The sequence below is a fragment of the Xyrauchen texanus genome, chromosome 49 (genome assembly GCF_025860055.1).
Source record: "Xyrauchen texanus isolate HMW12.3.18 chromosome 49, RBS_HiC_50CHRs, whole genome shotgun sequence".
In the NCBI taxonomy this organism is placed as follows: Eukaryota; Metazoa; Chordata; class Actinopteri; order Cypriniformes; family Catostomidae; genus Xyrauchen; species Xyrauchen texanus.
In genome coordinates, this window is record NC_068324.1 from 10,592,189 (window position 1) to 10,714,084 (window position 121,896).

The window sequence follows — 121,896 nt, forward strand, 5'->3', positions numbered from 1 at the left end:
TCAAACTTCTTCATAGAACATTTTGAGATTACATCATTTGTTTCAGCGGGAATGTCTGAAACAATATGAATGGTATCAATACGTACTAAAAAGTGTTCAATTGCATTGAAATGAAAAGGAATTAAAATTCTTTGTTGAATTTCTTTGCAGTTTATATCTAAATTCATCATTTATATTTATCTCATGGGGAATACAGCCAAATAGACTTTCAACTAACATAGTCTCTAAGAAATAACATGAATACATATTTGACAGTCAGAACTAAGGCTATGGATGTCAAGTCATGGGAACTGCCCACAGCACATGCCTCAATAAAAAGTGTTCACCACTTCCGTTTTAAATTACATCCAAAGACAGGACTGATAACAGTATCTCCAGCAAAAAAAAAAAAAAGGGACTCTTCCTTGTTTAAAGTGCTTTACTTTCAAGGGTAAATATTCTGAATGGGGAGGCTCGACTATAGTGTCACAATAAACATCACCCATAGAAAAACAACATAAACACTCCACTCCTGCACATGTACAAACCTTAGGATGCATACAGCGCAGTTTTCGACCCATTCTGCCCGATATTATGAATGCACCAGTTCCATCTAAAGGATGAAGCTGGTACTGCATCCCACATTTATTCATTGAGAATTTCTGCTCTAACAGTACATTTCCTAACCATAATAATTAATTCACTTTATTAAATCTGCTGTGACACGGAGTGGACCGCAATGAGAGTATAAGGCATGTCTAACATGCAGGAAAACCCCTAGTTAATGACTGCATGCATTCAGAGCACTGTCCTCAAAGGAATTCGGTATGACTGCATATAATTGACCAGAGGTCCTGTGAATCCCGTGTGTTTGTTGTCAATGGAATATTTCCGGCTAAAAAAATATGCATTGTCCTGGATTGGCAGAAAACCTATATTTCACTTCAGCATGCAAACACAAACATAAGCTCATACACATACAGTGGCACAAAATGCATTTAAACACTTGCATCACACTTAAAAACGTATGGATGTATTTGCATTATAATTGGTAACAAAATATCAAACCAAGCAAAAATGGCTCTAAAATATGAACAGTTTTGAGAAAAGGCACCATTTGTTTGCAGTTGTCACTTGGTTTGGTATTTTATTTTTAATGCATAATTTATACGTGTCCAAATAACACCGGGCCCACTGTATGTAGGCTTATTTTACACACACTCATATTTACATCATTTGGCGAGATGGTCAAAGAGCTTGGCACCTGATCGCTGTCTTTTCCCCATAAAAACTCACAGGCAGAAAAATAAAAACGGGCTGATTATTGTCGATAAAGTACCTCGGTGTGGGCTGAGCTCTACGCAAAGAATGCAAAATATTACGACTGTGGATTTCAAGGCTTTAACCCCTTATAAACTCAACTGATTATACAAAAAAAAAAGAGAAAAAAAAAAAAACAGGCCAGAGGAACATTAAACAGGGTGGTTTAAAATACCAGGTTGACAAAAGTCCTGGAGTTCAGCAAGTCAGGACAGCACTGTATGGCAAAATGCAGCCCATCTATGCATGGCCTTCAACTGTAGATTTCCGTAAAATGGAGAGTGGGCGTCACAAACGTGCACAGGCTCATTTATGTCCACGGGATGCTGTTAAAGCGCAAGGTTTGATGAGGCAGCAAGTTAAGCTGTCCAATGAGGACTTTTCTTAAAGACCCTTTGAAATAAAAATATGAGTTTTGTTGTTTTAGTCCACATGTGATTTCTTTAAAAGGAATATTATATACAAATTAAGCTCAATCAACAGCATTTGTGGCATAATCTTGATTATCACAAAAATGTATTTTGACTTGCCCCTCCTTTTCTTTAAAAAAAGCAAAAATCTGGGTGACAGTGAGGTACTTATAATGAAAGGGAATGGGGGCCAATGTTTTAACATTAAAATACTCACTGTTTCAAAAGTATAGCCACAAGACATAAAAATTATGTGTGTTAACGTGGTTTTAGTGTGATAAGACTTACTTACTAACTTACTAACCTTTTCTGTGTAAAGTTATAACCAATTTTACAACTTCATTGCCATGATGATGTAATGCCAACAAACCCTAAAACCTTAAAATTGACTGTAAAAATTAAAATTTAAATACCTTTACAGTTCAAATAATACATGAGTTTTAACAGAATAATTAAATGTAAGTGCTTTTATGAAATAATAAGCTTCATATTTCTGCCTTCAATCCTTCCATAAATTGGTCCCATTCACTCCCATTGTAAGTGCCTCACTCTGACATGGACTTTTACTTTTTAAAGAAAAGGAGGGATGAGTCTAAATACATTTTTGTGGTAATCAACATTTTGCAACAAATGGTGTCGATTGAGCTTAACTTGTATTGAACCCAGAATATTCCTTTAAGGAATCTAAAACATATACAAACTACTTAAACCATTTTTAATACTTTTAAACAACTTTTTTACAATTTACACTCTTTCTCATCCGGGAAAACTGGTAAAATATATTGATGACTCTTGTTGCACTAAACATATTTTTGTCCAATCAAATGCTCTCTAAAATGAGAATATCCCTTCCCCTAATACCACCTGTAACTGACTAGAAAGTAGCAAATCGTGGTTCTTGGCTGTGACATAACTAATGCTGATTGATTGTTTACAAAATGAACAAGCCCTTTGATATTTCCTGCACAGATTTCCTGTTTCCAAAGGAAATATGTGGAAGCTCGTCAAGTGATTCATGGGGTCACACTAAATTAGTGTATTATCTTGTGCTGAACTAACTGAGTAACAAGTATATAATACAGCATGTGGTACAACAGACCATTTTGAGCAGCAGGAGGTCTGATTAACACTCTCAAATCCCACTAGATTTAGTCACCTAAGGGATTTTTGCAACATGTGAGAGGAAAAGCCACCATAGTGCCCTCTTGTGCATTGTGCAGTAATTGCATAATATAAAAGATTTTGGTTCCAAGAAACATCCTGAGCCCTGCCAGTACTTCTGCATCCCTTCAGTATTGCATGGATTGAGTTCTAACTGTTTCATTTACTGGAATAGCAGCGACTGAAATTATAACAATTTGGGACGTTTGGCTCAGTGTATTCCAGTGTTCCAAGAGCTGACAGCTTTATGGTTCACAACGCAATGCAAGTAGAACATAGCTCTCCAAAACAGCTTAAAGTATGTTTTACATGCCACAGCTACTATACAAAATGTCCCGCACCACTATAACTTGGAGACTAACATGTGAGTATATTAACATACTTCCAAGAAAGAAAAATAAGGTGGGGTCTGCTGATGGGGCCTTCTGTTCCCTGTTTCAGAGAAAACTAGTAAGGACAAGATAGCTATGTCTGGCCAGAGGGAAATGACTGGAAGGAGAGATGAGAGGAGGAGAGACAGGAGAGGGAAGGAAGCAGCTGGGAAGCTGATCTCGTATGCTTTCACAACATGGTCTCTGGGCCTCTAGATGGAGGCTAGAGGTCTGTCCTATTTTGCATAATTCTACACTATTTAATACCATTTTGCAATGAGATGATGAACTTGTTCAAATGAGAAAAAAAGGACTTGTGTGGAATGTTGGAGATTTTATGCACTCAACAGTCGCAGCTTTCCCTACGTAGCGGAAGGGGTGGGTTTATCTGGGGATGTTGCTGGCCTAACAACAAAAACTGACAAGATAGTGGACGTGGCAACTACAGACTAATTTTTGGAGATAATAGCACTTGTGAGTTTAATGTTTAACTATTATGGTTATTACCCAATATTGTTTGATTCCAAATATGTAAAAAGCAATTTTGGGCACTCGTTTCGAATTTGGACTCAGGTTGGCTAATATGCTAAAGCTAGTAACAACAACAAACAAGATGACGTGAATTTGGACCGTCTGAAAAACACTTCTGTATAATTAACAAAAACTTTGTTTAAATTCAGAAAAAAAGTAGTATACAATGTATGCTATGTACATTATTAGAGACACCGGCCTTATACAAGAACAGAATGTGGAAGTGTTCAGCAGCCTGTGTGTGCACTGGAAACCCCAAATGAAGTCAAAATTTATAATAGTGAGGGTTATGTAACAGGAAGCTATATCTCCATCTGCTCCAGAGCCAAGCCCTGGGAGAAAAGGGGAAAATGACAGAATAATACACTTCAGAAATCTAAGCATTTAAGAACAAAGCTCTATGGTTCAGTGATGCCCAATTAAACAGCCTTGAATGGACCACAGATATCAGGCTAATTCAGACTGTACCTCATAAAATCTGTGATTTGGACCATAGACCACTGAACCACGCTTTCATCTGTCCATATTGTAGACCACTGAACCTTAGGTGTAGATTTTATTAAATTTTTTAAACTGTCTAATGTTAGAACAGTAGTAGTTAGAACTAGATTTTTTTCTGTTTATGAAGCAAATGTGAGTGGTGCTTGACCATGCATAATTCGGCACAATTTTGGAGTTAGCCTGACAACTTTCTTGTTATTCGCCAATTCATTGCTAATGTGTTTCGAGTGGTTTCATGGGTGTCCTGGGTGGTTGCTAGGGTCTTGCTAAGTAGTTTATAGGGTGTTCTGGGTGGCTGTATACTAACCCAAGTCAGTAGATCCCTATATATGGCTTGTGTCCCCCTTTCAATTTAAGTCTATGAGATTTTTTTTCACCGTTTTATCGTTCGCCAGCCAAAAATTATGAGACAACTAAAAATCACTATATCAAGGCAATGAAACAACCAGTCATTTTGGTTCAATTTACACTACCACTATCCAGTTTTCAACTTTAAGTCACTGTAACAACTGATTCATATGTAAGAATGCTATAGGTAAGAGAGGATGCAAACCTTTGGCTGACATTCTCATGAGATGACAAACAAAGGAATGGTTCATTTTCATCTGGAACTGTAGCCAAACACATGATTGAAGCAAGCTCTATTTTTCATACTTTGTATGAGCACTGGCACAATATAGGCAATACAGGGCGAAATTAAGCAGCTACATATGCACTCTTGGATGTAGAGAAACCCAAAATTGCTGGTTGTAATGGAAATATAAATTAATTCAAAGAGCAAAATCAAGGCAAACATTCAATCAAAACCACCATTGAGTTAATGTAACCAAATGACGTAGGCCACCGTGAAAATCTTTGTTGTTCATTCAGAGCCAAACAGTGTTAAGAGAGAAAGAAGAAAAAAGAAATCATTACAGTTTTATTGTTGTTTGTTTTTTCTTTGCTTTAGGGGTGTTGTCAACTGCATTAATTGGACACATATGAAGCAGAGAGTTATGACGGATTAATGCATTCCAACCAGGGGTGTGAGCAATCAACAGAGAAGCCTGGAGACTTAAACCAACATCACTAAAATTTAAAGTTAAACAGTTTAGAAAGATGCTTGACTTCCCAATATTGTGCCAAGCAGCTCCAGTGCCTGTAGCCTCATCTTAATTCCTTTCTGGTTGGATTAACCCATCTAAATCCTAAAAGTTTGATTCCTATTTTTTTGGTAGTAGCATGAGATGGAGATGACTGAATCTGAAATGTCTGCTTGATTAAAATATATCTGCTAAGTTACCGTAAAATGGCATTCACATTTAATTTCCATAATGTGACATTTGTTACTGAGAGTTCTGGTACACTAGGATCGGCCACATAATGCCGACTTATGAACAACAAGCATCTCCTATCAGACATTTTTGCATCGGCTCCAACATATTTACCTTCCCCTGCGGCACAACCGCAAGTGCATTGTGTCAGCAGCTTTGGAGATCTGGGATCTGATCCCACGTTGGAACCAGGAAGTAATCACGTTAACATAATCGGTGAAGAGTGTGATTAGGAGATCTCATTTTTTCCCTCAAACATTACATTTTTACTCCTCTGATGGTTAGGTTTAGGGTTGGGGGTTCATTAAATAAAAATATGCATTCCTCTTCACTGAATTACAGCCTGTACAGCTAAAAACAACTCAGTTCACAACTTGCTTTTGGCACACCTCCATGGACATTACACCCAGAAAATGGAGCTCACACGTGCCCATAAGCCCAACAGCACTTACCACTTTGATTTTAGCTAAAGAAAATGTAACCTACTGTTTCTAATTTTACTGTGAGATCAGTCTGGACATTTGGGGGTGACAAAATATTCAAATGAGAAAATAAAGACTAGATTGCATTGTGAAAATTGGAGTTTCCATACCAGAATGGAGTCAGATCTGAATGCAAGTTTGTTGTCAACTGAATGAAAATGTAGTTACAGGAATAAGGCCATATTTATCCAAGCCTCAATCTACTGGGAACCAAGACAGTGAAAGGGACATGAAAGGCTGAAGGGCAAGATTTTGGAAAGGCTGCATTACCTACCACACCCGCATAAAACAATGCCTAAATGTATTTTTGGCTATTGGATAACATTATTTTCCATGCAGCTTGGTTGACTGTTGTGTACTGTTGTGAATGTGTACTGTTAATTGTCAGTCTTAATATCACACTGACTTCGCTCTTGACTTCAAAGTGAACCCGTTTTCTTGGGCAGTAACCGTAACATATTCTGAGTTTGTGAAAGGTCAGACTCTATTAGCATTTTTGAATGTGTAAACTCAGCAAAGTAGCAAGATCAACAAAAATGTGACCTGCAGCAAGTGGGAAAGCATGCTAGCTATGTGCTGGATGGGACGCAGGTGATAAATTCATGGAGTCCCATTAATTACCCAAAGGCTGGAGATACGCCACTGTGCAGGTTCCTGACGTGTTTCTGCAGCTGGCTTACTGCAAATTTCATACACACATTTTTCTATTTACCATCCAGAAATATAATGTTTACAGAAGTGCTGTTTCACCCTAGCTGATGTGCTAATGTTCTGTGTGTAAGTGTATGTTGCTGTGTGAACGTGTTAACTTCCAAGATGTCCAGTGTTGAATAATGATGCTCGACCAAATCAGACCCACATCAAATGAGGGTCACATTTAAGGTGGTCGTGTTTTAACAGAAGTTAGCGATCTAGCATTTGACCCTGGCAATCTGTGAATTCTATAAAGTATACTGGTAGACTAAAGGCTATATATGGTCTGTTGATACAGGGGTTTTTTAAAAAAAATTAAAATAATAAAATAGACTAGACTTTGACATTCTGTGCTGCCACCACCAGTGCATTTAAGAAAGCTGCCAGTGACCTAAATTTCTTAGTTGCTAACTAGGAGCAGCATGCCAGTTTTAGAACAAAGTAAATTTCTCTCCTCATTGAGAGTGAAATGCTGCACAATGTAACAATATCACAGCCAATATACACATATTTGATTAGGGTGTGCAGAAACAATAAAATCTCAATATATCGTTGATAATTTACATATCGGTATCAATATTTTTAGTGGTTTATTTAAGAATTTTCATGTCATGCCCAACACTTCATTAATGAAGCAGGTCATTTAAATGAAAACAGCCATTTCTCAGTGAAGTCAGGGCAGCTTCTAGGAGGTACAAACTAGAAAAGGTGTTCTTTTGTTAGAAACATGCTGGTATCTCTCAGGTATTTGGTGTAGTTTCAACCTGTTATGATATTATAATGCATCAAAATATATGGAATCATGAAGTATCATGATCCTTGACTTACCATCCATTCCATATTTTGGCTGAAATGAATAACTCTTTGAGGGACGAAACCCTCAAGTCAGACAGTTACACCATGTTGATGTGGTAAAATGCTCAAGCGCTCCAAAGGACTACAAATTACTCTTGGGGAAACCCCCAACCCTGTCTTGTATTGAAGTCATTATGCTCAAATGTCTTGTATTCACGTGGCGAAAAGTTGGCAATCCTAAGTGATACATAACGCATTGCGTTTAAAAAAACCATCAAGTGATCAACAATATCTTAAACATATGACAGTGTTGAAGGTTGTTGGGACAAAAACTCATTAAGTTTATGTTAGCCTGCTATACATTTATCGATTATTTACACAAGTCTTTCAGTCATTACAGCATTTCCAGTAAAGATCCAGTTCCAGTCAAAATAAACAATGTTCTCAATTCCGTAACAATAGGATTAAGTTAGTCAAAATTCTTCATTTCTTTGGTTTATTATTATACTAAATATTTGCTTCCATAATTTTGCGCTGTGGGAGACACAGAAGCCTCTTCAAATGGAAAGGACTCTTAAAAGTCACTAATTGAAACTGTTGGTAATGGTCACATTTCATTAGCCTAGCATTATTAGAGGCAGATGAAACACAAAACCGCTACACATTTGAGGTTTTCACACCAGGGGTCTGAAGGACAGAGGAGCAAGGGGGGAAAAGATGAGAAAACGAAGGAAGTGTCTCTCTGCCAATGTGCAATAAGAGGGCTTTAGGCCAGACAAACCATGTCTGAGCCTAATTCATGGGAGTGTAAAGTGTTTCCCCATAGGGAGAAGACGAGGTGAAAAGACTTGTCTCTCCTCTCACTGCTAGGTTAGTATTTGGGTGGGACACAGCTCTCTTTGGCAATGTCTGGGCAAGATTTCACTGAAAACAGTCAACACTGTCATATGTGATCGCTGGAGGAAAACGTGTCTTAAGAAATGAAGACAGCTAAGCCAGTAGTTATGCAATCAAAGTTCTCACCACTCCAGGAAGGTTTCTCTTTAATATTACAGGTAGCATAACCTTACTTTGGCTCCTGATTTTTGTCTGGCAGATGATAAAACAAGTTAAAATCCAATATCTGAAGAGGACACTTGGAGGGGTCTTTGACTTGGACCAGTAGGCAACCACCCAGAACACCCTATCAACCACATTGCATAAAAAAAAATATATATATATAAATCACACAGAATACTCTAGCAACCACATAGCATTGTGCTAAAAATCCCTTAGCTCATTCTAGCATTGTGATGAGAGTTCAATTTAAAAGAGTGTGTAGCACTTTTTTAAAATAACATTTCTTAATGCTATTCCTGCTCATCGTTTCCTTTTAAACACAATAGGACGTGAAAGAATGGGGTTCTAGTCAGTAAGCTCACCAAAACGTGGCTAGACACAAACCATTTTTTAATTTAACGTCTCATATCCGATCCAAGAATCATATAGCTTTGCCTAGTGACTGGTACAACACACAAACACTTTCCGGGAAATGTCAAATTTTACAAAAAAACCTCCCTCCGAAGAGACCAGAATTTGATCCTTGCATACTAACACATCTGTTAAAAATTAGTCTTTTCTGGATCCTTGACTTTATCTATAACTAAAATTTATGACAGCCTTTCCATGAGTAAAAGTTTTCAGCACGACTAGCCTCTGCTTCAAATGAATAGCCACCATAATATTCTATGGCACAAGCAAATTTGTTTAAAATACTTCAGTGTCAGTCTGGTTTTCTAGGCTTTGATAATTTGGACCCTACTTTGAGTGTATACATTTTTTTTTCTTTTGTATTCAAGGTACAAGAAGTGTTCTTACATTAAGGAAATATCACAGATGAGAGTTTGCAAATATTTGCTGCCTATTAAGAATAAAACAAGTTTAAAATAATCATGGAAAAATGTGCAGGCACAGTGGGTTTGATGTCATACTATATGACATCTGCTCCTTTGCTCACTACATTGTTACTGGGCAGTGGTGGCCCAAAATTAACTATGATGGAAGGAAACTAGACAAATTAAGAAAGCTCTGTTTCCTTTGCTGTGCCCATTTTGCACAAAGTAGAAGAATAGAAGAGTTTAACATCTGGGTAGAGATATGGGCAGAACCCCATTTAACAGGCTTTAAGCAAGATCATTAGCTAATAAAAGAAATAATAAATGTACCCTGGAAAAGCAAATGAAGGTATGGGAGACAGGAAACAACATGGGACAAGATAAGGTAAATGGCAAGTTTGAAGAAGGGATTTCAAGTTGTTCAGCATTGTTTCAAGATGGACACGGAAACCATATGACACATGAGAAATTTCCAGGAAGCCTTTTGTGTACTTCGTCAACATGGGAAATGTAGCCTGAAATGAACCCCATTCTGCAAAGTTACTGACAAAGGCCATCCCCTAGACATTTCCATCATTTAAAATGTGGTCACCTTTCCCTGTAAAGCTACTGAGCAACATCTGAGAACTCCCATAGGAACAATAAAGCAATCACTTAAACATTGGAGAGCACAATTCAGAGGTTGCATTTTCTATGTAATATTTCATTTTTACTCAACTGACAGTTGGGTTTAGGGTTGGGGTTTGGGAGTATAGATAATAAAATATGCATTCCTGTTGACTGAATTACATAATTTACAACTAAAACACAACTCACTGTCCTGTGAACATTTCACCCAGAAACTGGAGCTCACACATGCCCATACATTCAACAAAACTACCAGCTTTGGCCACTGGGGTCCAGTGATTCTAATCTCAATAATCACATACTGATATCAGCAGAAAAACTTTCAACATACTATTGCCAATTTCACAGTGTGATCAGTCTGACCTATACCATCCAACTCCACTTGACAAAGCTGTGTGCTTTTTGTGTCCAACCAACATAATATAATTTCCATTCTCTTGAACTCTGCTCAAGAGGTGGTAGGCCTACATAGAGCCCCTCAGGGTGGAAGAGGTGCTTTTGTAAGCAATGGCATGGAGGAATACTCCTCAATTTGTTCTGCCAAATGTCTGCTCATTTCACTCTGTTATTCCTTTAAGAGAAGCCACCAAGCAAGAGTGTTTGTTTGTGTGTGTGTGTGTGTGTGTGTGTGTGTGTGTGTGCGCGAAGGCATTCTTTCGATAAAAAGCTTATATGGCTTTTAAGTATAAGCAGACTCCTTTGTCTGTCTGCCAGCAGTCATTTATATCTCCCGGATTAGAGGGAGCAAGAGCAAAGCCATGAGGCCCAATGTTTTCCAAACACATAGCAGTTAAAACAGGAGAGTCGTTCTGAAACAACATTGTTGGGGCCACAGTTAAAAGAGCATACCCTCCAGAAAAGTGTTTAAATAAGAGTACGTTGAGCAGAGACAAGAGCAATTTCATCGCTGGCAACTAAATCAGGCTGTAGCATTGTGAGAGATCCTTGCGCAGACACACACAAAGCGAGAGAGCTCTAAATAAGGCTAGGCTTCAGCGGTGGCTGCAGACGTCCCTGGCCCACACGTGAGAGGCGCTTTTGATGTTTCTCAGACATCTCTCGCTGGTGCCGGGTGCACTCGTTTGGCCCGTGTGACTTCATGAACCATAGCAAGTTGGTAGGGAGTGTGGCCAATAGAGTGCAAGGAGTTTTAACTGTGCAGTGGGTCACACACGCTCACATGACTAATGCGCCACTCACCGGAGGCATCATCACATGGCTTGACCTCAATGTGGTGTAAAGTCTCTTGAGCAAGCAGGAAAAGCATCAGATGTCCAGTGTAGGCATGAATTATTAATCAGAGATGTAAGGAGCCACAATGTCTACACCGATGTTATGACGCTTCAGAGTAAAGTGAGCACTTTCTGCATTCAACCCTGCTGAACCAGGTCAGAAGCCATCAGTGCAACAAGCCTCTACACTCCGCATGGACATGTGGGATCTCTCTCTAAACCAATCACAAATTCCTTAGTCTTGGCAAACAGTCAGCTCTTTGCCTTGTATCCTCCCCTCCATCTCTCTCTCTCTATATATCTCTCCTTTTCATCAGAGCTGGCAGTGGAACTGTAGACTGCATTCTGCACTAATTAACAGCCTTCAGAGGAAGACCACCAAACTGGTGAACTGGCACACTCCAAGCACACATTGTATTTCTTTTTCAACAGTTATACACACACTCCATGTCAGTGTGTATCAGGTAGCGACAGGCCCTATGGGGGAGCTCCACATGGTTCTGAACTGAACGCAGTCACCTTCTCTGGAGATCTATCGGTTGAGTCTATTCCTAGTGTAGAAGTCAAAGATGTGGGCTACCATTCAGGGCCTGACTTTAACAATGAAACCTGATACACTTCCTTTTATTCAAATGCTTTTGTCAGCTGAAGTCATCACCATTGAGAACTCCTACCTGGTTTGTATAAAATACACATTTTAAAAAAGGAAACACAAAGAAGAGCTTGTAAATTGTGCTGCTATTCAACATGCATAAACTACGGTCATACAAACCAATTTGAGGCATATGGTAGAGTACTTCTACTTGTCATGCAACAACTGGTAAAATCCCAACCATCTCACAATACATTGCAAAACAACCTGCAATTTCTCAGATAAATGGTGACTTGTTCTGTAAATCCAGAGGCCTTCAACCACAGTTTGTGGAAAAACTCATACGCTCTTCTTTCACAGCCACTTTGGTATGTGAGCCCTTCCTATATATATTTCCAACATTCGCCAAGCATGGACATACATGCTAAATGGGCTCATCCATCTCTAGAGACATAATGCAAATGTAACAGACCAAGTTCTTAATGCGGAGAGGAAGCAGGAACTGGATGAACAATCCACGTCTGATATTTAATGGGCACTTTACAGGTGTATAACAAAAACTATGCTTTTCAGCAACACATTAAAACACGCACTGCTTTTCAGCCAGCTTTATCTAAACAAAGAAACGGACAGGCTACAGGCTTCATATCTCTCTCTCTCTCTCTCTCTCTCTCTCACACACACACTATCTCTCTCTCTCCACCTTATCCCTCTCCTGGCTGATTGCAATCATTCTCCTCCAGCCATCCCTCATCACTCGCCCCATTTTTTTTTTGAACAAGTGCCAAGAATTTTCATTGATTTTTTTTTTTTTAATACAAGCTTAAAATTGGTACTCGATTTGGCATTGCCTAATCTGTGCTATGCATGATTAGAATGTTAAATGTTTCTTTTATTTGTTTGTTTTTGAACAACAACTGACTGTAAAGAATTGAAAGAGTATTAAAAGAGACATTATTCAATGACAAATGATTGCGTGGATCTCTTCATTGGACATACTACAAGGAAAGAGACAAAATAAACTTTTACTCTCAACATGCAGTGAATGGATCTCACGGCTGAATACTTCACAACTAAACTACGCAATCACTGGTGAGTGAAATCTGAACTTTTACAAGCATTGCATTATCACAGACACATTTTTTGCTGCTTTGTGTGGAATATGGTTGCAAATGCAAGCAATTTTCTCTCATTGTAGTAGAGGGTTGCGTATAGAGCAAAAGATTTGGATTTTAAGAATCAAGATTATTCAAATGAAGATTGTGATGCATCTGAAAATCTATATATTTACCCAGTCCGAATCACAAGATTGGTTTATGGTCTTAAGTCCAACCCATAAACATATATCTAGCGGAATATTAGTTGGAGCTAACCATAGAGCTTAGGCAACCAAACAAACTTGTATAAATTTGAGTCAGTGGATTGTCAATATGCTTTACTTTGAGGATTCATGATTGTTCAGCCATGTTTCACTGGCTGAATAATCAACACCAAAGTGCAAAACGGTACAACATACTGAATAGATTGCATTTCATTTCCTCACAGCCTCTTAAATATGGTGTGTACTTTGACTAAAGGCAAGGGTATACAGTACTTTGTTTTTCCACGTGTCGTTCTGTATCGCACACTGTCCAGCATTCAGCCTTTCAAAGTATAATCTTTTGACTGCAAATACAGATGGCTGTGTTCGATGCATGGACATTATGATTGCTTTGGGATACTCTTATAGCACATTCAATAGCAGTTGCATGCACCAACATGCAAATACGGGACTGTCTGCGTGTCAAGAAAAACTAGGCTACATGTGGACAGTCAGTGAGTACTGCGCTGATGACGAAATTTGTGTCACGCACATTTTCCTGGCATACAGCATTGAAATACCATCAAAGATATGAAGCCGAATCACTGAATGAGTTTGGGTTTTCCATGACATCCTTTCAATGTAATCAGCACATCTGGTCTGGAGGGAATTAGTATATTATTTGACTTTAACATATTTCAGCAGAAAGCCAATGCCAATCACCCTTGCATGTCATCCAACTAGTCACTACAACATTTCATGATACTATATTAATACTACCCTGCTGAAAGGACCAGCGTGAATTTTGGTCTATAGTGGTTAGTGCTGGTTTGGTGCATCCATGGCTGTCAGTGCTGGCAGCGACTGGGGCTTGGGCACCTTACTCTGCTTCCTTCTCCTCCTGCAGATGGTCGGAAGCACTGCATCAGAAAAAGCCGCCGTCTACTGCCGGTCGGTGGTGGGAATGGCCGCCGCCTACTGGCGGGCAGCCACAGACTCCATCTCAGAAGCTCCGTCTCTTCCTCCTCCTCCGAGTGATGGGAAGAGATGGAGCTCCACATCTGAGTCTGTAGCAGCACCCACCGTCAGTTTTGGCAGCTCTTTGGCAAACCAGAGAATCAGAAAAAACTAATTACTGCAGGGTCCATTAGTAGTCGAATTGTTCTGTCACAGTACATAAGCAGGAAGAAGGACCCATGAGGGACAGGTGCAGACAATCAACATGACAAGGACTAAACAAGGAGGTGTGGCAAGAGGTAACAAGCAGGCTGGGTCAGAAATTCAGTTAAGTAACCAAGAGGATCAAGATTAAGGACAACAAATTCATTCGACCCTCAACAAGGACCCTCACAGTGGCATGCCGTTGACTGGAAAAAATCCATCCTGCACTCTGCATACAGTAGAAGCATGCAGCTGAATGAGGGCAGGGTGAATGACTCCATTTCTGTGTGTGTTGAGCAGCAGGCCTCATTACAGGCACATAGACACATGGAGCCAGAGAGAGAGGGGCAAAGAGGAGAGGGCAACAAAAGCCCTGCAGATACAGCCAAGGCATCCGGGCCCTGCTCGCAAAATCCGAAATCCAGACAAAACCACATTGTGTGAGGATTTATGAGAAGGCTTACGGCCTCCATGAAAACAAGGCACCCTCTGAAAGACACACACTGAGTCGGTGTGATGACAGTCCCTCAATGGTTTGGGGAAGAACAGTGAGCAGTGTGGGGCTATGAGAGAGCGAGGCGGATGAGGACTGTGAATCAAATGGGGAAGATGACACTCGAGGGGTTTTGGCGGTGCTAGGAGGAGGTTTGTAACCAAACAGCTGCGTGACGGGAAAGCGCAAGAGGAAGCAATCTGTGAACATACTGTTTGATATATGAATGGGAGCCAAGCAACTAAGGAGATATAAAGGAGATGGCAACAAGATAAAGTCTCCGTCAAGAGTTATAGGAAATTATTAAAAATCAGCAATGAGTTGAGGTGAAAGATGTTCCTTCATTTCAGTCAACCCATCCAAACAACGGCTGAATTTACAATGTCTGGTGCAGACGGCATATGAAACAATTAACAGATCTGATCTCAACTCGATCAAATGCATCGACAGTTTTCAAAGAATTTTGATGAAGTACAAAGAGCCAAGTAAGTCCTTTACCAGTAAATTCATTTCAGGCGGCCCTCCCATGTGATGGGAGCGACCTCCCTTCTTCACAGCCTTCCATGGACAAATGTGCAACCATGCATGCATGCATATCACACTTAAGGCTGGATCATTGCATGGTGTAAATGGTGTGCTTGTGTTCAGCACTGCAGAGGTGACTTGCTATCGGGGCCCCGTGTTGCACACACAGCGCCCGCTTTTTCCATTTTGTCAGCACCGAGAAGCACACTGGTTTCTTCCAAACTCAGTGCCACTTCAATAAAATGACTTCAGACTTTTGGCAGAGGCAGAGGGAAAAGTCTATATTAACTGTGTGTTAGATCCATATGGCGGCCAACAAAGGCTGTGGTTGTTCCCCCTGTAAGGCTTCATGTGCTGGGGAGGGGGTTTGGGACCTCTAGAAGTACCTGCATGCCCCACTGCACCCTGTAACTCCCTTTAACAAGCAAAATAGTTCAGTATCCAACTATGACTACAAAGGGGCGAAAGTGTGGGTGAGTGCAGTGAAAATTGCATGATGACATCAAAAAAAGTTGCAGCTGATTGGCTCATTTGTTGGTTAGGGACAAAAACAGGTGACATGGCAAGGCAGAAATCCCATTGGCCCTTGCTGAGTTGATGAACTGCAGCATTTATGCTTATTCATATCGTGAAGTCATTACTTTACATGGCTGCTGTAACAGGCCTGGCCTTCAGAAACTAGGCTATGGCAATGGTAATGAACAGGCTGGCAGCTTCCTCAACACAAAAAACCACAGATGGATATTTTCAAAACGAGTGGTTCAATTTCAACTGAATAGTCGCTTGCGGTCCCTTCACAGAAGGATCCATTGAGCGCTTGTGACAGGGGTATTTGCACAGCTTATTGAGTGTTAAAGGCCTCTCTCCCATTCTAAGCTTTATTAAACCAAAGCACCTAGACATCCATGCAAAACAGACACTTGCTTCACTCTGCAAAGGTTTAAAAACTCTCCAGCTCCGCTGAAAAGCTCACAGCGGCATAATTATTCAGTTGGATGGACATTGAGATCCCCATGGTATTTCTGCGATCATTTCTTATGTAGTGCGGCAGTGAAACTAGGCAAAAACTCCAAACTTTTCTCTAGCACAATGGCCACCTTTCACAGCACTGTGGACGTCAGACACGGTTTGAGTCCTGCGGTGGAGACTTACAGAAGCAGTGATGTCAGGATTTACCGTTTGTTTGTGGGAGAACTGGAATTAAAGAGAAATAAGGAATGGTGAGAGAGAAGAGAAAGTGAGAGAAATAGAAGAAGTGTAAGAGAGAGAGGAGAGAGGGTAGGACATCCATCATTGCCATTCTCAGTCACTGTGCCCTGAGGTTCCCACACACTGGCGCAAGCTGTGCTCACTGCCTGCTCTATGTAAGAACACAAAAACACACTCGCACACATACATTTGCCTAGATGTAAAAAATGAGGACTTTGATTGTTTACATGTGATGACAGTGCATATAAATAATTAATATAAACATTCGATTTAGTTTGAGAATTAAATGAAACATTTATTTTATTTATTTATTACTTATTTCTAGCTTGGAGGGCATCACTTAGTCACATTGTAAACTTCAAAAAAAATGTATCCATAATATAGCTACAGTAATGAGTACATCTAAATAGACTTATTGTTGAATTGTTTTTATATACAGCTACATAATTATACTTACTTAAGGGTAAAACTAACCCAAACTCAACCTATAAAAGAAAACTTTTACATTATTAAATTCTAATTTCTTTACCTTTGAAGAGGTTTTGTCAGATTTACCAGGTAATTTTGTCCCTGAAGTACAGTAGACAAATACAAATACTTACATTGATTAAAACACAAATATGTACAAGCACTCATTTTCCAGGCTCATGTATGTACGTACACATAGCGAATAACAAAATGCTTAGGTGAACTTTCTAGTCTCCACACTGAAACTAAACACAGATGCCCTGAAGACAGGCTCTGAAAGGTAATGAAGAAGACCGTAATGACCCACAGATCTGTTCTGTATGTGTTAAAAAAACAGAGATAGCCAGGAGAGACTGAGTGATCTCCCAAAGAAATCAATCACAATGTTTGTGTACTAATGACAGGCACCCCTGTATTGACCCACTGCGAATCCAATTCATTTATTTGTATTAATTAGGAGTAGGTACAGCCAGACAGCCCTGATTAAGCTGTTGATCTTACAGAGTTGCTACAGAGGGCATGCTAATTAAGAGCAGTCCGTTTAAATAGGAAGGTGAAGAGGTCTGTAGTTTTCATGCTGACAGCCCAGTTTTAAATGCAGTCAGTCTCTCTCTCTCTCTCTCTCTCTCTCTCTCTCTCTCTCTCTCTCTCTCTCTCTCTCTCTCTCTCTCTCTCTCTCTCTCTCTCTCTCTCTCTCTCTCTCTCTCTCTCTCTCTCACACACACATACAGTAGGGTTCAAAAGTCTGAGTGCAAACACCGTGAAAACACTTCTATCTTGTATTTTTCTAATTTACTACAGTTCCGTTTTATTGTGAATATTATATTATTAGTGTACCAGTTTGAGTTACAAAATGTTACAGAAAAACTATCATGATTTACATAATTTCTAAATATTTGGTATGTGCTTTTACTTTAATGACAGCATGCATTCGAGCTGCATGGGCTCTACAAGTATGTGCAAAACCATGCTATCCCATCATGATTTCAGAATGCTGCCCTATTGTGCATGGTCAGTCACAAATTTGCTTAGACAATTTTTTTTTTTACATAATAGCATTTCTGTTTAACATTTTCAAAATAACAAAACTTTCCATTTATTTCCAGCTTTAAATTAGTTTTCCAATCCCAGATTTTCAATGTGGACTCAGGATCAGTATATTAAGATACACACACTCCCTTATTCACAGCTTCTCATTTTCAGATACAAAACTCTCTCTATCTCTCAAACGCATCTAACAGGCACTGTCTAAGAGTTTAAAGCGCTGTTTATGCAGGCTGTTAAAGGATCTCTCTCAATGAGCTGCATTAATCCTACAGAGCTCACACAGGCTCCAGCCTCAGTCTGTGTGGAGAAGCTACGGTCTGCATGCCATGCTTGGTCTTTCCCCAATTTATGTGTGTACAGTAGATCACTGAACTTTGGATCCTGTGTGTCATTTATTATTCCTTATTTGCAGTGAAGACCTCAAACGGCTTGTATTATCAGTTTCACATTAGTTAATATACTGGCTGCTTCTAGTTTACGTGGCATAGCAGAATAGCTAAACTCCACTAACAGTGAGTGCTTCAGTACCTCATACATTCTGCCAAAGGAAATAGGAGATATCAAGTACTTAAGTGCTGATAATTAGGGAAAATCCCTTTTGAAAAAATGTCAACCAACTCAGTCACATTAGTGTGGATTTGCAGCCACCCTGTGGTCATTAACAGTAATACTCAAGTACAGTACAGTGCCAACATGCAGTATGGTTTCCAATGTTGTAACAATAATAAATAAGACGTTTATTGATTAACGTATGATATCTAGGTAGTTAGCAAATAATGTGTCCATGAAATTTGTATTTTTTTATCATCAAGATTTTAGGGTACAATTTTATGCTAAATGAATATGAAGGGACATCTATTTTGAATCTTTTAGTTCTTTGCAGTTCACGTTAACAGTCCTGTGGTGTGACAAGCCCATTTTTATAAGAACAAATATTCCATGTACCTGTAGTCTCTCAAACTATATAGCGTCATAAAACTGCATGTGTCATAATAAAACAAGACTTATTTAAAATATTATTTACACACTACCATTCAAAGGTTTATAATCTCTATGAAATAAGTACGTTTCTGAAATATTAATTGTAAATTTATTCTCCAAGAACGCTTTAAATTTATCAAGATTTACAGTACATACATTTATAATGTTACAAATTAATATTTCTATATAATTAAATGCAGGAATCTTGAAACTTTGTTCATCCAGAAATCCTCCACTTGCAGTAATGACACCTCAGGCATTCATTGGGTAATGAATTTGACAAAAATTTGACCTGGCTTGTTTAAAGTGACTTGCAAGATATGCAAGTGCACTCAATACTTCAGAAAATATGTTGACCGATTTATCAGTGCCGATAGTTGCTTTTTGGAACAGTTATCTGCAAATATCAATGCCAATGGTTTCAGACTATTTAAAATCAGAAGTGTAAAATCTTCATTGGTTTTGGTTATTATTGTGATTTTGGTTGCAAAATAAACTGCATCTGGAATTTTATTCATTTTGGACTCCTATAGCCTCTATGTCTGTCATCGTAAGGAAAAACTAGGAATTTTGTCAGCCGATTAATAGGTTATCAGTCGACCTCTACTTACGTCATTACACAGCACAACCGTTTTTCAACCATTCTAATAATAAGAAAAGTTTCTTAAGTACCACATAAGCACATTAGAATAATTTCATAAGCATGAGATGACACAGTGTTTTCTTAGTAGACTGGGATAATGACTGCTGAAATGTAAAGCAGTTATTTCAAACTGTAATAATAATAATTTGCAACATTACTTATGTTTTTGGCAGTATATTTACTGCATCCTAGTGAACAGAAGCATCAGTCTTTTGAAAATAAAAATGTCTAACTGAACTTTTGAATGATAGTGTGTGTAAACATACAGTACATGAATTCATTACATTGTTCTTGTGATTCAGACTCAAAGAGATAATCTTTTAAAAGGCTGTCGATTATGACCAAAATTATTGTTGATTATTTCCCTTGATATTGTAATTCATTTAGCTTAATAAAATATTCATTAAAATGCTTATTTATTGAGGGTATCTGCATGCCATCTTCATTATGTACTGTAGACTACACATCCAAAACAAGCAGAAGTAGATCCTGAATTATGTTATTGATGTTTTATACATAAGTAAATTATGACTAGTGTCAATCAAGTTTTTAAACGGTCCACTTCACATCAGTCATTTCTGCAGCATGACAAAAACTGGTTTGAATCCATTTTGCATCAATTCAACATAAGAAAAGAAATGGAGATCTTTGGTTAAAATGCTCCACCACAGAAGAAAAAATTATTTATTTATTTATTTTTATACAATTTTAAATGAAAAATCTTGGTGTAATTGGTAGCCCAATCTCTTAAATGCCAGAGTATTACTTTTAGACAAAAGGTAATGTTTAAGGTACAAGTGCTATCATTTTTCTGTACCTCTAGTTAAAATTTAGGCCTATAAATCATTTTATTGTGTACCTTTAAAGGTATATTTATGTCTTGTTCCTCTAGGAAAGACAAAAGAAAAAGAAAACATCCTTTTTGTACCAAAGAGTACAAATACCCCCCAAAAAAGAGGGTACCACGCCAGTGATGGCCTTGTACATCAAACAGGACCCCTCTTCTCAGAGTGTATAACGTATTGTCTTAAACGTCATGTACGAAATGGCTAAATTTTTTTAAAGCAAATTTCATCTTCTGAATGAATCAAACTGCAAAGGATTTTCACTTAAAGTACAGAAAACTGATACTCAAAAGTTTATGCCCCCAATCACAATCTTTCATCCACTAGATGGCGACATTTTCAAAGGAATTTACCTTGTCTTCTTGTCCTTTTGTGTTTATAAAATAAGTGGGGGTGGGGGAGAGTCAAAACAGACTACTTTACTAGGTACTTTACTAAAAGGAAGAAAAATGAAAAATTCCCACACATGATTTGAACTCATCCTGTTTATGATGCAATGAATTTACCATAAGAAATAACTCATGCATATATCAGAACTTATACTGAGCCACTTCCCCAATTATTCTTTTTAACTAATAAAATACAATTATTTTATTACAATTACACTATGGTAAAGAAATATTGTTTGTAAAGTTGCTTTGGACTTATTTGTATTGTGAAAAATACAGAACAAATCAAATTTAATTAACTTGAATTCAATAATATTTCTACTTAAAACAAACACATTTAGATAAAAGTAGTTCGTGTATATTGCAGTGATTTTTTTTTTGGGGGGGCATTCTTCAAGAATTGTACTCCAATGAATATACCTGGGTAGGTCTACGCAAGTCAATTTCTAAATAGGCCTTGGCTAGAAACAAACAAATAAATAAATAAAGCCATTGAACATTTCCACCATTATTGCTCAGGGTATTGTTTATCCAAAGTTAATACAAAATATGAACATATTGGAATTATAGTTTCAAAGATAGAATTACAAAATATTAAAATTTAAACTAAAACTACATATTTGAAACCAACATGCAATACCAACTGAATTTTGACTTAAAACCCTTAGTAAGATCTAGCCCTTGTGACAACTCAGTGTGGCAACTAACCCCAATAACCTTTATATGTGCAGAGATCAGGTTAATAATATTCACATTCTGAGTTATAAACCTGCGTTTCACTTGTTTGTGCTTTAATGCTTATTTGTTTCCATTATCATATGCCAGGAAACCATGACGTCAAGCTACCCCAGATGGGGCTTTCACTGTCATGCTATCAGCACCCACAAACAGCTGCTTATATGATGACTACCATCATCTCCGGTCCAAAAAGTACAATAAACAAAAACAAAGAAACACATAATATGAGTGTACAACACACACACGTGCGTTGAATGAGCATATTCACTACCACAATGAGTTAAATAGATTCGCTGTTGTTGGTTCAACAAATGAAGTGTGACTGAAATCACAATGTTTCAAAGTATCACCTAAGCGTGTTATTTTCCTCTCTAATGTAGAGTAGACTGGGCTATCTTTTCACTTCAGGTAGGCAAAGTATTTGTCCTTGTTCTGATTAATCTGGGGTTTCATTTACAAAACTTGTTTTCTTTCAGTCTCAGCTCAGCTCTTCCTAACTGAAACACTCATCATACATGTAACAGAGGCAACAATGTCATTTCTCAGAAGCAGTGTCTCCTAAAAACCGCAGCAGATGACAGTATGCGTAGGAGATAAATCAATCATAACAGCCATTTTGGAGGCTGTTTTAACACATTTGATGAAATAATATTTTTATTGGGCTGTGATAATTTTTTCATAGTGACAAATGATGTGTCCTAAATCTGTCCTGAATGTATAATTCCAGCAGTGAATTTTTTTAAATGACAATGACCTGCACGCATCTCATCTCAGGAGTCAAAAGACACGGTGTTCCAGATCGTGCCCACTGGCAGGAAGCAACAATCCTCCGCATGCACCCATTCACCCCCTCCTCCTCCTCCTCCTCTTCCTCCTCCTCTTCCTCAGGAGAGAGAACTCTGGATGAATGTGGCACGTGCAGCATAGAGGCTGTTAAATGAAGGCTGTACCCACATCCTGTGTTGAAGTAAATGTCTTAAACTAACACCTGCCTGCCCTGCCCCTCGCCTTCTGCAATTACTGTAAAGCTCAAAACTGCTGAAGAGTGTTCTGTTTTGTTTTTAAGTTGTAATAGTATTTTTAAATGCATTTGCCAGATGTCTTGGAAGCACAGAAAGCTACACACATCACTGCCGGCAAACAAATATTAAAAGATATGAATGTGGTAGAATTGAATGAGTTATGAAATGCAGTACGTTTCAGAAACAGGGAATTGGAAACATGACAGTGCACTGATTTTTATTTTATAAAAAACAATTATTTGTATTTTTAATTTTAAGTAATATATTTTATATATATATATATATATATATATCACACAGATCTGGAAAAAATTAAGAGTCCACTGCAAAATTATCAGTTTCTCTGGATTTACTATTTATAGGCATGTGTTTGAGTAAAATTAACATATTGGTTTTATTCTATAAAGTACTGACAACAATTCTCCAAATAAAAATATTGTCATTTAGAGCACTTACTGCAGAAAATGACAACTGGTCAAAATAACAAAAAAATTTTCAGATCTCGAATAATGCAAATAAAACAAGTTAATATTCATTTTTAAACAACACAACACTAATGTTTTAACACAGGAAGAGCTCAGAAATCAATATTTGGTGGAATAACCCTGATTTTCAATCACAGCTTTCATGCGTCTTGACATGCTCTCTGCTGGTCTTTCTCATTGCGCAAAAATTCAAGCAACTCAGTTTTTTTTTATGGCTTGTGGCCATCCATCTTCCTCTTGTTCACATTCCAGAGGTTTCAATGAAGGTCTAGAGATTGGACTGACCATGACAGGGTCCTCTATCCACACCTTGATTGATCATCACCGCACCTCCACCATATTTCACAGTGGGTGCGAGAAACTGTGGCTTGAAGGCCTCCCAGGTCTCTGTTTAATCATTAAACGACCAGATGGAGGATAAGTGATGATCTGGAGGTGCTTCAGCAAGGCTGGAATCAGACAGATTCGTCTTTGTGAAGGACGTATGAATCAAGCCACATACAAGTTTATCCTGGAAGAAAACTTGCTTCCTTCTACTCTGACAATGTTCCCCAACTCTGAGGATTGGTTTTTCCAGCAGGACAATGCTCCATGCCACACAGACAGGTCAATAAATGTGTGTTTGGAGGACCAGTGGATCAAGACCCTGTCATGGCCAGCCCAATCTCCAGACCTGAACCCCAATGAAAACCTCTGGAATGTGATCAAGAGGAAGATGGATGGCCACAAGCCATTAAACAAAGACGAGCTGCTTAAATATTTGCACCAGGAGTGGCATAAAATCACCCAACAACAATGTGAAAGACTGGTAGAAAGCATGCCAAGACCCATGAAAGCTGTAATTGGAAATCAGGTTTATTCCACCAAATATTGATTTCTGAACTCTTCCTAAATTAAACTTTAGTATTGTGTTTAAAATTTTGCAATATTCTTGGTCTGAAAACACTGCATCTTTTTTTGTTATTTTGACCAGTTGTAATTTTCGGCAGTAAATACTCTAAATGACAATATTTTTATTTGGAATTTGGGAGAAATGTTGTCAGTACTTTACAGAATAAAACAAATGTTAATTTTACTCAAACACATACCTAGAAATAGTAAATCCAGAGAAACTGATAATTTTGCAGTGGACTCTTAATTTTTTCCAAAGGTCGACCGAAAGTGGTTGACTGAACATGGTGGAAAAGGCTGATAACGGATTAATCAGCCGACAGTTTAAAAAAATATATAGAGAGCGATTTATAGAATGATTTAAAAAATCCTTACAAAGTCTTTCCTTACAATGACGGACAAAGACACTGAGGCTAAAACAGTCCAAAATGAATAAAATCCCAGAAGCAGTTTATTGTGCAACCAAAATACCAATAATAACCAGACAAAATAAGATTTGGTGCATAACATTGGACTTTTAACTATAAACAAGCCCAAAATTCACCAGGAACTTTTATTTTGAAACGATAGAGTCTTGGCTCTGTTACAATGCTCATTATGGAAGTATTTAACAAACCAAGCTTTTTACTGCCTATATGTATAATATATATATATATATATATATATATATATATATATATATATATATATATATATATATATATATATATATATATATATATATATATATATTAAAATAAAAAACTTTCAGCAACTATTGGCATAGATTTTTGAAGATAACCGATAGTTCCAAAAAACAACTATCTGCAACGATTAATCGGTTAAACCAATTTATTGGTCTCCCTATATGTATGTAATTAAAAATACAAATATTATTCTACCTCTTTTTAAAAAATCCTTTATTGCACTGTAAGAATTATACGGCTCTTTTAAGAAATCTCTATTGCTCCCAAAACTCCCATTTTGGCAATAGAGATCTTTTGTTTACTATTTAGAGAATATTGTTAAAAGAAAGTTGGTTTATTGTAGCCTACATTTCTACAAGTGCCGGTGAAATCTAAATGAAGATGTGAGGGGAAAAGTTGACTCCAAAAAAGTTTGATGGATTTTAATTATAGCTGAGGTATTCACTCTGGCCTGCTTGGAATGCCATTCACATTGCAGAGACTCAGCCCTTATTGGGTCTGTTTCAAAGCGGTAGTGAAAGACAATAATAATGTAATTCACATACACAATTCCAATGCGCACTCATGCAGCCAGCTAAAAACATGTTTTACATATTGAGTGATATTCTACCATACTTTTGAGACGTAGACAAATTATGGCCATTAAAAATTGGACAAAAACATTCATTCCTGAACTTTAAGATACTGAAATAACAACGAAAACAATGAAACCCAAACTAAGAAAAGCACAGCCATCCACCAATGCTCACACAGCAACCCCTAGGACTCAATTGCGCAAGAGTTTATCACTTACGATAAGGACGTGATTACGCTTCATTGTTAATAAAATAAAAGCGAGACAAAAATGAGCACTTTAATAACTTAGTGTCTCTGTTACGCCTAAAGCTACACGTTGTGTTACATAAAAGAAAGATTTGGCAAAAAGTACACCAGCGTTCTGTATTTTTTTCAACGACAAACGTCCCGGATGTCTGCCAACATCGTAGTAGCGCTCGATCTCTTGAGAGATGAGAAAAGTCCTCGTATTATTGCCGCGAAAGACACTAAAGCACACACAAGCTGTAAGAATTTGTTCCTCTTACCGGATTGAGTGGTTTATGGCGGTCTTCTGCACGCGACAGCTTCTCGTAGTAAAGTGTTCATACAGCGTGCAACTGTGTTGTTTACAAAGTATCGAGCTGAATTCCGATTGGTCCCGGTTGAGTCAAGGCGACGCCCGAAATTAGCGCCTCATCTGAAATGTTAGCGAAGCGACAACCTGCTTCCTTTATTATCGGCAGTTCTTCACATAATCGCGTCACAGATTTGTTGATTATAATGGAAGGGTTCTAGTTTCTCGCACCACTCGTTACAGATAGTAAATTTGCGCTTTTACTATAATTGTAATGCTCAGATTGTACACAAGGTGGTGCCATTGTCAATCTTCTCCTCGGCATTTACTACACTAGGAATCTGCCAGATTTATCATATTCATTAGAAGTTTTTATTGCTTGCATTGAACACTGCAAAGGAGACGTGAATATGCTGGTATTAAATGAAACCTCAGTTCCAGATTAATGTCCACTACAAATGTCTTATACAATATACAATTGGACCAAGTCTAAGCATATTTCAAGAACATTTTTATTCACCATCATTATTCTTTATTTATATCAGAATTTCAGGAAAAACAGAACATAACAGAATATGCAATATCCAATCATGCACACAAAATAGCAAAAAGCTATATCTTCAAACATGTTGAAGAAAATAACTAATATAATAATAATAACAATAAAGCATAACGAGATGAACACTCAACATATATTTTAGTCCACCAAACTGAATTGAGTAATCTTTAACCAAACAAGTTAAATATATGAAAGTGTTATTGGTTTAATTTTTATTCGTTAAACAATTCAAATGGGTCAATCTGTTAAATAAGTTTATTAAAATGCGTAAAATATGAGAAAAATGTGTATGATTACTGTATGATTTGACTGAACATGAATATTTTGAGCCAACTGTGCGCTCGTTGCTTTATAATAAAATATGGCAACTATTGGTCTCAGAATTGGTTTTAGAAAAGTTTAGATCCATTTATTATGAAGCCGTTACTCTCATCCGATTGTTTATTTAATCATCGTATTACATAATAATGAACTGCCCTGAAGTGGCTCGCGCTCGGTGTTGATGCGTGACGTCAGAACATGCTCTCCGCGCCCCTCCCCTTTTGTCGTCAGCCTTCTGTGTTGTCTCCGCATAATTAAAATGAATCCCCGCCCAAGCTGACTCCAGCTTGGCTGCGTTATTTGGGGACAGTCCGAAGATGGCGACGGCCCAGCTGTATTGCGTCTGCCGGCAGCCGTACGATGTGAGCCGGTTTATGATAGAATGCGACATTTGTAAAGACTGGTTTCATGGCAGGTACGTAATTAAATCGTTTCACCGTGGCATAGTGTGTCAAAAATGTGGGAAAAAAATACATTTTTTAAAATAATAATAATAATTAATAATAATAAAAAATACTCGAACGTACGAAATCATATGGCACTTTCTGTTGTCCGTTAACCGTGCTCGTCATGAGACCGTTTCACGCGCTGCTTTATCTATATTTCCATGTGTTAATCGCCTCCTATGACACTTTCCAACTTAAAACGCTCGTGTTCTGCGTCTATTGTTTCTTCCTTCCTTAATTAAAGTCGTTACTGTTTTGTAGTTCCTTTTGACAGTTTTTCCGTGGCTGCTCAAAAAATCCAGCAATCTGAGCAGCGAGAATAGGTTGCTTTGTGGCTAGGAGTTGCGGAGCATCAGCTGACATTAACCCCTGATGTAGCCTAGTTTTGAGGCGAATAAGTAAATGTCAACATTGTCATGGTTGTTGAAGTTCACTTGAGCCTGTTAGACAAAGTAAGAAATAAGACATGATCGATTTAGGGCTGAAACTTGGTTTGCATCTTTCACGTGAACTCGTGCACTGTGATGTTTTCGTTCTGTTTGTGTTTTGGTTTAACAAAGTTGCTGTAAACTGCTTGGTTGCAAGTATAGAGGCATCAACTGAAAAGAAAATGCCCAGTGACAGATTGTTGGACTGAATGGATTTCACTCCTCACCAACATGAATAACATTTAGGGTGAACAGATGGAGTCCGTAGTGTGGACGACAACATCTGGATGGATATTTTCGTGACTTGAGTTTCCTTTATTTTAATTATGTCCTTATTTGAAGGCAACCGGGAGTTTCGACATTTATTTCTAGTAAATAAAACATACATGGCGTCCTGGTTATTTCTTTGTTGGATTATTGGCAGCCATGGGCAAGTCAGTCTGTGAAGCGTGAGGAAACGTGGGGGGTTTCGACGAAAAGTTACATGGGGAGGGAGGGGGGTAACTAAACAAAGACGTGTGGTTTAGTTTACGAGATGAGACATTTCTCACGTCAAATGCTTTGAACTGCACGTGCATTACAGATTGCTCTCAAAGTAGCTTCCTTTTTTGGCGTTAGCCATGTTTAATGGCACTTTTAAATGTAACAAGAAAGAGACATAAGTTCTTAAACCGTATTGTTCTGCGATTGTTTGGTCTTTTTGATAGACAGCAGGGGTCGGGCATTTAAATCCTCCCGTTTAACAAACGTGTGCATATAGTGCCGCCTCTTAAAGGGACATGCGTAATGTGTTCAACGTGGAGTTGTGCCCGTGCATGACACACTCTGAAAGAAATGTGCTTGAACTGCAAAATGTCGCCAGAAGGCATGAATCAAATAAGATATTGTTCTTCCTGTTTGTATGCCTTGTGTTTGCAAGTGTGGTATAGTTGGCCTTCACATTTCTCTTTTAGATGCTTGTATAACCTTATTATCCACAGTATATGTTGTTTCATTTGTGCACTTTTTCACATGCATGTAGAATGTTCTGCAAAAAATGCAATGCTGGCAGAGTGCCAAGAACCTAGTGTTTGTGAGCCAAATTTCTGTTTGCAATAGATTATTTTCAGCAGTAGTACCATATTTGATTTTTGACAAGAATGAACATAAGGCTGTGAGTGATAGACTTGCTGTCTCTTGGATGGCATACACTGTTTAAAGCTGTATAAAGCTCGTAGATCACATCTTTAAAACATATTCATAACTTGTGTTTTCTGGAGTTTTCTGTCTGCTTAACTTTATTTTAGAAAGATGTTTTTCTTGGCGGAACAATCCAAAACACTTTAAACAACAGTACAATCCATTGAAGGAAGGAATTAAGTCAATCCTTCACAGTCTAATTTTTATTCACATCAAAAAATCAAATATGGTGTTGATGTGATTAAGCTACATAAAATGCTTAAATAAACATTTATCATGTTTTTTTCAAGGAATTATCTATTTAAATAGCATGTTATGTTGAATTTTGCCAGGGGTGTTCTATATCACCGTTCAGGTGCCTGCTGGATATAACGCTGGCTAATCATATTTACGGGATGCATGGTTGATACGTTTTGTTCAGTGTTACTTAAAGGTTCCATGTGGCACTGCTGCCTGCCACCAATGGGATTAAGCTGTCTTGTCCACCACCCGGCCTGGGCTGTTATCTGGCTCTGTACACAGCCTGGTTTAGGAGGAAAGAGCCACTAGGGGTGAAGGACTCAGAGGATTATTAATCTAATCATATTTGTGCTTGATAGTGACAAGAGGCCCAGCTTGATGTCAGATATACAGTTAAAACCTTGCAAAACTCCTCATGCATGCCTTGCCTAGCCACATGGATGCAGACAATTTACAGTGACATCTCTGAATGTTGGCTAATGGTCTTTTTTTTTCTTATTATTATTATTATTATTTGCTTTTTGTGTTTTCTGTAGTTATTTTTGGGGAGAATTTTGGGACTCTGTGGAATTAATTAAAACATTGTAAAATGTGTTAAATGGAGCTGATAGAAGGCTAATAAAGGCGCTCTTTTTGATAGCTGATAGTGTTATCACGTTAGGCAAAATATCAAATAAAAAAAAAAATGAAAATTCAAGGGACTGGAGATGAGTAAAAGTTTGTGAAATTCTGTCTGAGCCTGATCATTGGTTTTTAGACTCAGTAGGGATGGTTCACAATGGTTGAATATATGAATATATATATATATACACATATACATATACATATATATATACATATATATTCATACATATTGTATCGTTAGGTGGCTGGTGATACCCAGCACCATTTGGAATATAGTGCATGAGTCATATCAGTTACATTTACCGGTACTGTGGTTTCATATTTTTAAATATTTTTTTCCAGAAAAACAAATGACAGTTTGTGTTCCACAGAATAAAGAAAATTATTTCTGTGTGAAATATTCCTTTAGCTATGCTCAATGGTGTGACAAAAACAAAAAAAAAAAATAAAAAAACAAGGTAAAGGCAAAATAGCCAAATATTTGGGTCTGAAACTGTTTAGCTGTGGTAGGATTGCTTTATAAAGCAATTAATGTAATGTAGCAACTTTTCCGAGAGAGTTTTAGTACAAACTGTTTATCAGCAAAACGAAGTACGCTAATTCAAAGTTACTAAAAATATATATATATCTAAACATAAGAAATATACATACACGCATTGTATAAATATTGGGTTGTTGTAGTTGTTTGTTTTGATTATTGGGGGAGTTACCCCACCCCCACCCCCCTGGAATCTTTGCCTCTGCCTAACCTTCAGGAAATCCTCCTGAATCAGTGAGATCTGTGATTCAGTTGTATGTGTTTCTTTGTCTCTTGAATAATGTGTATATTTGCATGCTTGATGCACATGGGTGGTTGTGTTTGTAGCAGGGGAAAGATTGATGGAGGCCTCACTGGCCAGAGGCAAGGTCAAAGCCCCATTCATCAGCATCCCTCTGAGGTTGAAATCACTGAGAAGACATAGATGGTTCTGTCTCTCAGCCGAGATTTTAAGTGGGATTGGCCCGGTTGAAAAAGTCACCTCCGCCTCTTTCCTCCAATGTTTATGGGACATTAGGGATTCTTAATGATGACAAGATACCTCAGTCATGAAGTCATCTTTGTGAGCTTAACTGGGATTGTTCACCCTATCACTAGAGTATCAATTAGGACATTGTCATCTTATGGATTGTTCTCAAAAAGCCTAGAAAATAAGAAAAAATATGGCTCAATATGTAAATGACAATAAAATCTCAAACAGTAGTATGAATTATGTATTGGTTTTCTGTAGCGTACCATTTTTATGTAAGCATTATGTCAGGAGCGTTTTTCACAGACCGGTTATAATTAACAGCCTTCGGAGGGTAACTTATTGATTTCAAGACAATTATCCACTTTATGTGTAGACTGGGTGATGTCAAATGGTCATTTGTTACATTTATCATATCTAAGAAGGGCTGTTATTGTATTTAAAAGCTTTGAAAAGAGAAGGTAATTATAGTCGTGGGAAAGTCGCCTCAAACCACAGGCTTCATTTCACTTTTCGCAAAACGCGAGGTAGAGATCTGATTCATCTGAAATTCGCAAGACCACCAAATCACCGTTTTACCAAAGCAGAATGTGCAATTGCAGTATAAAGTGTGGTTAAAGGGGCAGCATGATAAGCTTTGTGAGGAGCTGACTGATATTTTAGTGATTCACTGAAAATCTTGCCTTGAAATCATACAGGTTTCAAAACCTGAACGGGAGTAAATTACAGAATCTTTATTTTTGGATGAACTGTTCCTTGAAGACTGCAAAGCTCAATGCTGTTTTTATTGTCTGTTACAGTCTCGTGTGACTGGCATCTTCAGACAAAGGAAGGTGAGAGTTGGCAGCACAGTGGCTTCCAGAGGAAGTCCCCTGCTATAGTTGAGGCGATGGTCTTGGCCGAGCTGTGGGTTTAAAGCAGCAAAGCCCTGTTTCCTTTGCTAAATGCTACTTCCTGTGCTCATTACTCTCTGGGGCACAGCCAGCTGCGTTTATGACAGGCGGTCCGGTTCCTCACAAAAATAAATGTAGTGAGAGAGGAGGGATTCTTTAGTTTATCTTTCTTCACCCTCGTTTTAGTTTATGTTTCCTGCTCCACTGTCTGTTGGCTGTGCTTTTTTTGCAAATGACTTCCTCCCCGACTTCCGCAAGTCAGGCTTAATTTAGAGAACAAGTGAAACCACACATCAAAATGGACAGTGGTCTCTGTGTTCTTTCCAGAAAAGTTGTGGTGGAGGAAACCTCAATGGTTAAGGATCTGGCATACTAACACAAAGCGTGTTGGTTCACTCCCAAGTTGCTCCACAGTCCTGCTTGGTCACCCTATCTTTCTATTCTATCATTATGCCCTCAGGCAAGGCACTTAACCCCAGTTTACTCTAGTAGGATTGTCGCTGCAATTAGAGGTTTGTAAATTGCACAAGATGAAAACTGTCCGCAAATGACAGGTAACTCCAGCTTGTGACTGATGGATGTGAGAGGTCATTGTCCGGTTCTGGTTTGGCGTCTAATCGAATTCCACTCATAGAAATCCTACACCACCACCTCAAGTTAAAGGGGACCTATTATTACCTTTTACATAGTGTTTGTACATAAATGTGAGTTGGCACATGTGTACACAGCCACCCTACAATGTTAAAAGTCCACCCACTCCTCTTTCTTATTTTTCTATTAATCAAAAACAGTGTGTCAAAAAATTTATGTTTTTTTGTTTCCGCTCTAACGAGACGTCACATTAGAGCAGGCCTCGCCCACGACTGGTGTCAGACTCCACCCTATTATCATATATTTATATTTATTCATTTGGCAGACGCTTTTATCCAAAGCGACTTACAAAAGAGGAAAACATAAGCGAATCATCTTAAGGACGGAGACAGTGTTTGTTTTTTTGTGACCGGTTAATTGCTTATGGAAAAGATGTGTTTTAAGTTGTTTTTTGAAGACAGAGTTAGCTTCACGGATGGAGTTGGGAAGGTCATTCCACCAACATTGTAAGATGAAACTCAAAGTCCAGGAAAGTGTTTTGGTGCCTCTTTGTGTTGGTACGACAAGGCGACGTTCCTTAGCCGACCACAGGCTTCTGGTGGGTGAGTAGTTCTGCAGAAATGAATGAAGGTATGCTGGAGCAGACCCAGTGACTGTTTTATATGCCAGCATCAGAGCCTTGAATTTAATACATGCATCAACAGGCAGCCATTGGAGAGAGAAAAGCGTGATGTAACATGTGCTCTCTGTTTCATTAAAGACGAGACGTGCTGCTGCATTGTGGATCATTTGCTGAGGTCTAATTGCACATGCAGGAAGGCCTGCAATGAGAGCGTTACAGTAGTCCAGTCTAGTTATGACAAGTGACTGAACAAGCAGTTGTGTGGCATGTTCAGAGATGAAGGATCTTATCTTCCTGATATTGTAGAGTGTAAATCTACATGATCTTGCAGTCTTTGATCTTTCAGTCTATTATCATAGATCCTCCTCTTGAGTGATCTACACACAGTCCGCCGTTTTATTCCGCACTGGAGCAGTTACAGTGAGAAGAATAATGTCTTGTAAGCATCATAAGTGTTCTGTTGTTGGCTATAAAAGTCAACATAAGAGTCTTCATGTACTCCCGGCATCAGAGCAAAAAAAAATTTGTTCTTGAAGGAAACGTGCCCCCAAAGCATACAAAAATGTGTGTATGTTTATGCAAATCATTTGACACCAGACTGCTTTGTGAATGAGTGTCAATATAAAGCAGGATTTTCAAAATGTTGATTCCACCCAAAAAGAAATTCCATTTACAGCATGGAATAATAAATGATCCGTGGAATATTTTGAGCTGAATCTTCACAGACACATTCTGGGAACACCGGAGATGTCTGCTTTAAAGTCCAGTGAATGAGCTAAATTTGTCTTGTATATTCCTAGGCCTAAAGGTTATAGAACTAGCTTCAGAAACACTTCAGCACTTATTACTTACTTTATATGTGTTCCTGATCTTGTTGTGCACATTATTCCAAAGAAGAAAAAAATGTCTTCATAAATAATCTTTCATCAAAATGTAATAATTGCTCTGTCTCTGAAATGACTTTCCTTTTCTGCTAACATCACTTAGGCCGTGGAAGCTATAGAGCACAACAGTGTGGTTCTGGAAATATAAATCCTATTTATGTTTTTAATAGGGAAATTGATTATTAAACCCTTAAAGATAGACCTGCTTTTATCTCTGAGGCTACTAGTCAATGGTAAATCCTTCTGCTAAAGCCATCAGTCCACATTATGTCAACTTAATATAAAATAATAATAATAGTTTTAATAGTGGAATTTCTGAAGAAGAGCTACTGTATACTGTGCTATCCATGATCCTGCGGAGGAAAATTCACCAATTGGAGATTGGAAGGAGCTCTGCAGCACCCACATCCTTGATGCGTTATGAATATAGCAGAGTCTACAGAGTCTGTCTGCCAAACCTTCACATTAGTGCTTATATATTTGTATTTTTTGCAATATACTGAAATTAAATATATAGTTTCTATACTGTAATCAGCAACTACATCTATATTGTTTTTATATTTCTATTGTCTTTATTTGTTACATCATTTGCAATGCTTCATGGGATTGTAGTTAATTCCCTTATGAAAGACATTAAAGGCATTGTTCACCCAAAAAAGAAAATTCTCTCATAATTTACTTACCCTCATGTAATTCCAGACTTTCTTTCTTCAATAGAACACAAAGATTTTTTGAAAGATATTTTGGCTCTGTGGGTGTATGCAATGCAAGTGAATGGTGATCAGAACTTTGTAACTCCAAAAATCACATAAAGGAAACATAAGCATTATCTGTAAGACTCAAGTGGTTCAATCCATTGTGGAGTCTCACTCTTTCACATCTGAAAGTTAAAGTGGATATTTACAGTAAAAATAACTTGTTCTGTTTCTCACACACACCTATATAGATTTATACACTATTCATTTTTGGGTGATTTCCTTTAAGTACACAGTCTTGTGCCTTTTGTCTTTTTTAAATTATTTTTTGTTTCATATTTATTTTTTTTAAAGTTGGGATTGTTTAGAACTCTCTTTTATGAAGTATTTTATGTAATGAGTAAAATGAATGGAAATGAAGACAGTTGAAAAAGTGTGCTGGTGCTGCATGTTGCACTCTATTGGATAATTTTAACCAATGGCCATTTGTTTTGGCAATCTTGCATCTCTGTTCTGGAATGTAACTCCCACTTTACAAATTCCCATCAATTCCAAAAGAATTAAATCAAATCTCGTCCTACTTTCTCCTTTTTCTTTGTGTCTTTTTTATTTTTGTCTTGACTACGTTTGCATGGACACCAGAATGCGGCTTATTGTGAGAAAACGTATAAGCAGCGTTCTCTTTTCTCCTGAATACATAAGGCTCGGTCGGCAAGCGGCTTTCTTAACAGCAACAATTTTCCAAATTGCGACACTTGACACACATGGAATATGAGGAAGACTTGGCTATTTTATTCTCCATTGCTTTGTTTTATTTCCAGATATTCCAAAGGTGTTGCTGTGTTTGTTTCCTTTACTTTCTATTGTGAAAGCGGAATTGCAAGGCAATAGTGGGCTTTTTCTCTTGTGTATAATTCCAGGATTCTCCCATCCTATGACGTTTGTTATCCTGCTCTGTTCCTCGCATGTGCACTCTTCAAACACTCATAAGAACTGTGCTTATGCTTTTACATGACCACATTAAGCCGGGCTCTCCGAGAGAAACCTAGGTGTGTTAAGCCGCCTACTCTTAATCCCTTTAAAGGTGTAAGGAAATCTGCATTCTTGTTAACATGACTTTTTATAATGCAGCTTTCTGCTAAAACCCTGCAATAAACAGTTTCTTAAGTGCATGTAAACTTGGACAGTGAATATCCTGTTTCAGTTGTAGTTACAGTACATCACAATGCAGAAGTCAAATGGGTTGTGAATCCTGTTGCTTGTTCACTTGCATTACCCATTACATTGTTGTAAGCCTATTCATAACCTCACAATAGTATGCTTATGCAGCAAAAACCAAGAGCAGTTTGGGCTGTTTTAGCGGACATTCAACATATTTCATGCCTTAAGTTCCACAATGTTCCGAATGGTTTTCATGCATATGTTTTGTTTAGCAAGGAGGCCACAGGCTCACACTATGGTACATAGTGGGATTCTAGGAGTGTAATGAGATCTACGGCATGCGTTCTGTGAATTCAGCCTCTGAACTTGTCATCACCATAGAGACCCCTTTTATCTGCTCTCAGTCTAGGTGAACGATTGGTTATGTTTTCATTGGTTGTGTTGAGTTTATGACATTCATGTTTGTTTCCTCAACACTGTCTCCAAGAAACTTCCAAAATGTTGATGCTTAATGCCTGTTGGCCTCCACATATCTCTATATTCTACACTTGACCTGGCAAGCTGCACAAAAACAGCACTCGCCCATTATCTCGACATCCATCAGAAATGTATTGTTCTCTGATTGGAGGTGGGCTCTTCTCCAAAAAAGACATATCCGCCCATTGTTTGCCTAGACTTGTTCCACCTCTAGATCAAGCCTATCTTTCCATTCAAGCTAAATGGCAGGTCATAAGGGAGCTGTAAGGATCGGCTGGTGTCTGACCATGTTTCAACAGCAGAAGAGGATCTTGCCCTGTCCCTCCTCCAGTGTTGGAAAAAGCAGCTTATCTGTGCTCTCGTATTTGTATTTGTCTTTTGAGGCCAAATTCCGACATCTTTTTTTAGGGCTTAAAGGCTCTCCCTTCCAGACACAGACAACCCATTGAGAGATTTGTGATATTGATGGAATGGAGCCCAGAAGCTTGTTTGTGTTTTGTTGTTATTTTGCAAGCCAATAATCCAGTCACCATTTAGTCAAAAGATTATCCAGTGTAGCCATATGCAGCACATTATCTCAAAGTTAGTCTTGTTATTTTGCAGTCCTGTTTTTGACAGATTCTTTAAGACTGAAAGGACTGGAGAGGAGAAATTAGACAAATGCAATGGCTTTCTGTTACCCATGAGTGAAAGCCCCCTCCCCTGCACTTCACAAAACAACATGCAATACTAGTGCAACAACATAAGCCTTGGCAACGAGCAGATGCAATAGTTTGGTAATATTTAAATCACAAATGTATGACAGTGCAATGATACTGAAACAAAACAAGCCCTGTGCCTTTGATGTCATATTGCTATAATCATATTTCATGCTGAACCACCCACTTGAGGAGAAAGAGTGTGAGGTTTAGCAAATCGCATGAGGTTTTGTGGAATTTCTTTGTGGCAGCATGATGGCTGGTGGCTTTAACTTGGAAATGCACACAGTGAAACGCATAGCAGCTGTAGCTTACAAGATGGGCTAATTCAAATATATTTCCAGAAAATGTAAACTGAAGTGTATAACTTTTTGGCTGTTAAATTACTTTCTAATTTTTGGTTTTTAACCAATGAAAATGGGTCAAATTAAAACATTTACTAATGGAGCCATGCTGAGAGCACCATTTTTCTGGGAGTTAACCATTTAGGGCCTGAAATATGAAGATATTCAAAATTCTGAGACAACTACCTGACAGCTATACACTATGTATAAAACAGGGCTTTATTTTTTATTTTGAGATTGATTACATTGTCATTTTTAGCAGTACCTTGATTGCCAACAGAGACGTCTCTTAGCAACCAAACTGATAAATGATGCTGCAATGCTAACAATTGTTCCACAGGTTTACGATCATCAAAAGAAGGTTTAATTCACCATATTTTAACATATACCTCTGCACATGTTTACTAATCAGGTTTTTTAGTTGTATAATATAGAAACGTGAAAATTTAAGGTTTATCATTGACTGTTAATCTCCCTCGGTGCTGACATGTTTGCGTGACACCTGCATCTCAGCAAAATCAGAGCTGAAGATTTCCGAACGAGTTGTAAGTTCAACATTAAGTGGTGTTCCATTGCAGTTTTCTAAGTATGAAGTTTAAAATTCCAAGTTGGGAGGAAGTATGAATCCTCACAGCAACACACTCCCAACAGAGTGCAGCGTGACTTTCTGTCCGGGGCAGAGACTGCGCACAACACTCTGGAGAAGAGTGTGCACACACACAAGGTGAAATCTTTCTTTCAAACATATAGATGGAGTGCAGCTTAATATAAAACAACACAGGGTCATCAAAACAATTTTCAACTTAAAGGCGTAATGATTATGTTGTCGCGGAAACCATGGTTTGCAGATACATAGTTTAGAAACAGTGGTGCACACGTTCACTAAGCTTATTACGGTAACCTGAAGGAGGAACAGTGATGCACGTTCTGAGCATCGTTGCATTGAATGCACGTCATACACCCCCCCCCCCATTCTGAACCAGAATATAAAGTGATATCTTAATATCTTTACAATTTCTGGAGTTATATGTAAATAATATATAACTTTGGAAAAACATATAACAAATAACTTTTTTTTACCCCTCCAATTTGTGGAGTCTCACCATTAATGTAATGCAACAGGGCATGCTGAAGTCAACTGATTTTAGTTATAGACCTACCCATCTTTTTTCCCGAAATTTTGCTCATCATAGGTGAACATTTTTATTTTGAACCCCCTCTACAAAAGGATTGATTACTCCATTAATTTTGATCCATTAGATTTAATATTTGTTTTTGTTTTTTAAGAACATAAGTGTTAAAAAAGGATCAAAAATTTAATTCTGAGTCAGGAACCTCTTGTTGAGACATAGAAAGACCAAAATCTGGTCTCATAGAATGAACGTTACTCTTTATACTTTTTTGTAAACTAGGGATGCTAATGATTAATCGATTAATTATCGTTAATAATTTTATCAATAAAGATTATTGATCATCGATGAATTAATTTCAGAGCAAATGTGTTCAGGAACCATGCCAGCAGACTTAGATAAGACTGTCTATACAGATATCCGCTTCTAGAGGGTGTCATGCTTTGTCCATGTCAGAGAAGAGCGGCATAGATGAAACAGGCTCAATTTAATCGGTTGCTGTATCTCGTTTGGAAGGATGCATCCTCTGGAGGTCGCATTTGTCGACCACATACGTCATCCGAGTCTCATTTCAGAAAAGCGAGTAGGACACTCCGAATGCAACCTTTGAATGTGACCGGGAATTTGGAGGATGCATGAGGTGTATCCATCGTGGGCACTCACAACCCACAATCCGTTGCTTCAATGGAAATTAACATGCAGTAATTTGTCTAAAAAAATTACGCCAATTTTCCCGAAAATATGACGTTCAGACGCAAGTAATGTTAATTCTCAAATTGAAGTACCTCAGTAGATGGATGCAGAGTAAATATGTTAAATTATAGTAATATATAAATAAAATACAATTATTATAGACTAAAATACACCTGTAAAATCGAATTTCTTTTCTCTCACTATCATTATATCTCTCCTAAAATGTACCTCATACAGTCCCTTCCAAAGGAACTTTGTTCCCTACTCACTCAAAGCGCTCCTGTTTGTTAAAGAGTGGCTTGCTGTCATGGCAACCATGATAAGGTCGGTTTCCATTTGTCATACGAATAAAATCGTTTAAACCAGGCTTGTTAAAAGGAGAACACTCTGTATACTGCAGCCTTCAAAGGACACGTCCTACCTAGCATGCAGCCTTCGAAACAAGACCCAGTTAGTGTTGGAGCATTTCTCTATAAATAAACATAACTTTTTCTGCATACACATGATGGTATGTTAAAGTACTACATGAAAACAAGCACAGTTGATCCGCTGGTCTCCTTGTTTCATCCCAACATGCAGTTAAGTCAGTGATTGCCTGGAAAGCAGATTCAGCTGACATCTCATCACACGCGGTATGTTATGTAGTCTAGTGTTACGCAGTGTGTGATGATTTAATTTCTAGCAAAACATATGTCCTAAGTTCTGAAATATCCCATGATCCATAACGTGAAGTTTTAATGTACTCAAATATGTAAATGAGTTCTATATCTTGTTTACAAGTTATTACTAACAGTAATTAAACAATTAACAATTTCATACTAAACATTGCATAAGTGTATTTAAATACACTGAACTAAGAACATTTTAAGAGGACAATGCCAATGCTGGCATTTCTTCAGTGTAATAATTGTAATTATATTTATTTTGAATAGTGAGATGGATACACCAGTCTGAATGGTGAATTAAATGTAAAAAAAAAAAATAATAATAAAATTGCAGCATGTTTTGATTTAGAAATTGCACATGCAATGTTTCATTTTATTGTGATTTGCGATCAATTGTGCAGCCTGAATTCACTGTTATTCTGGCTTCGCGATGGTGATTGGAAAGCTGTTGTGACAAAGATACAAGAGGAAGTAGGTCCTCCATCACAGGGGCTGAATTGTATATCTAAAATTGCCATGACACTACCATTTAATTCTCATTAGCGGAAACCTGCCAATGTCACAGTACTTCATATTTTCCTTGCCTGTTGCATCATTCTCTCTTTTTCTCTGCTGGAATCCTGTTGCGCTAGCAACCCATCAGTCCCTCATCATACAAGCTCTCTATTGGCCTAAACTCATTCAGATTCAGAGCTCATGCAGTCTTCTCTCCCACCAATGCTGTTTTTTCTAGCAGGCTTGCTTGGCAACAGATGAATGCTCTAGAGTCTGTTATCGTGGCTTAGTCAGTACTGTTTCTAGTGACACAGTGTTCCTCAAAACTCCAACAGGAGTGTACGAGTCAAACCTTCTCCCAGATTTGTGGGCCCACTGTAATTCAAGAGCTCATGATGTAATAACCTCAATGACTCACTTCTTAAATGTCCTTTTGGTAATCTCTTCACATTCAAGGCTCTGAGAGGAAGTGAGAAAAATGTATAAAGGAAACCGGGGGGGGGGGTGGGTTCTTGGCTGGTGTTCACAGTGGCAGTTTGCTCAGGTCGTTTTGGCTGCCTTGAGAAAGTATATTGATGTTGACGTGTTCATTGTAGTGTCTGTAACTTGTCTGGGTGAGTCGCAGGAGTGCTCACACTACACGACCATGGTTCGTGCACTCTGAGACTTCTTGTCGTAGACCAGCTGCCGACTCAAAACATTAAACGGAATGAGCTTGAGTCGAGTAGTGTGCCATAGGCTTAAGTGGAAGACAATGCTTACTGAGGCATTGTGCATTCGGTTCATGCCATATGCACATACGGTGTACGCTACAACTCTGCCTTCCCTGAAAACGAGGGTTTAGAGAGCTTTGTGGACACACCACTGCCACTTAAACACTTCTGTTTCCCACACTTGGTTCCAATACAAACACACTACCCCCCCTTCCCCTCCTGTCTTTTGCCTTGGAGCCCAACCAAATGTAACCTCACATCTGGAGCTCTGGTTTAGCCAGGCCTGTCTGGGGTTAAACATAATTGTCCATAGATGACCCTGTCTGGAGTTACGCTTCGGTCATTTGAGGCAAATCTGCTGAATCTTTGCTTCACATCAGGATCAGATTTCAAGCATGGAAGGGAATGTTTCACAGTTGCAATGTTTTGTTTAGATGCGATAGACATTAACATCCTTGTTTACAAATTCCAAGAGGCTGTGCAGTGAGGGTTGCACAAATTATGGATTTGTGAAACCACTTATTTTCAAAATTTGACTAGTCGTTGGGTTGCCTGTTTGACTAATTGACTTATTGGTCTTAAAGAAGCCCTGTATATTTAGGCATATTTTGGGTTCGCTTGACCTCGATGGACAAGTTTCTGAGAGTTTTTGAGAAAGACCTGCGAACAAGATGTGTAGTGGAATGGAACAAAATGCAGTTTCTTAAGGTGGTTGCACAGCGAACGAGAAACGCCACGGCTAGGACAGGGCGCCGGTATCAAACACAGGTGGCAGACACTACACACAGTTATCAAGGTTTTTCCCTTAAAGAATAAACAATGCTAGAGTAAATAACCTAGGTCCTATGATAACATTTTAGGTTGAATATAATGGAAAATATGCAAGTTGCGCTCCATGGCGTGGCAGAAATTTGAGCTGCCTCTGGAGTCGTAGCTGGGAGCCTCCGACAGACACCGAGCGGCGGTGGTGGTATGCGTACCTTCAATGAAAACAGTTGTTTTGAATTTTAGAATCTGCCATGTCGTCTGTCCGACATGTCCGGTGTGCAACCCCCTATAGGCTTGTGCACAAAAAGATGGAGCACAATGGAATGGAACAGAATGCAAGAGTTTTGATGCATGTTTTTTAAAAGAAGAGCAAATAGTTTATTTGACATCAGCTCTTGTAGTGAGATGCGAGATGTAAAGCTGTCTGAATGTGGATGTAGCGGCAGAGCTTTAAAGTGTCAGGGTTGAACTTTAAAAATGCAACTCCTCTAATACACCTTGAGGGTTTTACCATGCAAATAGTCTAATTGCTAATACTGTTATTTACATTGTTAGCACTCATTAAAGCACTGCTGCTTAAATTATTTAAAAAAAATTTAGGTAAACGAATCAACCAGTCAACCACTGTGGCCCATCGCTACTCTCAGTTTCTCAGTTTGTTTTCATTATTGCTATGTCAGACTTTGTCTACTTCCAGCTAGCCAAGTGTTCTCAAATTAAAGCCCTTGTTTGGAACACTTCACTCTGCTTAATATAACACTCAAACCAAGGAGTTGGCGAAATTGCTTTTTTTGGCAATGCTGAGCAATTTGAGGGTACATCTGAAATTGTGGGTTGAAAGGGTCTTAAGAGATAAGACTCATGTGGTGGTTGTTGGCAAGGCTACAGTACTCTTTAGATCTAAAAAGTTGTAGGAAAAAAGCATAGTAAAACAAGTTTTTGTATTTGGCTTTTCTATAAAGGAACAGATTCAATGCTTTAGAAGTTGCTAAATATAAGTTCCGTGCAGCCTATTCTAGAACATTCAATGGGTGTTGCACATGTTTCTGGTTTAAACCTAACAAACTTCTTTTTGTGAAATGTTTTGCTTGAAAAATGTATTTTGGGTTGCTTCAATATTAAGCTATCTATTACAGTGACATTTATGCATTTGTTAATGGCTGGATAAGTGTTGGAATTTGTCCCAAAACACAGAATTTACAATAAAAATAAAATCAAAACATTAATTTGTTTACTTTTTGTTGCAGTTGTGTTGCGGTAGAAGAGCACCATGCTGTGGACATTGATGTTTACCACTGCCCAAACTGTGACCTCCTTCACGGACCCTCCCTGAGTATGTATCCCCCTCTCTTTGGACTGCAAAAATCTATTTTCATTTAAGCTCTGCTTATTTTTCCAATGCACTCAGGGGAATTTGTTACCCAGCTAATTAAACCTTGTAATTATAAGATGGAGACAGGAACTGAATGAATGTCTGGTTTAATTGGATTCAGAGTGTCTGGTCACCTGTACTGCTATGGTTGGAAAGCAGGGCTGTGATACTCCATTACTAAAATGCTTTCTTTAGTGATGTGGTGGTCTGACTGAATATGACTGTTATTGTTCTGCGGCCAGACATATTACATTCACTCTGCCTGATTTTATAGTGAAGAAGCGAAACAATTGGCACAGGCATGACTACACAGAGCCAGATGACAGCAGTAAGCCAGTGCAAGCTGGCACTTCAGTGTTTGTACGGGAGCTGCAGGCCATGACCTTCCCTAGGTATGTGTGCCAAGCTGTAAGAACACAACACCCTCAGTACTATGTCAAATAACATATATTGTATACACAACAAGGGCTGGGCTTTGTAACAAAAAATTTGTTTTATCCCTTTTGAGAATATGCAATATATATCTCAATATTAGGCTGATAATCTTATCCAATATTAAAAAAAATTGTATTATCGGAATATTTATTTTGTCTGATCTGACTGCTAATAAATTTTAAAATGCGCTCTGTTGCCTCTGATGCCACCACCTCTCTCTGAAAGGTTACTGCTGGTAGTCTGCTAATGTCCCACCCACAGTATTATCAGATTGGTTATATGCCTCGAGTAAATGACCAATCAGTACTGTACTCTGTATTTGTGGGGGAGAGGTTGGAAAGAGGAAAGTAGCTAGAGAAAGTTGAATCACTGAGATGACGAGTTGTTTTCAAAGGTAAGAATGCAGATACTGAAGTTGCAATAAACATCTCAATACTCTATGCCAGCAGTCACCAATTAGCGGACCGCGGTCCGGGTCCGGACCCTGGATTTTTTCCATCCGGACCTCGACACATCATGACAATGTCTGTTTCTTCACTTTAGGTTAGCAGCGTGACAAAACAACGAAGCTGTGTGCACAGCAATCGCTCCGGGGCGTAGATTGCACAGATCTTTCAGCGCTATATCTTTGAATATTTTTCTCTAACTCTGAACACGCTTCATTAATGTCCTTTCACGCCCCACACGTGTTGCCTCTCTCCCCCGGCCCACAACATGAGGCACAGTAGAGCTGCAGATGCGTTTTTTTTCAACAACAGTAGACTGTAACGGAGAAATACAGTGAGCAGCAATATAGATGTGTGGCAGAGAAAAGGAAGTTTAAACATAGTACTCGCCCGGACGAGTTGGTGTTTTTACATGTTATAGCTGATGATGGCATTCAGGCTTTGACATTTTCATGTTTGGCTCAACGGCCACTGTGGCTAGAAGTTTTCCAAGGTTACTAGCTACTTAGAAGTTTCACAAGCCAAAATACCCCACCTCGCAAAATGATAAGTGATAAAGGTAACTGGAGACTGTAACTGCATGCATTTGATTGGACGTTTTATTTAAACACGAATGATGCGAGTTCAGCAGGACACAGGTCTAATTATTTAAGTCAACATGTATATTGCACAGCAAATGTTCACAGTCTATGTTCAGACTGGATTTCCATAGTAATGGCCTTAAAAGTTAGATTTTTAGATTACACATTTGTGTGTACAGATTTGTTTGGTCCGAGTCAGGATTTGATTTGCTGATTGTACTTGTCACTCAAATCTGCTCAGTAATGTCCCTAACAGTCTTTCTTCTGTGTTTAACCTACAGTGGGGATGAAATCTTGGAGCGAATGCAAGGCAGTCAGGTCACCCAGCAGTATCTTGAGAGGCACGGGTTCCGCTATCCCATCGCTGTGCCCAAAATGGAAGGGCTCGGTCTGCAGTTACCTCCGCCAGATTTCTCCATCAAGGATGTGGAGCGCTACGTTGGTAAGGAGGGAGAGTGGAATTAGGGGTTTTGTGCTTTTGGATGTGAATGTATGGAGTAGTAAAATCTAATTATTACTAGACCAGTCAAAATCTGCCCTTTTAAGTACCTCGCAAAAGAGCACCGTTTCCCCTTGTAATTTAAACCTACAAATTTTGTAGGATGCAACGGCACAATATTCTATAACTGATGTGTTCCATTTACACAAGACACTCAACCTGCTCACTTCACTTGTAGGAGGGGACAAAGTGATTGATGTCATCGATGTGGCCCGGCAAGCAGACAGCAAGATGAAATTAAGCACATTTGTAAAGTACTTCTACTGCCCAAAGAGGCCAAAAGTACTAAATGTCATCAGCCTGGAGTTTTCAGACACCAAGTGAGTATTGTTTGAAAGCGTGTAGTAATTAATTATTGCTCGGGTGTGAACAAAAGTACCTTTTCTGAGTGCAGGGGAAATGTACTTTAGCATTGGTGCAAAATGGCCCCATTCGGTGGCCCCTGAACTGCGTTTGCTCAGTTGTACGCTTTGATCTCTAAACTAACATTTTCTGTTGCTCAGGATGTCAGGGCTGGTGGTGGTGCCTGATATTGCCCAGAAGATGTCTTGGGTGGAGAACTACTGGCCAGATGACTCTTACTTTCCCAAGCCCTTTGTGCAGAAATACTGTTTAATGGGCGTTAAAGACAGCTACACTGACTTCCACATTGATTTTGGGGGCACATCTGTGTGGTACCATGTACTATGGGTATGTCCACATCACGTCTGTCATAGTTCATCTTTCTTTTATCCAAAATTAGAGGCCGTTCACACTGAATGCGTTTTGCGTCTGTCCATACTATTTTTTTTTTATCGTTTTCAAAAGTAAACCTGCAGTAGACCTCTTCAATCATTTCACCACATATCGTGCAGTAGAGCTGCATTTTTTAGAAACTGTCAAGTTAAAATGAACTTTAACTGTTAAAAAATACATCTTGAGAAACCTGCATTCTTTATTTGTGATGCTGCGTCTAACTTTTTCTTTAGTGGAAGGACACGTTCTCTGTGAACGACCCTTTACATTCTTTTAAAGAACAATTTGGCAGCTTTATTTCAACTGGAATGGCAATAATAAGTCCAGGATTTTATATAAATTTTTGTGGGGGGGGGTTTCAGGGAGAGAAGATTTTTTACTTAATAAAGCCGACCCCAGCCAACCTTGCATTATATGAGCAGTGGAGCTCGTCCCCCAACCAGAGCGAAGTATTCTTCGGGGAAAAAGTGGACAAGTGCTACAAGTGTGTTGTGCGGCAGGGAACGACGCTTCTGATCCCTACAGGTTAATGCTCTTTTTAGCACCTCATCCATTAATGCAGACCATGATTGCCAAGGCCGTTATTTGCAAATATACCAAAATATGAAATCATGTGGCATCCACAAATAAATAATTTCCTCAGAGCTAACTTCCCTTTTATAACCTACTTTTTCAGTTATGTTTAACCAACTGGTGTTAACATAATTTTAGTAGTTTTATAAAGTTATTTCCCCTCAAGTTCACTCTTAGCCCTTTTCCACCAACATGGTTCAGGGGCGGGTTCCTGGGCCAGTGCGAATTCTTGAACTGTTCCCCGCGTTTCCGCTGCAGAAAAGCCTGTTCCGGGGCCGAAAACCTGGTTCAACACCGGCCCCAAAAGCTTGCTGATCTCTATACAGGAACCGATTACAGCTTGCTATCTATCTGGGACATTAAATTCAGCCAGTCACGCTCGAGATAAACACCGAAGCGCCGGTGTCCTCTGCTGCTGATCTCAGTAAGTTATTATATTTGCCGACTTTGTTAGCTTTTCTTACACTGTTGTCCTCTTATTATTGTGTTTTGTTCAGTAATGGAATTTCTGACCAGCTGCTCACTAACTTCGGAAGATCGCAGCTATCTGTTAAGTAATCTTATGGATTCTCAATCAAGACGTAAACCTAATAATATATGCTATGGCAAAACTCGAAATATAACCATCTGCTACACCTATGTTAATAATGATGTACACCGTTACAGAATTTAGCAAGTTAAACCATAGTTAATACAAAATAATGTAATTACATTACCTGTCATCTTTAGCGTAGATGTCATTTCTGACAATCTTGTTAGGCAATGTAATAAATGTTGGATTGTATTACTTTGTATATTTAAATATGTCCTCAAGAGTAAAATCTGTACACAAACACTGTTGTGGCGTGCCATGTTTGTTTATGGGAAGGTTAAGTATTCGCGTAACCCATTTCGTTCGGTTCTGAAGTCAGTGGAAAAGCGCGGCCAGCTTACAAAAGGCTCTGGCACTAGCACAGGCTCAGCAAGCAAACCATCGCCATTTCGGTGGAAAACGGCTAACAGGCATCCTAGCAGAGTAATCACAAGTATAGTTCATCACATTGACAATGGCCATGTTCCACAAAGTCAAAATACTTTGATCTCAATTTTGAACTGCATATCTATTGTTTTATAAGTTGAAACCTATATTTTTGTGAAATGTTTTGCTTCAAGTGTGTTTGTGCTATATTCTTTTAAACCTTTTTATTTAATTTATGACACCTGATATTTTAGTATACAACGCATTTTTTTTATTTATGTTTGTAAGTGTGCCTTAAAGGGATAGTTAACCCAAAAATGAAAATTCTCTCATTATTTACTCACCATCATGATATCCCAGGTATGTGTGACTTTTTTCTTTGCCAGAACACATTTTAAGAAAATGTGAAAAATATCGTAGCTCAGTAAGTCCTTAAAATGCAAGTGGATGGAGATCCGATATTTGAAGCTCTAAAAATCACAGACAGTCAGCATAAATGTCATCCATACAACTCCAGCAGTTAAATTAATGTCTTCTAAAGCGATGTGATAGCTTAGATAAAGATAGATAAATATTGACTAGTCATCGCTGCTGGTCAGCTTCATGAGAAGGCATATTATTGTTGATTTGATATAGACATAATCTCATGTTCTCTCGGTTGAGACATCCATGATAAGCACACAAATGCACCATTGTGAGTAAATAAAGGGAGAAATACAGATCTAAACCAAAACCAACCAAGCTACCGTACAGCCTTCCTCCTCCTCACTTGTAAACAGCGCTACTCTTCAGACTGTGACGCACTTGCATCAGTTCTTCCGTGTTTCAAATGCCAATGCTATTACGTCAGAAGCTCTTACCACTTCTGACCGGAAGCATGATTTAGAGTTAAAAAAGTACTTAAACATTTATCTTTTTTGCACAAAAAGATAAAGATCACTTCCATTTTAAGGACCTACTGAGCGGAGATATTTTTCTATTTTCCTTCAAATATGTTCTGGTGAAGAAAGCAAGTCATACACACCAGGGACATCATGAGGGTGAGTAAACAATGAGAAAATTAAAACATTTTGGTGAACTATCACTTTTTATTTTATACCATTTTCTCCCCAATTTGGAATGCCTAATTCCCAATGCGCTCCAAGTCCTCGTGGTGGCGTAGTGCCTTGCCTCAATCTGGGTGGCAGAGGAGGAATATCAGTTGCCTACGCATCTGAGACTGTCTTACTGCGGAGACGTAGTGCGTGTGGAGGCTTCACGCTAGTCTCTGCGACATCCACACACAACTCACCATGCACCCCACCGAGAGCGAGAACCACACATTATAGCGACCATGAGGAGGTTACCCCATGTGACTCTACCCTACCCAATTTGGTTGCTTAGGAGACCTGGCTGGAGTCACTCAGCACACCCTGGATTCAAACTCGCGACTCCAGGGGTGGTAATCGGGGTCTTTATTCGCTGAGCTACCCAGGCCCCGGTGAACAATCTCTTTTAGGCTAATTTAGGCTTAAAATTTTAGGATAATTAATTTAGAACATGTGATGATGGGTACAATATATCTTGATATTTGAAGTTCTGTGACCCAAAATGAGAAGGATATGGTCTGAAATGAATCTGGTTTCCAGCTGAAGGGAGGAGTGTGGTGGGGTGGTCTGCTGATCGCACTAACAGACCAGTTTCCGACCGTGGGATCCTACATGTCCCCCTGCTGTGAGAGAAACTTCAAAAGTGCTTCAAAACTTGCATGAAAGTTGCTCACTGATGGTTCTCTATCTGAATCTAATGTATATTTATGCATTTACATACTTCTCAGACATTTGGCATGTATGTTCAAGCGTAGACAGGAAGTCATGGTTGTAGACTGAGTGTTGTGTGGGCTCTACAGTGGTTTGGGTTGATTCTGCTCAGATCTCGGTCAGGCATGTAATTGTTGCAGTGGATGGCCCACCCAGCACACACCACATGTATGTGAACTGTTGGCAACTGTTATGTTTTAAGTCAGTGTTGTATTTATACAATTCCCACACTGATACTGGAAGCATGTTTGTGAAGTCTGAAGGTGTTGGAATAAAGTTTCTGTGAACTCTAGATCGGTAGTTCTCGACTCGTTACGCTTTAAGACCCAGATTTTACTGGATATATATATATTTTAAGGATATAAAGTTGTATCTCAAAGCAGTACCAAAATTGTTTATTGAATTGAAGTAATGAAAACCGTCCTCAAAATCAAACATTTAATTATGTGTTAGTATTACCATGAACTTCATTGATTAAATTTCTAACATGACAGAAGCTTATCTGCATGACAATATAAAAAACGACTTACTGCCTGTCAAAAACAAAATATATGGGAAGCATTTTCACCTCTTTTGTTCCAGTTTATTATTTGCATTTAGCCAATGTTTTCTCAGCTGCTGTAGGCGACCATATCAGAACAGACCTGTGACCCATTGCTCTAGAGGTTTGCCACTTTTCAGTGGCAAAATGTAACATGGATTTTGTGATTGAAATTACCATCTGTCCAGCTATACACAGGAAATTAATGGCTCGCTGTTAGCAAAAAGAGGACAGCTCCAGTTTAGACCAGGTGCCGGATTCACGGAAATGTCATTTAAGAAAAAAATTAAGAAAGTTCTTAATATATAATCTGGATAAATTATAAGAAGTTCATAAGAACGTTCCCAAGTGCAATTCTTGAAAAAAAAATATATATATTTTAGAAGTTAGCAAACATTTTCTTAAGAACATCATTTTTTTTCTTAGAATAAAAGGACAGGCTTTGACGTTGTCTGATCAGCCTGCTAATGGAGTTGCCTTGTCTAATAGCCTACAAAAACTCCAATACTTCAACACTGGTATATCGTAACAATAAATGTAACAATAGATGTTAGTTTAATGACATTAACCGTCATAGGACAATTTCCTTGGTGCAAACCATTTGATAACTTAATTTGACATGGAAGAAAAGAAACTAATTCTTCAGTAGACAAGAGCTGGATGTTCTTGTTGAAATTACTGCAAGGAAAATGTTCTCCTTGGGAAGCTTTATAATTATATCACGTCAGAAATTAAGAGGTGGTTAAATGGGAAAGGGTGGCGGAGGCTGTCTGCTCTGTGCCCAACTCCGATAGGGATGTGGATGGGGTTGAAAAAGAAAGTCTCAGCTTTTTAATGTTACAATTATTGGAGGGGACTGGGTAGCTCAGCAAGTATTGACGCCAACTACCATACCTGGAGTCGCAAGTTCAAATCCAGGGTGTGCTGAGTGACTCCAGTCAGGCTTCCTAAGCAACAATTGGCCCGGTTACTAGGGTGGGTAGAGTCACATTGGGTTAACCTCCTCGTGGTCACTATAATGTGGTTCTCGCTCTCGGTGGGGCACTTGGTGAGTTGTGTGTGGATGCAGCGGAGAATAGCGTGAAGCCTTCACACATGTTACGTCTCCACGGTAACACGCTCAAGCCACGTGATAAGATGCGTGCATTGACTTTCTCAGACATGGAGGCAACTGAGATTCATTAAATTTCTACATAAATGGCCCATTGCAACTTCAGGCTCAACATGAAAAACCCAGTAAATTCATTAAACATCTTGCCGCTTAGGATTTAAGCCAACTGTGAGGTTATCGTAACTTTAAGATTTTATTTACCACAATTTTGAAGAAAATTTTATTGGTGAATTTGAATGCTTATTAAGTTTTGTCTTAATTTAGAAATTAAGAAGAATATGGTAGTTAAGAAGGAATTTCTTCTTAAGAATGTTTTGTGAATCCGGCCCCAGATGTCTGTATCTGTGTGTCAGCATCTGTTGGTCAGCTGTTGACATGCTCTTGACCCCTCTTTCAGGATGGATTCATGCAGTTCTCACCTCTCAGGATTGCATGGCTTTCGGAGGGAACTTCCTCCATAACCTCAACATTGGCATGCAGCTCAGGTGAGTGGTTGGCTACACTCTTACAACACCATGAAAGTCCTGTGAAATCTCAATTGCTGTTTTGTGGCTTTAAGTTCATATATGTCATATATACCATCTACTGTTAGTGTACTCCTAAAAGCTGACAAAAAAAAACACATTTATAGTAGATATATGTATACCGTCTTTTTCACTGGTAAAGTGGAACAAAAATATGCTCTGCAGATTGAGAATGCTCTCTTCCCCAATAGCACCTACAACCAAATAGCAATAGCAAATAGTGAACAATATAGATACAATTTTACACGGAAGAACATGAGAGAGCGAATAACTTTAAGCAGATTAGTTCAAATGTTAACATTTGAAATTTTGACAGTTGGAGTTTGAATTCACAAACATTCCATTTCAGCCTTTTGGCTCATTTGAACATTGCGACAAAGTGTTGGGAATTTTGGTCACTTAAGGCCTGATACGGGAAAACTGGATATCTGATTGGTTAGAAAAGATATAGCACACCAAGTCAGAAAAGTCTAAAGGTCTATGCAGAGTTTAGTGGATATAGCTTGATAGCTCTAGGTGAAGTTTGTGTTAGAAATTTTGGAAAAACCCTTAAACCATGTCTGTAAAATAACAGTATGTTGAATGTTTTTTCAAGCCAAAATAATAATTGTTGTGCCAGGATGTGATTTAAACTAATGGCTATTTCAAGGTAGAAAATAAATTTCATAGGGTCTTTAAGAAAAGCTCAAGGTTTTTTTTTTTTTTTTTTTTTAATACAGCACCTTAGGTTCAATTAGTTGTCTATAGCCAACCCACGAAATCTACACATCGAAAATGGTCCTATCAAGCTGTGATTTTGGCTGTCTAGTGTTCTTAGATGATTACAAACTTTCCACCTTTTTCCTGAAGGTATTTTTTTTGTTATTTATTACCTTTTTCCCCCAATTTGGAATGCCCAATTCCCACTACTTAGGAGGTCCTTGTGGTGGCAAGGTTACTCGCCTCAATCCGGGTGGCGGAGGACAAGTCCCAGTTGCCTCCGCTTCTGAGACCGTCAATCCACGCATCTTATCATGTGGCTCATTGTGCATGACCCCACGGAGACTCACAGCATGTGGAGGCTCATGCTACTCTCCGCGATCCACGCACAACTTACCATGTGCCCCATTGAGAGCGAGAACCACTAATCGCGACCACAAGGAGGTTACCCCATGTGACTCTACCCTCCCATGTAACCGAACCAATTTGGTTGCTTGGGAGACACTGGCTGGATTCACTCAGCACACCCTGGATTCAAACTCGTGACTCATGAGGGGTAGACGGTTGTAGACAGCCCCCCGCCCCAGGTATTTAATTTGTTAAAAAATAAATGGTTGTCATTATCTATCTGGATCGCTCGTTTTGGAAGTTTTTGCATTGCGTCTCTAGACCAGAAAAAGATATTTCAGGCCATTCGAATCATCATGGCCAAGTGGTTGCTCAGGAAAACTGTAGATAGATTCTTAAGATCATCATATTGGTTTTTGGGCTTTTCTAGAACTCAAATCTAGAAACAAAAGAACTTAAAAGTTCTTTGTGGAACTTAATTTTTCCCAGGCTATAAAACACTTCTTTTTTTTTGGTTCTAAAAGCTAAACTCATCGCAACAAATAGAACAAATGCAGGTGTCTCGAGACACGTTTTTTTTTAAATAAGAATGAGGTCCTTCCAGCAAGTAGCACTCCAAAATAAATTCCTTTTTAAATGCATTTCTAAAAGTTGAAGTTTCTTTTCAACTTGACACATCACGCTCCTGCACAAGATGATGCAAAAACAGCAAGATGCAATGCAGTGGTCCAAGATGTCCATCTAGCGCATGTGCTTACATAGAAAAACAATTGAAAAACAGCACAGACTGACACAGAGATGTGTTTGGATTAAACAGCCTCTTAGAGTATATTCTTGACTTATGAGAAATCTATATTATGCAAATACTATAATATGACTTTTTACTGTATTGTGGATGAGTGAAACTAATTTGGTCTAATTTTAGGTGCTATGAGATAGAGCGGCGTCTTAAGACTCCAGACCTCTTTAAGTTTCCTTATTTTGAGGCAATTTGCTGGTATGTAGCTAAGAATCTACTAGAGATCCTCAAAGGTACGTCCTATTATATCACTCAGCATGTCAATACAGGTCACAGCAATCACTGGCCTGCTGACATTATTCCCTGATGTCCTTCTTAATCTGCTGTTTATTGTCTGTTATCAGAATCTCGAGAAGAGAACTACCTGCCTCCAGACTACCTGATCAAGGGAGTGAAAGCTTTGATCACTGCACTGAGGAACTGGCTAAAGAGAGAGGTAGAGGAACTAGTGTCTTATCACACCGGAAACTCACTTATTCTTAATGACATTTGTTAAGGCAAGCATCACTATTACTACTGCTCGTATATAGGGTTAGGGATTTGCCGTAAGAATTAAACGTTGTTGCGTAACTTCGTTGCGAATCATGTGTTATGTTGAGGAGATGCTATTACTTTTCAGACTTTTATTAAGCAATTTCTTTCAACAGTTTTGCCAGTCAGATGGTGAAACAGATGGGGGGGGTGGAAATCACACTTTGTCCTATTTTTAAATCTAGTGTAAAAGCACCTGCAATGATCAGACTGTGCATTGTAGTTCCCTGATGGAATAATGAGGCCACAGGCGTCTCAGAGGGGTTGATATCTGGTGTCAGTGGTACTGGGAGGGAAACGTGAGGTTTGCTCTCTCTGGCACAAATCCCTTATTGTCTGTCATATGTGCTCATCTTCCCCAGTTCACAGAGCCAGCCATCGAGGTCCCTGATCATATCAGACCCAACCATCTCATTAAAATGCTCACCAAAGAAATGCACTACCTTGAGGTATGCCAGGCTTCTTGAAATTTACTGAAATTTACCATAAATTCTGACCAGTCAAATTTGCACTTTTAAATGAAATGGCCTCTATAAAATGTAAAAACTAATTATTTGCATGTACAGTGTATGGCCTAACTCACACATCATGGAATAAAAATTGGAGTTTTGTGCAAGCACTTCCATATGAACTACCCCAACTTCCTTGTTCAATAGAAAAATTTGGCTACACAGAAATAAAATAGCTTTTGTCAAACCATTTATTGGGTCTTAAAATACATTTAGTGCAATTTTTAGGATAGATTATTTGTTTTTTGCTTAAACGTTGACATATATATTTATGAATACAATTTTATGAATAATTTGTTTTACTTTTGTAGATCGTGAAGTTATTTTATTTTAACTTGTAATGCTGTTTCCAAAACTAGGAGTATCAGAATGGGAATTTTGGAAACAAGCAATTGAAATCTCAGGAAAGCTTAGCATGCCCATGCACGAGGTCATCGCACGAGAGAGGGTCTCATGCAAGGAGGAACGCCAGGCGTCTTCGTGAGCACCACCACCACCACCATCATCACCACTCTAATGGCCCCAAAGTCCCCTCCAACCTAGATATCTTTGAGCAGCACACACAAGAAGTCTTAAAACAACTGGAGACAGGTCCTTATGAGGAGGTAAATGGGAACAGACACAAAAGTATTAATAATGTAAACATAATAATGAATGACCAGGGAAATGTATTGAGATTATTATAAGATTCATTCTCCTTTCAGTATGCATCCTTTAACATGAAGGTCAACAAGTTCAACAAGGTTTCTACAGCATCAGCTGCAATGGTGGAGCAGAGCTTGGGCAGTGACCTGCGTCTGGTTCTTTGCAATGGACGTATTATCAGGTAAACCTGATTAACTGTAAAATCAATGTACGTGTACATTTTAAATCTAGTGGATAACTTATCACATTGCAATTACAAAGTACTTACCTAGCGTTAATGCAGTTTATTTAATTACTGACAAATACGTTTCTTGGTGAACTTTTTTTTCTTTCTTCTTGTAGAGCTTTCAAAATCAATTAATTAATTTTTCTTAATTGCGATTTTTGCATTTACCAATTTTGGTACTTTTTCCAGCTCTTTGTGATTTCGAAACACTGGTTGGAGTAGGGTGAAACCTTTTAAATGCAATTTGTTGTACAAAACAACAGAAATCAAGTACTTAGCATGCTTCTGTGGTCATTAAATTGAGCCTTACAGAGGCTGCAAAGTCTTAACTATCAGGAAAACGCATAATGAGACATTGTCTGCAAGTGCTTTGCATGTGGAATTCAAAGTGAAGCTTGATACTGGCGTTGACGCTCTGGCGTGAATTGTGAATGCAGCTTCGCTACTGCTGTTGCGAAGCAGATAGCCGCGGTCTGCCAGCCGATTCATATTTTGGAGGATGAGAGTTTAAGACATTTAATGTGATGAATCGCAACCAATGGGGTGACTAGTTCTTTCAGTTAGTTAACCTTCCACACAGTCTTTGGGGAAACGTTTCTTGAATTGGTGCTATTTTAATGCATTCCTATCTTTATACTTCATACTTGTTTGGAAAATGTTAATGAAGCATTAACGTGGGTGCCTGGGTAGCTCAGCGAGTAAAGACGCTGACTACCACACCTGGAGTTGCAAGTTCAAATCCGGAGCCTGCTGAGTGACTCCAGTCAGGCTTCCCAAGCAAGCCTTATTGCCTGGGAGGGTAGAGTCACATGGGGTTAACCTCCTCGTGGTCAATCGTGTGGATTGACTGTCTCAGACGTGGGGGCAACTGAGGATTCGTCCTCTGCCACCCGGATTGAGGCGAGTCACCATGCCACCACGAGGACCTAGATTGCATTAGGAATTAGGCATGCCAAATTGGGGAGAAAGTGGGAGAAGTAAATGCAGAAGTATGTCAATTTAAGAACATTTTTTTTTGTTATAGTAAATGATATGCTATTTTAGTCAGTGTAAACATGACTAAAATTAATGAAAATTCCATGACGAGACATTGACTACTTTTAAAGGACTTTTTAGTCAAAAGACAAAAATTATGACTAAAATAACTAATGTATACTGCCTTGATGTAGAGTTTGTTTTAAAACTAGAAAGATTTTGGGAGGTATTTTTTCATCTTTATAGACTTTAGATTTTTTGTTTTTAGTTATTATTTGTTTTTATTTTGTTCATTTGGTTTGGGTTACATGTTTAGTTCCCCTTTCTTTCCTCTGGTTGTCCATGCAGAGATGACAAGCATCTTGGAGAAAAGAAAGTGGAGATAAATGAAAAAGAGGGTTCCAGAGATCCAAAGAGGGATTCACTCAAGATTAAGATTGTAGCAATCAAGGAAGAACAGGAAATGGATATTCACATGAACGAGGAGGCACAAGATAAGCACAGTCATGTCGCTAGAGAAGTGAAGCCTCTGTTCTTCACAGGTACCCTCAAAAGTCTGAACTTCTCAAAGTTAATCATCAAAAAAAAATATTTTTGGAAATTAGTGGTTACTAGAGTTCAGTTGTTATCTCATATGGAATCATGATGATTTTACACAATTTTACTAGAGATATAACAATATATCAGCTAAGCTGATCAATCAACCACTATTTTTGTCATTTTGTGAGTATTTGCATTTCCGACAGCTTTGTTAACACACTGCGCATTTTGCTTTTTTAAATACTTTTTAGTGATAGATCTTCATAAAAGAGACCGTTCAGATCTCAGGAATAGAGAATCAGAACATTCAGAGGTCTGCTCAGACTCTGAATCAGAGGAAGAGGAGGACACTACATGGGTATGTGAAGAATCCACTTAATGTATAGTAAGAGCTTTGGGTTTGAATTTAGGGTTCAACGTTCAATCTTATGTATGCAGAAAAAAAACTGCTCTGAGGAGGAATCAGAATGCTCCTCAGAGGAAGAGGAAGATGAAATTTCAAGCAGGCAGAGCGGAAATGACCGAAATGAGACCAAATGTAGCTCCAACTACATGAAAGACATTCATCTCTCCAGACAAAGATTTGATGGTTTTGAGAAGTGTCTTAAAAGGTAAGGCAGCAGATTGAGTTGTGTTATAATTCCATTTCATTATTGTATTGATGGACACAAATGTGTTGATTCATTGTTAGTGACCATTTTTATTTCAAATGACTTGAAAACTTGTCATTTTATAAACATGCATAGATATGACATCTGGTACATTTCTGTTTGATAACATATCCAGTGAACCCGCTACCTCACCAAGCACAGAAGAGTATGCCATCCAGGGGATGCTTTCTATGGCAGGGCTGTTGTATTCCCACCAATCAGAGGATCCCACCAGTTCACAGGAATCCTGGTGGTCCAGAACCAACCATCCCTCCCGAGACTACAGTAAGAGTTCATGTTATGCAGAGAGAACGAGTAACTAGTGATACAGATCCAAAACTCTTCCATATTCATCATATTTACCAGTGGAAAACTTAAATTCCTCGTAATGAAGAAGAAAGGCCATTGCTTTCTTGGAGACCATTGTCCTCACGTTATGCATTCTTGTACATCAGACTCATCGTTTCCCTTTTTTCCCCTTCTCAGATAGAAAGGAGGTTGTATCAGGAGAGGAGAACCAGGATTCAGACAGCAGCTCTTCCATGAGCAATCAGGTAAACCACTCGATGAAGGTGATATCCAAACTAGTGTTTCATATATCCACTAAACACAGGAAACATCTCTTGGAACAATCTGGAGTTAGGTGTCATGCTCATTTCCACAGTGGTGACAGGAATGGAGTGGAACATTAATTAGTTCCTGCTCACAAATTTAGGGTTCACTCCCATCTAGATTCAAGCCTGCTACCTTTCACTTATCTGTGTGGCTATTAAAAGGGACTTTCTTAAGCAGTTGATAGTGTCTCACTTTAAAGCATAAAAAAAGAACACACAAGTAACATAAAATTGGGATTCAGCCAGTGTTTCATACGTTACATCATTTTACTAACATTCATGTTTTCCTCTGTTCACCAGGAGTTCAGGGAGCGTAAGAATTCAGAAGGAGGTTGTCATGCCAAACTCAAGCATAGGATCCAGGAACACAAGAACTTCATGGACAGTCAGGGCAGTGGCAGCAACAGCAGCAGTGAAGCTTGGAGCAGTCGCACACACTCCCCAACCAATGGAGACAGCCCTACAATGAGCTACCAATACTGTGAGACATCTCTATCACCACCCCTACATCCCTCCAAGAAGCCTGCTTCAAATCCCCCACCAATCAGCAATCAGGCCACCAAAGGTAAAGTTTGTCGATTTAATGTCCATTTCTAAAAAATGTATTGGGAACAAGTATTTTAGTTAATTTTTTTTATTGTTTTTCTTTGTTTTCAGGGAAACGTCCTAAGAAAGGTATGGCTACAGCTAAGCAGCGATTGGGCAAGATTCTCAAACTTAGCAGACACAAACCCTTCTTTGTATAGAGCTATACAGCAGTCCCTACAGAAGATTTGGGATGCTGAGCGGGTGCAAGTGTTTGTGCACCTGTGTGAGTGCATTCACACAAACACTCATGGAGAAAGTGTTTTTTTATTATGTTCTACACACTGGGTCAAAAGCATGGAATTGGATACCAATCAACCCTTAAAGCGTGGATCTTCACGGCTACATTGATTTGATTTGAAAGGCATAAAAAGCACTTCACCCTAAATGGAAATGGATACCTGTAGGCCTAAGTCGACTGAAAGGAAATAAGGCAAAAAGGAAATAGAATAGCATTTTTTTTTAGGCTATCTGTTCTTAGATATGGTGTCCAAAATCTAATTTGCTCTACAAAAGCTTAGACTAGCATGATGCTAGTCTCCTTCCTGCTTTTTTTGTTGGGAGTCCATGTGACTTCTTGGATGTTGAATTGAAATCTCCATGACTTGGATATAAGGCGGAAATTGAGCGATTTAATGATTTCCTAAAGGTGCTTGACTTTTTTTGTCTTCTCGTTCTCTTACTGCATCCAATTTTTTTCTAACAAATTAATTTAGAAAGGGCAGTGTTCCTTGATAAACTTTCTCAAAAGATGAAAATCAACATGGGACGATGACTGCTTGAACTACCTGCATCTCTATCAATCAGTGGACTGAGTTCTCACATTTTGGGAGAAATTAAATTAGTAGAAAAAATATATATATTTTTGAGAGCGTTTGTATTAATCTTGTATTGATATATTTTACATTGCGTGCTAACTGCTTAGGCGCTCTGTGTATAGTTATTTGCTCCTGTATTGCCACCTAGTGGGGATCTGGAGACAGACTCCTAAATGTATGTACAGATTTCTATGTACCAGCAGGCATTTTCCCTTAATTTATTCCAGATTTATGTTGCTTTTCTTTTTTTTTTTTACAAACTTCTATAAAATGATGTATTTATTGCTTATGAAAGAGAACAATTACTTTATTTCTTTTGAGCATTGTAAGAAGGTGTATTCTCACTTGGGGTTGTACAGTGGATTTACTCTGAACCTGTTTAGATATTTGGTGCAAAAACTCAAACATTTTTCAAATTATCAACCATATATGTATATTTCATTGTGGGTGAGAACAAAAATAATGTTGAACCTTGGTATGCGAGCAGTATATTTTGTAATAAGATACAATATTTAATCAAAATGCCTGCCCATGTTTCCATTTGTGTTCTGTTAAACTAATTAAATTTGACCTCATGGTGTCTTGTTCATAGTATTCTTTTTTTTTTTTGGGGGTAAATGGTGACTCTGGCGATTGGAAACTGGTTTTGTTTGAACTGACCTTGTCTCTTGTTACTTTCTAAATGTCTTGTTTCATCAACATTGTAAATCATCAGCAGTGTAAAGTTTTGCTGTCTCATCAAACTGAAGCATTGAAACACTGTCAGAACTGGTGCTGTGTATAGTGAGGGGAAACAAATTGAGATGGCCACAGTGTGTGGTAGATTTGTACTGAAATGTACTTGGCTACTCCTCTTTTTTTTTTTTTTTTAACAAAGAATTGAAAATTTATTTTGCAATTAATTGTACCAATAATGTGTATGAGTCACTATTGAAAGAGGGTGACAGTCTCACGTTTTGTTAGATATACAGTTTGTGTGTGTGTGTATGTGGTAGTTTACTCTAGTTTTGCTTCATGTGAAAGACCTCAGGTAATTAAGTTAGAGCTCAAGGTTTTGGATTCCCTTTGATGAATGCCAAATATTGTAATCACAATGGTCAGGTATTTTCAGTTAAATTAGCTGTTTTATCTAATCTGATATACCTGTAGTTCATGTAAAATTTCAGTATAAGTCTGGTTACCTGTGGTAAATATCCCTATGAAAACCAAGCTTTTTGGTCTTTTGTTAAATGTTCTTGTAAAAACATTTCAGCAACTTCAGCTTGCATGTCCTACAAAAATGTTCAGGCAGTAATAACGCACATTCCATTGGCTTCCAGGACTTTTCACGATGGTTTTCATTCACTTTACTACTAAAGTGACTTGCTGAGGTACAGGAAAAGCAGCTCAGGGCTTTTTCTGATGGACAGCTTTGATACTGATTTTTAAGGGCTTCGATTGAATGGCTTCAATGGACACATTGAGCCAGCAAATGAAATCACAAAGTTATAATGAAATACTTTTGAGTATTCTAATGAACTTTTTGAATGAATGTTTGATATTTTTAACATGCTGTTAATATATGGCATCAGCCAAGGTATTCTTAGATTAAATATTTCATGCAAAGATACTCAAGCAGCATAAGTTTAGAAAACTATGAGGGCATTGATGTAGCACCTGTTGTTTTCTCTTAATAACTAATCCTAATTTGTTATGGTGCTATATGTCTGACCAGGATTTTGGCTAAAGTGCATATGCCTTGCAGTTGGAACATTGTTGCTCTCACCTTTGATTGAGCATGAGATGTTTGAGGGAATGGAGGTTTTTGTTTCTCTCACTAAAGTAAAAAAAATGCTGCACTGCAATAACCATGTCCTGCATAGCTATGTTACACTACACTGTTTTTATTGTTACTCTTTCTTATCTCTTACACAATAAAATATCTAAGCTTGATCAAAGTTTAAAACATTGCTGGCCTGCAGGCAGGGTTTGTACCATGCAGTGCTTGTACAGTATTTATTTGACATTCTCAGTTGTGTTTTCTGTTTTCTGGTCTTTCAATCAATTCAGTTTCTTTGTTTAAAGGTGTGTCCTTTTTTGATCATTTTCAATGCCCTAAACTGTTGACTTTTATATGGTTGTATAATTTTGTTTAATATTTTGAGACACTGTAATCCACATTGCTCTTTGAATTGGGATTTTCAGTTGCACAATGTGGCCTGTAAATATTAAACATTTATACGAGTGAATATGATGTTTCTCTGTGTTATTCTAAGAGATATTTAAGAATAGAGAGAATTGGCATGTTGCTAACTAGCTGCAAGACTTTATCCAGGAAATTACATCGGAAGAAAAATAATAATTTCATTAATTGGACCTGGAACCTGGCCATGTGAGAACTGATTAGATTACATCTTGGAAAAAGTAACTTTATAATGTATTATTATATTAATACTTTTTCCATCAAGCCTGCAATACATAAGTAAAATGTGATGTAAATCATATAACAAAATTGCAAATGTCAAAAGAAACCCGGTGACTAAAAAAAAATAAGAATTAGTAGTTTCATAATGCCAATTATAATCCGAATTGGACCTGTTTGTTTTGGAGGATTGAGGATTAGTTTGTTTTGCATTTGAGTTTATTTTAATATTAAAATGCAAAAGATTATTTCGATTTTTTTTTTTTTTTACCAATAATAAATGGATTATTCATAAAATAAATTATTTAAAAAAATCACATTTCATATATAAATTATTCTGATTTCAAATAACTAAGAAACAAAGTCGTAATTGTTATGTGATCATGGCAATCCTTTGGCACCATAACAGGTGTGCAAAACTTCCATCACTTCCCATCGTTTGTGCGCATGAGCGTACGTCATTTAATATGTTGCGTAGTCGCGAGCTTGTGAACGAGTTCAATAAGCGCGCGCGCGTATGTAGTGACAGTCGCCATTTTATTTAGAAAAATCCAAACCTAACCAAGGGAGAAAGCGACCTTTTTATCAATCAAGAACAGAACGAAGAAATACGACGAAAATGATCATCCGCACGTAATTTTTCCAGACTCGAGGTAACGCGTGCGCTCGTTGCAATCTGGTTTCCCTGGTAGTCTCACAAATTGCTACAGTTATGAACTGTTCACCGTATGTTCTGTACTCGGCTAATCTAACGTTAGCTGGTTAGCGTGTAACAGCTTGCCTTGCTGGTCTTAACGGCCAAAAAAAGTCACAGCCTCTGCCTTAAAAACTCAACTGGCTCAATACGTGTCGGAAGAAATCCTCCCACTGGTCCACTCTCGTTCGGTTGATGGGATCATTGGTTTGAATTTTTGAAAATGATCTGATTGTAATTCAGGCTCGTGGGGTGAGTGCTAAAGCTACATGGTCACTGGAATGATTTAGACAGTTTGTAGCCTTGCTCTGTGAGACCGTTTCCTCAGCCATATAGAAGTTTAGCAAGACCCTGACAACGAACAGTGTTGCTAGGTGCAATATGTACGGCTATTCCGAGTCACTAACATCAATTCACATATTATATGTTGTATTTGTTGCGCTAATATCACTATATCATCTGATTTGCCAAATCGTCGCATATTATGTTAATATTTGAATACCAGATATTAGCCAAATCCTTTAAAATATAGAAATGTTGTGGAAGTGTTTACCTGAATCGTTTACGGAGTTAACTTGCACGAGGAGATCGTCATAGTAAGGGGAAACTCGGCCCTTTTTGTTGTGCATTTTACAGCCTTTATCTCTAAAAAAAACTGAGCTTAATCCTCGTGTTACTGTCAGCTAGATGCTCCAGTTTGGCATGTTGCACACAGTAAAGGAAACATGCTAGTGCTCAGTCACCGTTCGAAACAATGAGGTTTAGACTGTTAGCTTAGCCTAGTTCTTAGCCAGCTTCAGATTAGCATGTTTGATGTTGAAACTGTCTTGATTCGGCGATTAAAGGTCTACCCGAGGCTCTTTTCGAGATAACACTGTAGATAGGGCGATGAAAGCTAGCTGAAGATCGGTTTTAAGTTAGATTTTATAGATTTATTCATAAATTACAAGCAGCTTGGAAAGCTAGCATGCTAATGGTGTTGTCCAAAGCCAAGTTGTGAGTGTTTGAAGGTTTAAAGTCAAATTTACGTCATTATCAACTATTTTGTTGATGTCATTTGCAGGATACTTATTATGCAGGTCAGTTGTTTGTTAACGTATTTTGCTCATTGGCTAGGCATTCGTGTAGTTTGGGGGCTAAACATATGGAGCTAGAACTATAATTTGCGTTTATAAACGCCGTTAATTATTTTTAAGAACTTTATTGACTGTCGTCACTTTAAGCTTTTTATACAGTTGGTTTGCATGAAGTTTGATTGAACGTGACTATTGTGTAAACAAGTCTTGTACTTTTTATCAATTGAACTGTGTCTAACCGGCATTCAAAAAAAAAAAGTTACAACATTGTTGAAGCTAAGGACGGCTTTACTGTGCCACGAAGCGCGCGTACTATTTTATCACTGTAAAAAAAGACCCTTCAATTTTACGCAAGGACCGTGAGAGTCTGAGGATAAAATATGACTTTCGGTTATGCAGCTGCACAGTTCAGTTTGTTACTTAGATAAATCTGACTGGAAATTGAAACCGAAGGACTGAACCCACCCAAGCTTAAGTATTCAAATTACCAAACTTTACTGTTAAACTTTAAGGGTTGTTTTTTCAGCATACTGAAAGTGGGATAGGGAAACATTTGGTCTAGAGAGGTGTTATTTCATTTTCTTTTCCCCCATTCTTTTAAGGTGCACTCAGTGAGTTTGTCCTTTTACAGAAAGAAATGAATAGTACATTTGTTATAACAACATAAACATTTATTAGTAAATTAATGCCTAATAAAAGCCGTTTTATGTTACATGGTGCAGAGTCAACTTGTGTTGACAAACCTAATATAACTCTTTATCTCAGTGACCCATTAACAGGATAAATTAAACTTGGTTGTTTGTGAATAGCGCATTTTTGCTATGGACCCTTTTCTCACTCAAAGTTTTGGAAAGCGGAATTAAATGATTGCAGTGTAAACTTAAATAGTGGGGAATGGGAAACCACGGCAAATATAATTTTTGCTTGCTCATTTTCTCCTACATCAAAAAAATAATGCCACTATAACTTACCAAAAATCTAGGGTATTTGCAGATTTGCCACTCATCATTTTCACATGCAAAGGAGCATGTGATTGGCCACAAAAGTTTGACAGAAGTTTGCACCTCTACAAAGGGGCCGATTGGACCAGCTATACGTAATTTGCAAGTTAGCCTAGTTGTGACATAAATGGGCTCTAAGTCACAATTTACACACAACTGTGTTGCACCATTAAACTTCGGTAGAATGTAACCCTACGTATGAACTAAATATTTACGGAAGCCTCCGACCAGGAGTAACGGTTGGAAATAAAAAGCAGACTGATATTTTATGGCATCAATAAGCTCATGTTCTGCGTGACAGGATTCAATCCTTTCAACATTCAGTATGATGTTGACATTAACGAGAGAGAACTTTTATGCGGCTCTTCAGCATGAAACCGATCTATAGTAGTTTTCAGGGTGCTTCGCCCCAATGTCAAGTTTCAACACATTCAAAATGTGTATATAGGATATTAAAATGAATAAATGCCTATTTTTACAGCCTGTTGTATTAGTATTAATTTATCACCCCTTATTTTAGATGGTTACATTTATCAAATCTACTTTTATTACGTATCGTGTTTTAACGGGTATTTAATTTATTACAGCTGACAGTTACACGAGGAAACAAGGTTTGAACATCAACCATAACGATCAAATTGAAATTCACAGGTTTTTGACACTACTTTCTCAAATTTGAAGGCTGTTTGTTGGATCAATACAGGTAAACGTCATATTATGCGACTACGCGTTACTTTACAGAGCTTATGACTTACTAGTTAAGTCTTACCTTAAGAACAGGTGCTGACTTGGTTACAAACTAACTAGTAGTTACTAAGCCCTTAGTCTGAAATTTACGTCCCAACTAATGGAAGACCTTACACACAGCTGGTGCAACCCTACCCAGTAGTGGTGAACCTGCTGCAAACATTTGGCTAGAGTGGAAAATTTGCTGCAGGTTTGCTGCAAAGCTCATTTGTATGTGAAAATGTTCAGTGGAAAATTTGCTGCTAGTTTGAAAAATAAATTGATAGCCATTTAATTACGGCTCTCAAAAGCTGTATTAGAAACCATCGCATCTGTGATAATCTTTTTACGAATTCCAATGCAATATGACAATGTTATAAAAATACTGTAAATTGCAAATGTGAAATAGTTTGCTAGATTTACGCTGCTAAGTAAGGCTGAAACGTGTCAGTCTATGAAAGGGGTCCATGGTATCAGTAACTGAAAACAATGGCTTTTGCGGAATACTGTATGTACTCCGTTAGGTGTTGGTCAGTCAGTCACAACTTCCGTATTGACCAGCATAACATCAAGCAAAAAATACTAAGTGCACCTGTCACTTGTGTTTGAAGCATTAGTTTTATTTAGAAGATTTACTTTGCAGCCTTGCTACCTAATGTGCGCTTCCAAATAACTTGAAATCAATGCTTGTTTTTCCAGATGTCACCCACTGAATTGCACTGAAGGACGTTACTCTGAATCAGCATCCACCCAGATACTCTGCCTGTTGGACACCGGACACTTTATACACCTTTTGGGGGGGGGAGGGGGCGGCCGACAGAAGTAACCTATCACTGAAGTGACTAAAGGGGAATAATGGTGATTTTGCGCCGGGCTCGGCCGCCTGCTTCCGCCCCAACCAGCAATGAATCTTGACTCGCTCTCGCTGGCTTTGTCTCAAATCAGTTACCTGGTGGACAATTTAACTAAGAAAAACTACAGAGCCAGCCAGCAGGAAATACAAAATGTGAGTCCATTTGTGTTTGGTACTGCGGTTTATCTCTCGTGTACAGGCCCAGGTGAAATCTATGGACTTTTTGTGCATTTTCTGTGCATGTTCTGATGGAAAATCTGCGGAATTCTTTGGAAGGGGTTTAACTATAGGAAACTTTGTTAAATGAAGCAGTGTTTTATACACATTTTGATGACTAAAAGCATCATTAAATTAGCCAAAATATTTAATAAACACATGTGGGGAGTGGTGTATGACTTTTATGAATTACAGATATCATAATTCTGCAGAAATCAAGAGTTTCCTGCAAAGTTATGCATTCACAGATTCCTTCAGTGCCTGCTCATGTTTACATTTTGGGAGTAGTTTGTGTTGAAGGGTTCATTTCAGTGGGGAAGACCAGAGCTGTGTACTCACAACCTGATTCATCGCTTTCCCTCAGATTGTGAATCGTCACAGCCCCGAGGCAGACCGGCATCTATTACGCTGTCTCTTTTCCCATGTGGATTTCAGTGGCGATGGTAAAAGCAGTGGTAAAGATTTCCACCAGGTAATATTTAAAGTCCTCTTTTTGGAAATTTGACTCCTTTCAAAACTGGGATTTGTTTTAATGCCTTCATTTTTGTCTTCGCTGAATCATGTTTTTGCTGCAGACACAATTTCTGATCCAGGAGTGTGTGTCTCTTATTACAAAACCAAATTTTATTTCAACACTCTGCTACGCCATTGACAACCCCCTGCACTATCAAAAGGTATGCAAATCTTTCTGCCAGTGTTGACTTTTTTTAGTTGTCTTTTTTTTTTTTTTTCAGATCTGCAGTTTCTTCAAGGTACCTTTTTGCTAAGAGGCCGAAACAGATCACAGATATTTTAACACTGATCGGCTGATACAGATTACCGATATTCCTTTTAAAAGTGTCAATTGCCACACTTTTGCATGTTAAATGAGGCAGTTATAGCATGCGTGTTGTAGGGAGTGAAACAGAGAGCGTGCATACTCTCTCAAACTGTCTCCATCACTCCACATACCGTCTGTTGCAACTCACGTTAGGTTACATTTGTGTTTGCATGTTTTTGTTTAATTTTTACATCTGTTTGCAGTGTTTTTCCTATCCGTGTCTAACTGTACAGCACAATTACTGCTGTAATGACTCATGAAAATGGGCACCTTAATATTCATTCACTTTTTAAAACATATCAGCAGATTCGTCTGAATTACAGCATGTCTTAAGTGTAAATTTGCGAATGCTTGGAATTGCTAATAACTCATCCTCCGGTGGCCGCAATCTCATGCTTTGAATTCTGCGCAAATGCTTATTTGTTTAGGTAGCTGTTTGTCTGTAATTTTGTGCATGCAGCAATAAAAAAAAAACTGGCCCCTAATCTAGAAAATCGATCCATTTACTAATCGTGATTCTTGAGCCAAACGATTATAAAATCGTCTCCCTTAAGAAAAATATATTTTTTTTAATTTGTATTTGTGCAGAGTTCCATATTAACAGGTTTTCTCACTGAGAAGTTTTGTCTCTTTAATTCTTTGCATTAAATGACTAAACGTATCGCCGTTACAGCCATCAAGCGCCGTTTGTTGTCTGTCGGATGTCAAAATCCTTTGCTGTGATCACTGTTCCTGTTTTTATCCATAATCTGTTGTGCAGAGTATTTGTCAGAAGTCTTTCTGAGATTCTGTCTGACACTGCATTAATAAATAGTTTAGCTGTAAAAAATTTGATAAGCATCCAACAATTTAAACTACATGTCGCACCCCACAATATTTAACAGGCAGGGTATTCATGCGCAGTGGCAGGTAATTTAGCACATTTACTCGCCACTGTCGACAAGAAATGCCACTAGACGCAAACATGTGTGCTTGAGGAAACACGCCTGATTATATTTTGAAGAACAGACCAAAGACGTCCCAGTGATGGGCATGTCTGAATTGTCAGGTGAATTGTCATGTGTCGTAATTCAGTAAAGCCACAGAAATGGTTCTTGAACAAGTTTACTCTTTAGCCTCCTTTTCTGTTGCAAAAATATCATTATGATAATAATGTTGTTGTATTTTATATTCTAAAATAACTAAATTAGTTTTGATAAGTTGAAATGATATATTGTATGTATTTCTGTTTTGAATAGAAATGGTAATAATGCAGCCTTGTACATGGGTTCTTTTATAGTCGCCTAGCTCAGACAACTCACTGACTGGTCTATTTTGTAGTTTTGTACATCCCTACCTTTAACATGCAAATTATAATTACAGAGTGAAAACAATTGTAATTTCAGACACCACTGTTCTTCAATAGACATTTCTTTGAGAAAAATTACTTTTAAATCTTTTTTTATATCAAAACATCAAACTGAAAGCCCTATGTATTTCAATATGTATTTCAATAACTTCAAACTGTTGGTTTGTCTCAGAGTTTGAAGCCATCACCTCATTTATTTACTCAGCTGAGTAAAGTTCTCAAGCTAAGCAAGGTCCAGGAGGTAGGCATACATTTTTCCTACAAATTGTTTCAATTGTCTTTTGTGAGAATGGCATTATAACAATTTCTTGCTTCCACCAGGTGATTTTTGGCCTTGCACTGCTGAACTCGAGCAACGCAGACCTTAGAGTGTTTGGTGAGTTCTCGCTATATGACTTCGTTTCAGTTTCACTTCTGCACCATTTAAACGTTCTATGAGGGTGTTGGCACAAATAAAGCCCAGTTTGCTTTTTCACAGCTGCTCAGTTTGTCAAGCAGAAGCTCCCAGACCTCCTCCGATCGTACGTTGACGCAGACCTTGGAGGGAATCAGGAAGGTGGCTTTCAAGACATTGCCATAGAGGTTCTGCATCTGCTCCTCTCCCATCTTCTTTTTGGCCAGAAGGGCTCCAGTGGAGTCGGACAAGAGCAGATTGACGCGTTCCTCAAAACACTGTGCAGAGGTCAGTATGAAAATGTTGAAACTGACAAACAAAATAATGGAAGGTGCCTGCCTCCAGTTATTAAGTAGAAGTCTAACAGACTCCATTTAGATACGTTTTCTGGCATGAATTCTGTTCACACGCTGTGTTCTAGGGAGTCTTTTAGGCTTTGTTGACACTGCAGGGGGAATTGTTTATTTTAGTTCATTTTTATACATTTTTAGTTTAGACTGACTGTCCAAGCTGCAAGTTAGAAGTAAAATTTTCTCATAAGTTATATTCATAGTAATGAGACAAACAACCTTGTGTTGATTCACCATGTGTGAGACTTCAGCAATGGATATTTTTTGCCACTGATTTTCATGAGGGCAGTATCCAAATCTGAAGGACATAAAAATGCCAAATGGAAGCATATTCTATGAAAATGACATGTGCTATAAAATGTGGCAAGACTTGGCGTAACAACCCATTGAACATTACTGATGAGAGAAAAAAACGCATGAAATCAAACACAAATTTTAATTGGATTTAAAACCTATGAATGTGGTTTGATCGGTATTGTAAAAATCAGATTTCATGTGCAAAAAAATCTATGTCTGAACAAGGCCTTTTTTTTTTTTTTTTTTCTTCCAGATTTCCCTCAGGAGCGCTGTCCTGTGGTGCTCGCACCACTGCTCTACCCTGACAAACGGGACATTCTCATGGACCGGATCCTACCAGACTCTGGAGAGTTAAATAAGACCATGATGGAGAGTTCCCTTGCTGACTTCATGCAAGAAGTTGGCTATGGCTTTTGTGCAAGGTATTGGAAATTTTCAAGTTTTTGAGACTTGATTAACACTATTTTGAAGCTGTTCTTGTTCTGAGGTATTCTAAGGTAGTTTTCATTCTGGGCACATTTGCTATGGTCCGAATCCAAGTGAGATTGATTCTGGTGCCCCCTGCAGTGTTTCAGATTCTTTCGAACCCTGGTGGTTTTTTGTCTTCAACTTGGAGAGCACAATGTGGGTCACTATATTTGTGCTTCACATGCCATAATTCAGCAGGTGACTATATCTGATGCCTGCAAATTTTTTGTTTTTAAGGTGACAGCTGGTTGCGAGCAGTATTTGCAACGGTGCTTATGTTCCCCTGCCACTAATGGTGCATGTGTGTATTTTTGTGCAACTTAGGGTTTTCGCGGATCTTAAAAAGGTTTAAGTCTTAATTCACCCTTCTGCAAAATAAGGTCTTAAATCTGAGCAACAAGTCTTTAATTCATAAAGTCATGGCATTAAATGTTGTATTAGGGATTTTCTTGTTGCGGGATTGTTTTCTCATTGCGTTTAAGTTAGGTGACATCTGGTCCCATTTTGAAGTGTTCTGCCAATTCTCTAAACATTGTAATTATGTCCTGGTTTCAGCTGGTAGGCTCGCTGATTTATTTATTTTTTTCTACTTTTGATGTACTCATTTTCCTTATTGCTATTGTCTTTGGTATCGTTTGCAGAGAAGAGAACCATAAGTCCTGTTTACCTTTTGTCCCCACCCAAGCATGACCTTTTACAACACATGTTTCTTTTAGATAAACTCTAAACATTTCCTCATCGCCCCCATGTTAAAAGTAATTTCTGCACCGCTGCAAACGTAACTTCACACCATGCATCATCTTATTTTGTTATTTGGCTGTTTTTTTTTCTATTTGCTTTAACAGCCATGTATGAGTGAGAAAATGGAGTAAACAGAGTGACCGTTACAGTTTGTAAATAGTTTGTTATATTCCTTGACCCACTGAGATTTAATTTGGATTGCAAAAGTTAAAGTTAACTGTTGCTTGAATTGCACTAATTTTACTCTAAGATGAGGGAGAGGTGGAATGTGGTATGTGGTAAGTTAGGTGTGCGTGTATTACTGAGTTGATCAAGGATGCACAAGTTTTAGCTATTCCTAGAAAAACATTCCAAGTGGTACTCAAATTGCACTAATTTTACTGTTATTTTATGTTGAACTGCTAAACTCGAGGTTGCACAATGTTTTGATATTCCTCCTCAAAGTGACTTGAATTTTACATTTGTTTAATTTATTTTGTTGTTGGATTGCTGAATGGAGTCCCTCAATTGTCAAAATCTGGACCTCCATATAGAGCCACTGTTGGGAAGAACTCAAATGTGCAGAAGATGCAGAGAAACCAAATAATTTTGCTGTAGTTGGGTTTTTTTCTTAAAAGTGGACATCTTCACTGCTCAGGACAAAGCATTGATTCATGAACTATTATTACACCACCATCATTGATCGAGAAAGCAACACCCCATATTAAAAACCAAGGGAATGTAAACTTAACAGGATCATGTGTGTAAATTCAGTTACTATTTTGTTGTGTGGAATATATGTGAGGATGTGTTATGCCAAATGGCTTCGAGGCAGTGCTAAATAAAAACAAAACAAAATGCCCCCCTCCCACACACATACATTGATTCCTTAAATTTTATTTAGTTAGTCTTAAAATGGTCTTTAAAAAAGTCTTACATTTAGCTTAACCCTGAACTGATGTCCTGCTTAAATCAACAAAAACTCATGCTCAAATATTTTACTTCTGGAACAAGTGCGGATCCGAGTACAGTTTCTCACTCATGCAAACTGTGCCACTGGTCCATTGCAACTAAGCTCAGACCACCTTCTACATGTAGTCTCATGTTCAGTACCATGGTCCGCTCCCTGGTTCGCAAATCACCTTTCATATTAACAATTTAAGGCAAACACTGCTCTGTTTTGGACTAAACTGTCAGTGTGAAAACCTCTAAATGCTTTCTTCATACTGCACATAAGTAACATAAAATGTAAACATCAGATGATTCAGTGTATTTATTATTTTGGACTGCTAAAATGGATTTAAGCTGAATACACTGTTTTTTTCTGTCTAAACAAAGCCGTATTTATTGTTTGTGTACGTTCCCCCAGTTTTGACGAGTGCAGGAACATAATCCTGCAGTATGGGGTGCGAGAGGTGACAGCCAGCCAGGTGGCCCGTGTGCTGGGCATGATGGCCCGCACTCACTCCGGGCTTTCCGATGGCATCCCCCTACAGGTATGTTTTTCTCGCTGGGCCGGATTTTGGTTCTCCTGGGACTCTAATGTAACTTTAACAGGGCTCAACGCTAAGGATTTTTTCTATTAGCATGGTCGGGCCAGTGCTTCAGATTTTTACTTGCCCTGCCAAAATTTTCACTGACCTCAGCACAAACATTTTAAATGGCTGTTTTACCATCATGGCTAATCACATTTATAATTTGAAATATGATTTATGCATTATTTAATCTCATAAGTGCTTTATAGATATAAATTCATAAATACATATTAACCTCAGCTGTTCTGCCATTTACACATGTGTTTTTAAGCAAAGAGTTCTGTGGAGCAAATGATGGGTTTTCAGATTTAGTCACAGAGTTAAAGATAGGATTTTTGGCTGAATGTAATAAACGTATGAATCCCTAACCGTGCGTTCACACCAGAAAGCGGCGAGAGCGTCAAAATTCGCTCTGGCTGCCCTGCCTTCAACGCTCGAGGACGCTGTGACGTAGTTGAAATAGGTGGCAACGTTTGTTCAGAATGCTTTGTTTTGTGAACTATATTTAAAGGGGCCACAATTTAAACATCTAGACATGTCGACCATTTACTTTTTGCCGACCTATCACAAGTAGTGTATATCCTCATGAACTCTTAAAATGTGAAAATAAGAAATCGATCGATGGCAGAAAGTAATTAAAATTATAGTTGTTTGTTATCAAAATAAAATACATTTGTAATAATAACTGTGGTCTTTGTTGTTTTATATCCCTGTAAGCAAACAGGGACCGATCATGTATTAATGGGAAAACCGCCACGGCAATAATTTGTTTCTCCTCTATTTTATCTTCGGAACTAATGTTTGGTGGGAACCAAAGTTTACACTGTTGTGTTCTCTAGACTTCGCTAGAGCGGAGCACTTCTATATTCCAATAGGTTGCCGCCGAACCGCGTCACAGCTCATTACCATAATGTTGACTGCACATGAACTTTCATCTGACCCCAAGACTCGCCGCTCCGCTTCTCGCCACCGAGAGACGCTGGCTGTCATTGAAAATGAATGACTTCCGGTCGATTTGACGCTCTCGCCACCTTTGGTGTGAACGCTCGGTAAGAGGAGAACTTGCTACTAAATCGGTTGTGACGTGTAATATACATTAGGTAGCTATTAGAAATTTGAGAATGTTGATATAAACATAACATTAGCCAACCCAAACAAGACCAAAAAAACTGACTGATACACAAAGCACAGAGAAAAATACCTGCACATTCCAGAAATGAGAAATGCAAAAGGTGTGTTATGAGTAGGGTGGCCAGACATCCCATTTTTCCCAGGACAGTCCCATGTTTTAAGCTCTTTCTAGTGTTTTTTTATTTCCCCTCCCTTAATTTCCACCAATTGGTTTTCTCAGTCACTTGAGTATTCTAATAAAAGGTAGCCAAGGATACGTCTTGTAAAACCAATAAAATCAAACTTATTTGAAGTACGTGATTGGATTAAACTATCCAAATACAATCCCCTAGCAATAGACGTCCAGTTAGCGAATTGGTTGTGGAGTCAGTTTGAAAGAGCACACATGAAACTGCTGGTGGAAAAATGTCAAGGAAGCTTGTATGTACATTTTAATGAGGATCTTCAAAAAGAGTTTAAATGTCTAAAGTAATCAAAGACAGAGTCTAGTTAAGTGAGATTGTGGAGCTCGCTTTTCCATCGCCCATGGAGGCCACACCGACATCACGCAGCATGTTCATACAAAAAGCACGTGGATGCTGCTGAAAGTGTGCCACATCGAGTGTTAGCAATTTTTGTTTTGTGAAGCAAAGTTACGAATCTGAGAAGATGCATGCAAGTGAAGGACTTTTTGCTTATTGTTCTGTTGTGCACGGCCATAGTTTTTGGTCTGCTGACTGCACTGCGAAATTGATCCAAAATTTTCTTCTGTCCACACCAAATCTAAAGCTATCATTTGCATCATATACTCACTTTTGTGCAGCAGGACTAGAGGTCGACCGATTAATCGGCCGATTTTTTTGCATTTTTTACATAATCGGCATCGGCCAAATCCACGCATATCAAGCCAATTATTAGGCAGGCGCATTTGTGGGCAGCCTAGTGTTGTTGTGGAACACGTGTTCGACACACGCTGCCCCTAGAGTCATTTTCCAGCAGAGTGAGCAGACCACATCCAGTGCCTAAGGAAGGAGCTAAGTTCCTTGGAGAAAACAGTAAGGGTTAAATTTGTATAACTTCTTTAGATTTAATTAAAAACTTTTGATATGTTACTGCCAACTTCAAGAAAAAAACGTGACAAACGCGATAGTTGACTTGACGTTCGGCTACTTTGGGATTTGCATTATTACAGCAGAAGGGTTGCTATCATGTCACAATAAGTAAGCAAGAATTTTGCAATTACAGACAGTGAATCTGAGACTTTTATTTGTTCTGTTTGTGTGTCTTATATTTGAGAGGGTTGTCACTCAATGCAGAGAAATAAGTAACGTTATCGGTTCTGCTGTCGGTACTGGAGAAATTAAGAAAATACATTCTTTATTGCTATAAAGAGAAAGTTATTTTATCTCGCCAGCCATTTCTATGTATAATAATATGAAACCATTTGTCTGTGATGCAATTTAGCTATTCGCTGTCAGAGAGAGAGAGAGAGCTCGCTCACGCGGTGCCACAGCGAGCACAAAACGAGCCCTGCTTAATGAGTGACAGAACTAAACATTCAAACATAGCCTGGTTTAGATCTGTGATTATTAGTCTGATTTTATTTTAGATTTCGCCTTCCAAAGATTATAAAAAGAATATTTATACATAAGCCGCATTCTGTCTAGCACAACTTCCTTCCCTTCACAGCGGTGCACTGACATTTCTCCCTGAAACTCAAACTTAACGTCAGAATCAGCACGATCGGTGATTGTTGTAAAATGCTACTGTTGCTAAATTGCGGGACGCGTTTAATAATAAAAAGAACGCAAGAGAGACCGTTCCCAAGGCGGCGCGCGCTCCGAAACACACCGCAAAGAGACGAGCAAAGTATAGACTACTTTGGGTTTCATGCGTCTAAACGATCAACTGTACACAAAAATATGTCAAATGACAGGCTTGGAGATTCACTTAAACACAGTTTATGTCTTAAATGGACGTAGTTATGGAAATAGTTGGAGAGAAAATATGCTGCATCAGGAGCCTATTAGATCTGAACTCGGTCTTAAAGGGGAAGCTGTCTATTAAACATGTGACGATTGAGCCATTACTGCGAATCAAACAACAAAAGGCAAAGAGAAAATCACTTACAGCTCTTGAATGAATAACTTCTGCATTAATAAGCATTAATCTATCTATGATAAACTATGCAGTGTTATTTTACAATTGATTACTTCATTAGATTTCTTTTAGACCACACCTGAACAGTAATGTTAGACCTTCCTGAAATAAATTTTTTATATATATATATATATATATAATATATATATATATATATATATAACAAAAGAACCGTTAAGAATACCGTTAAAGTACCGGATCGATAAGCAGTATCGGTAAGATAGTAATACCATTAAAACCTTACCGATACCCATCCCTAGTTATGCCTGTGCTTCTCTTGGATGCTCTGAATTTTGGATTACGTGCAGGGCTCGACATTAAGGCTTGTCCGGGACAAGTGGATTTTTTGTAGGACAAGTAGAAGAGAAAATTAGTTGTCCGACCGGACAAGTTAAATTTCAAACAAAATAAAATGCCATGTTACTTCACGTTATGTGCCACTCATTACGTCTATTTTACAGATTTAATTTAATCGATTTGAAACTAACACATTTTTTAATAAACACAAGATTTTGACGCATATCCAAGGGTTTGTGCGGAGTGTGGAGCGCGCACTGCATGGAACAGAGGCGCTGGCTTGAACACTTGCGTTTTCCTATCAACAGTGGAAACAACTTAAATACTCTATCATTTCTGGTCATACTGAAAATAATAATACATAATTTGCAACTACTTTTATTTGTGTAAATTCACAATAACAAGAAAACGTGCTTTTGCAAAATAAAATAAAACAATCAGGCGGGCTTTGGTCTCCGTGAACTGAAACTGAACTGAAACAAAATATAGTCTATGTAACGTTAGGATAAAGCTTGAAATGTCCACTTTTAAAGAACCAATTCGAATCGAAAGAAAATAGCCTAACGTTACCGTCTGATTATGCAATCCATATGAATTTCTCTCTAAAGGCGATCCGCTTTACATCGGAGATGGAGGTATATTTCCAGCAAACACTGATTTAGAAAACATTAAAATGCCTCGTTATTTTTTCAGGTTATAAACAGAAAAGCTCCAAAAACAAGAAGTCACCTTAAACCAACAACATAGGAATTAAAACGGGAACGAAATTTTTTAACCAAATGGAAAGATGAATTCGACTGTGTTATTTATGAAGACGGAGTAATGTTCTGTGGCGTCTGTCGAGCGCAACCCAACCTGGCTGACAAGTAAGTGACGTTAGCTAGCTAACTTAGCGTCGGCAGCTGTGTAGCTACTGTAAGCAAGCATTAAAAGCATTAAAGCATTAGTTCACCTCAAAATGAAAATTCCATCTAATTTTCTCCTCCAACTTCAAAATCGTCCGACATCTTTGTTTTATTTTATAATTATTAATAAAAAATAATATTTCGTGACGTTTCCAACGTCGCAGACCAGCACAAGACCAACAATTGTGGTTATAAAAAGTATAAATATTTTTTTTTTTAGAAAATGAACGATCGTTTCAGCTAGATAAAGACCCAATTCCTCAGCTGGGAACGCAGCACAGCCCTTTGAAGCACTTCAAAGCCCTTTTAAACTGCATCGATTTGGACTTCAACGTGTTGTTAAACTTAATCATATTTATTTAGGCATATCATATCAGTTATTTGCCTAGGCATTGTTTCTAATTTAAAATAATCTATTATTTAGATTTCATTTCAACTTTATTTCAATTGCTGAGCAATGGTTGCGCTTGAAGTCCATTGTGTGGAGAAAAATCCTGAAATGTTTTCCTCAAAAACTTAATTTCTTTTCCACTGAAGAAAGAAAGACATGAACATCTTGGATGGCATTGGGGTGAGTAAATTATCATAAAATTTTCATTTTGAGGTGAACTAATCCTTTAACAGCATTTGTATTGGTTGTACAATGTACATAGTTAAATATTACTATTAGCCATTTGCCTACTTTAGCAAGTCACAGTATTTCCAAGCCCTGATAATGTACTGAACTGTAACTGAGATGACGCTAGTAAATAATTCCTCTTTCAAGTAACTGCACGGTCTGTATGTTACCAAAGGATCTTGGGACGAAGCTGCAAAACAGTACATAACAGAAATTGTGTAAATGTTTTAAATGCTTTCAATGGTTTGTTCGAATTCTGCATTAGCAAAACACAAAAAAATAAATGAAATTATAAATCTTTACCCGGGCAAGTGACTTTTGTGCAAGGACAAGTGAAACATAAATTTACTTGTCCGAAGGACAAGTGCCTCAAAAAGTTAATGTCAAGCCCTGACGTGTCTGGATTGCCCCTTAATTAAAGCTGCATTTGGATCTCAACCTTCGTGTCTCGGAGCAGTTCGTAACACCTGCTTTGTTTATTTAATATATTTGTTATACATTATTTATACAATATGTTTTTACATTATACATTTTTAATTTTCAGTGTACAAGTGCAGATTGGTCAAGTGTTCAATAAATTTATTTGTTGAGAAATGTTGTCTATCTTAAGTAATTATTTGTGTTACATTTTATCTTTCAAATAAAAGGTTCAAATAAGAGGTTAAAAACAAGCACATATCGGCCAAATTAAATCGGCAGCAATAATCGGCCATCGGCCGACCCGGATTTCAAAATATCGGCATCGGCCTGAAAAAACCAATATCGGTCGACCTCTAAGCAGGACTATCAGAAATTACTGCAGCATGGCAAACACTCATTTCCTCTTTCTTGGTCCAGCTCTTGAAAGAATACTACACATTTTCAATGGTCTACATGCATGCATACTTTCTCAAGAAAAATGCCCAAAGTTTCTAAGGGACATTTTCAGCGATCCTTGCACTTAACTTTGAATTGTGCACTTTTAACGATGCACTGGAGATAGTAGAACAAGGCTACAGATGTGGCTTTGCACATTCATGACCTGAGAAAAGACTTGTTGGACAGGCTGGAGGAATCATTCATACCCTCTGACATTAAAAAGCAGTTGGATGTCCTGGTTGAAGTTGGTGACATGCGAGTGGATGATTTCTTTTGTGCATTGAGAATTTTATTCAGCATCAGTGGATTACCTCCAAAATTGGAGCTGCTCATTGGAGAACACAGGAAACACTTGAGTGGGCCCTACTGCGAGACATTCTCGAGTGGAAAAGACATTCAGAGCTGCCTCGGACACTTCAACGACCATCAACTTCGGTGTCTTGGCCAAGGTCATGGAGTTTGTTTTATGCCTGCCTGGGACATCTGCATCTGTGGAGCATGTGTTCTCATTACTGAACATATCGGATAAATGTCGACTCAGTGTAACGGTCATGAAGGCAATGCTTTTCATACATCTTAATTTTGGACTGGACTACTCTGTATTTTATGATAAACTCTTGAAAGACAAGCGTACACTGTGAAAAATTGCTGCCAGCGAAGCACAAGTTGACATCAGATGTGGATTCACCCTCTACTTCGCATTGATCTGCGCCTAGGTAAGGATATGTCAATCTCATTTTAGCTGGGTGGGGGCTGTCCCGTTTCAACAAGCAGGAATCTGGTCACCCTAGTTATGAGGATAACATGAAATACTGTTTTAAATAGTTATCTTCATCCTGCAGCTAAACAGCTCTGAAAATAATAACAGCCATAGTGATTTTGCTCTTCATATCAAACACCATTATCATTAGTTAGTTAAACTTTTCTTATAAGCATTACCTAATTAAACTTACATTTTGTATGAGCAGCTCATGATTTCCAGCCATGTGTATAACCAGAGTTCAACAAAGTATAACATTTCAGCTCTTCATCTCTTTAAGGCAAAGTAATGCGATAAAATGCGCTTTTACTGTGCAAACTGTGAACATTACTAGCACTCTGTCCCTTTTAAACGTGTTTACACTGCATGGAGGGATTGATAAGAGAGATGCACAGTTGGATTTACAGTCCTATTGAAAGAAACTGTTGATTTCTTGTGCTCTAATGTGAGGATTTCTAATTTCAGTGTTTGTACAAGGAGCTTGAAGTACTTGAATTTGACCTTGAAAATAGTCAGGTGGAACCTGTTACTTTTGGCAGCGCTGTTCAGAATGGGCCAGTCACAATCAATTTACTGGAGGATTTAAAAAATATTTTTTATAGATACTGCTGTGACAGAATTAACAGGTATGAATCCTTGCAACTATCAGTTTTAATTATAAATTACTCTCCAGACTGAAAAAATTAGATGCAAAACATTCTGAGATTTAAATGCAGATCAATGGAGGATTCAGTTGTGAGCCATGTAGCGCCCCCTTGTGTAAAGTCGTCTTTGTTTCTCTCAAAATAGGTTATTTCTGACAACATTTGGGTCAATATCAAATGTTGACAAACATGTCCCTTTACTTATTTTAGTTATCAAAAGGCTTTCAAATAGCAATCTTTTTTTAAAAAGGTATCATTCTATAACCTAACCTTTAATGATATATAGACTGGTGTACCACTTCTACGACATTAATTTTGTACTAATTTTTTATAAACGCATTAGTAAAAGCACAAACAAGTTTGCAAAAAAGCTAAACTAAATTATTAATAATTTTAAATTAATGTTTGTCTCTTGATTTCATGGCATTTGTATTTAATATTTATTTAGTTATTAATTCCCATTTAACTAATATTTTCACACAAATATTCTGCACCCCATTGAACCCTAAAAATGTGGTGTTGTAACCCATTTAACCCTCATATGTGTTAACTTGCTTTGTTCGTGAAATAAAATAACAGCCAAGTTGTCCATGAATAAAAATAATGTCCATGTTATAAAATGTTTGCCCTCAGCGTTTATAGGCACAAAAAAAAATACTTTCTTGAGAATGACCATCTGTAATTTGTGTCGGTTCCTCACATAAATCTGTTGTGTGACTTTAGAAAACATGGAACACAGCACATGAGTCATGGACTACTGTTTACGGACCCAATTATTCACTTTAGTTGAAAGCGAAGTACGATTTATGGGAGCACACTACAATTGCACATACATTTTGTCAAGAATTGTTACTGTGAGAATGTGTAGTTATAGATTCACGTTGAGATGTTGTACTTGTTATAAGTGGTGGTTTATAAAAAATAAATTAACTGAATGAATAAAATATTTTTAAAGTTAACAATTTTTAATGACATCTCGAACATGGTATTTGAAAACAAATAGAAATGTTTTTAAAGTCTTCGAAGCATCTGTATGAACACATTTTCACCACCATGTTAAAACGGGGGGAAATGTTGGAACTTTGCGTACTCTTGAGCACGGAATATGCGGCGATACTTGTTGCGCAACACATGTAATCCCGCTATGAAATTCCAGCTATTTCCTACACATTGGTAATTGCTGCTGTTAAGACACTTGGAAGTGAGTGAGATCAGTTCTAGGAGAGGGCGCTCTGTGTCTGCATGCTCTTGTGTGCTCGCACACCTGTGCTTTGGCGCGCCCAGTATATTATGCACTTGCACGTCTTTGTGAGCTAAATATAATCATGCTTGCTCGTCTCTGAGAGCTCTGTTAGAAGACTGTTTGCTCGGTGTAAGTTTTGTGCTCTCTCGCTTGTCGTCTTGCACTAATATTATAAATGGAGCACTGGTCCGATCGGTAAAGTGACAGCTCTAGCATCTGGCCCGAATCTCTCACACTGGCCTGGACCATCGGGCAGTCCTTATTGTTGAGCCCTGCTTAAACTGGAATGATATGAATGCTTGATTGATGAATGCAAACAGATTTGAATAACTGGTTTGTCCAAATGTAGTCCATCACAAATCCAGTGGGCGGTGGGATCTGGAGTGATGGCAAGGACAAGAGTGACAGCTCTCAGGCTCACACCTGGAATGTGGAAGTTCTGATTGATGTGGTCAAAGATGTGGTAAGCAATCTATCACAAGTACAAAAAAAGCTTCTGAATTGATTTTGGTTGTGGTGTCTAGCTTTATTTTAATCCTCTGCTGTGGTGTTCTTCTCACCAGAACCCCAATCTGAATTTCAAAGAGGTGACCTATGAGCTGGACCACCCTGGGTTCCTGATCCGGGACACTAAGGGGCTTCAGATAGTGGTTTATGGGATACAGAGGGGCCTGGGGTTGGAGGTGTTCCCTGTGGATCTCATTACCAGATCATGGAAGCATGCAGAGGGACAGGTAGAAATTAAATACCAGCATATCTGCAATTTGATGTCAATAACTTTAGTTTTATTGTACAATTTAGTAACCAATTGAATCATGCCTTTGTCTTCTACAGCTGTCAATAATTCAGCACTCGCTGATGAATCCTGACGTGTTCTGCTTTGCTGACTACCCTTGTCACACTGTTGCCATCGACATCCTGAAGGCCCCTCCTGAGGATGACAACAGAGAGATAGCCACATGGTTAGTATGAGCCTTTTCGTGAAGACAGTCAGTTATTTTTAAGGGAAAGTTCAACCAGGAACTAAAATGTATTTGTTATTTACTCTAAATCTGTTTGACTTCATTTCTTCTGTGAAATACGAGGTGAAGTCTTCACAATGTTATTTGCCAGATAGAAATACTCCAGTCTGTCAAGCTTGGGAAGATAAACATAAAAATCCTTTTTTTTTTTTTTTAAATCAGTAAGACTGTAAATGATCACTTTGAATACATTTTATTCTGTTTTATCACTCTCACAAATTATTATTAAAGCACTGAAATCAAATATTGTGGCCAAGTCTATCATCAAACCTTGTTTAATAGTCCTAATGTTTTAAATATTTTCCCTTTTTGGTCAACAGGAAGAGCCTGGACCTGGTAGAGAGTCTCTTGCGTCTCTCTGAAGTTGGGCATTATGAACAGGTGAAGCAGCTCTTCAGCTTCCCCATCAAGCACTGCCCAGACATGCTGGTGTTGGCCCTGCTGCAGATCAGCACCTCCTGGCACACCCTGCGCCATGAACTCATCTCCACCCTCATGCCCATATTCCTGGGCAACCACCCCAACTCCGCCATCATCTTGCACTATGCCTGGCATGGACAGGTGGGTGTAAATGTGAAATCAAATCTTGATTATATCTTGTGCCTGGTTTTATTGTGCACAGTTCATTAGTGCATGTTATTTAGTAGGGGAGGAATTTTGTTTTCTCTGCCTTCTAAATGATTGTTTTGCTAACGTAACCAATGCCACATGGGTGGGGAAAGATATTGACCGATTTTACCCATCATGTTCCACTTCACAATACAATGTTCTGCTGAGTATTAACTGAAATGCATGACATTGTGGTAGTTAGTTGTGTAATGGATGCTTAAATCGTTTAAGCATAAAAAGATGTACTGTTCTATTCTTGCATCACTGTGACTCGCTATGTTTCTAGGGCCAGTCTCCCTCCATTCGTCAGCTGATCATGCACTCTATGGCCGAGTGGTACATGAGAGGAGAGCAATACGACCAGGCCAAGCTATCTCGCATCCTGGATGTGGCTCAGGACTTGAAGGTACCAATCCACTTAACCGCTGCATTCGCTGTCCTAAGAAATTCAGAGACGCAAACTTTTTTTTGTGCATTTCAGTCTCTATCGATGCTGCTGAATGGTACTCCGTTTGCCTTTGTAATTGACCTTGCTGCACTTGCCTCACGCCGTGAATACCTCAAACTTGACAAATGGCTCACTGATAAAATCCGTGAGCATGGGGTAAGCGGCCAGATACATTTAGATCTTGATTTAAGCAAATGTAAATGAAATACTGATGTGTTCTGTGCTCGTTCATCAGGAGCCATTCATCCAGGCGTGCATCACATTCCTGAAGAGGCGCTGTCCCTCCATCATGGGTGGTTTAGCCCCAGAGAAGGATCAGCCGAAGAGTGCTCAACTTCCTCCTGAAACACTGGCCACCATGCTTGCATGTCTGCAGTCTTGTGCTGGGTAGGTATAGAAACTTTAGTACAAGATGGCAGTCAAGCACAGCCATGACTGCCATCTGAGATTACAGGAACCCAAAAATGAAAATTGTCATCCCTATTCCTCATGTCGTTTGGATGACTTTGGGCACAAAATAAATTTTCTTGTTAACACATTGGCAGTTGATAGGGATTCACTTTAAAGCTTAAAGGAATAGTTCACCCAAAAATTAAAATTCTCTCATTTACTCACCCATATGCCATCTCAGATGTGTTCTTTCTTCTGCAGAACACAAATTAAGATTTTGAACAAGACTATCTCCGCTCTGTAGGTCCATAAAATGCATTTGAATGGTGGCCAAAACTTTGAAGCTCCAAAAAGCACAAACTTACAATAAAAGTAATCCATACAACTCCAGTGATTTAATCCATGTATTCTGAAGCAAACTAATCGATGTTGGGTGAGAACAGACCAAAATGTAACTCCTTTTTCAATGTATATCTTGCCATTGCAGTCTCAAGGAACAATTTCATGCTTGATTACACTTCCTAGTGCTTGACGCATGCATAGAGCGCTGAATAGCGCCAGGAAGTGTAATTGAGCTTTAAATCATGATCACCAAGGAGACTGGTGATGTCAAGAGTTGCAGTGAAAAAGGAGTTATATTGGTCTGTTCTCACCCAAAATCAATTGGATCACTTCAGAAGACATGGATTAAACTTCTGGACTTGTGTGGATTACTTTAAGCCTAAAAACACACATAAAAGCAGCATTAAAGGTTTTGGCCACCATTTACTTGATTATATGGATCTACAGAGCTAAGAGATTCTTAAAATACACATCTGTGATGGCATGAGTGAGTAGGCTAAATGTGAGAATAAAACATTTGGTAATGAAAGGACACAAAAATATAAAAATGGTCCGTGTGACTTTTGCTTCATGGCAACATTACAGTTTAAAATTGTAAAGGACAGAACTCAGTGTACACCCAGTTAAAGCTTTTTTTTTTTTTTTAGATGGTTTTCTAATTGGGTAATTTCCTTTTTGGGCTCTCTTAACAGGAGTGTATCTCAAGAACTTTCTGAGACCATCTTGACTATGGTGGGCAACTGTAGCAATGTGATGAACAAGGCTCGTCAGCCGCCACCAGGAGTCCTGCCAAAGGGACGAGCACCCAGCACCAGCAGCTTAGATGCTATCTCACCGGTGCAGGTAACTGTGAACTTACTGGTGTTAGACTTCAGTTACATTTTCAATAAGTTAACACAGCAGTTGCACTCTGATTAAATGTGAATTTAGTAACCTGAAATCCTGTTGTATTCCAGATGGACCCTCTCTCTGCAATGGGTTCTCTGAGTCTAGGTGTCTCATCGACCTCTCACACCTCAAGCATGCAAGGATTCCCCAGCCTGCAGGGCTCTGCCTTCAGTAACCCCCAGTCCCCAGCTAAGGCCTTCTCAAACCTGCCCACCCCGAACCACAGTACAGCTTTCCAAGGAATCACCCCCCTGTCGTCTCAGCTGCAAGGTACCATCAGACTAGTGAATCTGTTCTCATATTGTTATTATAGAATAGAGTTGGGCAGTGTGACCCTTTGTATACCATTTTGCTGTACTGTTCATAATGCCATTAGGGCTGGGCAATATATTGAAAATTCGCAATATAATCGCAATGATTCTCCTGACGATATAAACTTAAGCAATACTGCTTTTTTTTTTTTTTTTTTTTTGGCCTTCAAGTTTCATAAAGCGGGTCATTTCATACACCATAAAGAGTAATTTCACAATCCTTCAGGGCTGCGCAATCAAAGAATTTCATAAAGTGATGACGTGCTGTTCTGTGCCCGCTAGGGTTGCAACGGTATGAGATTTTCATGGTATGATAACCATCTCAGAAAATATTACGGTATACGGTATTACACAATTACTATTATCAGTTTTTTTATTTTTTTTATTGAAGTATGTGTAGAGGTCTTTTGAAAATAAATAGAAAAAACAAGAAAGCTAACAGAATTATAATAATAAACCGAATTAGAAACATGATATAAAATGGCATGTAACTACAACATGTTATGTAACTACAACATGTTATGTAACTAAAGCATGTTCATTTACATGTTAGCATGGCATGTTAAATTAACTACTAAATGAAAAATAACATCAGCTGTGTGAGCTTTTAAAGTAATGTCCTATGATTATTAACATGTACTGTAAGTGCACGACAGCGTAGCCAGAATACTCCTGTACCTTTTTAACTCTGGTTCTCAACTGGTTTTGCTTCAGGCGAGATTTTACATTGAAAATCAAGTGGCAACACACCATAGTAAAAACATAACCTGTATAAAATGTATCCTGGGTCACATTTACTTATGTTGCATAGTTTTGTTCATGGTTTCCTGTACAAGGACATGCAAGTGACATTATTTTTGTTGTTGATGCCAACTACAAAATCTACAGGAAGTATTCTCTCCCCCCTTTTAAAAATTGATGAGCATATTTACTTAAATCATCCCATTATTATCCCATTTGTTTCCTAATTTCAAATATCATTCAAACAGAACACTCATATTACACAGAAGGAAAGGCTCCTCATTACCATGGTTTGGTCAGTGGTAGCTAGTCTATACTACAACTGCCACTGTTGATATAAATTAGGTCTAATAGATTCTACCTTTTAGTTTATTTAATATGAAACTAACATTTTGTCAAAATATAATGGTTAGTTTTACTCATGTAAAATCGTGAAACAAATTTGTAAAGGTTGTGCTGCTCTCTTCCTCTGTGCTGTTTGGCATGTCAGGGCTGCTGCTATTTGAGAGGTTCGAATTGACAATCTCCATAACACTTTAAACTAGAAAGTATTGCTAGAATTGAAATTGGTCACAGTTTTGATGTCTGCGCTACGTAATATCGATGGAAGCCCAGTTGTTGAATGCGCGCGCCAGAGAGAAGAGCAGATCATGATCGCGAGCTCGTTACACTCGCGAAAGTGTAGATGAGAAGTCTTTAGCTGTTTGTGAGATTATCATTAAATCTGCCTTGGCAGGTAAATACTCGATCACTTGGGCGGCCGCCGAAATATCTTCAATGGGAGAATTTTCCATGGCATTGTTATTTCCCTGCTGTCCGTGACCCAGTCCGAATAGACCAGTTGAGAAACACTGCTTTAACACACACTCATGTCACACAGTGTGTGGTGCAAGTTGACGAGTCTGACAGACAGTTGAGAAGGAAAGGAGATGCGCATGTGAGAATCTCCGTCCGGTTGCATTTTTTTCTCAATACCGTAGATAAGCAAATGTGCATGGTATGATTACCGTCAATTTCCAAACCGTGTTATACTATGAAACCGGTATACCTCTGCAACCCTAATGCCTTCACTCAAATGGCACTTGGAAGCCTGTGAATTATTATTCTTGTTTCAACAAAATCTCAGAACGAACCAATTAATTACAGTATACTTCCCAGTACTACAGAGGTTGTTCTGGAAGAGTAGGCTCAGTTCGCACGTCTCTGTGCACGCTCAAAAATAACTCTGGTCAGCTGCTTGCACAGCAGCTCTATTCAGTTGTATGATGTGTGGTATCGGGACAATGGTGGTTCTGGTTTAAAAAATAAATAAAACCACTTTTGAACCATTTCCGAGCAAATACATAATTATCGTGGTATTGTCTAATATTGTCAGAAGGTTGAAATATATATATATATTTATTTTATAGCCCAGTCCAAATCGCAGTAGATATCTTTCTATGCCTTCATTTGGGGTGGAAAACCATAGTAAAAGTTAAAATATTATAACTCTGTCTGTAATGGGGTGGGCAGTATAAATATCCCACAGTATGCTGGAAAATTTGGCCTCATTCTTGTATTCTCTCTTTATTGACACAATTTACTAGATGCCCCATTGTTTCCATCTTCTAAAATTTGTAGTGTCTTCCCATGAGTGCCATTTCATATCAATGTGTTAGACATTATTGATCTTATTGTTCGTCTAGGTCCTCTGAGCACAAGCTTGACTGGGATTGGCTCCGGTTTGGGCATGCCAGCCGTCAGCAGTGACCCCTTCGGCACCAGGAAGATGAGCACACCAGGGCTGAACCCGTCTACCTTCCAGCAGAGTAAGATGAAGGCTTGTATGTGGTGGTGTGACAGAGTGCCAGGCACCTCAAGCTGTATTTCCTCTCAAAAACAGGCCCTGACAAAAGTGCTTTTGAAACAGTTCGGCATATCTCTCTTTAATCGGAGTGCAATATTCATCTCCAGGCCAAAAAAATTATAATTTGAGTCTTTAGCGGAAATACAGGTCAGTCAGTCTACATTACTTCGATGTTCTTGGCAACCAGTTTGAGTCCTTTGGTAAACATAATCAGTCGTCTTCCATCAGACTGATCTTTGTATTTTAAACTGTAAACCATCTGCAAAATTTAAAGTATTTAAAATCAATATGGTTTAGTTTTTTTTTACAAATTTAAAGGGATAGTTCAACCAAAAAATTAAATTCTCATCTAACTAATTTTATCCCAGATGTGTATGACTTTCGTCTGCTGAACTCAAATGAAGATTTTTGGAATTTCTCAGCTTTTGGTCCATACAATGCAAGTAAATGGGTGCCAAAATTTTGAAGCTCCAAAAATCATTTAAGTCATCTTGAAAGTAATCCATACGACTACAGTGGTTAACTCAGTCTTCAGAAGCGATATGATAGGTGTGGGTGAGAAACGATCAATATTTAAGTCCTTTTTCAATAAATTCTCCCTGCTCTGTCAAACTTCACTTTCACATCCTTCTATTTTTGGTGATTTATATTCTTCATGCATATCACCTCCTACTGGGCAAGAAGAGTTTCTAGCAAAAAAAGGACTAAAATATTGATCTGTTTCTCACCCTTGCCAAACATATCACTTCTAAAGATATTGATTAAAAAACTGGAGGCATATGGATTACTTTTATGATGCCTTTTATGTGCTTTTTGGAGTGCCAATTTTGGCACCCATTCAATTGCATTTTATGGACCTACAGAGCTGAAATAATCTTCTAAAAATCATAATTTTTGTTATGAAGAAGAAAGTCATACACATTTTGATATGGTGTGAGGTTGAGTAAATGATAACCGAATTTTATTTTTGGGTGAACTATCCCTTTTAAAATGTTTACATACTCTTGTGTTATAACTGGTTTTTCCCTGTTCTCTGTGTTAGCTGACCTCTCTCAGGTGTGGCCCGAGGCAAACCAGCACTTTAGTAAGGAGATTGACGATGAGGCCAACAGCTACTTTCAGCGCATCTACAACCATCCGCCACACCCAACGATGTCTGTGGATGAGGTGAGAACTTGACAAGATCAGCTAAAGGAACTGAATGAGTAGTGGCACCTTTGGACTAAAACAAGCAAATTGATTTGAATGCAGTGTCAGTCAGCTCTAGATTAATTTGTCCATATGTATTTTCCCCCCAGCAAATACTGTTCTCTCTCATTCAAAACATCAACTCGAAAAGTGCTTTGGTTCACACCAAAAGCTTTGGTGTTGGAGTCCATTTGATGTCAATGTTTGGTTGATGTGAAAGCTGTTTTTAAAATTCGGGTGCACACTAGTTGAACCACACCCGTGTTAGATAGAAAAGGTTGCTGTCGTTAAAGGAATAGTTCACCCAAAAATGAAAATTCTGTTTATGACTTCTACAGAACACAAATTACGTTTTTTCGGAAGAATATCTCAGCTCTGTCTATTCAATGCAAGTGAATGTTGGCCAGAACTTTAAAGCTCCAAAAAGCATATAAAGGCAGCATAAAAGTAATTCATACGACTTCCGTGGTTAAATCCATATCTTCAGAAGTGATATGATTGGTGTGGGTGAGAGAAGATCAATATTGAAGAATTTTTTACTATAATTCTTCACTTTCCTAATTGTTCTTCTCTCCTAATAGTTATTTTGTTTTTACTGATTCGCATTCTTTGTGCATATCACCAACTGGGCAGGGAGAAGACATCATATAAAACATTTTTAAAAAAAAAGGAATTAAATATTGATTTCTTTTTTTTTTTTACCCCAACCTATCATATCGCTTCTGAAGACATTGATTTAACCACTGGAATCACATGGATTACATTTATGCTGCCATAATGTGCTTTTTGGAGCTTCAAAGTTCTGGCCAACATTCACTTGCATTGTATGGACCTACAGAGCTGAGATATTCTTCTAAAAATGTTGGTGTTAAGCAGAATAAAAGTCATACACATCTGTTATGGCATGAGGGGTGTGTAAATGATAGAATTTTCATTTTTGTGTGAACTTTCCCTTTAATGAAGTTAGTGTGTTGCAGTTTTCACTCAAAAGTACAGTATGAATTAGAGACCGGTGTGGCGAGGGGCAGAATCAAACTCTGCTTCAGACCAAGCAATCAAACAAAGTAAGGAAGCTTGTTTTCTGGTTCAGATACAGATTTCAAACTTGTGGTGGTTCTTTTCCTGCAGGTTCTGGAAATGCTACAGAGGTTCAAGGACTCTAACATTAAGCGGGAACGGGAGGTTTTTAACTGCATGTTGAGGAATCTGTTTGAGGAGTACCGGTTCTTCCCCCAGTATCCCGACAAAGAGCTGCACATCACCGCCTGCCTCTTCGGAGGAATCATCGAAAAGGGCCTAGTTACATACATGGCGCTGGGCTTGGCCTTACGATACGTCCTGGAAGCCTTACGTAAACCTTTCGGATCAAAGATGTATTACTTTGGGATCGCTGCACTAGATAGATTTAAAAATAGGTACAGTCTATAGTTTTTCTTGGTTGCATTGTATTGAAAATGTTAAATGGTTTCAAATGAAAATCAGATCTGTGTAGCTTTCATTCAAAATAAAGATTTAATATGGAGCGTTTCTTGATTTTAATAATTTTTGGTTATTTAGTTTAAACTTGAACTACTTCTATTCCTCAGATTGAAGGACTATCCCCAGTACTGTCAGCACTTGGCGTCTATTGCCCATTTCCTTCAGTTCCCGCACCATTTACAAGAGGTAAGCTGTTGTTAATTTTTTGTTTTGCCTGTTTTGGCCATGCCCACATCTCATTAATTTCTCTGCACAAGTCACTAGTCATCTTCTAGAAAATAAGTCTTCTGTTCTGTTGCCCATTTCCTTTGCAGTATATTGAGTATGGCCAGCAGTCAAGAGACCCTCCTGTGAAGATGCAAGGCTCCATAACCACCCCGGGCAGCCTGGCTTTAGCCCAAGCTCAGGCTCAGTCCCAGACCCCCAGTGCCCCCCAGCCTGGCCAAGCCAGCACCCTGGTGACCACAGCCGCCACGACCACCACCGCTGCCAAAACTACCACCATCACCAGACCTGTACCTGTTGGACTGAAGAAGGATGTGCCAGTGAGTAAATTGTGCTGTAAAACAGTGTTTTGCTAATGAAAGCTTAAGGAATTTCTTCCTATCAAGAATTGCTCAAGGAAGCCATAGTTTATTTTATTATTATTATTATTAAGTCATTTTCAGAAACCATACTAGTTTAACCCTTGTGCGGTGTTAAAATGTTTTGCCTAATTTGGTGTTCCCGGTCAAAAATGACTTGACATAATGACATAAAAATTGCATATAAATCTCTAGTTATGCAATGTTATCACCAAATATTGGATTAGATCTTTTTGTAACCTTGTCTTTCAATTAGCACAGGTTTTGTGTTTCTTTTTGAGACTTATTGATCATAGGCCTGATTGACCTGAGCTTGTGCTCCTCTGTTTTTGAGTGGGGAATAAAGCATTATTGGTGGATAATTTTTACATTTATTAAATAAAACATGAAAACATTCTGTATTATGTATCGCACTAGTGTCCTTTTATGTTTAACCAGGAAGTTTGTTTTGAAATGCTTTTATTTTGTACAAATGGCACATCACAATTGTGGTGTTACTGGTCAAAAATGACTGGCCATTGAAAATTTAACAGGGGAGATAAAAAAAGAGAGAAAAATTGTGTTCATATTCACAATACATTATGTGCAAGTGTGCTTGCAAACAAAGGCCTCGGACCTGGGAACACATGCGCACACACCGATGTTCACATACATGCTTATACTCTGAGTATTACATGCTTGTTTTTTCACAGATGAGCTTTATCCTACCTTGAATTGCATCCAACATCCATTCATCCATCCAACATTAATACACACATGCACGCATGGTACAGAATGTTTTCATATTTTATTTATTATTGCCAAAATGATCCACACATTGTTCTGTTTTTTCACTCAAACGGAGAAGTTGGTGAGGCCTACAATCAATGTTCCAAAAAGAAATTCAAAACCTATGCTAATTGAAACAAATTGCCAAAAACATCTAATCCAATATTTGGTGATAACATAGCATAATGGTTTATAAGCAGTTTTTTACATTACATTAACTAGCATTTTCAGGCAAAAGACAATCCTCTTTGGGTCAAAATGACTGGAACACAATATGAGTGGTAAGATGATGGATTGGTCTCTTGTGGTATCTGATGTTTTCTATTTCTCCCCAGCCTTCAATCAACACCACAAACATTGACACTCTGTTAGTAGCCACAGACCAGACTGAAAGGATTGTAGAGCCCCCTGAGAACGTTCAGGAGAAAATTGCTTTCATCTTCAACAACTTGTCCCAGTCAAACATGACACAGAAGGTGCCTGATTTTATATTTGAAGATGTATGGCCTAAATTTGTTTTGTTAATGTTCTTAACCCCTAAACATCTATTGATCTGTGTTAAAAGGTGGAAGAGCTGAAAGAGACCGTGAAGGAAGAGTTCATGCCCTGGGTGTCTCAGTACCTGGTCATGAAGCGTGTCAGCATTGAGCCCAACTTTCACAGCCTTTATTCCAACTTCCTGGACACACTGAAAAACCCTGAGTTTGTCAAGATGGTTCTCAATGAGACTTACAGAAACATCAAGGTAAGATTGATGAAATATGAAGTGTTGAAGGTTGTAATAACGTTTTACAGGAAGTAATTGCTAGGGGTATACCTTTTTATCATGGTTACAAATTGTTCTCCTTTAGGTCCTTCTTACCTCCGATAAGGCAGCTGCTAACTTTTCTGATCGATCCCTGCTGAAGAATTTGGGTCACTGGCTTGGAATGATCACCCTTGCTAAAAACAAACCCATCCTGTACACGGTGAGTTCAATTTCTTAATCAGGTGGACACAGGAATTATGACTGAAAAAAGACAGAAATCGACATCATTGCATGATTAAACATTAGAGATGAATAGTTTGATTTTACCTGCAGTATGACAACACTAATGCTCTGCTTTCATGTAGGACTTGGAGCTCAAGTCTCTTCTACTGGAGGCCTATGTAAAAGGCCAGCAGGAGTTGCTGTATGTTGTTCCCTTTGTGGCCAAAGTCTTGGAATCAAGTCTGCGGAGTGTGGTAAGGATTACTATCGTACAATTTTCCCTCCCAGTCTTGGCTCAGTTTTTTAAAACCCTTTTAAAAGTTGCTGCCCTGTTTTGTAGATCTTCAGACCGCAGAACCCTTGGACCATGGGCATTATGAATGTACTGGCTGAGCTCCACCAGGAACATGACTTAAAGGTAAGTGAATAATTCACCAGCTATTCCCCTCACTGTTTCGTAATAACCATCCAATGGAATAGTTTTCACTCACTCCAACAATTCTCTTTTTAAAGCTCAACCTGAAGTTTGAGATCGAAGTGCTCTGTAAGAACCTGTCTCTGGACATCAGTGAGCTGAAGCCAGGATACCTGCTGAGAGACAAAGAGAAGCTGAAGAACCTGGAGGAGCAGCTCTCTGCACCAAAGAAAGAGACTAAGCCTCCTGAAGAGATGCTGCCTATAGTGACTACGGGTAGATCACATAAACCCAGCTTTGTCCTCGGGCATATTTCAGTCAGTTTTCTAATTTTGAATCTTATTGAAACTACTTATGCTTTCTGAATCCGTTTTAAACCAACAGTAGACTCGGCAGTCCCTTTTTCAGCTGCTCAGTCAACTCCAGCCACCACCACTACCTGTACAGCCACCGGGCCGCCCACACCACATTTCAGCTACCACGACATTAATGTCTATGCCCTGGCTGGTCTGGCCCCTCATGTCAACATCAATGTCAACGTGAGTCTCTCATTCTACCAAGTAAACGAGCACCATTGCAGTAGTTCAACTTCATATTCTTATTGTGTGAAAATCTGCGAAAGATCCCTTTGTTTGCCTCCTGTCAGAGTCCACTATCTTGGAAGCATGTTTCATTTGATTGTGGTGGTTTTAATTCCATTGGGACATTTGTTTTATTACGTTGTCACCTTTGGAAAGATTTTTAACCAAGTCACACACGATTCAGTGTTGGAGTAAAAAACTATTTTTAAACTTGCATGTTTCTAATCACTTTGCCTTAAGTACATTTTAGCTTGGTTATCAGGGATTCAAACTAATCACCTTTTAGCAATGCAAACTAATCTCCTTTCAACTAAAGTCACCTTTTCTGAAGCAAATTTGCTTTAAGCTTAAACACTTAAGTATTTAAACACAACAAAAAGCTTAAAATTCAACAATCAATCAACTGAAAATATGCCCTCACTGAGCACTTCATTATGAACACTATACTAATACTGGTTAGGGCCTCCCTTTGCTCTCAATACTGCCTCAATTCTTTGTCATGGATTCAATTAGATTTTGGAAACATTTCTTTGAGATTCTGGTCCATGTTGACATGATTGCGTCACGCAATATCTGCAGATTTGTAAACTGCACATTCATGCTGCAAAACTCCTGTTCTACCACATCCTGAAGGTGTGCTCAATCCTGTGAAGGGCTATTGGATTCAGATCCGGTTACTGGGAAGGCTACTGAAGAACAGTGATCTCATTGTCATGTTTATGAAACCAGTTTTAGATTAATTTTGCTTTGCAACATGGTGCATTATCATGATGGGATGTACATGTTCAGCAACAATACTCAAAGGCGGTGGCATTCAAGCAATGTTTGATTGGTATTAACAGGCCCAAAGTATGTCAAGAAAACATTCCCTACACCATTACATCACCACCACCATCCTGGACTTTTGAGACCAGGCATGTTGGGTGTAGATGGACTGACAAATAGTTTAAATGTCAACTTGTCTTCACTTGGCCTTGCTGAATGGCTTCCAATGGTGATGGAAAACCTGAACATATCAGTGAATTTTAAAGTTATCATGTGAGGGTCATGGAAATTTCTAATGATTATTCTGTAAACTTGCTTGCCAGCAATAGCGATATCCTATTTGTGAGCAAGTCATTATCATAAAGGCAGTTTTTCACAATGAGCAAATTAGTTTTCATTTGTAAATCGGTCTGTATTAAAATGATTTGTAAAAATACTTATCCAGTAATCAACTGGAAAGTTCATGTAGTAGTCATTGAAATTCATTGTCAAAGTGTGGGAATGTTTCTAATGTTTTTCTGTTTCTCATTCTGTTCGAACAGGTCCCCCTTCTGCAGGCCCACCCTCAACTGAAGCAGTGTGTGAGACCGGCTATCGAGCGTGCCGTTCAGGAGCTGGTACACCCTGTGGTGGACCGTTCAATTAAGATCGCCATGACCACCTGCGAGCAAATCGTCAGGAAGGACTTTGCGCTGGACTCTGAGGAGTCTCACATGCGTGTGGCCGCCCATCACATGATGCGGAACCTGACTGCTGGTATGGCGATGATCACTTGCAGAGAGCCACTGCTCATGAGCATCGCCACCAACCTGAAAAACAGCTTTGCTGCAGCTCTGAGGGTAGGGAAGCACCTTAAAGTCCCTAAACATTTTCCAGTTTTTTGCCACAACAAACGTGCACAAGATTTTAAAACAAATGTGAAATTTAATTATTTATTTGGTGGTCAATACATTAATTATAATTGTTTGTTTGCCAAACATCTGACCCTGTGGAAAATGTTTGAGAATATTTTGTTATTGAGAACTTAAATAAAATACATAATTTCATGTCATTGTACTGGACTTCACCTCTGTGTTATACTCTAATCCTGATTGAACTTGTCCATGACAGGCTCCCACACCCCAGCAGCGAGAGATGATGGAAGAGGCGGCTGCTCGCATCGCTCAGGACAACTGTGAGCTAGCGTGCTGCTTCATTCAGAAGACGGCAGTGGAGAAAGCTGGACCTGAGATGGACAAGAGACTGGCAACTGTGAGTCCATGCACACCACCCCACAACATCCCTGCTATTAAAACAATAAACACCACAAAATCGACAATAACTGCTCCTGTCAAGTGAAAGATTATTATAATCAAGCTGAAAGAACAAGACTGATTGGAGAAACAATTCCTCTGTCTTGTAGGAGTTTGAGCTGAGAAAGCATGCTCGCCAAGAAGGCCGTCGCTACTGTGACCCGATGGTGCTCACCTATCAGGCTGAGCGCATGCCAGAGCAGATCAGACTGAAGGTGAGAGCTCTTCACAACCTTCTGAATTGTTATATTGGAAGATAATGGGCTACTGCTATATATGGATAAGTGATGCTGAGATGAATTCTGCTTTTCAGGTGGGTGGAGTAGATCCTAAACAGCTGGCTGTTTATGAAGAGTTCGCCCGAAATGTTCCAGGCTTCCTACCCAGTAATGACCTGACTCAGCCCACTGGATTCCTTGCCCAGCCAATGAAGGTACAACCTTCATCAATCTTGATAAGTCTAAGAAGCCAGTGCTGAAATGTGTTTTTGTTATATTGGGTATGAAACTCAATTGGGTTGTTTTTCTGTTGCAGCAACAGGCATGGCCCACTGATGACGTTGCTCACATCTACGACAAGTGCATTTCAGACCTGGAGCAGCACTTGCATGCCATTCCACCTGCCCTGGCCATGAACCCACAAACCCAGGCCTTACGCAGCCTCCTAGAGGCTGTGGTTATGGCCAGGAACTCCCGTGATGGTATCGCTGCTCTGGCACTTTTGCAGAAGGTCAGAGATCATCTAACAAGAAATGGACAAAATAGACCAGAAAAACACTATGCTCAGTCACTGCTCATGTCTGACCGATCACTTCACTCTCTCTATCGCGCTCTCTCTTTGTCAGACTGTGGAAGGTCTGCTGGATGCCACCAGCGGTGCTGATCCTGATCTGTTGCTAAGCTACAGAGAGTGCCACTTGCTGGTGCTGAAAGCCCTACAGGATGGCCGTGCATATGGCCCACAATGGTGCAACAAACAAATCACCAGGTCAGTGTCATCTAACCTAAATCTTTTTTTTATTTCTCATTTCATTTTCTCATTTTTTTTATCGATGTGTCCATACTCCAAAGGGTCCAGTAAATACAACCATTGAAGTTCAGGCATGTCATTTTCATGGTTTGTGCTCAAAAAGGGGGTGTGTATCAACTTATCACAGCTAAGACTGAACAATAATGGGGAAAGAGGGCAACCCTCTTAAAATTATCTGAAATTATTCAATTTGTTTGTACCGCTGCTACCAGGTGTCTATAAAGTAACTTAATTCATCCAATAAATGTATTCTCAAATGCCTATTATCAAACTCTTTTTTGGCATCAAGTGAGATGGCAATGATCTGGAGTCATTCACCACTGACCACATAATACTGATGAAACTCCTAATGTTATCAGAAGAGCTGTGCCCTGAATAAACCCCACCAGAGAGAGAGATAGAGAGAGATATATATATATATATATATATATATATATATATATACATATATACATACATACATACATACATACATTGAGCCATTTGCATTTTGGAAATTGGAGAGGCATGTAATTCAGTGGAAGTACACGCATGCAGTTACAAGTATATTCCCCTCAATCCTACACTACCTCACATCACCACGAGCTGTCATGTGTTCCCATCTTTTGATGTATTTAATTTCTGCAGGAAAAGGTTTACAATTCACCCTGCATGTCCCACAGGCATTAGTTCCCATTTCTAACAACTTAACCATAAGAGCTGGGGATGTGTAAAAGTTGTCAAACATTGCTGCCCTGTCTTTTGAATGGCTGCAGTAACTATTCAACTACTTTGGTGGCTAAGTAAGTGACACGCCTATCACGACGACCTTTGTAAACATTAAAGTCGGGAGTATACCCAGAGTCTGATGTTGAAATTAACCATAATTTAAAACCCAACAGAGTAAGCTTGCCCTTCATTTATTGTTTAAATCCTGAGCGATCTTTGGACTTGACCATACATTCAACTGTTGCGAGATTTTGGTTAGGCTGAAAGAGCTGCTGGCATTTTTGTTTGAGGTTGTTCATAAGATAACGCATCTTCCTAAAGCAATCCAGATTATCCTCTGTGGTAGGGTCTACAACATGTAGAGCTACTAAAAGAGCCTTGTAGCAGTCACGTGACATAAATCCACGAGCCCTGAAGTGACTTGGTTCCCCAATGACGATGGGACTCGGAGAATTGAGAACCCCATGTAAATGAGCAACCCAAAAAAAATAACAAATTCATTGGGGGTCACCTCCATCCAAGCTCCTTGTTAGCTGGAATATGATGGACAGTTTAGGACAAGCTCCAACCCTTGATGGTTTGTAAAGCTGCAGATCTCAGCAACTGCAGCTTGAGTAAAAAAACGCATGAAAAGTAAATTTCTCGCAACATATTGGAGGTTCCATCTCGTGGTCCAGGTCGTCCTGCAGTAGTTCCTGGTTCAGCAGATCTTCCTCCTGTGTGCTCATGAGCTATGTCGTCCTCTGCTATGAACCTAAGCTCATCAGCAGGCCGCCTCCTCTTGAGGGTGCTGAGCATAGTCTTTATCCATCTCTACAATAGAAAAAAGTATAACAATTGGTAGCCACCAATGTGATCTTCACAAATCCATACACTGAATAGTCTAACCAGAATGTTCAACTGCAGACAGCCCTCTCACACTTTCCTTGTGAACAGGAAGCTACACAACCTAAAATCATGTCTGTGTGATGGATGGGTAAGGCTATCTGTGAAAATTATAGAAGGATATCTAAAAAAAATTGTCTTGCATTGGAAAATCAACAAGCTAGATAACTTATCTAACTAGCAAGCCAGTTTCCAGGCAGGTCTGAACACCATCTGCTCTCTGCCTCTTCAGGCGGATTTTTCACAAGCGACAAAATTGGCCAAAAAAAAAATTGATATTTAGCTAAAATGTAACACAGTATTCCTAGCTAATGTTTATTTGTCAAGTTTCACAGAAACTGCCAAAAAAAAGATTGATATAAAAAGAAAAGGCTCGCTGATGATGGTCAAGTCAACTTTTCCAGAAAAAAAAAACTAGCTACAAATAAATGCTTCCTAAATAAAAAGGTTTGACTATCATCCAGAAGTGACAAAATTGGCCAAAATGTATTGCTATTTATTAGGGCTCTCAATCGATTAAAAATTTTAATCGAATTAATTACATGGTGTCCCGATTAATTAATCGCATATACAAATATTTGCTGAGACAGCCCCTCATAACAATTTAATATATAAAGATTATACATATTTATATCAATATATAATTATACGTAGTTATCTTTAAATATTCAGATAATTAAAATGCATTACATTCTTGTAGCTGAAGAGTTAATCATTGAGACAATACAAAAAATGCTTTAGTATGCAATGTATTGTTTACTACTATATTATTGATCTTAAGTCAATCATTGGCATACAGTTCACAGCAATTCATTTCATAAGTTAATTTATCAATCAGTTGGAGATTTATTTAAGAGCCCGGTGCGTTGCATCATAAACATAGAATATTTAGTTCAACTGTCCCGAAGGTGTGTTCCAAACTCCAGCCTCTAGCAGAACCAGCAACCACAAATATGTGTGTGTGTGTGTGTATAGGATTGGGTATTGTGCAAATATTTTCGATCGTACCGAAACTATACCTGTTGGACACTAATGGACTAGTATTTCTTACAGGTTAGATTAAGATTCACAAGCAAGACACCTTGAACTATTATTTATTTGAACTAAAAGTTCAAATAAATCTGAAAAAAAAAATTGCATTTAAAATGTGTTCAACTTTTTGAAAGATGGCTTTACAACAGTTGTGAACATCTCTCTGGCAATGAAGCTTCATCCATGCATTCTCTATCTGTCGGGTATTTCCTTATCCATGAAAATATATCATGTGTGAATACATTTTGTTTTGTTCCCTCCTTCACGATATATCATCGTAAACCTCCGGGCTGAGGGATTAAAAGCATATTCTTGCTTCATTGATTTTGCATTGAAAATTCAATACTTATTTAAAAAAACGAAAAACTTAAAATTAAATTCATTTCTAAATTCAAATTACACTCCAAACGAAATGAAAAAGCAAATAAAGTGATATATTATTACGCACGCACGTAAACACCTTTCCATTTACCATCAGACAAGAATTCGTCTAAACATGCAGGCGGAAAATTACTTGCACAAATGAAGACAAAAACAATTATAAATGTAAAAAGAATTAGAATGATGATAATCACTGAAATATAAATCATGGTTCGAGGTGAACATGTTTTTGTGTTGAAGTTGCATTCACAATAAACTGCTCTGTGCAGGGGCGAAAATGTCATCAAAATGTTAGGGGGACAATAAACACAATTCTCAAGAGCAATTTTTGAAGGGAACACCAAGGTTTTTTTTGTTGTTGCCCCATTTGCATTTGTATTTTATTTCTTAAACAATTATTTTAAGAATATATTATTTACAATACACATATTTTAATGATATTTTAGGGGGGCCCTCAGATGGGGGGCCTGACCTTTAAAGGCTCATTATTAAGGTTTAGTATTTCTCTGTAATGTAGAACAGTGTTAGCAATATTACTGATAACATTCTTTCTCAGCCCTGGAACTCAATAGATTCTCAATTTAAACTATTATTCTCAATAGAATAATAGATTCTTGCATTCCTTGAATCGATCATGTTTCTCTTGTCAAATTCGCAAAGTCTGGGAATAAGGAAATGCTGTGGTTCTTCCAATAAATGCTTCCTTTACTCCCTGCCTTGTGTAACACAAGATCTTTACTGGGTGATCTCCAGAAATTTGACCAGAATTGATCGTGGCCTATCTCCCTCAGCAGATTGCCGAGCTGGGACCCTGTGAGCTCGCTCAATTTCAAGCTTTTCCATGGCCTGTTATGTCGGGCAGACTCTGAAAGAGCCCGTCCAGGAATTCCACCATATCCTGACCTCATCCTCAATTTCAACAATTAGGACATTATTCCGCCGGTTACGATTCTCCAAATCCTCCAACTTCTCCCAGACATGCTCCAAATCCCCCTTTGTCGCTAGCAGATTAGCTGCTAATTCCCTCTCCGATTACTCCAGATAATTGATCAGTTTCTCAACATCCCCAAGTCTTGTAACCATCTCAGTGAATTTCATCTCCATGGCTGTGATCGATCGACATATTGCAGCAAGATCCTCCAAGTCAGCAACAACCTTCGTTAGCATTGCAGACATGTTCAACAATTCTCTCTGAATCTCTCACTTCTCCGGCCAAATCGACTCCCTGGCTCGAGGCCTCCGGAGGGGCATCAGTTTGAGCGTGCAAGTGTCTTTTAATGTCTCCAGAGCCTGAGGATTTTGTATTCTTTGACACATTGTCTTCCTAGAACAGTTATGGATCAGGGTGTATCGAATCTCACTGGTTTATAACAAAGTATCAAAACGAGCACAGAGCTCGCAGTTCACACGTCCGAACCTCACATGGCGTCAAGTGACTCAACCCAAACACTTAAAACACCTTGCCAAAATGTTTGTCAAGCATTGGCTGGTCCCAAAGGTACTGACGTTTTCTTCTATGGCCTGATAGATGCCTGATTGAGTGCAGAGACGAATACAAGTACAACGTTGAGGCCGTGGAGCTCCTGATCAGAAACAACCTGGTCAACATGCAGCAGTATGATTTACACCTGGCTCAGGTAAAGATTGTGTCTATAGGACAGGGCTAGACAATGTTACTCCTAGGGGGTCACTGTCCTGTAGATTTTAGCTCCAACTGGAATCTAACACTTCTGAACCAGCTCATCGAGGTCTTGATGATTACATGCAGGTGTGTAAAAGAAAGGGCTGGAACTAGACTCTGCAGGACGATGGCCCAATGGAAGTTTAATAGCTCAGCCATAGGACTGAAATAACAGCGTATGTGAAATGGTTTTTCACTGTTGTCTGTGTTCAGTCAATGGAGAACGGGCTCAACTACATGGCTGTTGCATTCGCCATGCAGCTGGTGAAACTACTTCTGGTTGATGAACGCAGTGTGAGCCACATCACTGAAGCTGATCTCTTCCACACCATCGAAACGCTGATGAGGACCAGTGCCCACTCCAGAGCCAATGCACCTGAAGGGTAAGGCAACACTACTACTATTACTTATAATAGTGTTACTACTATGCTGATGACAGCTGCCATTTTGTTTTTGTAACTTCTAATACTTCTATCATGATGAAGTCCGCCACTATGACTGAAACTACTACATTTACTGGTGCTGCTGCTATAACTAAAACTACTACCAGTAATACTATGATGACGGTTGGGGCTACAATTACTATTAAAACTGCTATGCCAACTGCTGCTACTCCCACTAATACTGCTACTAGAACAACTGTTACTACTATCAAAAATACGACACTAGAAGTACTAGAACTATTATGACAGTTGCTGTTATTACTTCTGAAACTATTAGGGCGACAACTCCAACTACTACCACAAAGTATTCCAACTGCTGGTACTATCTCGACAATAGCTACTACTAATACCCATGATAGATACTATTACAATTACTACTAGTGCTGCTAAAACTCTACCACTAGTACTTGTACAACGATGCCAGCTGCTGCTATTACTAAAACTACTATGATGACAACTGCTACTTCTATTACTACTACTAAGATAGCTACTACTAAAACTGCTATGACAATGGCCACTACTACTGCTAATTCTGCTACTGCTTATTACTACTATTACAAATACTACTATTAGATGTACTAAAACTACTACAACGATTGCTGCTACTGTTACTTTAACTGCTATGACAATGGCTACCACTAGTACTGCTACTAGAGCAGTTATTGCTGCTACTAGTAGAAGTACTAAAATATGATTGCTACTACTATTACTTCTAAAAGGCTACAACTCCTACTACTATCTCTAATACTGGTACAACAGCAAATGTTTCTACAATTACAACTGCTACAACTAGTAGTAAAACTGCTACAATGACTGCTGCTACTACTATTAATACTAAAACTGCTACAACGGCTACTACTACCACTAATACTGTTATGAGAGCAACTATTTCTACTTTTACAACTAATACTAGAAGTACAAAAACAACTATGACGATTGCTGCAACTTCTACTACTAATATTACAACTACTACTACAAGTACTGGAACTACTATGACACTTGAGTGCTGCTGCTACTGCTACTAAAATGGCTACAACTACCACTTACACTGTAATGAGAGCAACTATTACTATTACAACAACTCTACTAGAAGTACAAAACTACTATGATGATTTCTTCTGCTACTAATGCCTTTTGAAAGCTACGACTGTTACAGTCAAACACAGCATGCAAGGAGTGATACTTGGGTGTATACAAATTCCCATGGGTGGTCTTTGGATATGGGCTATTCTGTTCTGATTCTCTTTTGGTCCAAGGCACTCAAGTAGGGTTAACATTTTTAAAAAGCCTTAATTGGGGTGTGGAATATAACCTGTTTGGAGGTTTTTATAAGGTGGGGCTATTTGGTTTCACATGACAATGTCACATGGTCTAACACAAAAAAAACATTTTTAAAGGTGAAGACAATGCTATATATATATATATATATATATATATATATATATATATATATATACACACACACCTATATGTGACAACATTAGCCCCACATTATTAAAAACCTCCAACCAGGTAATTTTCCACAGCCTGATGAAGGCTTTGTAAACTGCAACCTGTCAGTTTGTGGTATGTTTTAATCCAATAGCTATGACTAAAAAGGCTTTTTAAAAATGTTAACCCTACTCTGAGTGCCTTGGGACACTAGAGCTACTGCTGTTACAATTACTATTAGTGCTAAATCTACTAACACTTATACATCTACAACGATGCTAGCAGCTACTACTAAAATTACTACTATGATGATAACTGCTGCTACTTTTATTACTACCAAAACTACTACTATAACTACTATTAATAATTCTAATAATATTGACTCCAGCAAAGTGTCCTAAGCAACCAAATTGGCCGGTTGCTAGGGAGGGTAGAGTCAAATGGGGTTCCCTCCTTGTGGTCGCTATAATGTGGTTCGCTTTCGGTTGTGAGTTTTGCGTGGATGCCGCGGTGGATGGCATGAAGCCTCCACATGCAGTCTGTTGTAATGCGCTCACCACCCAGATTGAGGCGAGTCACTACACCACCACAAGGACTTTGAGCACATTGGGCATTCCAAATTGGGTAGGGAAATCTGATAATGAATTGCTACACAACTGCTAAAGACCCCAATGATACATTTATAAGTAACTGGAAATTGACTAAATTTCTAGTTTGCCCCAGCTGATGGATGTGGTCCGCTCCAACTACGAGGCCATGATCGATCGCCATCATGGTGGGCCAAATTTCATGATGCACTCTGGGATTTCTCAGGCATCTGAGTATGATGATCCACCAGGCCTCAGAGAGAAGGCAGAGTACCTGCTTAGAGAATGGGTAAACCTCTACCACTCAGCAGCCGCTGGCAGAGACAGCACCAAGGCCTTCTCTGCATTTGTTGGACAGGTTAGCCAAGACTCCTTATTCTGATCCTCACCAAGTTTGTACAATCAAATGTGAATCCTTTGTTTATCCAAAGGCTAAACATAGACTGTTGTTTGATACTACTGACTTGATATCTGCATGTTTTCTGTCTTTGTCAATCAAGTTTTATACATATGCTCTGTTCTCCTCTCGCAGATGCACCAGCAGGGCATCCTGAAGACCGATGACTTGATCACTCGCTTCTTTAGGTTATGCACAGAGATGTGTGTGGAGATCAGTTACCGCGCTCAAGCCGAACAGCAGCACCCGACCACCAGCCCAGCCATCATCAGGGCCAAGTGCTACCATAACCTGGACGCCTTTGTTCGGCTCATCGCCTTACTGGTTAAACATTCTGGAGAGGCCACTAACACGGTCACCAAAATCAACTTGCTTAACAAGGTCAGGATGTTTACAAAATTTTGTGGCTAATGTTGAGATTGCGAACACTTGAATAAAGTTCTCTAGTGCAAAAATGTTCATTTTGGTTTTCTGGAATTTAGAAATGTTGTTCCAGCTGTCTGTGAAAGTCTTTATTATCAGTGTATCTTTTTTTCTGGTGCAGGTTCTGGGCATTGTGGTGGGTGTATTGATCCAGGATCATGATGTGAGGCAGACGGAGTTCCAGCAGCTGCCATACCACAGAATCTTCATCATGCTCTTACTGGAGCTCAATGCTCCAGAACACGTACTGGAGACCATCAACTTCCAGACCCTCACTGCCTTCTGGTAAGCTCACAGCTTTATAATTTGAGAAGAATACCAAAAGTCACAGTCTATGAACAGACATATTAAAGGTCATTGCCCTTTTTTTCAGCAACACCTTCCACATTCTTCGGCCGACTAAAGCTCCTGGTTTTGTGTATGCTTGGCTGGAGCTCATCTCTCACCGCATATTCATTGCCAGGATGCTTGCACACACCCCACAACAGAAGGTCAGTTTGCTGTTAGAGACAGGAATGGCAATCTTTTATATCCAATATTGATACCATTCCTCAAATTGATGACTATGTCCTGTGCCTTCAGTGTCTATTTCCTCTCTTTCAGGGATGGCCCATGTATGCCCAGCTGCTGATTGACTTGTTCAAGTATCTTGCACCCTTCCTAAGGAATGTTGAACTCAACAAACCTATGCAAATTCTCTACAAGGTATTAGTGTCATGAAACCCTCTCTATTTCAGCACTAGATGTTCACACGATAGACTAAAAAAATAATGAAATGGGCATGAAAAGATGTAAAAACATGGGAGGGACGCCCCTCTGCTTTTGAGAATGTAGTGAGAACAGCACTGAAAGTAGGCATTGCCACCAAAACCAGGACTGCTTGGGGACTTTATATTATATATATTATATAATTCATAGATATTCTTACAAGGAGTGTTTCAGGTTTAATTCAAGTTAACCTCTATTGTGGCATAGTGTTATTCACCACCGAAAATAATTGACTCACCCCTGTTTTTCTAAAGAAAGAAAACGGTGTTCAGTAAGGCAAATAAAATGAAAGTAAGTCCAATACATAAAACATTTACTATACATTGTTTCAAAAGTACAGACGCAACACTTGAACAATACGTGTTAACATGACTCTAGTGTGATTCAAATCGTTTACTGATCTTGAGTGTGTAAAGATTTCCAGTATTCTGACTTTGCTGTCATGATGACATGGTAGGCCTAAATCCCAGAAGTTTTCTCAGTCTGGTCAACTTTTTTTTTTTTTTGGTATGCTTTACATCATGAGTTTTTGGTTTTCATTGTCGTCTTCTGTTTTTGAACAAGCCGTCGTGTTATCCTGTCCATGATCAGATGTATGGAGAATGGAATACATGCTTATAAACAAACAGCAGATTATTGAAGTATGTGTAGCAGAACTACAGTCAAGAATCATGCTGTTCCTGATTATGGTATTTAGTGCAAAAGTCCACACTCATATCTGTTCCATTCTTGTTTTTGAACTCTTGCAGAAACCACTCTCACATGAATGATGTCCATTCTGTGAGTGATTTTGAATTAACTGCTGTATTGCGATCTCATGCATAAGGCAGCACAATGATTGGAATGGAAGCGTTCCTTCTCATGAATAATGTGGAAAAGTCATCAGAACCTAGACTCGTACTCTCTAACCAGTCACTAGCAGACTTTATGCATATACCTTACATTTTGCAAGGCTGCTTTAGCTTTTTATTTTTAAACCGGAACACAACGGTTAACACTTAAATGTGTTTTGGTGTTTTATGACCCTTTAAACTTCAGGTGTGTCTTCAAAGCTCATTTGTGTTTTGTTTTTTTGTTTTGTCAAGGGAACACTCCGTGTGCTGCTTGTCCTGCTCCATGATTTCCCAGAATTCCTGTGTGACTACCATTATGGCTTCTGTGATGTCATCCCGCCAAACTGCATCCAGCTGAGGAACCTGATCCTGAGTGCCTTCCCCCGCAACATGAGGCTTCCAGACCCTTTCACCCCTAATCTGAAGGTATTGTCACATGTTTTAAAATTTCAGTCAAAGCTCTAAACTCACTCTGTCCAGATAAAAGGGCCATGAATTCAAGACTCAGTTCACTGGCCAGACCCCCCATTATGCCTGTAATATTCATTATGAAATGGATAATAATCTTTGTGGGTTCACCAGGTGGATATGCTGAGTGAGATCAACATTGCTCCCCGCATTCTCACCAACTTCACCGGTGTAATGCCATCCCAGTTTAAGAAGGATCTTGACTCTTACCTGAAGACCCGCTCTCCTGTCACCTTCCTTTCTGAGCTGCGCAGCAACCTGCAGGTAGGGGGCGTCACTCTGAATCTCAAGAACCATTCGCCTCAAGAACCATTCACAACAAGAGTAACATCTAACAAGGTAGCTTTGTATAATGATGCTTTGTGTAATGAGACACATCAACATAGTTTAGTATTGGTGCTGTTTTGATACAATCTTACTCAACCTCCAGGTGTCCAATGAGCCAGGCAACCGCTACAACATCCAGCTGATAAATGCTCTGGTCCTGTATGTGGGCACCCAGGCTATTGCCCACATCCACAACAAGGGAAGCACTCCCTCCATGAGCACCATCACTCACTCAGCACACATGGACATCTTCCAGAACCTCGCAGTCGACCTGGACACTGAAGGTGCAGTTTTGATTGTTTGAGCATAATGGAAACAATCAATTGACTTTGCCTTTGATTGTCATGAATGTTGCCTTTGTGCTCTAGCATATAAGATTTAGGACTTATTTTCTTTTGTTCACAGGCCGCTATCTGTTCCTGAATGCGGTAGCCAATCAGCTGCGTTACCCAAACAGCCACACGCACTACTTCAGCTGTACCATGTTGTATCTGTTTGCTGAGGCCAACGCTGAAGCCATTCAAGAGCAGATCACCAGGTATGGCAAACCCCTCCCTCTCCTGTGCTCAGTCCTTAAAGGAATAGGTCACCCAAAACATCCACTCCACTGTCCTTATTTACTTGCCCTCATGTTGTTCCAAAACTATATGACTTATTTTCATGAGGGAACACCAAAGATGCTAGTGAGAATAATAGCCGGAGTCAAAATTAACTTTTGTTTTATAGCAAAAAAGATGCAATGAAAGTAAATGGTGAGTAAGTCATTCTGCCTAACATCTTTGGTGATCCACAAAAGACTATGTCAACAGTTTTGGAACAAGGTTGAGTAAATAACTAAATGTTCTTGTTTTGGTCAACTATCCCTTTTTTGAAGAAATTTTACTCCATGCCTAAGTGGCTAATAAGTGTGATTTTGTGTCTTGCAGGGTCCTTCTGGAGAGGCTGATTGTGAACAGGCCACACCCATGGGGTCTGCTCATCACCTTCATTGAGCTGATCAAGAACCCTGCCTTTAAGTTCTGGAGCCACGACTTTGTGCACTGTGCCCCAGAGATCGAGAAGTGAACACACTACTATTTTCTTGCTCGTTGGTTCTGTCCAAAACCTAGTAAGCTGTCTACATAGGCAGCTGCGTTCTAAAGCCTGAAGTATGCTTCGGTTTTATGTGAATGCTTGACGTATGTGTACAATCGAACGCTTGCATTTCAAAGTGTACTACTTTTGATGCATGTCTGTGATGAGAGATGGGGCGGCTTCACGTGATACACAAATTGAAGATAATTTGTTCAGGTATTGACGACAACACCCAAGTGAATTTTCGTGCCGAAAAAGCAAATTCAATGGCATTCATCTTGCGTTCTGTATATGCTTTTCATCTCTCACACGCAGCTGTCACGCTCGAGTCCACTCTAGCAGGCTTCCAGATTGTGCTCCACAGAGCATGTGATCACTGGTGCTACTCAATCCAGTTTCTCTATCACGGCACAAACTTCTAAACTTGCATTACATTTACTCATTTGGCAGACGCTTTTATCCAAAGCAACTTACAAAAGAGGAAAACATAAGCGAATCATCTTAACTCGCATTACCCTTTTGAATTCAACTGAGTTTTGTTTGTTTTTTTACCTTAAAGCGCTATGGAGGAAGTCAAACATCTTAAACAGTGTGAGACTGACATTCTAACAAACACTGAGGAAAACAGCTAAAACATTGTGTCATGTGCCAAGAATTGTCATCTGTCATGCAGATTGTTTTAAACTATACATCACCCTTAATAAATTTCAGTTTGAGTGATGTTCTAAAATTGTCTACGAAGATGACTAAAATCATTAACAGCCTAATGAAGTGTTTTTATTACTGTTTAGAAGGATTTTTTTCGACTTGTGAATTATTTTCTTTGTTGAATTGCTTTCAGAAGATGGCAAGTTTCTTGAAGGTTTTATAATAATAATACTAGTCAACAACATCAGGCTGAAATGTGAAATTTAGCATTATTGTAAGGTTGATTTACTACTTTTTGAATGCCACCAATTTATTTATATATTTTTTTTTTACTATCAAGTTCCAAAAAAAAAAATATTTGAGGAAGTACTTCATGAAGTATTTTATTAAATAGATTTTTCAAAAATAGGATTACAATATTAATGTGATGTTTCTCACACAAATCATGTTTACATGCGTACTGTTTGTCTTGTGGCAATACTTTAGAAATAGTGAGTATTTTAACGTTCACTTTATTGTAAGTGCCTCACTGTAACCCAGATTTTTTTATGAAAAGGAGGGGTAAGTCAAAATAAATTTGTGGTAATCAACATTTATGCCACAAATGTTGATCGAGCTTAACTTGTATTGAACCTAGAATATTCCTTTTATGGCAGCATCCTTTTGTACCACACAAGTACATTTTTTGAATTTGATTTGAAATGCTGTACTTGGGCAGCAGCTCAGCTCTGTACACCACATAAATGGTGCTCTATATTGGAGATTGGACTCGGTGTGATAAATAGATGTGATGCTGCCTTAGAATTTGGTCAAAATTAGGTATCGTAGGAGGCAGACTAACAATTTTGGAAATTACTTGTGTCAGGATAGCGCTAATGATGCCTTGCAAAATCCTATGTAGGCCGCTCACTAGGTTTTGAAACGGAACATATAACACGGGCACATCTTTCCACACACAACTTAAAACAAACAACCTCAATAACTGCAATATATCTTTGTCCCTTCTCTCAGGTTGTTCCAGTCAGTGGCGCAGTGCTGCATGGGGCAGAAGCAGGCCCAGCAGGTGATGGAGGGAACAGGTGCCAGTTAGGCTGCAGGAACTGCTGCTGTGCCCAGAGAGAGAGCCCTCCCTAACCAACACCCTGCACATGTGATTGACACACAGCTGGCACTGGACCACTGTCCGTCTTCCACCGGATGACTTGTGATCTGAGGATTTTTTTTTTTTTCACCCCCTGGACAAGATAAAATGTAAATATTTAAAAAGGGACATTCAAGAGCAGAATTTGTGTAATTTTGTCAAAGGTGAGACACACTTGAGCACATTTAACTCCTGGCTGTTTGGCTTCTCCCCCCTAAACACTTCATAAATTTATTTTTGCTTTCAAGACTGATTGACTTTTGTTTGGAAGCTTGGTAGTGGCTAAGGAAGCTGTCTTGTTTTATTATTTTTATTTTCTGACGTTTGGTTTTTAAGGGGAGAGCTATCAGTGTGGTGAGCTGATAGGATCGGACGGCTGTCCTGGACTGCAGGGGGGGCGCACTTGTTTGCACCTGTGAGGAAACCGTTATTGGGTTGGGGGTTCTCCCTGGCACTTGTACAATTGTGGAAATATTCAGAAATTTGTTGGTAAATTGAATCTTCGGAGTTTGTACAAAGAGATTCAACTTGCAGAACATAAAAGGACCAATACAGCTCATTTTGTAAGGATTTTGAATGTTTTGTAAATGTATTGGTCCGTGTGTTGTATTTTGTAGTACTTTATAGTTGCCTTTAGTTCCTGCTACTTATTTCCTGTATGTATGCATTCTGTAGTTACTGCATTAAACACTTGAACTGCATCTTGGCCTACAGTCATTTTTATTTATGGGTGTGTTGTAATGTTTCATTTAAAATGCAGAGAAATTGGGTCATGCAAAACTATGATGCAAAATTCATGACTACCAAAGGCTATGTTCAGACAGTGTAGTGCACGACTGGTACATTAGTTCTCATTGTAACTGTCCGTATGATGCTAAGAAACTTTCTTCTACAAAAAAGAAAAACAGCAGTTGTCATAAGATTAAAGTGGTAATATTTTCAGAATAAAGTCAAAATGACTAGAAAACAGCACGTCATTATCACAACGATAGAATACCAAGCCAGCAGCTTCATCGATGCACGAAACGGATGTAGATGATTTGGTTAAATCATACTTAAGTTTAGGTTTTAGTAACGCCAATCTTTTGGCACATCACAAAGTTATTATTGGGATCCGGACACAGCAGTGGTTATGAATTGAATTTATTCAGAAGAACCAGACAAACGTTTGCACAGTCCGCCACGTGGTCTGTGTAAATTGGGTCTAACGAGATCTAAATTTACATGACACATACAGTATCGTTTTATTGACATGAGTAAAATGACCATGCAGTTTAAAACTGAAAAGGGCCTAAATAAATAAAATATGGTTAACAAAGGAATTACGGGTGAGTGTGCAATGAGTGATTCTCTCCTTCCTTCCTCTTTCTCCAATGGATTTTTTCAAATAGTCCTAGGCCTAGTTTCTCAATAACGATTGATCTTAGTGGTTAAGAGTGATTTTAGGAAATTTTTTACGTGCGTTTCCCACAACTGCCAAGGCTGGACTGGGAAGAGGAATCTGCCTTGGATTTTACATGGCAACTGGCCCAAAAGTTGTCCTTTTCTGCATATCCCGGCGCCGTTTTGTGGTCCATTCGGTATAATGCGGCAGCTCATTTTGGCCTATTGCAGCCCATTCGGCCCCTTTTTGAGGCCGACCCACTGGCCCACTTGGTTTTCCCGATGGCCAGTTCGGACCCAAAGTGTGTCGGCCCACCGGGAAATGCCCGGTATGTCAGATTACCAGTCCAGCCTGACAGCAGCCATAGTGTGCCAGTATGGCCGCCATGTACCAGCTATTGGTGGAAAGGAGAGAGTAGAGTGACGTAGCCAATTTAGGGATGAGATTATTAGGAGGCCATGATGGATAAGGGACACCATGGTTATAGCCCTACTCTTTATGAGAATTGCCCTTCGATTTTTAATGACCACAGAGAGTCAGGACAGTTTAACATGTCATCCGAAAGACAGAATAGTGTCCCTGTCACTATACTGGGGCATTAGGACCCATGCAGAGTGAGATATCAAATATCGCCATTTTCGATTACATAGTCAACCCCCGGTGAATATACTTGCTTTTATTGTTTGCTTTACAAATTAAATGTATGTATTGAAACACCAAAAACTTCAACCAAAGATATTTCTAAATTAAATCAAACAAAACGAAAACGCAATAAAAATATAACTGCGAGCAGCGATGAAGGGCCCAAGCACCATGGGTCCATTTCCACCCGTTGGCTTTCGGAAAACAATGCAAGGTGGACACATACATTTGGCATTTGAAGCTATTTGGGTAAATATAACAACTATTTTAAAGTCTATTTATCTGTAACCCAAAATAGTCAAATTCATGTGATTAGCCCCCAACGTACATCTCAATTTTGATCTAAATCTTTGCACACAGAAGATGTGAGACACTGCTGTTTCCCTTCTTTTTTTTTTTAATTATTAATATGATGCCTCACTATGGCAACACCATTCAATATTTCAAAATATGTTCACAATTAGCATCTCATGAATCCCCAGGAGGAGTATTTAAAAGTTCAGAATGGATGACTTCCTGTTGGGCAGAGCTAATAATTATAATTCTGAAAGTTGTCCAATTTGATGAGAACTATACATGTACACATTTTGATGAAAATAGTGTTGCTACAGAGGTCGTCTTACATGCCCATTTTAAACCAGTTAAATGTCACTTTCCAACAGGTGGGTCGACTGAATGTGGCTATAAATCAAATGCATTGTTTTATATCAAAAACTCCATCAATGTTCAAAAACTTGGAAACAAATTGAAGCTTAAAAATTGAACTTTCATGCATCATGTATTGTTAAAATGTATGCATCATGTTGGTGGTGCCAACAGGTTCTTCTGGTCTCCAAGAGATGACTTCCTGTGGTATCTCTTTGATGATGTGCTCAAAATCATTCAAGCACCACAGCCTGTGACATCCCGCCACATGGAAATCCAGAGGGATGTGTGGATGCGACTCTCCCAGTCACTGTTATTATGCTCTTTTCAGTTTTTCAGCGCATGACCAAAGTTTTCCATTACATCTCCAATTTGAATGTTTCCCCTCCCCCAGTTTTATAAAGTTTAAAACCAGCAGATCATATAGAGGATCACTTTGTCCATACCACCGTCACAGTGAACCACCCCGTCACAGGGTCTTTTTGTTACAATTTTATGTGAAGTAAATGAAATGTTACAAATTAATGTTGCATGATGTTCTTGTTGTGAAACCTAAACAAATAAATGTAACTTTATTTGTATTTTTTTAAGTACAAACAATGAGGCCATTGAAAAGTTGAGTTCATATTTCAAGATTAAAAATCTAAGAATAATTTTTTTCCAAAAAAGGGACATTTTACTATTAGGAAAACATTAGATTTTAATAATATATTTCATGTTTTACTACTCTAATGGCATACATATTGTCCGTAACAGGCTGGTACAAGAAAGGCTCCCTTGCCTTATTTAAAAAGGATAATATTAATAAGGATTTTGTGTCTGAGGTGGGAAAATGTGATTTTTTTTGGAGGATTAACATATCTGTCTAGTAAGTTTAAAAAAAAAAAAAAGTTTGTTCTTAATGAAAAATTAGGAAAGTGGAAATGTCACCCGTTTGGTAGAATGACTCAGGTACTCTATACTTGTAGACACTGAACAGCAGCCAGAGAAAATAATAAAAACTTCAGCATTTAATATGCTTTGTATCTATATCTATAGTGTCTAATAATGCAATGTACAGTACACATGTTTCTCTTGTCAATACAGCTCGATATGAATTGATTCTGCCCATTTGATCCTATTATTAATCAAAGTCCGCTGGAAAACGCCAGAGGATTTTGCTCAACTTTTAATAACCGTGTTATTCTTTCCAAACAGTGAGGAGCAATCTCACTGGAACACAATAACCCTAAACTGTCAAAATGTCCATTGATTTTATGGCATGTATATGTACACTCACCTAAAGGATTATTAGGAACACCTGTTCAATTTCTCATTAATGCAATTATCTAATCAACCAATCACATGGCAGTTGCTTCAATGCATTTAGGGGTGTGGTCCTGGTCAAGACAATCTCCTGAACTCCAAACTGAATGTCAGAATGGGAAAGAAAGGTGATTTAAGCAATTTTGAGCATGGCATGGTTGTTGGTGCAAGACGGGGCGGTCTGAGTATTTCACAATCTGCTCAGTTACTGGGATTTTCACGCACAACCATTTCTAGGGAATAATGGTGTGAAAAGGGAAAAACATCCAGTATGCGGCAGTCCTGTGGGCGAAAATGCCTTGTTGATGCTAGAGGTCAGAGGAGAATGGGCCGACTGATTCAAGCTGATAGAAGAGCAACTTTGCCTGAAATAACCACTCGTTACAACCGAGGTATGCAGCAAAGCATTTGTGAAGCCACAACACGCACAACCTTGAGGCGGATGGGCTACAACAGCAGAAGACCCCACCGGGTACCACTCATCTCCACTACAAATAGGAAAAAGAAGCTACAATTTGTAAGAGCTCACCAAAATTGGACAGTTGAAGACTGGAAAAATGTTGCCTGGTCTGATGTGTCTTGAGACATTCAGATGGTAGAGTCAGAATTTGGCATAAACAGAATGAGAACATGGATCCATCATGCCTTGTTACCACTGTGCAGGCTGGTGGTGGTGGTGTAATGGTGTGGGGGATGTTTTCTTGGCACACTTTAGGCCCCTTAGTGCCAATTGGGCATCGTTTAAATGCCACAGCCTACCTGAGCATTGTTTCTGACCATGTCCATCCCTTTATGGCCACCATGTACCCATCCTCTGATGGCTACTTCCAGCAGGATAATGCACCATGTCACAAAGCTCGAATCATTTCAAATTGGTTTCTTGAACATGACAATGAGTTCACTGTACTAAAATGGCCCCCACAGTCACCAGATCTCAACCCAATAGAGCATCTTTGGGATGTGGTGGAACGGGAGCTTCGTGCCCTGGATGTGCATCCCACAAATCTCCATCAACTGCAAGATGCTATCCTATCAATATGGGCCAACATTTCTAAAGAATGCTTTCAGCACCTTGTTGAATCAATGCCACGTAGAATTAAGGCAGTTCTGAAGGCGAAATGGGGTCAAACACAGTATTAGTATGGTGTTCCTAATAATCCTTTAGGTGAGTGTATACCTGTAAAATTGTGTCTTATTAACTTAAAAACTGAACATGTATTTGTTTTGTTTTTTATAAATGACAAAGTATAAATTAAATATATGTATGGTGATTTTCTTAATGTTTGTTGTAATGTATCATCTGCCATAATTTAACATGATGTCCTCTGGTCTGATGAAACCAAAATTGTATTGTTTGGCCAAAATTATCATCAATATATTTGGAGGAAAAAGGGTGAGGCTTGCAAGCTGAAGAACACCATCCCAAATGTGAAGCATGGGGGTAGCAGTATCATGTTGTGGGGGTGCTTTTTTGCAGGAGGGTCTGGTGCACTTCACAAAATATATGGCATCATGCGGAAGGAAAATTATGTGAATATATTGAAGAAACATCTCAAGACATCAGCCAGGAAGTTAAAGCATGGTCCTAAATGGGTCTTCCAAATGGACAATGACCACAAGCATACCTCCAAATTTGTAACAAAATGGCATAAGGACAACGAAGTCAAGGTATTGGAGTGGCCATCACAAAGCCCTGACCTCAGTGCGATTGAAAATTTGTGGGCAGAACTGAAAAAGCATGTGCGAGCATGGAGGCCTACAAACCCGACTCAGTTACACCAGTTCTGTCTGGACAGAATGGGACAAAATTCCAGCAACTTATTGTGAGAAGCTTGAGGCAGACTACCCAAAATATTTGACCCAATTTAAGCAATGCTACCAAATACTAACTACAGACCCACTGAGAATGTGATGAAAGAAATAAAAGCTGAAATAAATCATTCTCTCTACTATTATTCTGACTGTGAGGAGGGCGCTGAATTGTCCTAATCAACCAGGAGGGAGAGACGCCAGTGCAAGAGAGAGAGACACAAGAAGCTGGGTGTGTTTTGGGTTCTGCTGGAAAGCAGTTTTTTGTTGTTTTGTTTTTTGTTTATTAAAAGTTTACGTTGACTGCTCGGCCGGTTCCCGCATCCTCCTTGCCCATCTGAAGAACCACATTACATTGGTGTGGAAACCAGGGAAGGAGGAGGGAACCGGCCGAGCGACTCACCTCAATCCAGGTGGCGGAGGACGAATCTCAGTTGCCTCTATGTCTGAAACCATCAATCCATGCATCTTATCATATGGCTCATTGAGCACATGTGGAGGTTTCACGCTATTCTCTGTGGCATCCATGCACAACTCGCCACGTGCCCCACGAAAGCGAGAACCACATTATAGCGACCACAAAGAGGTTACCCCATGTGACTCTACCCTCCCTAGCAACCGGGCCAATTTGGTTGCTCGGGAGACCTGACTGGAGGCACTCATCATGCCCTGGATTCAAACTGGTGACTCCAGGAGTGATGATCAACGTCTTTACTCGCTGAGCTAAGTGATTAAATGTCAGGAATTGTGGAAAAAGTTTAAATGTATTTGGATAAGGTGTATGTAAACTTCTGACTTCAACTGTACTTACATAACAATGCATTTTTCTGGTCATTTTGACTTTATTCTTAAAATATTACAATTTTAATCTAGTAGTGATATGACTTTCTCAACATTTTGACTTTATTCTCAATCTTAGATTATTCTTTTTTTTATGTTCTATGACGCCGCTTTATTTAGTATATAAAAGTATTTTGAAAACTGGTAAAACTGTGTCTTTTTCAGAAACATCAATGTGTACAGTATACAGAGTTTGCAAATTCAAGTACACTTTATAGCCTGAGTGGCATCTTAAGTGTTTCCCTGAATATAGTATCAGAACTGCATTAAGATGTGGGTTTGGTGAGCTCCTGCAAGCGTTGAAGGATATTCTTCTGACCGTAACGCACATGCAGAGCTCTCCTCTCCCTGCTGCTGAGTTTTTCCAGAGCTCCTTGATCCTCTAACAGTCTCCTGTCAGTGTCTACATCCTCGGAATAAGAGTCTAGTGTGAAGCCTGCTGCTACATGCAGTAGATGTTTCCACTCAGATGACGATGCTGTCAGCTTGTCAAAACTCAAAGCCTGCTCCATTTTATCATCCTCGTCCTCTTCATCTTCCTCCCAACCTTCGTTTTCACAGAACTCCTTGAGTTCTTGCGCCGACATGCACAGGACCTACTCAGAATAGCACAAGGGTTTAGTTTTTGGATGTCCTGCGTTTTCAATGCAAATTAATGCATTTGAAAAAATGTCATCAATTACACACCTTCCTGCCACCCCAGATGTGTATGATTTTCTTTCCTCTACAGAACACAAATTAAGGTATTTCAGTTCTGTATGTCCATATAGTGCAAGTGAATGGTGGCCAGAATTGCATATAAAGCAGCATGTAAGTAATCCATGTTTTCAGAAGCGATATGATTGGTGCGGGTGAGAAACAGATCAATATTTAAGTCCTTTTTTACTATAAATCTTCACTTTCACTTCCAAATTCTTTAGTTTTTTGGCGATTCATATTTTTCATGCATATCTCCACCTGATGGACAAAGGTGGAGATTTATAGTAAGAAATGCTTAAATATTGATCTGTTTCTCACCCACGCCTATTATATTGCTTCTGCTGGTATGGGTTTAACCTGTTGATAGTGACTTCACAGAGAAAATAGCTTGCAGGAACCTCATTTTTTATTAGATCATCTTCAAATTTGAAACATAACTTCTTTTTGTGGCTTTGAAAACATCGATATTAATGTTTTTTAGATTATAAAAACATGTTCAGCACAAAATATTTCCATACTATAAACTTCAGCTTCTCTAACTTTAAAAAATAACAACATATATTCATTCTGAAACTTGGGAAATAAAGCCCAAAGTGTCTTCTTTCAAAAGATACTGCAACTGTGTCCATACTCCAAAGGGTCCAGTAAATACAACCATTTAAGTTCAGGTATGTCATATGGACTGCTTTTATGCAACGTAATGTACTTTCTGCATCTTCAAAGTTCTGGCCACCATTTACTTGCACTGTATGGACCTACAGAGCTGAAACATTCCTCCAAAAATCTTCATTTGTGTTCAGCAGAAGAAAGTCATACACATCTGAGATGGCATGAGGGTGAGTAAATGATTCAAATTTTAATTTTTGGGTGAACTATTCCTTTAAGAGCTTGAAATGCCAGAAAAGTTAATCTTACCTTGAGTGTTGTATGGAGCTCATTGTAAGTGAGGGCGCCTGATTGGCCAAAGATGAAGACCCCTTTATCTCCCAAAATCTCCATTTCACACAACATGTTCCACTTGTACTTTATGAGCTGCTGATCTGCCTCACTTTGTGTCTCTGTAATTGGAAAAAAACTGTTTCTTTAAATGCCATGTAAGGAATTTATATTTCTGGTATAAATATGTTTTACATTTCTTTAGTTTTTAATGGCATGTTTTTTTGTTTTTTGAGCACCTTGCATTGCAGCTTTGTACACACTGGACATCTGGATATCTGCGGTGTCATTGCTGTTGGTTGGAAACGGCTCTGCAAAGCCATACATGTGCAGGAGCTGCCAGTTTGCCATCTGCCCGTACGTGTTAAAGACCTCCTCCCCCTTTTCAATACGCCGTACGGCCACCATCTTCAGACACTCCTGTGATAGCATAAAATATAGACATCTAACACAACAGAACAATAAGCATTACAAGCACAGAACATTTGCAAATATCTATCCTCACATACAGGTGTATATTCTAGATTGGCATTGTGCTTGGAGACGTGATTCAGCATGTCAGCCATTGGCACCATCATTGGAGGATTGGGCTCTTTTTCTTCCTCTTCATCCTCAACAGGCTCCTGAAAACTAAGAGAAAAGACAATTGAGAAACATGAGAAAATGTTAATGGAATATTCGGGGTTCAATACAAGTTAAGTTCAATCGACAGCGTTTGTCTTATAATGTTGATTACCACAAAAATGTATTACGACTCGTCCCTCCTTTTCTTCAAAAATGCAAAAATCAAGGTTACAGTGAGGCACTTACAATTGGAGTGAATGGGGCCAATTTTAGTAGGGTTTAAACTTGTGTATTATTTTAAACTATGAAGTTGTTTAAATCATAATTTTTATGGTCATTTTAGGGTTTAGAGAGTTTTGTTGGCATTGTAACAAATTTGTAAAATTCTGGATAAAACTTTACACAGTTTAGGACGTGATTTATCTCACTAAAATCATGTTAACCTAGAAATAGTTTTCATCTTGTGGCTATACTTCTGAAAGTGTGAAGGGCAAATTCACTAAACGTTTGCACCACTTTTGCGCATGGTATTTCAGAGCAAAAACGAACCATAATCGAATTTAAGCAGGTGCAATCAGCACTGAAATTACAATTTCCATTTTGAGTTTTTCAATTAAGTCATTGGCATTCCTTTCCACGCAAACACCTTCTTTATATTAATTTATGCTTTTTAAGATTATAAAGATTGTGCTTCATTCACCAAAATTGTCTTTGTGCAATTTACATCACGCTATTACCACCAGATGAAGCAGGCGGTAAAATTAACTTAATATAAAGAGATGTTTGTGTACATTTTCAATCGATCATATCAGCAGTAATTCGTCAACTAATGATCAAATGATGCGGAAGAGTGTTATAACCAGGCATATATCCAGATGCGTGGTGTTGTCAAGTGCTCTTTCAGCATTTTATAGAGATGATTTACGTGTCTGGACCACAGTAGTCAGTGATGCTGTTCGGTTCTGCCAAAGTGTGTCAGATAATGGTGGTCTGCTGCATCCTCCACTATACAGCGCAATGAATTGGTCCGCAAGAACGGAATTGCATTCAGTAGCTATTTAGTGGGTGCATTTGCGCCGTTGCCTGATCTGCATGATTCTTTTAGTGAATCGGGTGCTAACAGGCAAAAAAAAAGTGCAAATAACCAGCACTTTGACCGGGTGCAATTAATTCTTAGTGAATCTGCCCCAAGTATTTTAATGTTTACAGATTGGCCCCATTCACTTTCATTGTAAGTACCTCACTGTAACCTAGACTGGTCCCTAGCTAGTATGGACAAGTCAAAATTATTTTTGGTGATAATCAACATTCAAGCTGAACTTGATCCCCAAATATTCCTTCTGCTTGTTGCAAAAAAGTGCATCATCTGAGATGTCTGGTTCTGTACAACCAGTTGGTACAACAAAAACAAAATAATTCAGATAATGTCATTACTGTGATGTTAAAGTGCCATTTGTGTTCCACTCAAGGTTGGGTTTTTATGGGGAGAGCTACTGGTTAACAGGTTGAACATCATCAGGTGGCAGATTGGTCATTCATTCTGGCAAAGTGCTTTGCTGCAAGAATATAACTGAAGGAAATCCTCATTTTCATATTTGTGTCAGAAATGGTTAAAAAGTACCTGAGCTGTACATGAGAGGAGATTCAAAAGATGTCTCACCTGTAGGCCATGACAAATGCTACCAGACTCTTGTAGAGCTCCAGGTTGTGCTTCTCAGGGTCCCACAGGTCAGGATGAGACTTTATGAATGGAAGGACGATGTTATTATATTCAGCCTGGAGTTTTTTCAGATCAGTGTCAACAGCCTCAGGAATTCCAGTGCCTTGAAGGAGTTTATCTCGCTCCTCCTCAGACCTTCAAAACAGAAACAAAAAGACTTGAAGGATTTTTGAAGGATATCTTTAAGTACTGAAGATATGCACAGCAGGTAGTCATTATTGCAAAATAATGTCGTCTATGAGCATGAGGACCTAAGTAGTGGGAATTGGGCATTCCAAACTGGGAGAAAAGAAAAAAAAAGTCTTGTTTATGCTTTTTTATGTTTCAATAAATGAATTACATTTTTAAAGCAAAATCAATAAAGCAGAAAAAACACTGACCCTCGGCAGGGGGGTTGACAGTGTAATCAGATATCGCAATGTTTTTTAAGGTGATTATTGCTAAAATATTTTTTACATATCGCCCAGCCCTATAGGGCATGCAAAGAAAAGAAACTTTAAAGAATTGTGCTCCATCAGCACATACATTTTCTCTCCAACTTCATATCTTGTGAAAAATGATGAACCATATTCCCCAATAAACCTCATCCAGTAAAATAAACAAACAAAACTCTTTTACATATATAGCCAATATACTGTATATTTATTTGGTCCCCTACCAAAACATGGGATGATCCAGCACCTTAAAGTCTGGCCAGAGGGACAGGTATGGTTTCCAGGAAGACTGTGGACATGTGTACTCATACAGAAGAGTCAGAAGAAGAGGAACCCATCCTGATCCGCTCTCCAAAGACTTCTTCCCTAAAGAAATTACCATTTAAAAAACAGAACACAGGGTCATGATTTTAAAAGTTTATATACGAGACCAGGCTGTTCTCTTACCATCTTCAAGCACCTTTTTGATCTTAGTGGTGCCCTGATGCAGAAGTGCATCTCTAGGTATGGAGAACACCACGTGTCCCTCTTCAATGTCCTCTTTGGCAAGCATGCCATACATTGCAACAGTGCCCTCTTTACTTAGGTACACCTATTGCAGTGCATATAGTTACATATCTCGACGTTTCAGTTGAAAGGATAAACAGTATGCGATTTCATCATGACATAAGCTGTTATAATCATGTATTTATTATTCAAGTTGGTCATAGACGTTAAGATTAGTTCTGACTTACCTTATCACTCAGATTCAGGTTCACACGATCACACCAGCACAAGAAGTTCTTCAGTGGGTCAAACACACAGCACTCATCATCTATCTGAAACCACACACACGATAAGACTCAGTATCAAAGTCATGCGGAGGGATCGTGAGTATTACAAGCACAAAGATCATGTGAGAGGTGAGGGCTGCAAAGTTATTTCATGTGAATTAATAATTGGAATATCTTGCAAACGGTCAATAATATTACCTTTGGCCTTTTTGCTTCTGACGCCATTTCTTCAAAACGAAAGCTGAAGAGCGATGTTCAAATATCTATATTGTTTTATGATGAACACACTAGAGTACAGTAATAACCGTGTTCTATGTACTTCCATGTGACGAGAATTGATCGCTTCTTCGTCTTCTTGTATTATTGTAGATGGTGAAGTGATCAAGTGTTTTAGCGCCACCTACTGATTTTTACCTCAAAGCAAAAAATAAATAAACAATTAAATGTGAACAATAGCGTTTGGATTACCACAGATAATAGTCCCTCGATTAATAAAATATGCAAGTCAGACACTTCCATTTACAATAAAATACACACTGTTTTAAAACAAAATTTTAACCAGGAATATTCTGGGTTTAGTAAAAATTAAACAACTGTAGAGCTCAAATAATACACAAGTTTTAAAAGAATAATTAATATAAGTGCTTTTATGAAATTATAAGCTCAATCAACAGCATGTGTGGCATAATGTTGATTACTTAAAAAATGTATTTAGACTCTTCCTTACTTTTCTT

The 121,896-nt window shown here is 38.7% G+C and overlaps 3 protein-coding genes across 5 annotated transcripts; 2 read left to right on the forward strand and 1 right to left on the reverse strand.

Annotated features, from left to right (window-relative positions):
- Window positions 1–27,072: 27,072 nt before the first annotated feature.
- Window positions 27,073–59,624, forward strand: LOC127640720 (lysine-specific demethylase 7B-like). Its single transcript, XM_052123431.1, has 20 exons — window positions 27,073–27,170; window positions 42,756–42,841; window positions 43,155–43,272; window positions 44,624–44,784; window positions 45,020–45,161; window positions 45,345–45,531; window positions 45,939–46,101; window positions 50,956–51,043; window positions 53,055–53,161; window positions 53,273–53,364; window positions 53,822–53,908; window positions 54,328–54,573; window positions 54,673–54,794; window positions 56,163–56,356; window positions 56,606–56,712; window positions 56,793–56,965; window positions 57,141–57,289; window positions 57,491–57,558; window positions 57,919–58,183; window positions 58,276–59,624. Exons 1-20 carry the CDS (start codon window positions 27,073–27,075, stop codon window positions 58,362–58,364), a joined length of 2,742 nt encoding a protein of 913 aa, XP_051979391.1. The 3' UTR covers window positions 58,365–59,624.
- Window positions 59,625–61,950: 2,326 nt separating this feature from the next.
- On the forward strand, window positions 61,951–110,106 carry LOC127640718 (CCR4-NOT transcription complex subunit 1-like). 3 transcript variants are annotated; one of them, XM_052123424.1, is made up of 49 exons: window positions 61,951–62,075; window positions 65,619–65,925; window positions 66,353–66,460; window positions 66,564–66,662; window positions 68,329–68,397; window positions 68,478–68,532; window positions 68,635–68,838; window positions 69,451–69,619; window positions 71,755–71,881; window positions 80,866–80,979; window positions 81,080–81,250; window positions 81,351–81,478; window positions 81,859–82,099; window positions 82,434–82,553; window positions 82,629–82,751; window positions 82,831–82,982; window positions 84,020–84,170; window positions 84,284–84,485; window positions 86,953–87,075; window positions 88,156–88,280; window positions 89,430–89,716; window positions 89,888–89,966; window positions 90,095–90,325; window positions 91,468–91,608; window positions 91,698–91,877; window positions 91,984–92,100; window positions 92,246–92,356; window positions 92,443–92,520; window positions 92,616–92,793; window positions 92,902–93,056; window positions 94,406–94,702; window positions 94,974–95,114; window positions 95,266–95,370; window positions 95,469–95,588; window positions 95,690–95,884; window positions 96,000–96,142; window positions 100,719–100,827; window positions 101,085–101,254; window positions 103,459–103,690; window positions 103,865–104,110; window positions 104,274–104,437; window positions 104,526–104,643; window positions 104,756–104,857; window positions 106,006–106,179; window positions 106,336–106,560; window positions 106,652–106,832; window positions 106,954–107,086; window positions 107,475–107,609; window positions 109,282–110,106. In XM_052123424.1, the coding sequence occupies exons 2-49, from the start codon at window positions 65,824–65,826 to the stop codon at window positions 109,358–109,360; spliced, it is 7,209 nt and encodes a 2,402-aa protein (XP_051979384.1). In that variant the 5' UTR covers window positions 61,951–62,075; window positions 65,619–65,823; the 3' UTR covers window positions 109,361–110,106. The 3 variants fall into 3 exon arrangements, with proteins under 3 accessions (XP_051979384.1, XP_051979386.1, XP_051979385.1); XM_052123426.1 differs by having other exon boundaries at window positions 106,336–106,485; XM_052123425.1 differs by lacking the exon at window positions 61,951–62,075 and adding an exon at window positions 62,132–62,368.
- Window positions 110,107–116,027: 5,921 nt separating this feature from the next.
- On the reverse strand, window positions 116,028–121,505 carry setd6 (SET domain containing 6, protein lysine methyltransferase). The gene is made up of 9 exons (XM_052123325.1): window positions 121,361–121,505; window positions 121,124–121,207; window positions 120,837–120,981; window positions 120,614–120,755; window positions 119,896–120,090; window positions 118,181–118,301; window positions 117,911–118,091; window positions 117,651–117,793; window positions 116,028–116,632 (listed from the first exon to the last, which is right to left on the reverse strand). The coding sequence occupies exons 1-9, from the start codon at window positions 121,385–121,387 to the stop codon at window positions 116,303–116,305; spliced, it is 1,368 nt and encodes a 455-aa protein (XP_051979285.1). The 5' UTR covers window positions 121,388–121,505; the 3' UTR covers window positions 116,028–116,302.
- Between the last annotated feature and the right edge of the window lie 391 nt (window positions 121,506–121,896).

Excerpts from the sequence above, each read along its gene's own strand:
- LOC127640718 (XM_052123424.1), top strand. The coding sequence starts at position 65,824 with ATGAATCTTGACTCGCTCTCGCTGGCTTTGTCTCAAATCAGTTACCTG. Across the intron at positions 68,839-69,450 it reads CCTCAAAACACTGTGCAGAG|ATTTCCCTCAGGAGCGCTGT; the intron begins GTCAGTATGAAA and ends TTTTTCTTCCAG. Across the intron at positions 89,717-89,887 it reads CTAGATAGATTTAAAAATAG|ATTGAAGGACTATCCCCAGT; the intron begins GTACAGTCTATA and ends TCTATTCCTCAG.
- setd6 (XM_052123325.1), bottom strand. The coding sequence starts at position 121,387 with ATGGCGTCAGAAGCAAAAAGGCCAAAG. Across the intron at positions 120,982-121,123 it reads ACCTGAATCTGAGTGATAAG|GTGTACCTAAGTAAAGAGGG; the intron begins GTAAGTCAGAAC and ends GCACTGCAATAG. Across the intron at positions 120,756-120,836 it reads CAAAAAGGTGCTTGAAGATG|GGAAGAAGTCTTTGGAGAGC; the intron begins GTAAGAGAACAG and ends TAATTTCTTTAG.
- LOC127640720 (XM_052123431.1), top strand. The coding sequence starts at position 27,073 with ATGGCGACGGCCCAGCTGTATTGCGTCTGCCGGCAGCCGTACGATGTG. Across the intron at positions 45,532-45,938 it reads TGTGGTACCATGTACTATGG|GGAGAGAAGATTTTTTACTT; the intron begins GTATGTCCACAT and ends GGGGGGTTTCAG. Across the intron at positions 53,162-53,272 it reads TCTACTAGAGATCCTCAAAG|AATCTCGAGAAGAGAACTAC; the intron begins GTACGTCCTATT and ends GTCTGTTATCAG.